Source organism: Lepisma saccharinum, chromosome 11, assembly GCF_977018435.1.
Source record: "Lepisma saccharinum chromosome 11, izLepSacc3.1, whole genome shotgun sequence".
In the NCBI taxonomy this organism is placed as follows: Eukaryota; Metazoa; Arthropoda; class Insecta; order Zygentoma; family Lepismatidae; genus Lepisma; species Lepisma saccharinum.
Genome location: NC_139239.1, coordinates 81,616,287 through 81,733,786, shown reverse-complemented (window position 1 = coordinate 81,733,786; position 117,500 = coordinate 81,616,287). Strand labels below are relative to the sequence as shown.

At 36.9% G+C, this 117,500-nt stretch overlaps 2 protein-coding genes across 2 annotated transcripts in view; both read right to left on the bottom strand.

Moving 5' to 3' along the window:
- Positions 1-17,951: 17,951 nt before the first annotated feature.
- LOC145995331 (uncharacterized) lies at positions 17,952-78,994 on the bottom strand. Its single transcript, XM_083131939.1, has 11 exons — positions 78,864-78,994; positions 69,288-69,336; positions 60,075-60,172; positions 45,886-45,991; positions 42,316-42,401; positions 39,733-39,768; positions 38,546-38,690; positions 34,585-34,661; positions 23,049-23,079; positions 22,080-22,151; positions 17,952-18,038 (listed from the first exon to the last, which is right to left on the bottom strand). The coding sequence occupies exons 1-10, from the start codon at positions 78,912-78,914 to the stop codon at positions 22,129-22,131; spliced, it is 702 nt and encodes a 233-aa protein (XP_082988065.1). The 5' UTR covers positions 78,915-78,994; the 3' UTR covers positions 17,952-18,038; positions 22,080-22,128.
- Positions 78,995-94,393: 15,399 nt separating this feature from the next.
- LOC145995102 (uncharacterized) overlaps positions 94,394-117,500 on the bottom strand; it is an 86,880-nt gene continuing 63,773 nt past the window's right edge. The window contains exons 5-8 of the mRNA XM_083131638.1: positions 115,355-115,640; positions 105,563-105,633; positions 96,120-96,336; positions 94,394-94,968 (exon numbers count right to left, since the gene is read on the bottom strand). Of these exons, the coding sequence (XP_082987764.1) occupies positions 94,394-94,968; positions 96,120-96,336; positions 105,563-105,633; positions 115,355-115,640 (1,149 nt within the window). The remainder of the gene's footprint in view (positions 94,969-96,119; positions 96,337-105,562; positions 105,634-115,354; positions 115,641-117,500) is intronic.

Below are 117,500 nucleotides of genomic sequence, written 5' to 3'. Positions count from 1 at the left end.
CTACCCGGCTTAAGGAGCGAAAGCTTGTAGGGTAGTGGCTACCGTTTAGGATTGTCAATCTGACGGTCGTAGGTTCAAACCCTTCCGGTAGCAGAAAATTTTCGTAAGTTTTAGACATATCCCATTGTGTTCATTGTTCACGCCGTGTGAAACGGAATGATTCCGTTTGGAATTAACGATGGGGGGAGGGGAAATATTGAATTACAAAATCTCCATTTCAACGAACCGAGAAGTGGAGAAAAATTGAATCAATATTAAAAATTACGTTCATTTTTTTAGTGGTGTAATCGCAGGTAAAATCAAAGATCTTACATGGAAGATTTTTAACTTGCTCTGAACTCAGCCAAAAGGCATTTCGCACCGATCTAATATATTCTCCAATACATTTCAAAATGTTATTGAATGTTTCATGTTGATAATTTGACCAATGCATCCATTCTTGTCACTCAGAGGATATTTTCTGCAACTACCTCTTCTCTCCACTTCCTTCTCCTTCTTCTCTCCCCTCTTTCTGTTATGCTTTTATCTCATATCGCCTTCCCTACTTTTCTCGCATCTTATCTCCATCCCACTCTTCTCCACTCCTCTTATCTCCTTTCCTGTCTTAGATTTCACTATTCTCTCTTTTTCGTTCTTCTCCTTTTTTTTCCTTTATTCTACTCTCTACTTCCCTCTTCTCGTCTCCTGCTCTCCTCTCGTCTCGTTTTCCTCCTCTTTTCTCTTCTTTGTTCTTTTTTCCTCATCTCTCCTTGAATATTTTTCCATTCTCCTCACTACATCTCCTCTCCTCGTCTATCCTCTCTTTCTTCTCTCCTCTACTTTTCCTCTTCTCCTTTCGCTTTCTCTTTCTCCTCTCCTTTGTAATCTTTCGTTTCCTCTCACCTCTTTTCCTTACTGTAGACACATCAGCGATGAAATACTAGAGAACCTATTTTTTTCTTTCAGAAAGAATTTTGTCATTTGCGATATAATAGTGATATTTTTAATAATTTTATACAATAATACTTGTTTATATTTCTTTCGCGTATTTTATAAATATCTATTGTGCATGTGGAAACCCTGAAATTGAGCCTAACTCTGCACGCAACCCACCAACGGCTTGTGTAAATTGGGTTGCCTAGTTTAAAATGTCGTTGTCCTAAAACTTTTGAGAGACACTGTACAGCAACGATCAGCAGCCATATTGCAAATTACATTTTATAGAAGCGACGTAAAGTGAAAAAACACTATAAAACTCTGTGCTGCTTGACATTTTAAAGGTAAAACTGTACAAGACTTCTATAATAAGAAATCACATTGAAACTAATTTTCAATTTAACCATGATTATTTTCATTAATTTTTATCTGACATCTATGTGTTTTTCAGCAATGGATTTTAATGTATGTTGGTGCAGAAGTTGTCAACAACTTGTTTTGAGCTTTCTTTTAATTCTTGAAGCTGCTATTTGGTAAAGTAAAGTGCATGGATCCCACTGTACTTCGGTGATGGTCGACTTTCGAACTGATACTAAAGTGGCAACTGTACTACTCGGAAGACCAGCGGCTATACCCTGTCCCAGCTAACTATGGAGCAAGGCCGCGCATAGCGTCAGAGAAGCGAGGCAAATCGAGTGGCCAGAGCGAAGCAGTAGACACTGATGGGAAGGCTGGTAATTTCAGTCGCTTTCCCCCACTCCACGCAATTCCGTTCCCCACGTGTTCATTGGTTGAGCCGTCTTGCGCAGTGACTTGTTTTCGTTTGCCTGCTCCACAGTTAGCTGGGACGGAGTATAGCGACAGCGTTAGTGATGAGCACCAAACCTGGCCTGCTTAACCTATCCACATAAGCATATAATAGCAGAAATAAACATGTAAATAGGTTATGGAGGTTAAGTTTTGTTTATATGCTTACGTGGATAGGTTAGGCAGGTCAGGTTTGGTGATGTTAGCATGTATTTACAAGTTGCTAAGGCTGTCCCTAGAAGCTCATTTCGAAAACTTTACGATTCGGACGACTTCGACGGCACATGAACAATTTAACGGCGCACTTGCAAATTGGGACACGGCCCAACAAATCCCACGATAGTCATTCTGGTTAAAGTTTCTCAGTTGCTTGAGCCGAATGCCAAATATAGTCATGGATACATTCTTCTTAACGTAGATGCATCTGAAGCATCCTTAAGGACGTTTTTTCTATAATAACCTACAAACAGTGGCGGCTCGTCGTCTGGCTCTATGGGTGTGCATTTCAGTCTCGCGTCCAGAAGTGTTATACCAACCATGTGAAATACTCACACCCGTTTGTGCGTACATAATGATGCTTGATATATTGGTAATCCAAGTTTTAATCACCTTGCACTGAAAATGAGGCTATGACAGGGTTATATTTCATGATCTTTCTAACACGAAGTTTTTTTACAAATTTTAAATATTTCGTAAATTATCCAGCCAATCACAAGAAGAGCGAGTTATTGTGCAATATGTAAGTCAGTTTCGATAACCAGATAAAATCACTCAAAACATACTCGTAGAAATACCGATCTACAATATCAATACTACCTAGGTATTGTCGATTTGCAAAATATTTCGTAAAAACTTCCTCCCCCGCTCCGTTCATATTAATGAACAAAGAGAATAGAGAATTGGCGTACACCAAAGAAGCCAATCAGTTGTGATGTTGGATGAAATCAGTTGTGATCTATCTAGCTGTTGTATATCTCTAATGACAGACTGATCGAACCAAGCAAATCAAGCGAAATCAATATAATAATATATCTTAAAGAAAATTACAGTACTCACTCAGTCACACTGCTCTGCTTCGTATCCATATACGGTATTACTTCAGCTAACTAGCTAACTTGCTCCAAAGATTCAACAACGTTAAATATTAACGTTAAATATTAAGTCTCTGCGTTCGCTATGTACAGTTTCCCTATTCATCATGAAATCAAACACTTTGCACTGAAACAGGTACGACCTTTTGTCAGCGCTAAGCAATTTTGCATCACAGTAACCGACGACATACAATGCAAAACAGCTGACTGATTGATGCTCGCTCCCTCCACGCGGGTTGTTTTTTTGGGCTACTGCGCCACAGAGACCATATATTTTGGCCAAGATGCACTATGCAAAGGCAATATCAGCCATGTTTAATACACCCGTTTCGCTTTCAGTTGCCCTCCTCCCCTTCCCCCTTTTCTTCCCCTGACATGCTCGGGACAGAATCGGAGAGACAATATACCATCAAAATTTCCCTTTTCTAAAAAAAATTAAAATATTTAAAATATATATATATATATCCCTCAATTTGCACTGATGTATGGGTTGCCTCCACTCCAATGGAATTGGTTTGCAACACTACATTTGCTAATACACCGATCGCAACGTTCACGGCTTTCCCGAAGGATGCAACCTCCCCTCACACGGCGCTCAAGCCAAAACACCCAATCAGCGTCCTCTTCATGACTGCTTCAACAGCGTCATAGGGAACGAAACTAACATTGCGTTCAAGCCCCAAGCGCGGCTCGGTCTACACGGGTTGATATCACTGATCCCAGGCTTCTCCACCATCTCTCTTTTTTGCCTTGTAACCAAGGGGTTCCGGGTTCGATACCCAGTGGAGGCACATAGTGGTTCGGATTCCACTTTAAACTGTAGGTCCAGTTCCAATTAGCCTTACTGTGCATAAAGTGGACTTAAAACACTAAATCAATCAATCAATCAAAACCATCTCTCTTGGTGGAGCGGCGTGGGAACCCTTGATGTTTCGAAGGAGATATAGTTCAATAAATAAGTATAATAATAATGATTTACATTACAGATCTATTTGGGTGTGCACGTGCGAATGTGCGAATAAGCAGAAGCCGCTACTGCCTACAAAATAATAATAACATAGATAGCCAATTTAATACCATTGTTTAAAATGTATTTACTTGATTGATTTGATTTATTTAATTAACTTATTAACAATGACTACGTTCAATTCAATTGTAATAAGTTGATATTGCCATTTCTTTGGAAACGAAAATTTATTCAGCTTTACAAATCATATTGTATGATGTTATATTTAAAAGAGAATTATTTCTTCATTCGTGCAGCTGAGTCATATGGGGAAAATACTTTTCAATGAAGAAGAAAGGAACCATTCTTTTCAATCTTTCCAATCAAAAATGATAATAAATAGTCGAAAGGTATGTGAACCTGTGAAATTGGAGAAATTGTTTTCAAATTTTATTGTGTCGTTCCTAGTCCATTTCTACGTGGCACAAGACATATGTTATGGGCCTGCCCGATGGTAACATCGTCGCTTTGAAATCAAGGGGTCCCTGGCTCGATACTCAGTAGAGGTACTGTAGTTCCGATTAGCCTTCTATACATATAATGCACTTAAAAAATAAAAATATAAATTTTAGAAATCATAAGAAACCATTGGTTACAAAACTGAGAACATTAATATAATTGACTTGCACATATGACGTTGCAAAAATAATACTTATTCTATAGTCATTGTTGTTTACGACTATAACATGAAACTATAATACGAGGGTTGGGGAGTAAGTCAATGCAACCCAGTAATATTTTAATTATATGCAAAGGTGGACGGAAAATGGAGACTGCGGGAGTAAGCCTGACACGAGTACTTTACCCGCTGGTCAATAGATGGCTCTGTGTGTTGTACTGGAGGAGCACGGGGCTCTGGGAAAACAGTTGTGAGTCAGTCCTGAGTCGTGGAATAAGATGGAAGTGACCAGGTTGGAACAGCGATCGTTAGAGGCACATATTTTTGGTAAATAAAAAAGCAAAATTTCGGTATAAAAACTGAGTCAATTTCGGGTTCAAAAGCGGTAAATAAAATAAAATATCGGTGTTATAGCGGTGAAAAATTGGATCAAAAGTAGTATATAAAAATACATTTTGGTTTTAAAATTGTGAATATAATCCTAAATTTGATTTAAAAACTACACTTATTCCACAGAATTAACATTTCACTTCTAATAGCCCATTTATATAGTTATCCGAGTATTAAGTTGATTTCTGTGTAAAGGAGTCAATTTTTGTTTCTCCAATATTAACAGCAGAATTAATCAATTTTCCGGGAATTGCATAACTCTCAGGATAATTCAGACCTCAGAAGGTGCCGCGTCGGTGAATAAACCCTAAATTTCGTGTTTAAGAGTTAATTTCGCTTTTTGCAGTTCATTTCGCATTATTTCGTGACAAAACATGGTCACAAAATGCATCTCACACCTTTCAAAAACATGAAAAATTAACACTACAATGTGTTTTTTCAAATTTCGTTTTTTCGTCAAAAACGAAATATGCATGCCCCTAGCGATCGTACATCAAAGTGACCGTTCTCCGGGGGATAAATGCGAGTGATTGTCATCAAGAATTAGTAGAAGCGTTAGGGAATAACTCTCTGCCATATCGAACTGTCGCAAGATGGGTAGCAGCGTTTCAGAGAGGTTTTCACAGGGTTGCTTTGGTTTTCTTTCATGATTCCTACCAACAAAATATCCACAATGGATACTCTTTCAGTTGTATATAACAAATTTTTAATACATTCTTCGATTGTCGAAATATTACTGGGTTGCCATGACTTACTCCCCAACAATCATATTTTATGTGTTCGATATATAATGAACTTGAACGAGAAATAACATTTTTCAGAGAGAACAAAAATTAACAACTAACTTCTAATTTTATTTTCTTGCAGTTTCAGACCATTTATGAAATGAGGTTATCGAGATGGTTAAGGATTCTTCTGTCAGTACAACAAATTCTTCTCTGCAAACTGCAATTTCCTTTCTACTCTTCTGAATTAGAAACAACAGAGTATACGGTCGACTCTTTTCTTACCTTGTCCATCTATCATTTGCGCAAAACACGACTACTCTGCGCAATGGAGTTAGGGGATCTCGACAGCATTCTAACGCATTTCTTGCAGAAGTTACCAGCGGAAACAAATGTTCAAATACTGTTAAAACTACCTCAATCAGAAGATTCTATGGCGTCACTTGAAGAAATTGAAAAGTGTAGCGCATGTGTCATAATTACAAACAAATACGAATATTTAATGGCTACCTTTAGTTCTAAGGAAACCTTTTCTCACTGGAACCAAAGGCAACAGTTTATCATCTTTGTGACAGAGTACCAAAGTCACCAGAGGATCATGGAATTCCATGAAATGTGCTGGAGAAAAAGATTGCTCGATGTAGTACTGATGACATTGCAAATGAAGGAAGGCAAAAGTAGTATAGTAACTACGACCTATAACCCCTTCACGAATTCAGTCCAACACTACGGCGAAGAAGCTACCACATCATTTCTTCATCAAAACAAGTTGCAGAATCTCAGAGCGTATCCAATTACAATCACTTCTACAAACCACCTTCCATACGCGGCTGTGAAGAAAGTCGATGGTAAGTATCAGTATGAAGGCTATTTTGGAAAGTTGTTTGAAACACTGGCTTTCAGAATGAATTTCACCCCAGTTCACACTTTCATGTACGATACTCACTTCTATGGAGAAGCCTTGCAGAACGGCAGTTGGATTGGATTCGTTGGAGATCTTCGGCACAAAAGAGCTGAAATGACAGTGAATTGTCTGTTTGTGACGTATGAGAGACATGGAGTCCTGGATTTTTCAACTACGGTCAGAAAAGGTTTTGTGAGATTTCTAGTTCCCAGAATACCATATTCACGCTGGAGAATAGGGTTCTTAGCATACCAAGGATCGGTGTGGTTGACAATGTTAGCGTTCTTTCTTTACATAGAATGCATTTTGGTACTCGCAATGAAGATTAAGATAGGGAAAAACTACTTGACCAACTTTTGCAATTCAATCTTTTTCATCCTTTCTATAATTGCTGGAGTGTCAGTGAGCAGACAACCTACAAACTTCGCAATCCGAATGATCTTTTTACAATTGGTATTATTTTGCATGATTTTCCAAGCATTATACCATGGATCAGTGGTCAAGATGCTGACAGTAACACATTACGTCAAAGACATGAACACTTTAAAAGAAATAGCAAATTCTGATTTGAAAATAGTATTTCCGATTGAAAGCCTGAAATTTCTCATCAAGGAATCTAATATCTCTCATTTACGGAGTATGAGCTACAAGTTTACACACTTTAAAGACACTGGGACTTCCTTGAAAAGAATTGCAGTGAAGCACGATATATCGGTCTGTGCGGATGAGGAATTTTTACGGATGCTAATTTCTGAAGAACTGACATCCGATATGCTCTCAGAAGTTCATTTAGTTCAGGAACCTCTTGGATTTTTCTCTGAAGCTCTTCCATTCCCCAGAGGTTCTCCTTATTTGCCAAGAATCGACGAACTCATGAGCAGAATGGTAGAGACGGGGTTATTTCAGAAATGGCACACTGAATATGTTAAAAAGATTAAGGAAATAGTTACATCTCAGGAGATAATACTAACACTTCATCATCTGCAAACTACTTTCTACTTTCTCCTAATAGGTTTCTCGCTTGGAGTCCTATCTCTATTATTTGAATGCTATATGCATTTCATATTAAAAAGTAGGCTTAAGCTGACTTAATTTACTAGTTAATGAGTACATGGTATATATTGGTTGTCAATTGAAATGGATGATATCAGAAATTAGATATCGCAAATTATCGTGAGCAAGATTTCGCCATTTGCATGTAATATATTTTTTCGAGTTGTTATATCAATGATACACTCGACGATATGAATCTTGTTGGCAATATGCTTACAAAATCCGCACGATATATATTATGTGATCAATAGTTTCCGAACAACCCACTTGCACTGCAGAACTGAAGCTTATACCTGAAAGCGAGGTCACAGTTAGATATACGACAGAAGGTAGGGCATCGCGCGGTGCCCGTAGATACGAAGTGTCAGCAGAATGGGGCTGTCCGCACGACTTCCATTGTGTACTGGTCATTGGTTGCCCAGTCTGTCAGGGGCATTTCAATGTTCTTGCAGTTTCCAAAATCGATTGTTAGGGGAGTGATTATGAAGTAGAATGTGTAGAGCAACCAGGTAGATCGCAAATAGTGACTGAGCGGGACCGTGAAGTTGATTGATTGATTTGGCTTATTTTACTTCGCTTTCATCCCACTTTTGGCTAATCGCGAAGATGAGGATGAGTGATGATGTGATGAAGTTGGTGAAGGGCCACTCACAAAGAACACTCATGCCGAGGACGGAATTCGAACCCGGGACTCTTGGCGTCGTCCCGCGTTGTACTAACCGCACTGCTGAACTTGAAGCTGCCTGTTATAAATCGTGGATTGAAGGGTTTGTGAAGTGTTTCCTGAAAAGGACTGGCATAAACAGAGTCCTGATCTGAACTCATTTAAAGTTAAGTTTTCCTACCCTTTATAAGTCTCTACCCATAAAAATAAGTTGCTAACATTGCGTGACGTCATGCCTCAATCTGATTGGCTGGCATGCTAGGAGCCTCTAGGAGGAAACGAACTTGCTTTTTGATTGATTGAGTTGGTGTTTTAAGTCCACTCTATGCACAGTAAGGCTAATTGGGACTGGACCTGCAGTTTAAAGTGGGATCGGAACCACTATGAGCCTCCACCTGGTATCGAACTTGATTTCAAGGCGACGATGCTACCACTGCACCATCGGCGAGGCCCCAAAGAGCATGCTTTTTGTCTTGAATTGAGATACACAAAATACTTCATTTCATTTGTCAACCAATGTGAAAAATGGTACTCGAGTATCAGAATTCGAATGGATTCTCCTTTTCAAATCCCATCTTTTATGTGACCGTAGATGTGTGCAAAGTGTCCTTATTGTAGCCAAGTGCACAGTTTTTCTTCGCGCACAACCCGTACTGTAGATTCTGTTGTGTGCTGTGTACAATGTCATGCTGTGCTCATTAGTATTCCATTTAATTCCTTATTTCCGCAACAGATGTCACGTATGCAATATTCTTCTACATACAAGTATTTCTATCTTGGCATTTTTATAAGCAATTCAAAAGTATATATAATTATACCAATATTACAACCACAGTTTCGTGAATGTGAAAAGCAAGAAAATTCATTTGCAATTTTTTATGTTTAAGAATTTCAAAGATATTCATCATCTCCCTTATGTATTAATAATTATTTTTATCTTATTAAAACATATCAATTGCGTTATTTATTCCTTTTTTTGCTGTGTATTTTATATTTTTGCAGGGTATAACACTAATTTCACAAACTATTATACCTGATTGTATAAAGAAGAAATTTAATTACATTTTAAAACGAACTACAAGATATAAAAATATAACTTTTCAAAATTCGTTTTACGTATCGAGGCTAACTGGAAAATGAGATGTACTTGAAAATAGCAGGCAATATTCGAAGCATAGAAAACATACACACGATTTTGTTTAATGAAAGCAGCACTAGATCCAAGGTTGTTAAAGGTTTAGGAACTCATAAATTCTAATGGGTTCTATTGGGTTCCGTAACAGGACCGGAAACTTTTTTTTCTCGAACTATTTAAATTCGGTCCAAGTTGCGTATTGTTTCATTTCAATACAGAACTTGGACCGTATTTAAATTGATCCGGAAGAAAGGTTCCTGAACCGAATTGAAATACCTTAGAGATAAAAAGGATCCTGACGGTCCAGAATCCATTTACGCTATTACGATTTTCTCTCCCTGACCGGAATTGAATTTATTTACAATTTCTGGACCTTTCACAACCCTGACTAGAGCTTGAACAAAATTTGGTGTTTCATTCACACTGATTAAATTGTAATTACCATGAAGGCACGAAGAGGCAGTGTTCCAAATATTCTCTGTCAGCCATAGTTCAATTACTGTGATCACCAACACGCTTCGCCCGTATTTACCCCATCGTCCCCATGTAGACATTGAAATGGCTGGTTGTGTCCCAGTACTAGAAACTTGGAGAGAATTCCTGCCAGAGGTTATTTACCACCGGATCGAACCTGTGTCATGCAGATACTGTTCGGAATAAAAAAAATATAGTTTTTTCATTGAATCTCAACGAAATTTGAAGTTCAAATAAAATAAATTCACTTGTTCACCGTGCAAGTTTGGTGGACGAGCGAGTCAAGTAGTAGAAGTTTAAATCTCGCCACCCAAGGTCAGGGGTTCGAATCGCACGGGAGTTTCTGTTCATCAATCTTATCTTATTATCACATATTTTCATCGTCCCAATTAGCCAAGAGGGGTAGAAAATGGACGCTAAATAATGAAAATATAAATGGAGTGGCCGATTGGTTACCTTGTTCGAGACTGAATAAGAAAATTCAAAAAGTTCTATATACTGTCTGATGCAGAGAGTGAAAGAGATAAATGAGGGAAGAGGGAGAAACTTCTGTAAAATGTTACCAAAAGTGTGTTTTTGTAACTGCAGTCTCTCCTTTACAACCAAATTTATGTTCACGTCCTTGTGATGAAATTAATATTATATTATAGGTTCATTGTAAATATATAAGAAATTCCTGTATCTACGTCAGTGGCATGTTTTTAACCATCATGGGCAAATTCTTTCCATTTCTCCGATCATAGCTTAGTCTTCCATTTAAGTCTCCCATGATGATAGTGTTTCTGTCCTTTTCCTCAAACTTTTCCACTGTTCTCTGAAGTTGATCATAGAAAAACTCAATGTCTGCTACATTAGCATCCTCTGTGCGGCCATACACCTGTATTATTGTTATTGGCTTCTCCGGGACAATGTCTATAGTCATGATACTTTAGCTGATGGATTCCCAGCAGGTCACTTTCTGATCTATTTCAGCAACTATCACTACTCCAACTCCTTGCTCTATTCCCTATTGGGACCCCAGAGTATCTAAGTACATAATTATTATTCATTATATTTTGTCCGCTTCCTTTCTTTTTCACTTCACTCAGTCCTATTTGATATTGTACTTCTCCATCTCCTCTATTAATTACACCTCCTTCCCATTAATTGATCGTATATTTCAAGTCCCAATTATCAGTTCATCGTTCCGGAACTTCCGAGGCATGTTGGATATCTATGAATCAGTTGATGACCCTGTGCGGGTGAGTGGTCCAGCGACAAGGTGTTCGGTGGCTAAACCTCTCATCCTCCGGAACCAAAGCTGTTGGGGTTTTCTCCCTTAGCCTTTGAAGATCTCTCTTCACCACAAGGCAGGGGTTTTCTCTTCATTACTCTCAAGAGAGTGAGTTGCCTCTTCCGCCATCTGCGCCGTACCGAAGGACTCCTTCTCCTCCGCATCTGCCGTTGAGGACTTCGCCGTAACCCTGGCAAGGGGCCCTTACATGGTGCTCTCAGCCGGAGACAGCTAAACCACGGCTTTTAAACGAGGTGATACTCCTCTATCTCCTCCTTCTCATCATGACTTGGAACCAGCAATGGCGTAGTAACGTATAAAGTCTACAGTAACGCATATGGAATGTACGAACTACCTCGATTGCAACTCGCTGCGCTCTCAATTTTATTTCATGTATGCTTCTCCGCCTTTTAACCAAGTTGAGAAAAGATCAAAGAAACCTACGGCCTTGTCTACAGGAAGTGGGTCATGCAAATCTAGTTCACAGTTATCATCTCATTGAGTTTAACTACTGCCATCTCAATATAATTTACTAGGCAAGAAGAGATGCTGACAACGTCACATCAGACGTCTAAAATGACTAGGCGAAGGCACGTCCACCTACTTAGCTACTATGACGCAGAAAGGAACAATCTATGCTAGAAGCCTTGTAGAAGATGCAAATAGCGATGCGAGTTTTCCTGACAATTCTTTGGACCATAAGTTAGGAAGAATTCCAATTTTGTTATGGAGCAAAAATTGAAATCTCATCAACCATTTAGTCAAAGAACTGGTCAGGTTACATCGTCTTGAAATACAAAGACAGCATATACGTAACAGAATGCTATCGTAGTATGGGAACTTACTTCAAGTGTGTTGTTCGGTACTATAACACTACATATTGCGATAAATTAAACAAACAACTTTACCTTTTTGAAGTAACAAGGTCTCTTCAAATTCATTCTGAAGGAAAAAATACTGTTCCTTGAAATAATGTCGCCTGTATTTTAGTGCACAAGATAAAAATAATTGATGACCTTTACAGTTCTAATGTTAACTGGGAACCATTGTTGCCTCCTGTCAAAAATTTATATTGTTTGGCTTTTCTGTTCACATGAAGTGAATGTGAACCAATATGTGTATTTGTGTGCATTCTTCGCTAATAGTCTAGTGGCTAAACCATTCGCCTTGTAAAAAGGGGTGCCGGGTTCGGTTCCTGGTAGAGCACATTTTAGTTCGTATCTAAATCAAAACTGAACGTCATTTCCGCCTGTTTTCCTACATGAGTGGTGTGAAGAGACTTCGTCGATGTCATATTTTGGCTGGGGTTAATGCTGTGGAAGTTCACATAGTTTGAAACTTTATTCCTGATATTTATCAATGCAAGTGTTAAATTAATGCAATATTCCATTCAAGTAGATTTGGTGGTTTTTCACTCAAGGCAATATACTTAGTGGCAAACTAATCAAATTGTATACTATCCCACTATACTCTGTCCAGTAGAAGATCTAAGTCAATGTAAACAAATACATATAACGTGTGAGAAGTCCAATTGGTTGTTCCAATGGCAGCTGTTCAGAAATTTTGTTATAAAGCCATACAATTCGACGTTAACTGCTGCATTGAAGTTATTGGAACTTACATTATGAGCTACGACCACTATATATCTTGAAAAATGTGATAAACGAACACCTAGGTAATAGGTAAACAGCTATTTCTTAGAAGTCAGTTGATGTTGTTTACATTACAAGGAATATGAACATTTCGGGAGGTAGTTTTTTATGGTATGCAAATTTGTGTGTGTTACCAGCAAGTAAACTAAACTATTGCTTTTTGGTTCTAAGTACCTTACAACATTGGTTCCAACCTAGGTCATTAAATCTTGTGATAACGTTTACACGTAAATCAGAAACAGTATATTTACATTATAAGATAAACTAAAGTCGTACACAACCGAAAACTTGACCAAATATGTATTGCCAAGTTCAAACTTAATGCCCATCTAACTTACCTAAAACATTCTAATACATGCAAAATATTATCATAAAAACTTTACTGGCAGTGATAAAAATAATTTTGTATTGCCGGTGATAATTTTTTGTGTGGGGGGAATCCCCAGCATCTCCCCGTTAATTCGCACACTGAGAAAACTACCTATTGCTATAATCAGGGAAACCCGGGTTCCATATCCATAGGAGGCACCTACGTTTTCGGATTGCTCTTTAAACTGTGAGTCCAGTCCCGATTAGCCTACCTTTGTATAAATTGAACTTAAAACAAAACTCAAATACCTTTTACAGTGAAAAGTAAAATTACCGAATGTTCCCGAACCCGAAATCCAAGTAAGCGACTAAGTCATCTCTGTGTCACCTGATAGGAAGATATGCAATCGAAATTTTCACTTTGCCTTAATGACTCAGTGGGAAAAGGACTCATGTTATAGATTGATCACGAGATGACTGACGAATTAACGAACAGGACCATCATGAAGAGTAGCTGTCTTTTCATATTTGCTGATTACTACCGTAAAACTCAATTTAACGTATGTTAACTTAAAAAGATAAAATAAGATAATATTAATATTATATTTTTCAAACAAAGTAGAATATAATTTTAGCAAGCTGATTTTAACAATAACCCTGCAAACAATGCAAGATAATCCGGTTCATATCTGAGAAATTCACCTATAAATCACTCATTATTTATTTTGAATAGCTGTTTAGTAATTTTATCTATAATTTTCATTTTTGTCTACAATGTATGTGCATTATTGTTTTACATCTCTTTTTAAAATTTAATTCACAATAATAATTCAAAAGATACAAATCTTCAACCTCTAAATTTTATATTACACCTTCTAAATTCCATAAGTAGCCTAATTATAACCTGCACACCTGAATGTGTGTATTCCACAACAATCTTGTCAAATGTAGCAGACGTTGTACCATTTATGCTGAGGTCTGCACGAAATATTTATGTCCCTCCTATACCTTGGAAATTCCATTGATTGATTGATTGCTTGATTTGGTGTTTTAAGTCCACTTTATGCACAGTAAGGCTAATCGGGACTGGACCTACAGTTTAAAGTGGGATCCGAACCACTTGTGCTTCCACCGGGCATCAAACCCGGGACACCTTGATTACAAGGCGACGACGCTACCACTGCGCCATCGGGGAGGCTTGAAAATTCCAATATTATGTGATGCATTCATCACATTCCCATCTACATTCATACCTCTTTTTATTCCCAATTCCTATTTTCCATAAATATTATTTCGTAAATAAATAAATTGATCTCATCTGTTTATTAACAATGATACATGTCTCACAAAACTCGCATGATGAAACCATGGTTTGCTTGGATAGAATTGAGCAATGGACTTTACAACAGTCTTCTGACCGTAACCAGGCAACAAAATAATTCTATTAAAGTTGACTCAGAACTAAATCTGCAGATATTAGTGGATTACGAACCACTAAAATTTAAACCTCAAGCAAGAATTCCCATGTTTTCAGTTGTCGAATATCCTTCATTCGTTGAACTTCATCGGACACATCTTTCTTTGGTTGGAAACAAGTTCATTTGTGAGTATTATCTATCAATATTGAAGATATCAGTATTGTATATGTTTATAATTAGATTTTGGACATTAACATTCTTGTGCTACAGCACACGTCAAACTTCTATCTCTTTGCACTCATACATTCCTAAAAATGTTTTTTGATTTTTTTCAAAAACTAAATTTTTGCACGCAGTAAAACGAAGCGATTACAAAATTTTAATCGAATTAGTGCTTTTCATTACTTTTGTTCAGTTTGACACATTAACACCTACATGACCTTTTATATCCAACTACTTGAAAAAGCTAACTTACCGTATTCTCGCGTCTATTAGCCGCACGCGTGTATAAGCCGCACCCCCTTTTTTGGCCTTAGATTTCAGGAAAATAAAATTTCTCGTGTATAAGCCGCACGATTGCTGCTTTTTTCCCCCGTAGGTAGCCAATTTCAAGTAAGTATTTTAAAAGTATTTTAACCTTTGTTTTAGCGCAATGATCTACATATTAATACCGTATCATTCAGTTTGAGTCCTCAAAGCCCTTATTCACTGTCTTTGCTGATACTCGTTGAAATATTTTCTGCACAAGAGGTATTGTCATCACCATCACTAGCATCATCATCCCACAACATTTCATCCTGGGTACCGTCTAGGACATTGGATATGCCGCACTTCAGAAAAAACTTCACAATTGTCTCCGACTTTACACTTTCCCATGCTGCCACAATCCATTCACACACTTGCTTGACAGTCGAATGTTTTATCTTTCCTATTGCTGTACGCTCGTGGTTTCCTGCAATAATCTAGTCATTATACAGACGCCGGAACGCAGCTTTAAACGAGCGAATTACACAAACGTCTAGGGGTTGCTGCACAGACGTTAGACCTCCAGGAATCACAGCTACATCCGTTTTCAACTGTTGTAATTTTGTCTGTATTCTGTCTGTTAGGTGACCACGAAAGCTGTCCCACACCAGCAAACTCTTTTGCTTCAGCAATGCACCAGACCTTCTATTCCACACTTTGTCTATCCAGTCCAATACCAGTTCATCTTCCATCCATCCTTTCTGATGGGCACGTATGATAATACCCGGCGGAAATGCCTCCTATGGCACATTCGTACGCTTCAGCACAACATACGGTGGCAGTTTCTTCCATCTGCGAGAACACCCAACATTACAGTGCATCGTTGTTTCCCTGCACCCGTGGTCTTGATCGATACGGTGTGCGAGTCTCTCGGTGCAACTGTGCTGGACATAGGCATGTCCCAGTAAATAGGTGTTTCATCCGCGTTGCCGATCTGAGACAAGCTATAATTATTGGACTTTCGCATTCGAATCACGTATTTGTGAAATTTAACAATTTTCTGATCAAAGTCTGCAGGGAAACGTTGCGCAATTGTTGTCCTACGGCGAAGCGATAAACTTTTCCTACGCATAAAACGTGAACACCATCCCGCACTAGCTCGGAAAGCTTGACGACTGATGTTACTTCACGAGCTTGAAAACTTATCATGTCTACGGTTACAGCATAGCCAGCACTTCTTCTCTCATTTACAAAAGCCAAAACGTATTCTTCTACCTGTGAAAATGTGGCTCCATTTCCACAAAATGTCTTTCTCTTGCCACTTGTTGCAGCAAGTTGTTCCTTCTGATTTCTCCATCGACGAATGTTAGACTCGTCCACATCGTAATATCGCGCTGCAGATCTGTTGCAGTTTCCTTCAGCATATCGTATCGCTTGAAGTTTAAAATGAGCATTGTAGCTGATTCTTCTGCCAGACATCCTCCCTTTGATAGTACCAACCTTGACCTCAGGCCCACAACCTTCTTTAACAACTTCACTTTACTGAATGGTTTCCAGATCAATACGACAGTAAAGATGATTCGTGTTCAAAGATAAGATATTATCATATTGTTGCAAAAAAAAGTTGAAAGATAAGATATCATATTGTTGCAAAACCTGCTACAGATGCATTGTTGTTGGATTTGCTGTTAATAAATCCGTTATGTGATAAAGATAACAAATCAACGTACGTATTTTAATATCCTAGCAGTAGCTGCACTTTCCTTCATTCGCGTGTATAAGCCGCAAATGTTTTCTCATTCTTGTGTATAAGCCGCACATGCTTTTCTTATCATTCGCGTGTATAAGCCGCACCCCATTTTTTGGTCCACTTTTCGGGGAAAAAAAGTGCGGCTTATAGACGCGAGAATACGGTATTTCTATTCACCGATAGTTTCTGGAAACATTCACATTCTTTCTTGAAAAGCCTGCTTTGGTAAAAAAATATAAAAAAAAATTAAAAAATGAAATTTTGGCTTTAAGATATAATTTCTAGTTATTATTGATCCGATTGCATTTTCTTCATTAATATTTCAAATTGTAATAACGACATGACTGGTAAATAAATAGACCATATTTGAGTTTCTTGAAGGAATACGCGGAAAAAACTCAAGAGAGTTCGTGTGACATTCACATTTTGATACTATATTTCGTCACAAACATAACAGAATCGTAGCAAGAATAGCTATAGCTTCTTTTACAACCCAGATTATATTATGAATATTTACATTTCATAACTGGTTTTGTGATATAAGCAACGAACACTGTAACTAAAATTTATATTGCAAAAAAAAAAAAAATGTCCTCCTCCGTAGCCGTGAGGTCTAAAGCTTGTCGCGTACTGAGAAGGAAAAAATTCGGCAACAAAACTTCTGTTGTGTGCTTCTATTGAAATCAAGTGGTGTAACGAGAACTACAGGGGAACGTAGGAACCGAAGCACGGAATTTTCGGCTAGAAGTCTGCAGGTTGTCTTGAGGGTTATGGCGCACTGAGGCGCCAGAACCGAAACTTTTCCCTTCTGTTTCGTTCTCAGTGCACGAGGTCCTAAAAGCGCTATGCTTTGAATTCCGATTGCGGGACAGCATTGGTTCGAGTCCGCCTGGGTTTTCGGCCTCTGTATAGGACCGGTGGCAACCTACCATCGTGAGGAAATTGGGGAGCTACGAGTGAGTAACGTAAGCCGGTCTCGAAAATTTCCTATAACGGCTGGGGGTTCGACGTGCTAACCTCACGTCACCCCACTACCGGTTGAAGATCTCCACACCTCTAGGTAGGATTGTGGGAGGGAGACTGGCAGTCAGGAGATAGGCCAAGACCCTTCCAGGGCTGTAGAGCCAGGGGTTATTATTTTTATTATTATGTAAAAAAAATCAATTCATAGTTTTTTTATATTTAGCTATTTCAGATACTTTAATTTTATGTTCCAAACTTTCACCTCATCCCCAACGTTCGTTCAGATCTATTATAGATCTCTCAGGCTGACAATAAAATAATTTCCTGTATTCTTTATTCTATACTTTGCAATCTTTATTATTTTCTTCATTTGAATACATTGTAAGCGAAATGTCCAAGGAATCTTCTGAAATGCTGCTTATTTCCTGAAAGTAAATAGAAATGGGTGTTATTTAAATCATTTAAATTTTGATATATTGATAAAAAAACTAATCAATTGTATTCGGAGTAAAATAAATAACAAACATTTCAGTGATCAAACGGGCACCAAGAAAAATAATATATATATATATATATATATATATATATATATCAATATTAAACATCAAAATATGGATTACAAATGTATGATTTAATTTTTTTGATCCGTTGCAAAGAACTTAAGAAAATCTAATTATATTGTCAGCACAACGTAATCCTGATTTTGTCAATTCATCTCATTGCTGTTTTCCTATTAATTGTTTTCAAGGCAGACTTGCAGTGACGTAAATCAGTACCAGAGTGATGAGTAGGCTATATATTGTTTGTTCTTAGTTTTACCCTATTTAATTAAAAATCATTCCTAATTTGGTTCGTCATTCTTTAACAATTTCTGTTTTGTGTTTACCTCTAACCATTTTTAATTCTTTGAGTTTATTATTATCGTTTCCATGGACTAAAAATTATGCATATTTAACAAACAAATTATTCGACAATAATTTTTATCAAGTCACCAAGAACTTTCATACATACCTACCTTTTAAAGTCTGTTTGGCAACACTGAACATAACTACATGGACTACTATGTTTTATAAAGGTAAGAAGAATACTGTCATTTTTAGTTCATACTTTTTACGAATTTCAAAGGAATAAGTTGTCACTTTATAAAATTATACCGGTACCATTCTAAAGTTCAAATATGAACGCCAGCCCATTGAACGATAGAATTCATTAATTTCATACCTGTTTTCCTACTACTATTCGAAGACTAGAGCAATATTCCATTCTCAATTTCAAACGAGAAAGCATGAAAAATGTCAATAGCAAATACAAAAGCAGATTTAAACATTAGTACAAAACTTCAGAAAATTTATCACTTTAGGGTATTTCGCAGAAAAACTTGATTGAAATTACTTGTGTTTACATTCATGTGACCTAAGTATCATATAAGACGAACGTAGAAAGTTTCTTGTCTTTTCAATATTTTATCATGACATGGGTTTAGTAAATTTCACAAATCCTGATGAAAGCCGAATTTATACGTAAAGTCCGAAAATCAAGTACGCTCTTTACAATCTGAATTTCATCACAACCCTGAGAAGTCAAAATTGATGCAAAAGTAAAAAAGGCAATACTAAACAATCTTCCTTGCAGAGACTTAGAAGTAGTGTCATTCTGTCCATTAATATTTTTGTTCACCTGATATAAGTTTTATTTGATTCCATGAACAATCTAGCAACCAAATACAACACCATGGCTAAGTATAGTAATAATAATAATATAGTAATAGTAATAATAACAATAATAATATGATCTACAGTAATAATAATAGCACTGAAGCAGACATTAAATTAAAATATATACACCTTGCAACAAAATTAAATCAAATATTGTACCCTAAATATCTAAAACCTTTCAAGAATATTGAGTTCAAACTGTAACTACAATAGTTAATTCTGGTGGCAGTCTGTGGGGCTACAAAGTTCAACCTCCTTGTGTGTTTACATATTCTCTAGACAACCTTCGTGGCGGAGTAGTTAGCACAGCGCGCTACGTTACAAAGGATCCCGGGCTCGAACCCCCGCATGGGTGTGCTTTGTGAGTGTATCTTCATCAATTTAATCATATCATCATTCATCCACATATTTGCGATTAGTCAAAAGTGGCAGATAAACCGAATCAATCTAATATATTCCCATTTGAAACGGTAGGCCCAGTTCTGATAAAAGTGGACTTAAAGCAAAAACTCAATTCATGTAAAATAAACATGGGAACAATTTATTTTAGAACAGGCCACATAGTTCTCATTCTCAAAGTAAAATTTCAACAACATTATACTGCCAATGTGAAAAATTCACAAAATAAATTTGATTTTTAAAAATTTTATGGCGAATAAGATAGCTTTTAATTGATTTTTGAAACGTAATTCAGGGACAGATGAGATCTAGATTTCATTCGATCATTTTGCACTCATTTAAAATAGATTTTACTTAGGCTATAAAGATTTTCAAAACGTAATTGGTACCACAATGCAGTGTAATAGGTTCATAGTGGTTTTGATTCTTTTGGGTGAGCTGCATTTTACACCACCCTGTAATAAAATGAAGAAATGTAGTGGAAAATTAAGCTTCCATTTGGAAAATTAAAAAAATTATCTTTCTTATGTTAATGTCGTACAAACAGGTGAATATACATCAGGAAGTAATTGCTGTATACCTAACTACTCACTACTCTCTCTCTCTTTGTACGTATACACGGTTTAACCAAAAGGCAGAAAAGTGATGTAAAACAAGGTAACTAGTTTAAATGTGTGTTCAGTTTTCATTTTACTAATTCTTGCTCTTATTACACTTAACACAAAAGTAGTTTGGTCCGTTCAGCGTAATCTATTCCACGTTTCTTTCATCATGTTACCTTATACACTGCTGGACAAAAAAACCAGACACTTGCATTTTTTGTGATAACGCATAAATTCTGATTTATTTTATTGTTAATAAGTTATATTAGAACAAAACGAAAGTTACAGAAAACTACCAAGAAAAGGAAATCTTAGCAATATTTTTTTAATATTGTTAACTGGTACTGGTGGGTAGAAGCGGGTGTTACCTCCCCGGGCATCAATTACAGCTTGTAACCGCCGTGGCATACTTCGAAAAAGGTTGGCAATCACTTCTTGGTCCAATTGCTTCCATTCTTCTTGAATAGCACGTCTTACCTCTTCAATTGTTTCTGGAAGAATTGCGCGGTTTCTGATATGTCGTTTCAGTTGATCCCAGACGTGCTCTATCAGATTTAGGTCCGGACTTTGTGGTGGCCATTCTAATCGCGTAATCCCAACTTCGTCCAAGTACTCCGTGATAATATTCGCAATGTGAGGATGCGTATTGTCATGCATAAAAACAAAGTCCCGGCCTATGAATGGTGCATATGGTACTACATGATCTGCCAAACATTCTGTAATATACCTGCGAGCTGTCATTGCCTCATTCTCTACAAGAGCCAACTCTGTACGTCCTTGTAAAGAGATACCTCCCCTGGCCATGACGCCACCGCCTCCAAAGGGTGTTATTTCAAAGAGACAACATTGTGAATAACGCTCATTAGGTCTTCTATACAAATGTTCACGCCCGTCTGATGAACGTAGGTTGAATTTTGACTCATCGGAGAATAAAACCTTTTCCCACAGATCCACATTCCAATGTAAGGGTTGTGTAGAGTCTTCGCTTCCGGTGACGTGCTAACAACCTGGAACCTGTATCCGGCCTCCGAGATGATAAACCACTTTCATTCAGTCCTCTACGAACTGTTCGTGAAGAAACCACAGCTCTGTGAACATTTCTCAAACGCTGTGCCACAATATTTGAAGTCGTACGACGGTCTCTTAAAACTATGATACGTATTAACCGATCTTCGCGTGCTGTTGTGCATCGTTTCCGACCAGAACCTGGTCTTCTACCATAGGAACCAGTTGCATCATACCGTCTGAGAGCTTCATGGATAGTACTTCGTGTATTTGGCACCCTAGCAATATAGCGCATACTACGACCATCATCACAAAGAGCTACTGCTTTTACTGCAAGCTAGCAAACTTACAATACACTTGCAAGAAAAACACCAGCAATGAAAATGTCAATAATATCTGTTACTATGGTTACTATGAACCAAAATTCATGGCTCTCTAGACATTAAACAAAATAACATCAACAGGAATTGAAAATCAATAAATTAAAACAAAATTGCATGAAATTAATTTTGAGCCTACTAGGTGTTCCAAATAAGTAAATACGAGTAAATAAATAAATAAATAATAAACGGAAAACGTATGGAAAATGTTCAATAATGAATGTTCAATTTTTCAATACTTAACTGAGAGCGTAATTCATAAGTAATTGCAATTCAGATGTCAAATATTAAGGTGTCCGGTTTTTTTGTCCAGCAGTATATATAACTTCATAATTGCATCTCATGTATTCCTAAATATTGCTTACCGTGTTCATTCTTCCATCACCATCATATTGTCATTCGAATTGTCTTTATTCATGGATGTTTACAGCTTTCAACTGTAAATAAATTAATAACTAATCTTTATAGAAATGATCGAGACAGTAGATGAAAGTATGAATGTGTAAATTAATATCGTATTTATCAAACATCTAGTCGTACTGAATTATCTTTACCACAATTACTATTGAATATCATGAATAAGGTGAATTTATATTCTACAATGTTTTAAAAGTTCCAAGTATGTATTCCAATGTGTTTTTTTTTACGTTTTGCAGGCTCAAATGAATTAAAAAATACCAATCCCTCTGAGGTGTTTAGACACTATGTGTATAAGAACAACATTAGTAAGTAGGTTCTAGTTTGCTGCCTGCACCTCTTACCTAGGTATATAACATGCTTTATTTTAATTAAAACACATTAATGTGTTTATCATGGAAGTTTGTTGCAAATTTAAAAATATCAGCAAAATTTGTAATTTTACCAAGATAGGGAAAATAGTTCTTGGTCCTCTACCTTGAAACAAGTAGTCCAGTTCTTGTTCAGAAAAAACACAAAACCATTATTTGAAAACATGTAGCTTCTACAAAAATTTCTTACGATAGTTACCATAGTTGCAGTTTGAGTACAATATAGCTATTTTAGAACTTTATTTTGTCATTGTAGTCAATGACCTAAAATTGCTTTGTTGTTTATTTTCTTGAACTCCGAAAATCTACTCTAAACAGGCATTTGTAAATACGGTCACATAATGGAAGTCCCCAAAAAAAAAATTGAATATATTTTTCGTTAATCGTGAAACGTATGAACAATTCTTCAGAAATGCAAAACCATACCAGTGATTGATATACATAGTATACAGATACTAGAATAACTGCGCGTTATTAGATTGTTATAAGTTTTCTCTCTCTTTGATAACCTCCCGATAGCATTCAGAAAATTACCATATACTGTACCTTTATCACTTCTAAGCTGTGTCGGGCAATTCTGTAGAAAAGGAAAAACATCAATTAAATAATAATTATTCAATGCATATTTTAAAATGTCCATGTAGATTAAATTTAATACATGTAACTATTCATTCGCTTATGCTTTTTAACAGTAGTAATGATACTGCCCACGCTGATTCATTAAAAATACTACATTTCAATAATAAATTTGAGATATGGCATGTACATCCTTCTCAAAATTAACATAAAAATTCATAGGTACAGAACATTTTAATAATAATGCATCAGGAATGGAACACGACTGGCCTTTCCTCTGTTTCTTTCCAAGAAGGGGAAAATGCAATCTCATCGCATGGATGCCAGGTGCATGTAAGTAACACTATTTTCATGAAAATTTCCAAGTTTCTTTTTTATTTTCAGTAATTGCATGATGTATAGAGTTTCGAAACACACCTTTTGTGGCACTGAAACACCAGCAGTGTTGCCAATGCACAGTCTTAATTTCTAAAAACAACGATTTTCCACGTTCCCCCTTAAAGACGCCTCATCCGATTGGTTATCGGTAGAAATTAACATTTTTTTCACTGCCATAGATGCCGAGCTAATCCACCTAACCAAACTGAAAATTTCCGGCGGCATGTCCGTACATGTGTGTTATGTGCTATTTTTCATGCTTTGTAATTTTTTTTCTACTCGCATATATAAGTTCTGGAGTAGATAACTTTTATAGAAGATGTCGAGAATTCAACAGTTCATGTCACTTTCATTTTCAGGAAACGAAGAGGTTCTCTCAAGGTGTATTCTGGATAACATAGGAAGTTTTCGAGATCTAATCAGGAGAGTGATAGAGTAAATTTTCTATTTTTCGGGAGCTAATGTCGTTCTCATCTTCAAGAATATGAGTGTGCCTCCGTGGCGGAGTGGTTAGCACAGAGTCCTATAAACGCCAGGGGTCCAGTGTTCAAATCCAGGCCTTGGCATAGGAATTCTTTGTGAGTGTCCCTTTATCAATTTCATCATATTATCATATCTTATTCTCATCGTCGCGATTAGCCAAAAAGTGGTAGCAAGCAACGTAAAGTAACCAAATTAATATATTCAAGAATATGATTGAAGAAGTTCTTCTGGTTAATGAGTTCTGGAGAACATTCCAATAATTTGAGACCTAAAGTCACTCTCCTCTTCAGGGACTGAGGTGAAGAGATTCTCTCAAAATGAGAGCCATATGAGAGTTGGAGGAAAGCTACGGCTATTCTAGTTTTGTGAAAAATAAGAGAGGAGTTACTCCCCAGATGACGACCAGATAGATTTTGCAGATATGTCATGTCATCTTCAGAAACTGAAGGGAAGAATTTCTCTAGGGAAATTCTGGAGAAGATTCCAAGATTTCAAGATAAAATGTCACCTGTTCCAGGAACTGCAGTGAAGAACTTCTCTCAGATTAACGACCTCTTGAGTGGAGGAGACTATTCCAAGCTTCCAGGAGCTATTAATGTCACTCTCCTTTTCAGGAACTGAAGTCCTGGCGAGGTCTGTTGAATTTTCTACGTTTTCGGGAGCTAATGTCAGTCAACTGAATTAAATGGACCATATTAGTGGTGACGTAAACAGCACACAATTGAGCACGATTGAGTCCAAGGAAATATAGCACGTGGTTTTGCTCTATTCTCTAGCATTGATTTTTCATGACAAGGGTGTAGCTTTAAGGATTGTGACAGCAGTTATGAAACACAATTGTGATGTTCCTCGTGCATGCATGTAAATATGAGATTTCGGAGAATACGTCGATATACGTCGCATACCTTACAGAGCAAAAGGTAAAGAATAACTGGAATGAGGAAGTCACGCAAATTTAGAGAAAATTCGGCCATTCTGCTTCCGAACACAGTCAAAGCTCAACCGAGGTCAACATCGTAGCCAATGAGAGTGACCCTGCCGATGCGGATGATGGGAGTCAGAAGCCTCGTTGCAGTCACTGGCTGCGGTTTCGGGTCGGAACCGGGTAGGAGCATTCGCTTTATTCGATTTCTTACTCCAGTTATTCTTTACCTTAACCTCTGTAAGGTATGTGTAATATATACAGGGTGAGTCAGAATTCCTATTACACACTTCTAGGAGTTGTAGAGGGGAGTTAGTAGATCAAGTTTTGATAAGGAACCCATGTCCGAAAACGTACCGTTTTTGTACTACACAGATGACAAGATGACATAATTTCACATCTCCCGCTTTACCTGCGTCACTACAAGAGCTGCTCAATGTGGCGACCCTGAAGGTAATTGCAAACAGTGTTACATACGAAGGATCTTTGTATACACACGCTCAAAAATACCTGGTGTGTGCTGAATCGTGTCTGCTGCAGCCAGAACTCGTGCAACCAGTCTTCCTCCGACGCTACAGGAGCCTCATAAACAAGACTCTTCATGTGGCCACGTACGAAAAAGTTAAGAGGAGTTAGATCCGGCGATCGTGGTGTCCAAGGAGTTGGTCCACCGCAACCTGTCCCCGTATGCTTGATTGAGATGTTGACGGACGTCATGGGAAAAGTGTGCTGGTGCCCTATCATGTTGGAACCATATGTGCTGGTAAATGTGCAGCGGCACATCGTCCAAGAACTGCACCAATACTTCTTGCAGTAAGATCAAGTACCTCGGACCCGTTAGGCGGCCCGGAAGAAGGTACGGCCCAATCAGACGACCATCGATGATACCAGCCCATACATTGATGCTAAACCGTTGCTGAAATCCATGAGAATGTATTACACGAGGATTTTCGTCATCCCAAACGCTGCTCTTGCACACTTTCATGTGACGTGCAATGGTGCGAGTACTCGTCAGTTAGATGAAGGACCTCCTCTTCAACGTCGAGAGTGCGGCATGTCCGTGGAGCACCACAGTCGGCCCTCTTAACTTTAAAGTTACCTGTTTCTCGCAGCCGTTGCTCTAATCGGGCAAAAATGGTATGTGATGGAGTGACACGATGAGGAAAACGCTCTGCCTACAGACGTTGCGCAGCTCTACTATAACGTCCAGCTTCATTGAGGTATTTACCATAAAGCTCCTTAAAGGTAAGTTCCTTAGATAATCTAGCTTTTTCTTCTACAGGATTATATCCTTAGGCGATTTAACTAACTAACTCTCTAGCCTTCTTAAACCCGAAGGTTCATGGCTGCAGCAACACAGGCCTTCTATATCTCCCTATCTTGAGCAAGATCTATATACTCTTTTCCATCCCTACCGATTTCCTTTAGGTCCATCTCAACGTTGTCCCTCCATCTTCGTCTCGGCCTTCCTACAGGTGTCTTACCATCAGGTTTCCCAACAAGAATCCTGTGAACTCCTCTTTCCTCTCCCATTCGTGCCACATGGCCTGCCCACCTAAGTCATCTTGATTTAATTATTCTAATAATATCTGGACATGAATACAAATTATGTAGTTCCAAATTATGTAACCTTCTCCACTCACCTGTCTCCTCATCCCTTTTAGGTCCAAATATTTTCCTAAGGATCTTATTTTCAAATATTTTCCTTAGGCGATCTCACCTTTTAATTCACAACATGTCGGTGTTCTCGGCAAACGTGTATTCAACCATACTGTACTGTCTTCCGCACCGACTGAATAGCAACTGACGTGAAGGTTGAAGCACACCCGATACTAAACAGCGAACTGTCTGCAGCCACGACTGAATAGCAACTGACGTGATGGTCGAAGCACACCTGATTGTAAACAACGAACTGTCTGCAGCCACTACTGAATAGCAACTGACGTGATGGTCGAAGCACACCGGATAGTAAACAGCGAACTGTCTGCAGCCACGACTGAATAGCAACTGACGTGAAGGTTGAAGCACACCGGATAGTAAACAGCGAACTGTCTGCAGCCACGACTGAATAGCAACTGACGTGAAGGTTGAAGCACACCGGATTGTAAACAACGAACTGTCTGCAGCCACAACTGAATAGTAACTGACGTGATGGTCGAAGCACACCGGATTGTAAACAACGAACTGTCTGCAGTCACTACTGAATAGCAACTGACGTGATGGTCGAAGCACACCGGATTGTAAACAACGAACTGTCTGCAGCCACGACTGAATAGCAACTGACGTGAAGGTCGAAGCACACCGGATTGTAAACAACGAACTGTCTGCAGCCACGACTGAATAGCAACTGCCGTGAAGGTCGAAGCACACCGGATTGTAAACAACGAACTCTCTGCAGCCACGACTGAATAGCAACTGACGTGATGGTCGAAGCACACCGGGTTGTAAATAACGAACTGTCTGCAGCCACGACTGAATAGCAACTGACGTGATGGTCGAAGCACACCGGATTGTAAACAGAGGACGTTGGAAGCAACACACATGACATCAGGTGACGGAAGACGTCGCCCTCCGTCAATGTGGGTTGCCTACCGTGAAGCGGGAGATGTGAAATTATGGGAACTTGTCTCAAAACGATACGTTTCCGGACATGGGTTCCTTATCCAAACTTGATCTACTAAGTCCCCTCTACAACCCCTAGAAGTGTGTAATAGGAATTCTGAATCACCCTGTAGATGTATTCTCCGAAATCGCATTTTACATTGATGTACTATACACATTACAGTTTTGTTTTATACCTGCTGTCATAATCTTTAAAGCTACCTCCTGTGATGAAAAATCCAATGCTAAATAATAGACCAAAACCATGTGTTATCTTTGTTTGGACTCAATCGTGCCCAGTGACGTCACAACAATAAGGTCCATAGCTTCTCTCGGGTTAACAACCAGGGGAGTTATGAAGAAGATTTCCATATTTTGAGATCTGATTAAAATCTCATTTTCTGGAACTGGAGTAAGGATATTCTATCGAGATGAGTTCTGAAGTAATTTCCAAGAATTTCGTGGCTCTTGTCACACTTACATTCAGAAGTGAAGAGCTTCTCTCGTATGATATATCAGCTGATTTCTGGAGAAAGTTCCAAGCTTTCTCGACGTAATGTCACTCTCATATAAGAAATGAAGTTAAAAGCTTCTCTCGAATTAACCACACGAGTTTTGCATAAAAGTCTGCTCTTTACGTAGCTAAAAACGCTCTCATCTTCAGGGATTTTAGTAAAGATATTCCATCGGTTTAACGTCCAGGTGAGTTCTGGAGAATTTCCCATACTATCGAGAGCTCTTTCCACTTTCACAGTCAGTAACTGAAGTGAAGAGCTTCTCTCGAATGGAATATCAGGTGATTTCTGGAGTAAATTCCAAGCTTTCTGGCCTTAATATCTCTCTCATATAAGATCTGAAGTCAAAAGCTTTTCTGGAATTAACCACATGAGCTCTGCATAATTGTACAATCTTTAGGTTGCTAAAATCACTCTTAAGGGACTTTAGTAAAGATATTCTATCGGTTTAAAGTCCAGGTGAGTTCTGGAGAATTTTTCAAACTATCGAGAGCTCTTTCCACTTTCACACTTTCAGGAACTGAAGTTAAGAGCTTCTCTCGAATGGAATATAAGGTTATTTCTAGAGAAAGTTCCAAGCTTTCTGGACTTAATATCTCTCTCATGTGAGATCTGAAGTCAAGAGTTTCTCTGGGATTAACCAGACGAGGTCTGCATAAATGTACAATCTTTATGTAGCTAAAATCACTCTTCAGGGATTTTAGTAAATATATTCTTTCGGTTTAACGTCCAGGTGAGTTCTGGAGACTTTTCCAAACTTTCGAGAGCTCCTTCCACTTTCACAGTGAGGAACTGAAGTGAAGAGCATGGAATATCACGTGTTTTGTTGAGAAAGTTCCAAGCTTTCGGAAGTTAGTCCTGTCATTATCAGTAAGTTTGAAGAACTCTCCGATTAAAGAGCAGATGAGTTCTGGAGAATATTCCAATTTTTCTGGGTCTAATGTCAGTACATTCTTCAGAAACTGATGTGAAGAACTCTCCTTTAATGACTACGTGAGTTTTAGTAATTTTTTATAATTTCGAAAGCTATTTTAATTCTCAAATTAAGGAATTGAAGTAAAGACGTTCTCTCTACTTAAAGGTTATGAAAATTCTGGAGATATCTACAAGCTGTCGGAAGCTCATGTTACAAATTCAGAAATTATAACAATTGATTTCTCTAAGATGTCTCTAAGATCAGTAGAATTGTAAAGAAGATTCAATCTTCGGAGGGCCAGCATCATTCTCTTCTTCTGTTGAAGGAACTGCAGAGATATAATTGTGAACTTGCCACACAAAAGTTTAGTGTTCCTACAGGAATTAATATAAACAGTCATATTGCGACAAACCTCATTCATATTGTCACCTATTTCCTACATGGTTACTGGTGTGACATTTGAACAGTGGCTTGACTGATTGATTGATTTCGTTTATTTTATTCACTTTTCTGCAACTTCTGGCTAATCGCGAAGATGGCGATAAGTGATGACGTGATGAAATTGATGAAGGGACACTCACAAAGAACATCCATGCCCAGTCTGGATTTTTTTTTTTTATTGGGCACATGTACGAGGGTCACTATTTATATTTTGAGCCTAACAATGAAAAACAGGAATTTGGCATTGAAACTGCTTTATTGTTTTTCGAAGTATTCTCCTTTATGGTCAATACACTTTTGAATTCGTTCGAACCATTTGTCAAAGCAGTTTTTCCAATCTTCTTGAGACACCTCCATAATATGGTTTTTGAACGCATCAACGGCGTCTTCCGCCGACGAAAATCGTTGTCCACGCAATTTATTCTTGACATTCGGGAATAAGAAGAAGTCATTGGGTGCCAAATCAGGACTGTACGGCGGATGACCCATCAATTCTATTTTTTGACTGTTCATAAAGTCGGTTGTTAGACGAGATGTGTGACAGCTGGCATTGTCTTGATGAAGAATGATCCGACGGCGTTTGCTTGTTTTCCGTATTTGACCGAAGACCTTTGGCAAACAAATTGTTGTGTACCATTCAGAGTTGACCGTTCTACGTTCCTCTAAAGGCACATTTGCCACATGACCAGTTTTCCCGAAAAAACAGGCGACCATTTGTTTCGATGTGCTTCGAGCGCGAACAATTTTTGTTGGATTGGGTTCATCTTGAAACACCCATACAGTCGACTGCTGTTTACATTCCGGCTCATATGCATATATCCATGATTCGTCACCTGTTACAATCTTATATACGTGTTTCGAAGCACCACGATTGTATTTATTGAGCATTTGTTTGCACCAATTGACGCGAGCGTCTTTTTGAGTTACTGTCAAATTGTGTGGGATCCAACGAGAACATACCTTTCTCACAGCTAAATGATCATGTAATATTTTATATATGCTGGTGGAACTAATGCCTATGGTTGCCTCAATCTCACAGTATGTCACATGACGATCTTGCAGTATTAGGTTTTGCACAGCATCAATGTTTTCTTGAACAACAACCGATTTTGGACGACCTTCGCGAATCTCGTCGGTGAGCGAATGGCGGCCACGATTAAACTCGTTATACCAGCGTTTCACAGTGGCAAAGGATGGGGCTTCATCGCCAAATGTGGAAGTAAGTTGATCGATGCACTCTTGTCTTGATAATCCACGTCGAAAATCGTAAAAAATCATTGCACGAAAATGTTCACGAGTTAATTCCATTTTAATGTTGTCGCGCAATCTCCAAGGCAACATAAACAACACAAATGAAGCTATTGACAAAACATTTGAAGTACGTTATGGTCAATAATGCCAGACGATTCCGTGCAAACGTCAAATCGCGCCTAACTTCAATCAGTGTTGCCAAGGCTCAAAATATAAATAGTGACCCTCGTATAGCTTCATGCTTGATTGATTGATTGATTGATTTAGTTTATTTTACTTCGCGTTTTGTGCCTCTTGGCTAATTTGCGAAGATGGGGATGAGTGATGAAATGATGAAATTGATGAATGGACATTCACAAACAACCAAGCCCGACCGGGATTCGAGCCCGGGACCCTTGGCGTCGCAGCGCGATGTGCTAACCACTCGGCCACAGGGTCGGGCAGCTTCATGCTTGCAAATGTCATCAATGAAAGACTAAACAATACCAGAACTATTTGTTCCTGTTGGCTGAAAAAGTAATGAGAAGAAATTTAGTGGTAAAGTTCATGGGTCTGGAATATGTAGACTACTTTTCGATCTTCTATTTTCGTCATTATCATCATTAAATTACTTTGCAAAAAGACGGGGCTAGTGACTTTTTTTTCGGAAGTTCATGTACATACGAGAACTACCAACTTTAATTTATTTCAAAACTCTTCTATAAAGAACAGTTCAATTTTCTGGCTGTGAGCAAATGTGTTATACATGTGTTGCAAAATACAACAAATCACAAGAGATGAAAATTTAATACAGCAGACAAGGAAACAAGCAAACTCAGCAAAGATATTCCATGAGGAATGTTTGTGAGCATATGTGTTAGTGGCGGCTTCTTCCTATTCACACAGTCGCACTTGCACAATTAATTTTTTAGAGCTATCCATTGAATTGCATCTCCCTCAAAACATCAAATGTTCCCACGTCACATCACCTCCCATTTGCTTCCATGCGTGAAGCTGTTCGTGCCAAAACTTTATATTGAACTATCCCAAGGCATGTTTTGCATCCCTCTTCCGTCATGCCATTTGACGCAATCGAGGGTAGCCCATGCATTATTACAAATTAAGGTGTTTTTTTTTTCTAAGTCCGTGTACGAAAAGTGCAAGACCGTACTTGAAACGAGCATACTTCTAGAATGGTCCCGCAGTTCAGTCTTGAAGGCTTGGACTTGGAAATGATCTTTCGAATTACACTTCAACTGTAACGCCTCATATGATCAGTGGATAAAACTAAGAACACACCGTTTTTCCCGCGTTATAAACACTTATCCTTTGCTTTGGAAATCACATAGCATTTTAAAAGGTTCCTACCCTCACAATTCCACACAATAAAAGGACTACAACTAACACCTGGCTGACTTTCGAGTTCCATGATTTCAAAAAAATTAACAAAAAGGGAGCAAGTGTGCATTGACGCTCACTGCTTGCTGCGGACTCAAATTCTCGTTTAATTGGCGCTTTCGAACTGCACTAGGTGACGTCACTTCTGACAAGACCAAACTTCAAACATCTTTCGGACACATCCTATGAAATGTAAAATTTCCTCACCTTGCTCCTAGCATGGCAGGGGCAAAAACCCCGCGAGCGCATGATGTTTGCCATGAACACGAAGGGAAGTATATTGAGGGTAGAGGGGAGAAATAACTGACAGCGAAATCGAAATTGTAAAACATGTATTGCATTATATAAAGAAATATTGTATTTTGCCGGCCAGTTTTGGGTGAACATGTTTTCCTCTTTCTGCGAGAGAAAATACTATTCTTAGGACCTACATATAAAGAGAACAGAAGAACTTTGCTGAAAAAGCAGAAGTTTGATGTTTTGCAGCGAATGGCTGAAAAAGAGCAAGATCAATTATTTCTTAATCTTGTTTTTGGGAGCGGAGTGACAGGTTGCAAATAGCATAGGGCTTTGACATATGCCAATTCATGGCGTGTAGTCACTCGGTACTTCATGAAAGTGACTGTACGTTTAAATTCCATTTGAGATGACATGTTGAAAGAGGCAAAGTTGAGAATATTTCAGAATTGTTGGTGTCGTTTGGAGTACGTCTATTTGATGAACCTGAGAAGAAATGGAGTGGCTTTCGATTTCAATTTCCATTAAAATGACCTATTCTAGTAGATTGGTGGGATGTCATGGTGAGATCTGGCGTTTCTTGGATGAAAGAGACAGAAAACCATATACTAATTCGATGCATTCGTCTTTGTGATGTCATTGAGGTAAGGATCGCTTTTTCAATATCGGACACGTTGTAAGGCCATCTCGGTCGGAATGAATTTCCCTGATAAAGCTCATGGAAAAATGCATCGTCGATCTACGAGTAACTTGAAAAATGTTAACGGTTTGGACGTAAATTCGTTGAAAATGTAGTCCCGGGTTCCAATCCCGGCATCAATTTATCATATCATAACTCACCTTCATCGTCGCGATTAGCCAAAAGTGGTAGAAATGCGAAGTAAAATAAACCAAATCACTCACTCTGTGGATTTGCGAAAAAGTACAGTCCCTACCAAAAGTTTAAAACCACCAACTTTGAATGCAAATGAATCCTGACCGAAAGTTTTTGGTACAAATATGGAGTGAAATTGTATGGAAGTAATATAGTGTGTGAGGCATACATTGTCGAAAAAATATTGATATACGTCTTGTAGTTCTTGAGATAAGAAAGTGGAAAATCAAATTTCTTAACTGAAAAATCCAGCAGTTTGAAGTACAGATGAATCTGTATACACGTAACCGACTTCGTTATGACAGTACTGAATTTTTTCCAGTATTGTGAAACATAAACGAAGGTTTTGGAGCAAAAGAAAAAGAAAAAAGAAACATTCTCGTGTTTTATTTTTTTTTCTAAAATTCGCAAAATAAAAAAAAATACAGCGAAAACTGAGAGGTCTTCAGATAACAATATCTTCCTCAGCGACTGCGCTGGAGTGAAAAAATTTTATCAGTCATTAGTTGAAATGTGTGTCAATAGATGGCGCAGAAAGACATAACTCGAGTAGCAGCATTGTGCAAGTCCAAACCTGTTTTCGTTACGCTTGATAATAAACAGGCTGTTTGAATCGTAAGCTACGTGATAATGGGGGGGAAAATCTGTGCCCGTGGCCGTGAAATGGCAAATAATTGGTATGTAGAGATGCAATAGGTCTCATAGAGAAATTGCAGTCACATTGAATGTGAGTAAAACCTGCGTGGCGAACACAATAAACAAATTCAAGCAGCAATGTACAGTGGTTGATCAACCACGCTGCGGCCGCCTCAGGATAACTTCTGTACGCGAGGACAGGATTATGAATGCCAGAAATTGGTCCGCAGCATGAGAAAAGGTGTGCAAATGTGCTTGAAACTTAAAGGTGGACCTATTGACTATTAAAATTTCACACTTCATTCATCTAATTTCAGGAGAAATGTTTGTTTCCAAGTATATTTTCAAAGTTCAGATATGACTTTACAAATTGTACCTTTAGTTGCATCTATTAGTTATAAGTGCATTAATATGCCCTTATACTTTCTTCATCTTGATGTACCAATTTTGTATTAAAGTGTTTATTTCATGAAAAGCATTCGCTTTGTACTTCTTCTGTTTGTCTGAAAAACACATGACAAGGTGGTCTTAAACTTTTGGTAGGGACTGTAGTAGTCTAAAAATGCAATTTTCGATGTGTGTATGGATATGAGTGTGTGTGTGAGAGAGGAGGAAAGAGATAGAGCGGGGAGAGAGAAAGAGAGAGGAGAGATAGAGAGAGAAATTTTTCCATTGTTTCAAACTTGTGTCCAATACAGTGGACTCAGGCTAGGTTCATTTTATGAGTTTTACCTCCTTGTTTCTGTACCACAAGGAAGTCCATCCAAGACTAATTGTGCATCCACTACTTAATATAGTACAAATTACCCTGCAACTTGACTGTTCCTTAACCCTGTTCAAATGAATTAAGAAATAATGAAGTAAAACACACGTACCTCTATCAGACGATCTCCTAAACATGACATTATCAAACGTAATACAATCTTCTTGTCCTCAGGTGAATCGGGTCGATCTACGATAAAGTGAAAAGTTCAGTTAAAATTGTGACCTGTTTCCTAATAAGTAGATGTGCACTGTTACTAGGAATTTTCGTCTCCATTGTTGAACCCATACTGTTCAACAACAATGCAACTCACCGCCTCGATGGAAGAGTGCGTTGGCTAGTGACGTCTACCGAACTCGCTCTGAAGGTTTCAGATTTGAATCCTAGGTTTGACACCGTGAGGAGGACCAAAAGTGGTAAAAGTTGTAAGTGCCAAATGCGAAAGTGTTGGGAAATCGCATCGTTCACCAAATCAGCCCGTAAGGACGTTCACACTAGTGACCTCTTTACACGCCCTTTGAACTACTTAGAGGACTACCAGCCACTTTTCACGTTTACCACATTATAAAGCATGGCACATTTCACAGTTTAACGTGGAAAACGGTGTTTGAATTCTTGTGGCACTTACAGCGTTTACAATTTTAGTCTTCAGTTCACCTTAATCAGTTTAATCAATCTTCATTAATTTTCATTGATGCAATTTGCTAGAAGTTATTAAAAATGACAATCAAAAATAAGAAAAACATAAACATTGTCACTGGCATATACTGGTGACATATGCCTAAAATAATACGCATAAAAACGTGGATTTAACAGGGGCAAGTCCCTTCCTCCCAAGCGATTACTGGGTATTATGAAAAGTCATGATATCGATATATCTTAACGAATAAATAAAGTTCGTGCAACATAAAATAGAAAAAAATAGAATAAATGAAATTCATAGATCGGAATTTTGCATACTCTTTACATTATGTAAATCAAAGGTTGCTTAATAATAATAACAACATGCTTACCTACATGTCGCCTACACACAGTCTAAAATATAAAGGCATATTTCCTAAAACTTTTTTTAAACTTTATTGATAAGAATAATGTTTATGCAATTGGAAAACGCTTTCTTGTTAAATAAACTGAAGAAGAGACAAGAATATATTATAAGAAATTGTCTTGGCAAAAAGGTTTCCAAACAAATATTTTGTATAGTAACACATTATTTTTAGAGTGTACACTGTGGGGAATACTATACTAATCTTAAGGTAGAAATATTTTTGTGCTTCTCTAAACATAGGTCTCGAAGTCTACCTCGGACACTACTTGCCAAAAGTAAGATATAAACCAATCTGGCTCACGCCGGTTTGAACTCAGATCATGTGAGAAGTTAATGGTCGAACAGTCCATCAAATTTGAAATTCTACACCCAAATGATATCTTAATTCAACATCGAGGTAACATGAAACAACAAAACGTAAATCTTGAAAATGATAACAAGTCTACTCTCATCATTTTGTTATTGGGAGAAGTAATGCAATTTCTATAAATTGAAATGTATAGGAATAATCATACTACGTCTACGAAATGTCAATATCATGCTGTAAATTATTGTGTACATTGTTACAATTGTTTTGAATTTTTTGTGAGTCAGAAACAGTTGCTTGACACAAAGAAATAGAAAACACATCATTAATGAACGGTTTCTTTGATTGCAGTGTCACTATCACTAATGCTTCACGTTAATTTTCATAGAATTGTGTATACTCTTTATATTATGAAACAAATGGTATTTAAATGACTGCGTATGAAACCAGCTATATAATGTGGTTATACCTTTCGATCCAGTCTGTACAACTTTTCCTTGAGCAGAAAGATTTAAAAACTTTTTCTTCCTAAACATCAGGGTTTTCCTACTAACTGATGTCGACTCTCCAGTCACAGAATGACTTAGAATTAATGAATATAATGTAAATAGGAGACTCCACTTCTCAGCAGAAAGCTTATAGATTTTCTTGTAAAAGAGTTGAAGTACTTTCAGCAGACAATATTACTAGGTTAAATCAAAAAGTAAGTTACACCCGACCCATGTTCCTGTACTAAGAGAGATAAAATAATCACGCTTGGTGGCAACACTGTCTGGAATATTTTCTTCACACACCAGAAGCGGCCGTACTTCAGCTGGTTTAGTATGCGAGTAGTCACAGTGTGAGTATGACGCGTCGTATAGAGGTGGCGTCCAACATTGAGGTGCGCTCCGTCTTCCGATTTTTGTGGGCACAAAGGCATAATCGGAGTAAAATCCATCGCCAAATTGTCGACGTGTGAGAATGCGATGTCACGCCCCATGATCGCAAAATGGTGCCAGATGTTCGAAGAGGGAAGATCGAACGTGAACGACGAACCGCGTGTCGGGCGGCCTGCAACTGTGAACACTATCGACAACGCGGAGCGTGTGAATGCAATCATTGTTGCTAACCGCCGCGTGAAAATGAGAGAGATTGCAAGTGAACTGAACATATCCTATAGCAGTGCGTCTATGCTGATTCGTGATCAGATTGGTATCGTAATCTGTGCTCTCGCTGGGTGCCGCGCTTGTTAACCGACGGGCACAAAAATCAACGTTTTGATGCTGCGCTGTCATTTCTTCGGCATTATTTCACGGATGGTCCGCAGTTTCTGACCAAATCATCACAGGAGATGAGTCCTGGATGCACCAATACACTCCCGAGACAAAGAGGGCATCCATGGAATGGAGACACAAGGATTAGACACGACCAAGAAAGCCAAAACCTGTCCAAACGGTTCGAAAGGTCATGCTGACGATCTTCTTCGATTCCGAAGGCGTTGTTTACAGTGAATGTGTGCCCCGAGGAACAACAATCAATGCCGCAACATACTGTGAGACTTTAAGGAAGCTGAGAAAAGCCATTAAAGATCGATTTGGCACTATGTGATTACCACCTTTTCGGTCCTCTCAAACAAGACCTAGGGGGTCAGCGTTTCGCGTCGGATGAGGAAATGCAGGAAGCTGTCTCAAAGTGGTTCAAAGAAATTGGACGGAATTTTTACACACAAGGAATCTAAGAGCTGGTCACACGATACTGGAACACCTTGGTGACTATGTTGAAAAAAGTTAAATGTTCATGCGTTTTCGTCCAATATTTTTTTTCTAATGTGTTTTGTTTGTTTTTTACAGGGGGTGTAACTTACTTTTTGATTCACCCATGTATTTTTCAAAGCACTTAAGAAATTAAATAGAATGTCGTTTAATAGATTCTGTCAATCGGAATTTATTTTACTGCAACTTTACTTCATTTCTACTTCTTATTGTCTTGAACATAAATAACATAGGGGCTTGTCACACTACAAAACTGACAACTTTCACAGCGTGTAGAAGACATAAGGCGAACAAATTTTCATGGTAATGTTTTGTTCGTTGAGGCCTCGTTTTCAATTACGTTGAAAAATTGGAAGTGTCTCTCCAATATGTATGCAGCCCTATTCAGTAGCTTCGTGGTTGCCACTGGCATTTACTTTTACTACAGAATAAGATTCTAAAGGCGAAAATACGCTATACAAACAATATCAGAGACATTGTCACGATGACATTGGCACAGGAAACGATATTGGATATGGATATTGCGAAAGAAAACTTATGGAAATTTTAAACTTGCAAATCTAGTTATTACCTCTTCGTGTGTGGAATTTATAGATGACCAGAAATATGCAGGCCCTGGAAAATAAGTTATCTGGGTACCTGGATTTCGGTTCAAATTATGGTACCAAAATTTCGTTTCCGGATCGGGTACGCGATTTCAGTAAAGTGTCTTAATACCTGATTTTCAGGAACATGCTACCCAAATCTCGGTTCCAAATATGTATACTTTTTTCGATTGCTGATAGAGGTTCCTCGTTCTCACCGGATCCGGATATATTTTTGGCAATTCCTAATGTTTGATGTGTGGCATAAAATTTCAATTTCAAACAGAATCTCTTCTGATATCCGTTAACAGTAGGGAACTAATTTATTATTACGTATTATTTACATTACACTTAAATGTACAACATTATGTATTCATTACCTGCACCTTCCCATCCTTTCTCTACTTCTGTGAAACAGCTATCGACAGATTCCTTAACTGTGGAATCCCAATCTTCGTCATTGTTCAGGCACTTCATTATGAAATCAGACATCTTTCCTCTGTCGGCAAAACCGTCTTTATTTAACTGAAAAATTAACAATAGGCCTAATAAGCAATCGAAATCGGTAAATGTGAAACAAGGAGTAAAAGTGTTCCTCGGGACCTTTGGTCTAGGTCAAATTTTAGAATTCCATCTAGAGCTTTTTATACTGTTGTCTATGTATCTGCGATAGAAACTAGACTTACGGTTCCAAGAAACCATCAGAGATATCTTGACAATAGCAAAGATTCACTTGAATGTTCTAGAATGAATTATGAACCAAAAGTTAATCATTAGAAATAATCAAGTGTTTTTTCAAGAGAACATATTTTTTTTCGAAAACGTCCTTAATGTTACAATTATAACTCTGGAAATAAGGGTTGAATTTGAAAGATCAACTTACTGCGACAAGAAACTTGAAAATAAAACTAGGTGATACTTAAATGTATACAAATACTCTGTACACAAAAAACTCAAAATGTAATCCTTTGCAAATTATAATTTTGAAATTGGTTCTTTCTTAACTACCTCATATAATAAAGCATTTATCAATTTTATTAAATAAATATTTAGTTATATGGTTTGTCGAGAACTGTCCAAAAGTATAATAAATATTGTAATATTCGTTGTGTATTTTTAGTTTTATTAGACATAATTAACAACTTGTTAATGTTGCAGGACTCCATGGTCACGAGATGAAGGAGCCTATCATCTCCTCTACCTCTGAAAAGTTATACCCTGTCCCAGCTAACTGTGGAGGAAGGCCGCGCATAGCGTCAGAGAAGCGAAGGAAATCGAGTGGCCAGAGCGAAGCAGTAAACGCTGCTGGGAAGGCTGGTAACTGCAGTCGCTTTCCCCAACTCCACGCAATTCAGTTCCTCTTACGTGTTCATTGGTGGAGCCGTCTCGCGTCACTACTTGCGCAGATACTTGATTTCGTTTGCCTGCTCTACAGTTAGCTGAGACAGAGTATACGTTTCTTCAGGTAAAAGTAGTAGCAAATAACTGCTATGAAATCATTGTTTCCAAAAACTGAGATTTTTTTTCCAAATGGCTTTAAGAAATAATGTTTAAATAGTACACTTACCACACCGTTTTTCTCCAGATAACACTCTTCTAAAGACTGAAATAAGAAACATATACGTATATTTTAGAGTTCAACGATTGCATTTAATTTAATTTGTAACTCCTTTAATTAAAGTAAGTACGTAGTTACATATGTGAGTGTGAGTTTGTTTGTGTGTGTGTGTGTTCGTGTGTGTATATATTACCACAGATAAACGTCTACGTAGATGTTACTTAAACACATGCAAGTATTGGGCTACTAGTAGTTGCCCATCGACACACGTTGCACACGTACGTACATGCATTTGAGAGCAATCACAAGCATTGTGTACACATAGTAATAGTAATATTAAGTTCTTAAAGAGTAATACATGAATTTAGAATTTTAGAAAGTAAATAATTCGAAAACATTACAGAGCCTTAAATATGGTTGTATATACGAGTATTATTAAATTTTAGTATTTTTAACTGTTTTAACATTTCTGAATTTAACTCTATGGTTTCAAAAATTTTCAATGCAATTTTAGAACATTATTGCATTGCTTATACAGATTTTACTTTGATAATTCAAATACAATCATCTATTTTATTGTAATAGTCACAACTTTTCCCTGTCTAGACCAGAATTTGATCAAATAAGAGCAACGTGTGAAACAATGTCTGTAGTGAGTATGTTGTCGATTGAGTAATTTGATTTGTTCTTGGATAATATATTTGTAGAAAATCAAATTCAGAGAAACTGATACATACATACATACATACATATAGACCTAGTGATGAGTCCGTGCAATATACCTATATAATTAAATAACAAAAATGTTTTGTTTTTTTCAGAATTTAGATTGTACATTCCTGGTGTGATGCATTCGGTGCAACAGTGATGTAATTCATCTCAATTGTCACATGCAGTGCAAAACAAGAGCTACTTAGAAAATAGAAACTAAAGAACATTTCGAAGAAAACTTGCATTGATAAATAATACATGTTAAAGTGTGCATGTCGCAAAACTAATTCTTATCGACTCTTTTTGTTGACTTGGTTTAGCATAAAGAAATGGATCAGACCACTGTGGGGCAGAACCGTTTTTTTGTAAAAATAAAAAAAATAATAAATAACTAAAGCAAAGTGCTCCCCTGTGCTTTGCACCACGCCCTGAAGGCGTTTAGGGGGTGTGGAGTTAATGTCAGATTAAAAATTATAGATACTCGAGTTTGAGCTCCAATTAAAAATTAACCAGTAGACCTACATTAAAAAGAGTTACTACATCAAAATTTAGCTTATTCAATTCTCCGTTCATCTATGCTAACCATTTTTTTCTAGTTTGTCTTCTATTTTTTATCGTTGTGAGAACAAAAAAGTGCCGCTTTTTTCGGGTCTTGCAAACGATCGCTCTCTTTGAAATTCTATAAACAAAAAACGGGTGGTCCGTTCGTGATGCAATTTTGGTACGGTGCAGACAGAAAGGTTTTAAACACAATTTGTAATTTTCAGATTTTAAAAATTTGTTAAAAAATCGTTATTTTAAATTTTGAGAAACAACTTTTTCTTAGTATTGGTTAGTCCTACAAATACAACATTGGTCTTGTTTTGAAGCTCTTTGCATCTGTTTTTAAAATAAATTGTCATTATTAATTCACATTGATAGACCGATTTTATACATTCAACGGATTAATGTTGTATGCGGAACGTCGCAACACGTACATCGACTCGCAGCGAAAGCGTGATCACCACGGTTCAACGGACATCGCTGTGTACCGTGTTGCCGTGTCCCATGTACATCTTTACTCCGTTCAATAGAAATATGAATAAAATCGGTTTCGCAATGTGAATTGACAATGACAATGGATATTGGAAACAGATGGAAAGAGCTTCAAAACAAGACCAATGTTGTATTTGGGACTGCCCAATACTAAGAAAAAGTTGTTTCGCAAAATTTAAAATAACGGTTGTTTTTTGACAAAGTTTTAAAATCTGAAAATTACAAATTGTGTTCAATTTCACCATACTAAAATCTGTCTGCACCATACTAAAATTTCATCACCATGGGATCACCCGTTTTTTATTTATAGAATATCAAAGAGAGCGATCGTTTGCAAAACCCGAAAAGTTGGCACTCCTTTTGTTCTCTCGACGATAAAAAATAGAAGACATACTCGAAAAAAATGGTTAGCATAGATTAATGGAGAATTGAATAAGTTAAATTTTGATGTAACTCGTTTTAATGTAGGTCTACTGGATAATTTTTAATTGGAGCTCAAACTCGAGTATCTATAATTTTTAATCCAATAGTAAGGCGCCACACTTTCTTGATCACGGCCGAAGGTGCGGGTGATGTGATCAGCACCACGCCCCTGGAGGCCTTTACCCCCTAGAGTTTCCTCCAGGTACGCACTTTATACGATATTGGGTAAGAGGCTCTTGAACAGGTGAAAAAAACGGTTCTCCCCCGCCGGGGATTGAACCCGTGTATCTCGCACGAGTGTCAGACGCTGCAACCCTTTTATGAATAAAAATTATTTAGCTTATATCATCTCGTTTCCGTTAACACATCACTTCCTCTATCCTCAACGACTCTTCGAAAAAACAATATTTAAGCAATCATTACCGATCCGTTTAGAGAAGGTGTTTCTGATGCATTCGTGCTCCGGAAAGTGTAATTTCTTCCAGAAACTCTCACTGGCACTGAGTAACCTGAAATTACACAATGCTGTTAGTAGTATTATGTCGTTGAGAGCTACAATATGTTTATTTTCTATCAAATAATTACAGCACGAGCGAAGTAAGACATTACATATCAATAAACTGCGTCAACTTTTAAGAATTTTCTCATATTCGGTACATACAAGCAGCGGACCGAAACGCGTTCCGGTTCGTAAATGTGGAATTCTTTCGTTTTGTATCGTCAGAAATTGCAACGAAGCGTTCCGGTTCATTTGACATTTTTTTAGGTATTTCACTACATTTTCCTTTTCAGCGTGAATTAAATTGTTAAGAGTCTTTAATAGTACATATTTAGCATTCATAGAAGCTTCCCTAATACTGGACATGTGTCGTTGCAGCGAGATTGGTTTGACCGAGTATGAACGCGTTGAATACAAGTATAGAGTGCTGGCTACAGTCTGTACACCATTTGCAGTATTTTCCTTTTTCTTAAATTCCCTTTTTCAGTGTTTTTCTGTCGTCCATTCTTCTTTGCCCCGAATAATCCAAGAGTAAAATTTGAAGTCAGTAAAAGACAATAAATCCAACCCTTCAACACAAAATAACAACATGTAAATACCTTTCACTTGCACAAATTGATTTTTTTAATAAGTATTACTAAGACAAACTGTGAGAAATGTTCATTTAATACAGAAATGTTTTACCCCTTTTAAGGGAGCTAACTATATCATTCACGATATTCGTCTGTTTAAATTTTAAAAAGAAGAAAATTCCAGAAGCCTCGTAGTCAAGGTATTTTGTATTATTTGATGTTTGTGTAAATTGTTTAATGACAACTATTATTTATTTTAACACAGCACGTCATTTCACTAGTAGGTAAAATCGTAATCAGAGATCAAAAGAGACAACACCATATCAACGATGTCTTGTGAAAATTTCCATTTCAAGCCCTGCATACGAGTCATATTTTGTAGCAGCGGTTATGCTCTCTAGCTTGAGGTTTCTCGAAAATTGTGTTTAAATAAGTTTGATGAGGAGGCCTCGTGTTATTATTAGTACGAGCAAATCATGTTACTTCTTCCTCATTCTCTTCTACCTTAAAAATAGTACAAACAAGAAGGAATGAGACAATAGCGTAATTAACACGCTCTGCCACCCCCCCCCCTCGTAACTTTCAGCTTTTCTAAAATATTAATTCCCGCCTACATTTGTATTAGGTATATTCAAATATGAAAATACATTCCGCCGCAACCGAATTGCGCACACTTTAGATCCAGAATTGCGCACAAATCTCACTGACCTGTTTTACGGACAGATTTTGATCCAACGTTGCCACTTTGATAGCTTTAAAATCTGTGCGAAAAACTGTTTTTTTTTTTCTTTAGACAAGAAGAGAGAGAGAAATTAGAAATAAAATTGTAAATCTCATAAGGATTAAATAAAAATATATAATTTGACCAGTAAATGTAGCAAGTCAAGATACAATTTTCATACCAATTTTCATAATACAGTAAGTCACTACTGATGTTTTCAAGATACAATTTTCATACCAATTTACATAATACAGGAAGTCACTATTGACACCATATGTCTTTTCAATTCGTCCTTCCTTTGTGCACTGACTTCTCCTTTCGCAATTGATAGTAATTTCAATTTTGTTTCTGACTGTATCTGTAGAACAGATGAAATCACGTGATAAATGTCTGGAGACGGCGAGTAGAACTGTGCATTGTAGTGTTTGTGGGTTAGGTTAGGTTAGGTTACATTAACGATATGAACAATTGTTTAATTACAACTAACGATATGTACATAGCTTTCCGCCATTCTTCAGCGTCAGAAGGCAATCACAACACAACCAAGACCAGATACAAACACTTCTGTCAATCGAAACTCGTGACCTTCGGTATAAATACGGAGATACACCAGCCATTACATTCTAGTCCACCAATCAGGTTCATCCTCTATGCCTATCTCATGCTACCCTTCCAACAAAAACACGTGTAAGTCCACACACACACACACAAACAAACACAACAGAAGTGAGAACAGCTTGAGAACATTTTGCAACTGACAACATCGCCTCATTTTTTTGTGCGCAATCCTGTAGGTATCAGATACCACTGCTAAAACCGGAAAAGTGTGCGGAATCCGGCTGTAGCCATACATTCGTGTAATTTAAATCAATGTAAAAATTGGTATGAAATTTTAAGACAACAGACAAACTGAAAAATTATTGAATTATAGCTATATGAAAACACAGTTACCTCAAAAATCAAGTCCAGTTTTCGAGCCCGATCGCTTTCGATGCTTAACAGTGCTAGACCTCTCATTTTTACTCTTGGCATTGTGGTTCTCAAGTAGTTTTGATCAATTTTATCTTGGAAAATGACCTCTCAGCTAAGGACTTGAACTATTCAGCTCATCAAGCTTCACTTTCTACTTTTCTAGTGATTAACATTTTCTGTTTGTAGTTGTAGGGACATAACAATAGCATATGTTTGTTTGAAAATATATTTTAACACCGAAAGAAAAACATTTTTGAACTATCGGTCTTCTCAATCTTACTGCGCTCCCCGCATACCTACAACAAAATATTTCGATTGATCATACTTCAGTAATTGCGAAAACGTTTCATACATGTATGTAACATACAACAAAGTCCCAAAGTTAAAACGTATGTACTACTTTACACACTTTACACAATCGGCCTACGTAGCGGAGGGGTTAGCACAGAGCGTTAACGCGCCAAGGATCCCGGGTTCGAATCCCGGCCTGGGCATGGATGTTCGTGAGTGTCCCTTCATCAATTTCATCATATCATAACTCATCTTCACGATTAGCCAAAAGTGGCAGAAAAAGCGAAGTAAAATAAACACAATCAATCAACTAATGACAACCCTATATACTCTGACAGGTCATTGTCACTCATAGTTTTCTTTCGAAAATGTATGTTAACAAGGTTCGAGTAATCATGTGTGTGTTTTTAGCACATACGTGAAATATTTTATGCATAGTTGATCTCCACATGCAATACTACAGGTACTGTGGTTTCATTTCTAATTTCATTTTGACCATCAAAATGCACATGTGGAAGAGAAATCATAAGTACTCAAATTATGAGATAATATATCAAATATATTATGAGGAACTATGTTCAAGACAACTTTTCCATTTTCACCAGCAGTGATATCGTTTCTCTGTGCATTAATATGCACACATTCTTACAGTGGCGAGGTAAAGCTATTTTCCTTATTTAATATCATTTTTTTACTGTGATTAGCACAATAATGAGCGCTGAACAAAAAAATAGTATTTTGTTTGCTATAACTTGTTCGCTTATGTACAAGTCTACATAAACAACATATTTACTCATGCATATTTTCTAACCCTCGCCTAGTGATGGAAACCGCTCTTTTGATATTTCAACACAGTGAAATATTGTTACTTAAGATAACGTAAGAAATCCAAATTTTGTAAAAATGGCTCTAAATACCAAGACAATTGCATAGCTTACCCTCTTCTGGCCATTCAATGTCATTCGTTGCATTTCGATAATCATCCAAACATTCGAACATTTTCATGTACGGTTCCTTAGCCGGAACAGGCATTGAACAGCAAAACTGCAAATTATTCAAAATAATGAACAAGTTAAAGAATTCATTTCAATAAAATATTGAATACGTATTATTAAAATAAAATCGCTACTATATAAGTAATACCAACGTTATAGAACTTTGTAAATGCATATTTCAAATTACTATTACCAATAATATATTTTTTTTGGCTTTGAGAGAAATACTTCGTGGTTGTTTATTATTAAGCAGTGTAAAATTGATGGTCGGATTCTGCGTTTACTTTAATACGAAAATACTGAACTGTAAAAAATAGTTTCGACTATTCCTAGAAAAGTTAACGCATCAACCTATACCAGGGCAATGGGAAAATAAAATTAAAATTAAACCAAATATTGTACAAGAGTAAAGGCATATATCCCCGATACGAATCATACACTTCCCTCTGTAAACACCACAACTTGCCTCCTCTCAGCAAAAGAAGGAAGATGCAATTGCTCTGTTTCTTGAACAAAATCATGAACAATAAAATCCAGGTACAACATCTACTAGAACAAATACACATACGTGTATGGCACGATCCAAAGGTCTCTCTTACTGTAAAAGCAGAAGGTTTACTGTAGAACATCATAAATAAATCACCTATCAGGAGAATGTGTGAACTGTACAACAGATGTTCCGAAAGGAACCAAAATTAAATATATTTCACATGCCTATTGAGACCTTAAAAAAAGCTATTCAAATAATGGAAGAATAAATGTCAACAATGTAAACATGAATGCGATTTTTGTAAATATTTATTTCGTAGTTTATACTCAATTACATATATGTACGTACTTTCTGAGTGTCAATTATTTACAGGTCCTTTATTACATGCATAATTAATGTATTTCCTCATATATTAAATACTATAAATGGGCTCACACTTGTTGCATTATGTTCGATATACAAATGAATAAACAGGCACTGTAAAATTATCCTATAGTTAATTAATAATTTACCTAAGGTTTTTCATTTAATAATACTCAGGAAGAATATGTGCTTCAGTTTCAAAAGTATCAATTTTAATTCGCTGCAGTTTAGAAAGTAAATAACTTCTATCCTTGATTTTTACTGTGTTTATTTTATTTCCATATTTTATGTAATTTATAATGTATTATATTAGTATATCCTTATATATTGTATAAGGATATACTAAAGATAAATACGTTGTGCATAGTAATAAAAGAAATATTATATTGATGTAGGCTATTTTTGTACATAATAGTCAGATATTTTATTCCACTCTCCTCAATTAACATGTATTATTATTATAACTCGCTCTGTTAACTATTGTATACACATTTAATTTAGCGTTGACATGTTTTATGTTTATTTACATTTCTGCACAATAATATTTCTTATCAAACTGTAAATTTACAAACTTAAAGCAGAAAATATAGAACACTGTAATTGGGCATTCGCCTGTTGTGTTCAATAAATAAATGATGGCGTGGTATATAACGAGTGACGTCTAAAAGTATGTGCATGGGAATTTAAAAGCTGGGAAGTACATATTTTGCGCATCTATGAAGTGATTACACTAGTATACAGATGTGCATACACTAAAGCTGCATTGAGACATAAAAATATTTTCAGCATACTGTAGATTAATGTCGGTTATAAAATCATTCTGCGTCGCGGTGTTTCATTACAATTTAAGCTTATGTGCAACATTTTTCAATATTATCCTATTAGAAGTATTACTTTATAATCAATTCTCTGCATTCCATACAAACTTGACTAGATATACTGAACAGTGACACATTGTAAGTTAGTCAACGAAACAGAAAAATAAATAACGTCAAATACCCACTTATAACCTTTTATCTAAAGGCAATTTTGTGTTAATGAGTTAATGCCACATTTAAGAAGTAATTGATTTTCCCTCTAGAGGAACGAGAGGCATTTGAGACAAAAATAAACTTATTTTTTTCCTCGATGCATTACGGAGTGAAAGTTGTTTGCTAGTAAGCTTTTTGCAAAACACTGAAATTTATGCAAGGGAAAACAAAATCTATTCTCGTCCCGGGTGCAGAAATCTCAAGCTCGAGATCTGAATAAACGTCTGTCAGTTTCACTATAACTTTCCTATCAAATAAAGACGTTATTCTAAATTGAAACATATTTCTGGTATATGTGTGTATGTATACATAGGGGGGGGGTGTACATACACGATATTCCATCCTCATTGATCTGTCATCAATCAATTTCGACTCTTACGGTGGCCGATCCTCGTTCTTGCAAGGGAAGTGGGAAGCTGGGATTACACCGCAGACCAACCAGACAACAGCGGTGGCGCCGATAGTTACGACGCGACAGTATGAAGTACTACGTGTACCTCGTTCCTTTCTACTGGCTGCTGCTTTTCTTATTGCGATGGACTGGTCGCTTCCCCGCTCCCCTTGCCAGCATATAGAGCGCCCGCCGTAAGAACTGAAATAAACCTTTAATAAAATAGAAGAATTATCCAAGTTGTCATGGTTAGTAGTAGTCGAGAGCATATGCGCTTGAGATTTTCAGGCGTAGAAAATAGGAGGAGTTTGTCGTCTCTCTCTGAAGAACAGACTATAAAACTCCTAAAAAAACCTATGTCTTAATTTCTAAGTTATAAGAAACAATAATTTTCCACGTAAATATTTATACATAAAAGAAAAATAACAGACAGTTGAAAATTTTACACAATAGGAATGCGTCGTGTGATTATCTGAGGGAGATAACTCCAATTTGTAAAATTTACAGGACAGAGTATATCGATTCTTTAAAGGAGTCAGTAAATTGGAGATACGTGACTCCACCTTGTGGGTAAGGATTAGAAGCGGAGATATGTCAATCAGACTCCGAACAGAGCTCTTCAGAGGAAATTATGTAAACAAAACTGAAAACGGCATTTTTGGAGTTACGTTGCTCTGGTTCTCATATTAAGTTTCCAAAGGAAGTGTAAAATGAGCATCAAGAAATAATTACGCAAAAATAATTTCTAAAAAGGTTAGTGTGAAAAATAGACACTACACATATATTTTATGTCTATTGTTTTTTAAAAAAACATAAAATACTATAATTATAAAAATCTACATCCTTCCCGTTCATGCTAATAAATTTTACGATTGATCACTATGTTGTGTAACAAGCCCATATACTTCAGTATAGCTATAAATAGTTAATGAAATTAAGAGGTAGGGGCAATATATGCATAGCCACATTTTCGTACTTATGAAGTAATAATGAAGAAACAAAGAAAGGTTAGATGAAAAGTTTCAAAGAGAATTACAAGCTCTAAAGTGATAATGATTTAGACGGACCCTCCATTATGTTAGTGCGAGCAAACTGGTCCACGTTCACCCGCGACGTTCGTTTAATGTTGCTTCAGGGGCAGAAGAAATGAACTGTTTACAAGAAGTTTCTCTTGGATCGAAAGATGGAGCATTTTCATTCAATGGAGTATTCGCCACTGCAGTTGCATTGCAACTGTTTCCCGTTGACAACTGAGAAGACGAATATCCGCAATTGGCACATACACTGCATGGTTGGAATGAGTGGAAATTATTGTTAGAGAACTGAGAGTTAGGATGCAGTGTAAATTGCTGTTGTTCTTGCTCGTTTCTGGCATTGAAACTGTTGCTCACAAATCTACCATTATTGTTGAAGTATCGAGAGTTTTGTGGACTTCTATTTTGCCGGAAATTTTGAGTTCCTGCACCATTACGTCTGTAACGATTATATGGTCTGTTAGTTAGGTTAGGCTTCCCAAAATTATTATTTCTATTAAATATCATCGTCTTCTGGCTGGAGTTTGATTGTTGGTTTTCAGAAACAAACGGAACATCTGTACGTGGAATCTTAATTCTTTTATTTTCATCGCTAGAAGAAACAAAATGAACACTATCATTAGGTCTTACGTTACGTCTTGAACCTTGATTTCCATTAGGTTCATCATCGTTCACAAACGATGAACTTTTAGCAACACTTTGAACTCTCAGTTTTGCCCTTGCACTATTATTGTCGGTAAAACTTTTAGAATTATTCCCATCATGTCGGAAATTTTTTTCACGTACATTATCATGAACATTAAAACTCTTGTTCGATCTTGAATTCACTAAATCCAACCTCTTTAGTAACGCAATTACATCATCCATTTTAACTAATCTAGCAGCTAATATTGTTTGTGCAATAGATGTGGGCAACTGATTGATTAAAATGTCAATAACTTCTGCATCATTCGGACGATCAACTAAATTATAATATGCTGAATGCGTACGAATAGCAAAAACTTCCATACTACTCGTCGATTTAGGATCATATTTACGACTTCTAAGTTCAGATAATTGAGCCTGAGTTAACGAATAAGACGTGTAGTGATTCAGAAATTCGTCAACAAACTGTTTGTACGATGTAAACGAATCGACATGAGTATTATACCAACCTTCTGCAGGTCCTTGGAAACAATTAGTAATACATTCAAGCCTTTGCATGTCAGGAACTTGCAGTAAGTCTAAGTAGGACGATAAAGTTTTAATAAACTTACGTGGGCTTGATTTTTCAGGATCTCCAGAATATTTAGGAAGAACAGTAAGTTCATTCAATCTTACCAACCTTCGAGGTTCTTGAGTAAACGAACGCACACAATTGTCAGGATAATCACATCGATGATTCTGCGGGTTTGATGACTTTTGGTTAACTTGCCTTTTTCTTTCCTGCCCAGAACCATCAGAATATAAAGAACGGGTAGATTGACATAACTTGTTAGTATTACTAGCTCTCATGCGATTATTTCTAGAACGTTTGTGTCTTTGTGAAGCAATGCGATTGTGTTCGTCATCAGAAACATCACACGCTGAAGAATCAGATGATTTAGGAGAGGTTAGGTTCCGTGCAGGAATACCAGGTTGCAGTTATCATTCACATGAGAACTGTAAACTTGTACAGGATTACTTGATTCAACATTAGTCGAAATATTAGATGTTAACTTAGTAATCTTTTCCTCACATGCTTCTACGCGCTTCGTTATTTCGTCCTTGCTCACAACGACTTCAAGTCTATGAACTTGCCGAGACAACCCTGAAACATTGTTCTGGCATTCTATAATCTGATTATTCAATCCAGCAAGTTTATCAGAATTCACTGCACAAGTAGTGTTGACTTCCTCGATTTTCTCTGTTAGTCCTTGCACTTCTCTTTCCATTTCCTGATGTAATGAACGCGTTGCTAATTTGCAGGACTCGGCAACTTCAGCTAATTCCTTTCGTAACGATGTACTCAATTCGTGGAAGTCAAGCTTGAGTAGTTGCTGTGAATTTTGAATTTCCTGTTGAGATTCCCTGCTTTTGTAAACTCAAGCTGTTGAGACTCTTGAGTTTGCCTCATTTTTGTAAACTCAAGCTGTTGAGACTCTTGAGTTTGCCTCATAGAATCTTGAGTTTCCCTAATTTTTGTAAACTCGAGCTTTTGAGTTTCCCTAATTTTTGTAAATTCCATCTGTTGTGACTCGCTAATTTTTCTTAACTCTGCCAGCAGATCAAACATTTGAAAAGGAACATTACTTTGACCCGTTGACGTCTCTGCCAACACAGAAGGACGAATGTCAATTTCTTGAACATTTTCTTGACTTCTTTTCCATTGCACAAAAGCTTCAATACTGAACGGATCATAAGATGGATCACAATCTCTACAGAAATAATTTTCATTTAACTGGTATAATTCCCAATGCTTATCGGACAAACCCAAACATTGTAAATGATACCAATGGCCACAATTTTCACAAGCTACCAACCTTTCCTTATCGGGATCTTTGCAGCACTTCACCATATTCATGGCACCATTCTTATTTTGTGATTCATCAGAATCGTCACCACAATTGATAGATCTAGCTGTAAGACTTGTTTTGGATCTCAGATTATAAGGATTACTTGATGCGTACATAATAGAAATTTATGTACAAACTAGATTCACGAAAACAATGGTGTAAGTTAACACATACGCAAAACACATCACTTAAGATCGTGCTGATAACGTTCCACAATACTGGACCACCAATTATACTGTGACGTTCACAAGTCAATCATTTGCACGATTATATTTCGTTCATAAATATTTGAAACTAAAACGCGAAGGTGAAGATACAACTTCTATGGGTCTATATATTAGTGAAATAACTAAGCAATATGCAGTTCACTATTACCTTTATTTCCATTTTTGTCAGACACACTACCACATAATGACTATTGATTCTCGTTGCTATAGCAACGTTAGAATTCCAAATATCTCGTTTATACAGCGTAGAGTGCAATGAATAACATAAAACATAATGAACGTTGTACAAAGTAATAATTATACATTTTTTAAACGTTAATATAAAGTGATTTTTATAATATGAAATTAATAATTTCAATAAACATATAATTATATTGTGCGGATTCACAGGATATTTTAAACATTACCCTGTATGTAATGTATTATTATCAGATTGTGGAAGCCAATTTACATCAGACGGTCCTGTGAATCCGCACAATATAATTATATGTTTATTGAAATTATTAATTTCATATTATAAAAATCACTTTATATTAACGTTTAAAAAATGTATAATTATTACTTTGTACAACGTTCATTATGTTTTATGTTATTCATTGCACTCTACGCTGTATAAACGAGATATTTGGAATTCTAACGTTGCTATAGCAACGAGAATCAATAGTCATTATGTGGTAGTGTGTCTGACAAAAAAATGGAAATATAGGTAATAGTGAACTGCATATTGCTTAGTTATTTCACTAATATATAGACCCATAGAAGTTGTATCTTCACCTTCGCGTTTTAGTTTCAAATATTTATGAACTAAATGTAATCGTGCAAATGATTGACTTGTGAACGTCACAGTATAATTGGTGGTCCAGTATTGTGGAACATTATCAGCACGATCTTGAGTGATGTGTTTTGCGTGTTAACTTACACCATTATTCTCGTGAATCTAGTTTGTACATAAATTTATATTATGTACGCGTCAAGTAATCCTTATAATCTGAGATCCAAAACAAGTCTTACAGCTAGATCTATCAATTGTGGTGATGAACCTGATGAATCACAAAATAGGAATGGTGCCATGAATATGGTGAAGTGCTGCAAAGATCCCGACAAGGAAAGGTTGGTAGCTTGTGAAAATTGTGGCCATTGTTATCATTTACAATGTTTGGGTTTGTCCGATAAGCATTGGGAATTATACCAGTTAAATGAAAATTATTTCTGTAGAGATTGTGATCCATCTTATGATCCGTTCAGTATTGAAGCTTTTGTGCAATGGAAAAGAAGTCAAGAAAATGTTCAAGAAATTGACATTCGTCCTTCTGTGTTGGCAGAGACATCAACGGGTCAAAGTAATGTTCCTTTTCAAATGTTTGATCTGCTGGCAGAGTTAAGAAAAATTAGCGAGTCACAACAGATGGAATTTACAAAAATTAGGGAAACTCAAAAGCTCGAGTTTACAAAAATTAGGGAAACTCAAGATTCTATGAGGCAAACTCAAGAGTCTCAACAGCTTGAGTTTACAAAAATGAGGCAAACTCAAGAGTCTCAACAGCTTGAGTTTACAAAAATCAGGGAATCTCAACAGGAAATTCAAAATTCACAGCAACTACTCAAGCTTGACTTCCACGAATTGAGTACATCGTTACGAAAGGAATTAGCTGAAGTTGCAGAGTCCTGCAAATTAGCAACACGTTCATTACATCAGGAAATGGAAAGAGAAGTGCAAGGACTAACAGAGAAAATCGAGGAAGTAAACTCTACTTGTACAGAGAATTCTGATAAACTTGCTGGCTTGAATGATCAGATTACAGAATGCCAGAACAATGTTTCAGGGTTGTCTCGGCAAGTTCAAAGACTTGAAGCCGTTGTGAGCAAGGACGAAATAACTAAGCGCGTGGAAGCATGTGAGGAAAATATTACTAAGTTAACATCTAATATTTCGACTAATGTTGAATCAAGTAATCCTGTACAAGTTTACAGTTCTCATGTGAATGATAACTGTCAACCTGGTATTCCTGCACGGAACCTAACCTCTCCTAAATCATCTGATTCTTCAGCGTGTGATGTTTCTGATGACGAACACAATCGCATTGCTTCACAAAGACACAAACGTTCTAGAAATAATCGCATGAGAGCTAGTAATACTAACAAGTTATGTCAATCTACCCGTTCTTTATATTCTGATGGTTCTGGGCAGGAAAGAAAAAGGCAAGTAAACCAAAAGTCAGCAAATCCGCAGAATCATCGATGTGATTATCCTGACAATTGTATGCGTTCGTTTACTCAAGAACCTCGACGGTTGGTAAGATTGAATGAACTTACTGTTCTTCCTAAATATTCTGGAGATCCTGAAAAATCAAGCCCACGTAAGTTTATTAAAACTTTATCGTCCTACTTAGACTTACTGCAAGTTCCTGACATGCAAAGGCTTGAATGTATTACTAATTGTTTCCAAGGACCTGCAGAAGGTTGGTATAATACTCATGTCGATTCGTTTACATCGTACAAACAGTTTGTTGACGAATTTCTGAATCACTACACGTCTTATTCGTTAACTCAGGCTCAATTATCTGAACTTAGAAGTCGTAAATATGATCCTAAATCGACGAGTAGTATGGAAGTTTTTGCTATTCGTACGCATTCAGCATATTATAATTTAGTTGATCGTCCGAATGATGCAGAAGTTATTGACATTTTAATCAATCAGTTGCCCACATCTATTGCACAAACAATATTAGCTGCAAGATTAGTTAAAATGGATGATGTAATTGCGTTACTAAAGAGGTTGGATTTAGTGAATTCAAGATCGAACAAGAGTTTTAATGTTCATGATAATGTACGTGAAAAAAATTTCCGACATGATGGGAATAATTCTAAAAGTTTTACCGACAATAATAGTGCAAGGGCAAAACTGAGAGTTCAAAGTGTTGCTAAAAGTTCATCGTTTGTGAACGATGATGAACCTAATGGAAATCAAGGTTCAAGACGTAACGTAAGACCTAATGATAGTGTTCATTTTGTTTCTTCTAGCGATGAAAATAAAAGAATTAAGATTCCACGTACAGATGTTCCATTTGTTGCTGAAAACCAACAATCAAACTCCAGCCAGAAGACGATGATATTTAATAGAAATAATAATTTTGGGAAGCCTAACCTAACTAACAGACCATATAATCGTTACAGACGTAATGGTGCAGGAACTCAAAATTTCCGGCAAAATAGAAGTCCACAAAACTCTCGATACTTCAACAATAATGGTAGATTTATGAGCAACAGTTTCAATGCCAGAAACGAGCAAGAACAACAGCAATTTACACTGCATCCTAACTCTCAGTTCTCTAACAATAATTTCCACTCATTCCAACCATGCAGTGTATGTGTCAATTGCGGATATTCGTCTTCTCAGTTGTCAACGGGAAACAGTTGTAATGAAACTGCAGTGACGAATACTCCATTGAATGAAAATGCTCCATCTTTCGATCCAAGAGAAACTTCTTGTAAACAGTTCATTTCTTCTGCCCCTGAAGCAACATTAAACGAACGTCGCGGGCGAACGTGGACCAGTTTGCTCGCACTAACATAATGGAGGGTCCGTCTAAATCATATCGTAGTGATAATATAAGCACAACTTGTCAGTATGCTGTATTAAGTAATTCCGTTTTATCTGAAGTTGATCATTGTTATCCACTTTCAATATTTTTCCAGTTAGATTGGTACGAAGATGAACCTACTTGGACTTTAAATGATACTGGCATACCTACTCCTATTACTGATCAACCTCTGATCACAGGAACAGTTTGCGGTATTACAATACAGTGTGTCATCGACAGTGGAAGCCAATGTAATTTAGTCAGTTATGAATTATGGTGCAGTATAAAATCAATTATTCCGAGTGCCAAACTGGATACAGTGAATCAACTTAAGTTATTGCCGTTTGCAGGACATCAGAAGTTTCGTGTTGCTGGTCGGAAGATTATAAGTATTTCAATTAACTCGGAAGTTTTTTTCTTTGGAGATGTTTGTATTGAAACAACTGCATGCTGAATTAATTCTCGGAATACCATTTTTAAGGCAATACAAAGCTGACTCGATTTTAGAAGAAACGAAATTAGTTTGATGGCATCTACTGGTTCCGAACTAGTTCAGCCATTTAACTCTAGCAAAAGCACAACTGATAAGGATCGCTGCCAAATGCAGGAAGTTACTATAGTCAAAGAAGCAGAAAATTTACTTATCGTTTCTCTAGATCAGATCACAACGAAGGTACGGTCGTGTGAATCACTCAGCACGGAGCAGCAGTCTCAGCTTGAGAATCTAATAATAGAATATCATAGGATGTTTTCTGATCGACCCCGATCTGCATTCGTAGAACCTTATCAAATTGAACTAGACAGAAAGGAACCAATTAAGGCACCTATGTATCCGGTACCGTTCGCCAAAAGAGCAGCGTTAGAAAGGGAACTAGAAAAATGGAAAGCCTGGGGAATAATTAAAGAGATGTCTTCGCCTTATTTAAACCCTGTACATATCGTACCAAAATCTAACGGTGAGTGGCGTCCAGTGGTGGATTTTCGGCGCCTAAACCAACATGTAATTTCACCACTTACCCATGTTGAACCGATAAACGAGCTACTTCAACATTTTAAGGGTGCAAGATATTTTTCTTCGATTGATCTCTCCTGTGGATATTTTCAAATACCACTTACGCCCGACTCGTATAAGTACACAGCTTTTTCGTATCGAGGACGACAGCACGTGTTTTGTTACTTGCCATTTGGTATAAAATCAGCTGTTTCTGTTTTTGTTGAAAGAATGAATAAGGTGTTTGGACCAGAGACTCATTCATTTCTGATGATATATGTGGATGACATTTTAATATTTAGCCCAACAATAGAGAAACATTTTGAACATCTTGATTATGTTCTACAGACATTGCAGAAGACGAACATGTCCATAAAATTTGCCAAATGCAAATTTTTCCAAACGGAAATTAAGTTTTTGGGTCATGTGGTGTCTGGTTCTGAGATTAAGGTCGATCATGATAAAGACTCAGCTATTCTACAGTTTCCTGTTCCTCAAAACAAAAAGTCACTTCGCAAATTTTTAGGACTGGCAAATTGGAGGAATCGTTTTATACAGGGATTTTCAGATATCGCTATTCCATTATATCATCTTTTACGCAAGAATGTGCCATTTTATTGGACACCTCAGTGTCAAGAAGCTTTCTTGTTATTAAAGAATGCTCTAATTTCAGCACCAGCATTGAGTCAACCCGACTTTGAGTTGAGGTTTTGTGTTTCTGTTGATGCAAGCCAGAAAGGATTGGGTTGTGTACTTTGGCAAGTTGATAATGATGAAATTCGTGTCATACAATATGGCAGTCGTGCGCTTAGAGGAGCAGAGATTACATATAGTACACACGAATTGGAATGTTTAGCTATATTATTTGCTCTGGAGAAATTTGCTATATATCTTAAAGGAACTGATTTCAACTTATATTCAGATCATAAGTCGTTGTCTTGGCTTAAAACTGCACAATCACTTAATTCTCGTCTTACGAGATGGGCTCTCAAACTGCAGTGTTTTGATTTCACGTTATATCATGTCCCAGGAGTTTCGAATAATATTGCTGATACGTTGAGCAGATTTCCGCCTTGTACTACTTATTGTGCACTTGATGATAAATTATATATCAATCAAGTAATTGTGGAAGATTCACAAGATGAGACTTCTTCTATTTGGTTAAAAGCTCAACGAGCAGATGAAAAATGCAATAATGTAATTTCTCACCTGGAAGATAGTACAACTTTTTCAAACTATCTTCTTCACAACAAAATTCTTTTTTATAAACCCAATTCAGAAGAAATTTGTAAACTTGTAGTGCCACGTGAGCTTATACCTTTGGTATTGCACAAAATGCATGATTTAAATGGACATTTTGGTTATCAGAAGGTTTTATCAGCTTGTAGAAGGGCATATTTTTGGCCGTACATGAGAAAATCAATTAGAAATTACCTGAAAGATTGCTTAGAATGTGCACGAACAAAGATTGTAGGTCGGCCGTTGCGGAGAGATGAATATCACGTCGTTTCTCACCAACCTCACGATTTTCTCTCTATTGATTTAATCGGAAAATTACCAAGATCACGTACATATGAATATCTCCTCACAATTGTGGACGTTATGTCAAAGTTTGTTATGATTTATCCGTTAAGAAAAGCGACTGCCAGGGAAATTATCAATCGTTTTGAAGAACAATATTTTAAACATTACCCTGTATGTAATATATTATTATCAGATTGTGGAAGCCAATTTACATCAAATGAGTGGAAAACCTACATGGATTCAAGGAAAATTAAGCATATTACTACCACTACATACAATCCGAAATCTAATCCTATTGAGAGGTACAATAAGGAGATTGTTAGATTACTGCGATTATTCTGCAATGATAATCACACCAGTTGGTATCCAAAAATAAATTCTATTATTCAGTTACTAAATCATTCATGCTCTTCAGTTACCGGATTATCTCCTAGTGAACTTTTCTTACATGAAGATATGAAGGACTCAATATTTGAAGAAATCAGCTGGCCGGAGCAAATTAAATCTTTGCCATGGAAACGCAAATTGTTTTTAGCGGAAATCAGGACTAGACAATCTAGAAGAAGTAGAAAGATTAAGAATGCATTGAACTCGATTAAACTTCAAACAGGAGATTTGGTTATGATAAAAAATAGGCAAGTTAGTTCTAAAATTAACAGCCAGATTCATAAATTGTTCAACTTGTATATTGGGCCATTCCTTGTCAAGGAAATTAAGGACAATAATGCAATTCTTTACACAATGAACCAGCAATATTATGACAAGGTGAACTTTTCAAATCTTCGAGTGTTTAACTGTTCGGAAGAAAAGAGGAATCAACTCTTGTCTGAGAATTAAATTTATGAGAGTAGATACTTGAAAAAAAATGAAACCATTCTGTTTATTATTTTGTACAATTGAATGTTGTATTATGTTCTGATTTGTTATTACCTGTTAGGCACAAATCTGTTTATGTGCACGTTGTTGTCGAATGTCAGATAATATTGTCCATTTGTAACTTTGTTGTAGTTATGTTGATACACATCTGACTGATTTATAAATGAAAACTCCTCCTCGTTGTTTCGTAGTTTTCATTTTCCCGGAGGAGGGGAATGTTGTGACGGTCCTGTGAATCCGCACAATATAATTATATGTTTATTGAAATTATTAATTTCATATTATAAAAATCACTTTATATTAACGTTTAAAAATGTATAATTATTACTTTGTACAACGTTCATTATGTTTTATGTTATTCATTGCACTCTACGCTGTATAAACGAGATATTTGGAATTCTAACGTTGCTATAGCAACGAGAATCAATAGTCATTATGTGGTAGTGTGTCTGACAAAAAAATGGAAATATAGGTAATAGTGAACTGCATATTGCTTAGTTATTTCACTAATATATAGACCCATAGAAGTTGTATCTTCACCTTCGCGTTTTAGTTTCAAATATTTATGAACTAAATGTAATCGTGCAAATGATTGACTTGTGAACGTCACAAAGTTTCCAAAGGAAGTGTAAAATGAGCATCAAGAAATAATTACGCAAAAATAGTTTCTAAAAAGGTTAGTGTGAAAAATAGACACTACACATATATTTTATGTCTATTGTTTTTTAAAAAAACATAAAATACTAAAATTATAAAAATCTACATCCTTCCCGTTCATGCTAATAAATTTTACGATTGATCACTATGTTGTGTAACAAGCCCATATACTTCAGTATAGCTATAAATAGTTAATGAAATTAAGAGGTAGGGGCAATATATGCATAGCCACATTTTCGTACTTATGAAGTAATAATGAAGAAACAAAGAAAGGTTAGATGAAAAGTTTCAAAGAGAATTACAAGCTCTAAAGTGATAATGGAAAAAAAACATGAATATGGAAAACTAACGATGATGGAGTAATGATGAAAATGAATAAATAATCACATGTGTCCTTTACATGCATTGAAAAAGAACTCTATTCATTACTGACCTTTATCTCATTCTCTTCTTCGTTCTCCCTTCTAACTCGCTTCGAAGAAGGTGAAAAGTGAACAATGTCTTCGTCAATGTGTCCAAAATTCTGAATATCTGCAAGAAGATCAATTTCAATACTTTACTTCATTTTAGCAATTATATATATTTTGGAGCTATGAAAACATTATCCTAATTGATAACCAAAAACTCAATATGCTGACCATGCATATGCAGATAGGAAGGGAGAATAGAGTACTAGTGAGAAAATGGAAGGAGGCCAAGGAAATAGAGAAGTAAGGGGAAGAAGAAGACACATTGAACTGGAATGGGGGACTGAAGATAAACAAAGAATGGATGAAGGTGGTAGAAAGAGTGGAAAGGACAAGAGCGAAGGAGGAGAGAAGAAGAAAGAGGAATGAAGAAAGAAACGATAAGGAAAAAGAGCATGAGATAAGGAGTCCAACCACGATCCAGATGAAAGGAAATGTTTATCAAAATCGCCTGTCAGATGAAACAACAGTTGACAGGAGAAAGCCACCTGCTAGAACACCTGGAAAGGAATGTTCTAGATAAACAACTTTCTTATTATCTTGTGTCTGGACGGGAGTTATTATTTTTGTGTATATATATCTTCCTGTTTTGTACCATATTTAATTTGTATTTGGTACAGAGTCTGAAGAATACCTTGCTAGAAGATTGAAACGTAATGTTTAGTTTATGTTTTAAAATAAAATAAATTCTGCCTTGGTCAGCATATTGAGTTTTTGGTTATCATGGAAACAAGGCTTAATGGTGTTATAATCCCAATAGATTGCATCCTAAAATACATGTCCAAATTTATGTGAGAGAGAGACTGTAAAAAATATTATAAAATTACATAGAATCTTACATTTTCTATCTGCAGTAGCTAGATTGTGAAACATCTATGATGTTATTATATCTTTGAATATAGATGTTCTTTTGTTTTGTTATTTTGGATTGTCAAGCATGGAGTTAGCCATGTTGTATGTATATTCTTAGTTATGGATTTAATTATAATTTTGTATAAAATCGAACCCACATGATTTATTATATCATATTACCGTGGTTGGTAACACAACAATTTGGCGACTATGTATGGGATCCAAGGACATATTCTGGAACCTTTCGATGTGGATAAAGGTAACATTGATTCGTATTTGGAGCAGTTTGAACAGATTTGTGTTGCTAATGGCATTCCAAAGGAAAAGCAAATTAGTCATTTTATTGCATTCTGTGGAGGAAATTTATATGATGTTTTAAGGGATTTAGTTACTCCAGATTCTGTTGCTAGTAAAACATACGAAGTAATTAAAGATGTTATCATGTATTGATTCAAAGAACGTATTTAATGAAACACTTGGGTTCGAACATTTTTATATTAACTCCATAAAAACATGTATAAAATCAACAACCAGTAACTATAACAACAATAATATATATGGCTGTTTCAGCCCATGGCTTCATAACTTAAACTAATATATAACAATATTCCCCTTGGTTACAAAAATGAAACATAATAATAACAATAATCTTAACATTTCTAATCTGGTTCATATCTGCAAGGTGGTTTATGTATCCTTGCAGACCTTCGTGGAAATGATGCTGCTGTAGTGGACTCTTGTTTTGAACATCCTGGCTTCTCCAGACCCTGCATACCTCCTTGTCTCTGCTGCTCCATTTCTTCATTGTGAGCTACATATAGTCCAAGTTAGCAAATTGATTTTGCTCACCACCAAACTCTTCAGTACATCGTGTCGAGCGTTCACCATTACCATATCTTCCACTCTCGTTCCTTCTGGAAATCTCTGGCTTCAAAAATGAAAAATGAACATTTCTTGTGTAATTGTCCCTCTTAACTTTGAAAATTGAGTGCGATAATTGTCCTACTATCTCGCCTTTTTCATACTGCTTTCTTTCTGGACAATAATAATATACTCCAGATCCTTTCTTATAATGCTCTGCCTCATAAATAACCCTTGTTCTATCATTATGAATTAATTTATTGGCGTTTACTTTGTATGAAAATAAAATTTCATTTGGTGATTTCCCCATAATCACATTTACAGTATTGCTGTGATAGAACAACATTCTCTTTAAGAATTTATCCACAGAAGCATTGCGTCTGTTGACGTTGCCTTTTGTTATCTCTCCTGTTAAAGTCATGTACCTTTTGATGATTTGTACATGCCTTTCAACTTCTCCATTTGCACATGGTCTATACGGTGGACTGTGAATTAATTTTATTCCATGATTGTTACAAAATCTCTGGAAATCCCTGCTGGCAAATGGTGGACCACCATCAGAACATATGGTATTTGGTATTCCAAATATGGAAAAATGATTTGTCAACTTCTCAACAGTTTCTTCAGCCGTTAAATGAACAACTTGCCAAACATTTACGTATTTACTAAATGCATCCACTAAAATAAGAAATTTATATCCATGGAAGAAAAAATGATCTATGTGTACTCTGTGAAATGGTTCATTTTCGGGTTTCCATGAAACATACTCTTCTTTACTTGGTGCTCTTGAATGTCTTCTGCACACATCGCACGACAGAACATAATTCTCTATATCCTGGTTCATGCTCGGCCACCAAAAGTACTTTCTTGCAACATGTTTGGACTTCACAACTCCAGAATGAAATTTGTGCAAGTCTTGTAGAACCTTATTTCTCAATAATTTTGGCACTACAATTCGCTCACCATGGCATAACATTCCATTATTGCAATTTAAGACATTTTTATTCTGAGAATAATTTTTCAATTCTCCATCAACTTCGATACGTGCTATATTCCTCCAATTCTTCTCTGTGTATTCATATGCTAGTAACAATGTTTCATCCTGTTTCATTGCTTCAATTACTTCCTCAACTCTTAAAGGATCTTCACTCATCAATGTCTCATTATCCAAAAAATAAATAGGTAAATCCTCTTCTGCATTCACTAAACATGACACAGGTAATCTGGACAAGACATCAGCTATCCCTACATTCTTCGTGTAATGAATGGAATAATCATAATTTGCTAGAAATAACCTCCATCTTTGCCATCTCATAGATACTGTAGGAGAAATTGCTTTGTCCGGATCTAATATCGATTTACCTGTTGAAGAATCTGTTAGAATTTTAAATTTGTTTCCTGCCAAATATATATGAAAATGTTTTATACCTTCCACTACTGCCAAACTTTCCTTGTCAGCTTGAGAGTAACTTTTTTGACTATCTGTTAAAGTAGCTGAAAAACATGCAATAGGTTTCAGCACTCCTTCTATTTCATGTGTCAACTGACAACCTATCCCATAGCCACTTGCATCCGTGACTAAAACTAATGGCAATCGAGTGTCAAATGCTACTAAAACAGGTGCAGAAACTAATAGCTGCTTAACTAGCTGAAACTCCCTTTCACATTCTTCGTTCCAAAACCATTGTACACTCTTCTTTTGCAATAAATAAATATTAGGTATCCTAGAACTCAAATTAGGCAAAAATCGTGCATGATACGCCAGTAAACCCATGAATGTCGCCAATTCCTTTTTATTCTCAGGCACCTTACATTTTAACACTGCCTGAACATGTTCATTCGCAGGTAAAATTCCATGTTCCGTGAATTTCCTTCCTAGAAAATTTACTTCATGAACAAAAAATTCAGACTTCTGCAAATTTACTTTCACATTGTACTGCATCAATCTTTCCAAAACTAATACAGTTAGTTTGTAACAGTCATACAATGTATCTGCTCCTAAAAGAATGTCATCAATAAATGATACCACTCCATCAATACCACCAAGTATTGTGTCCATGGCTCTTTGAAATACTTGAGAACTTATTTTAGTTCCAAATGGTAAACGTTTATGTACATATAAATGACCTTCATTTACAATGGTAAGAACACGTTGAGACTTTTCTTCGACCAATAATTGATGAAAAGCTGAACGTAGATCAATCTTCGTATACCACTTATGTGAACTTAACTTATGATAAGGCTCGTCAAAAGTTGGAAGTAGATATTGTAAAGTATCTACATTTGGATTTACAGTTTTGCTATAGTCAGCACATACACGAATACTTCCATCTGCTTTTCGCACAGGAACTACAGGACTACTCCAATCAGAACTTTCTGTTTCTTCTAAGATTCCTTGCTGGCACAAATCTTTTATTGCCTTGGCTACTTCATCACATTTTTTAAAAAAAATAATGTTAATTTGTTGTTAGTGTGAACACTAGTGAGAGTAAAATAGTTAGAGGGACACAAAAAGTTGTTTGGCTGCAAAATACACAAAGTATATCAGTGTGTCCCTCTGCTGAGGAGAGACCGGAACGATCTCCCAAAACCGTCGCCAGCATCTGAAAGACAGTATTAAAAAAAAAAAAAACATCCTGAGGTACCCGTCATTTGCTATTTCAGTGAAGGTCAACAACTGTAACTCGTTGGAACACCCACCAACATGCAAAATGTAACATACATAAATATTATTTGCATTTTGAAATATTTTCAACTAATAAATATGCACAAGTCAGTATACATTGGCAAGATCAGTATTAACCTACGTTATCCTTCTGCACGTGGGGTGTAAATAGTGATCTTTCCACGTTGTATACCCTGGACTACGGCCAGTATTATCCTCGTGGGTGTGTGTGTGTGTTGTCCTGTGTTTAATCGTGCATATATGAAGTCTCTGCTGCCTGCTAATGGCTGATTCTGCGATGATAACTCGGTTCAGTAGAGGGATATCTAAGAAAGGGAAACCCCCGAAATTATCCCATCCTCGTCGCCACTTATCATGTATTGATTCAAAGAACGTATTTAATGAAACACTTGGGTTCGAACATTTTTATATTAACTCCATAACACATGTATAAAATCAACAACCAGTAACTATAACAACAATAATATATATGGCTGTTTCAGCCCATGGCTTCATAACTTAAACTAATATATAACAGATGTATTGTTGAATCATTTTCAACCGAAGCATAATGTTGTTGCAGAAAGATACCGTTTTCATCTTCTGAAGCAAGAGTTAGGTCAACCTGTATCAGAATATATTGTTTCTCTTAAACATGCAGCTACTAAATGTAACTTTGGAGCATTCTTAAATGACATGCTAAGAGATCAGCTGGTGTTTGGCGTTAACAGTGAAGTTACAAGAAAGAAATTGTTATCAGAAGGCGACGTTTCCTTTCTTAAAGCTTGCGACATTGCCGTGAATATGGAAATGGTTGAGAATGATGTACGGCTATTCCATCAAAAAGAAGGTTTTGCTACTGATTATAATGTACATAAGCTTCATGAAAGCAAGTCTAAACCTTTCCAAGCTTTCTCCAATAGGAGAAATAATCAGACTGAAAAGAGCATAGTTAATGAGAAACCTGGAACTTCAAGACAATGGATTTGTTATAACTGTGGAAAGACGCATGAAAAAGGTAAATGTTATTTAAAGCAAGTTAGATGTAATTATTGTGGATTCTTAGGACATATTCAGAAATTTTGTATATTTCGTAATAAACCGACAGATAAAAACTTATCAACTTTACAATTTAAATCCACTGAATCTGACAGTTGCTTAAGTAATGTGTCTCTTGATGTAATTTCGAAAAAAGTAAAGATGCTATTGAGTCTAATACAGAAAAGGAACATCAAGAATTGTTAATATCACGCGAGCCCTTGCACACTTTTCAATTACCGTTGTACAAGTATGGTTCTACTAAAGAACGGCAATTTGAATTCAACTCTGTAGTTGGAACTTTGCATAATGCTGACAAATGTACAATTGATTTGAATTGTGATGGTAAATTAGTTAATTTTGGGATCGATACTGGAGCTTCTGTAAGTGTGTTTGATAAAAGATTTCTCGATCAATCTTTTCCGTATTTAAAGATTCAACCTGCAAATTTCAATCTGAAAAATGCTGATGGAAGACCATTAGCATTAGAAGGTCAGGTTATGTTGGATGTATTGTGGAAAGATAAGAAATATAATATGATTGTTTTTGTGTGTAAGCAAAATCTGCCACAACCGATTGTAGGAAGAACTTGGCTGGACATTTTATGGCCTAACTGGAGGCAAAATTTTATGTTACAGCAGATAGAAGTTCAGAGTTGTTATAATAAGGAAGTACTGATGAATAAGTTGTTGTCTGAGTACAAGGCAGTATTTTCAGATGATCTTATGGAGCCTATTAAATGTTTTAAAGCTGTGATTCCGGTTAAACCTAACAGTACACAAATCTTTAGGAAAGCTTATGGAGTACCTTATAGTTTAAGTGAACAGGTTAAAAAGGATATAAGTAAATTGGTTTCCGATGGTATACTGTCAGAAGTAACATATTCTAACTGGGCATCACCACTGGTAGTAGTTGTCAAGAAGTCAAATGATCTTAGGTTATGTGCTGATTTTAAGACAGGACTGAATACTTTACTTGAGAAAGTAACTTATCCATTACCGAAAAGAGATGATATTTTGAACACATTAGGTGATTCTGATACATATGTGGTTCTTGACATGAAGAATGCATTTCTACAGTTGGAAGTAGATGAAGATTCGAAGAAATATTTGGTAATAAATACAAATTTTGGTTTATTTGGTTACAACAGATTACCTTTTGGTTTGCAGTGTAGTCCTTTGATATTTCAACATGTAATGGATCAGATATTAACAGGAATTCCATTCGCTAAATGTTACTTAGATGACATAATTATCTGTGGTAAAGGACTGGAACAGTGTTATAATAACGTGAGGAATGTTCTAGATCGTCTTCAGAAATATAATGTGAAGGTAAATGCTAAGAAGTGTCAATTTTTTTGCTACGGAAGTTGAGTATTTAGGATTTTGCATTTCTGGTGAAGGAATTAGACCATCTGTGAAGAACCTAGAAGCAATATTAAAATGTGCTGTACCTAGTAATGTCAGTCAACTAAAGTCATTTTTGGGAGGTATTTCATTTTACCATAGGCATATACCCAACTTGTCAATGCATATACCTCATTTACATGAATTGCTGAAGAAAGGACATAAATGGGAATGGACTGATATTCATCAATAGGAATATGAATTAGTAAAAGAAATGGTGAAGAAAGCAGATGTCATTTTTCCTTTCGATCAGAATTTGGAAGTTGTGCTAATTACAGATGCAAGTCCTGTAGGAATAGGTTGTCAATTATGTAATGTGTACAAAAGTAATTTATTCACAGTAGCTTGTTCATCAGCAACGTTAACTGACGCTCAGAAGAATTATTGTCAGTTTGAACGGGAAGCTTTAGCTCTTATACATGGCGTGAAGAAATTTCACAAATACTTGTATGGTAGAACCTTTACTGTACATAGCGATTCTCTTCCTGTGAAATATATTTTTGGAGAAAAAGCTAAAATTCCTTCTACGTTTAACAGTAGACTTCAAAGATGGTCTTTGCTTTTATCAACGTATGATTTTAAAATTGAGTACACTAAGCATGTGGAAGTAGCTAATCTGTTATCAAGATTACCCTTAATGGAAGTACCTGAAGATGATGTTCCTAGCGATGAGTATGTATTTCACTTAGAATGTGAACCAGTCTTGTTATAATGTATTAAGGAAGAAACAGCCAAAGACTTGTTATTGCAGCAGATAAAGTTTTATGTTACTGAAGGATGGCCAGCAAAGCTAAATAAAGATCAACAAGCTTCACCATTTGCACATTTTTTTCGGAGAAGACATGAAATAGTGATTGTAAAAGAATGTTTGATATGGGGCAACATGTTAATTATTCCAAGATCGTTCCATAATGCAGCCTTGGGAGCAAACAGATAAGCCATTTCAAAGAGTTCATTTGGATTTATTTCATTTCGCTGGTCGCACATGTTTATTGTTAGTTGATTCATGCACACGATGGATAGAGGTTTGGAAAGTTAAGTTCACATCTAGTGAAGAAACGATAAATTGTCTCAAAGAATGTTTTGAAAGATATGGATATCCTAGTGTAATCGCATGTGATAATGGGCCTCCGTTTTCGGGAAGGAAGCTTAAAGAATTTGGCACTAAGTTAGGAATACGAATTATTCATTCACCATCATATCATCCACCCAGTAATGGTTTAGCCAAAAAGTGGGTCCAAAACGTAAAAAGTACCCTGAAGAAGAGGTGGTTAGAAGATTGCCATCTAGGAAGAAGTTTCGATTTCAGAGAAGCGGTGGAAGGTGCGTTAAGAGTAGCCAGGTTTACACCTTGCCATGCTACGGGGAAGACTCCTGCAGAGTTGTTGTTGTCATATCAACCTCGTAATATCTATAATTGGTCCTGGTCGCAAATAATGGAGAAGGAAGTGGTGAGAAGTGAGACCAATAAGAACGAAGAATTACCATCAATCGGAAGTACAGTGTGGACAAGAAATTATACATCCAGATTTCCAAAATACGTACGAGCTGCAGTTACGGGTCATTTAGGAAGACGCTTGTTATTGGTCAATGCCGGTGGAACAACGAGAAGGGTACACCTGCATTAAGTGAAGTTTAAATCTAACAGGTCGGATACAGACAGTGGAGAAGATAACTTTTGGATCTTTGATGGTTCCGTGTCAGCGCAGGACAGGGCGTGAGAGGAGAGACCGCAGACTGGGCGAGAGGAAGCTCTTACCGCCTCCGCAGTGAACAGTCCACGACGATCTTTTAGAAGGAGAAAACCACCTGACAGGCTGCAGCTGTCATTTGGAAGAAGGGGAAAGTTGCAGTAGCTAGATTGTGAAACATCTATGATGTTATTATATCTTTGAATATAGATGTTCTTTTGTTTTGTTATTTTGGATTGTCAAGCATGGAGTTAGCCATGTTGTATGTATATTCTTAGTTATGGATTAAATTATAATTTTGTATAAAATCGAACCCACATGATTTATTATATCATATTACCGTGGTTGGTAACACAACACTATCCATGTTGTATGATCTACCGTATTATGTATGTATGTGTCTTATTTTAACTGGCGTAGATGAGACTATACCATATAAATAAATGATACATGAAAATTCCACGGAAATTTCATATACATGCACTTAGCTTTTCTATTTTGAGTATTCAAGAGAATGATTTGATGGTTCAGTCTGAAAAGTCAATGAACAGTCCAATTGAAAATATTTCGCAGAATGAAGTAGTTTCTTCAGTAACTTCATACTAAATAATCTAATTAAAGGAGAGAGGATAAAAATGGGAGTATATGAAGTGATTGCTGACTTACCTTCATCTTCATTCGAGTTTGAAGCTCCAATGAACCAACCACAGGTACCCTGAAAAAAAAAACGTGATTAAGTTTCCCGGTTTGATTTTAAGAATTCCGGTGATTGTTTATCTACAAAAACTTTATTAAAAATTAAATTTTAAAAATTGAATTAAATTAAAATTTAAAACAATTATATTTAAATTTTATAAATGTCAAAAATTCTAAAATCTATAGAATCATTTAGAAGATCTTGTTTTGTTTTACCGATCTACGTAAATGTGTTAAACATAATTTAAAATCTCTGATGAAACCTGTACAATCCTTGTTTACTATATTTCTCTCTCCCAGAGTTAATCTCTTTCAGTCACTTCTAAATTATTGCCTCAATTGCACAAAATAAAATATGTTGACTTAAGGAACTCGAACAACAAAGATTTAAAAAGAACGTGAGATGAAAGCTTAAATTGTGCAAAATTTACAGACCTGAACTCAATAACATTTGAGCGTATTTTAGCATCTCAAATTTCTAAGTAACTATTCATTATTTTTTTAAAAAAAAAATCTAAGATACGTTTATTATTACTATTCCTCTATCTTCAAGTGACCCTTGATACCAAAGATTCCAGGGCATAAGTGTCCATTGTAGCGTTAACCAAAAATGGCACAACAGCAACATATAATAATATACCAGGTGGTTATAATTAAAGTGACGGTGTTCAGAGTGGTACAGCACGGGCTGTAATGAGAGTAGCAGTCTGAAACTTCGTAGATATGCTAATGAAGCAATGCGCTCGCGAATTATGCAAAAAAAAAAAAAAAAAAAAAATTGTTCCAATTCTCGCCACCAGGGTAAAAAATGGCGCTGTAAGCAGTCAAAACGTGGAATTTTCCGTAACTCTGACGTCAAAGTCGGTGACATTGCCTAACCATTGTGTGAGCTCCCTGGTTGTTGTTGGTGACGCTTGTTGCTTTTTTTTCCCTTTAGTGATGTGAATGTTCGCCGAACATTAAACGTTTGATGGGGGAATAGTCTGTGGTGAAATATTAGCTAGTTGCGTAATATATAGTTACAGACAAATTCAAGCTTAAATTGTGGATTTAATCATCGTTTTTATTGTAAAAGTGTTCAGTGTTATTACAAGACAGTACATTTATTAAAACGTAAGTTAAGATTAAATAATCTTGTGATTTAGAAGATAAATCAGTGTTAAATCTAGATAGCATGGAAGGCTCTGGGCCATCCAGATAAAGTTTCCTGCTTGTAAGAAATTCAACAAATTTCTTTCAAGTGAGGGAAAATGTCTAGCGAGGAAATTAATAATCAAAGCAGAGAGGACGTCCAAATGGAGATGAATGAAGTAGTGGAAGTAAAAAAGGACACGTCTTCAAATAAAGACGGAGAAAATATGGATGTTGAATTGGTTGCTAAGCAACCAAAAAGTCAGAACACAAAACGAAATCGAGCAAAAGTTAGTGGAAAGGAGGAATCTATAAATGCTCCAAAAATTTTCAAAGCAAACGTATTAGAGCGTACAATGCAATCAAAGGACAATGTGAATAAAAATGACTTATTCTATCCTGGGCATGATGGCCCATATATTGTGCTTGTTGAAGGTGCGGAACACAAAGTTGGTAGCTTTAGTGCTATTATGTTAGGTAGTCACTTAAGAGAAGCTAGAATTAAGGTGAATTATGTTAAGGCATCGGGTCCTAATCGTGCAAAGGTTTACTTTTTAACATCCAATGATGCAAATGACTTTTACTTGAACAAAGAGTTTCAGAAGAAGTATAAAGTAAATGTCAAGATCCCGAAGAGTCTTTTACACAGAATGGGACTAATATATGGGTTACCGTTACATATAAATTTAGAAGAAGTACAAGATGAAGCAGAGGCTGAGAGAAATATTCCAATAATCAAAATGGAAAGAATGAAGAAGAAGATTTATCAAGAAAATGGGGAATTTGTGTTCAAACCGACCAAATTGATCAGCGTAACGTTTCAATCACAAAGGTTGCCCTCGCATGTAAAGCTACTCAGTAACATATTTCAGGTACAACCTAAAATAAAATCTGTGATGCAGTGCAGGAATTGTTTCCGTTTCTCTCACACAAAGGATGTTTGTAAGTCCAAAGCGATGTGTCCAAGGTGCGGTGATTATGAACATGATGATATATGTGCTGCAGTACCTAAATGCATAAATTGCTCAGGAAATCATCTTGCAACTGAGAGGTCGTGCAGTAAGTGGGAAGAGGAAAGAGAAATTCAGAAGGTGATAGCATATGAGGGCTGTTCATATCAAGAAGCAAAGAGAAAAGTTAGTTCTACTAGTTCATTTATGACCGAAAGAGAAGATTATTCTTATGCAAACATACTACAAGATTTCCCAGAGAAAGCAGAGTCTTCCTTTGTACAAGCTCCAAGTTCAGCAATTACAACAGGTAACAGATATGAGGTGCTGGCCACTCTAAGAGATGAGGAATCGGGGACATCAAGAAACTTATATTCTTGGAAATCTTCTCAACCTCATCTTTACAACATGAACAATAGTTATGCTGATCGAAGATTTGGGAAGATATCTAAAAGTAAAGAAGTTATGAAAAATAAAGGTATGCAAAATCTAAAGTCGTGTGACAATCCTCAAACCCAAAACGAACAAGAAAGACCAGATTATGTATTACTAAATTCCCAAATCAGTCCAACGTCAGTGACAACAACGGAAAAACGAAAATTACGAACTAGCATCCCACAATATGACTCTCAAAAGCAAATAATGATTAGTTTGTTACAAGTTATGGCAAAACTAACGTCGAACATAACTGTGGATGATAATCTTCAGAGAATTAAAAATATTCTAGTCGATTGTACAAATATTACTTCACAGTTATTGAAACTTATTGAAGAGCTTGAATCATATGAAGATGCTCAACATTAAATACAATAATCAGTAAGTTATCACATGCAAAATATGTTTTTGTTTGTTCAATGGAATTTATGCTCGTTTCCTTCAAGAAAACTTGAACTCATGAAACTGATAGAAGAGCATCATCCTCTCATTATATGTGTATGTGAAGTATGGGGGGATGGAAGAGTTTCAATTTAAATAAAAAATTATCATGCAGTAATTAATCAAAAAGGCGGAAAAGGAGTGGGTATATTTGTACATGAAAGTCTGGCATTCCAACCCATATCATTTAATCCCAATTTAGTGATTCTTCGAGAATATCGGGTGGAAGTAGTGGGAATACAAGTGCAAATTTTGAATAAAATATTTACTGTTATCTCGATCTATATACCATCTACCTATACATCGCAAAAAATTGCAGTGAAACATTTAAGGTCTATGATTAGTCTATCATAACTGGAGATTTCAATTGCCACCACCCATTGTGGGGTCGACAGGCAGCAGATAAGTTGGGTCGAACTCTTGTTGAATGGATGGAGGCGGAACAGTTAACTATAATAAATGATGGTTCACCTACTCATATGCCTAGAAATGGAAGTAATCCGTCATCTATAGACTTAACATTAATTTCAGAAAAGTATTGTGCAGACTTTACATGGGAAGCCGATGTGGACTTGAGAACAAGCGATCATTATCCATGTTATTTTTACCTGGCTTATTGCCATGCAACAAATGAAAGAATATTAACTATTCGCAAATGGAAAGTATTCAAAGCTAATCTGGTCTAAACTTTTAAATATTTATTTCTCAGAGGATGATGGATTAAAACCTGATAATATTACATACGAGGAGTTTGTAAAAACCATTTCGGCTGCGATGGACTTGAGCTGTCCCAGGGTGATAAAAAGTAGTCAGCAACACTTCCCAAAGATATACTGGTGGACAGAAAAGTGTGCTGAAGCAAAACTACATAGAGTCGAATTAGCAAGAATATACGCACGTCAACCAAATCCGGAGAACTGGATAGCATTCAGACGCTCTGTGGCCAAATCAAAGAGATTATGCATAAAAGCAAAAAGAAAATCATGGAAATTATTTTGTGAAAATTTACACCCAAGCATGAAATTAGGATATGTGTGGAATAAGTTTAGGTCGCTCAAAAATCCTCGTACAGCAAATGTGGTCCCTTTGAAATCAAATTGGAAGATTGAATTTATTCAGAAACTCATACCTACAGTGTCAGACGGAGTAGTTGAAACACCAAATGTATTATGTAGTTACACATCAAAACTACGTTCGGCGAAAGGTTTTGCAACTCCAATTTCAAAAGAGGAAATCTATGAAATCATCGGCAACAGTAAAGAATCTGCTCCAGGGATGGATGGAATTACTTATTCTATGATTAATCACCTTCCAGATGTAGCGTTAAAGGCGATGTGCACAATTTTTAATAAATTCTTAAATAATGGAAAAGTACCAGAAGATTGGTCCAAACAGTTGATTATTCCAATTTTAAAAACAGGCAAGGACCCTCAAGTAGGTAAATCATATAGACCTATAGCTTTGACGTCAGTTTTAGGAAAGATATTTGAGAAACTGATACAAAAAAGAATAGAATGGTTTTTAGAAAGCCAAAACATATTTCAGTTCGAACAAATAGGATTTCGAAAGGGATTAGGATGCCAAGACGGATTAATCACTCTTTCCTCGTATATTTTCGACTCACTGAAAAGAAACAGAATTGTATTAGCTGCATTCTTAGATGTAAGCGCAGCTTATGATAATGTAGATATTAATATCCTAATCCAAACAATACAACAGCTAAAACTACCTCACAACTATGTTTTGATATTATGGAAGTTACTCAGTAAAAGATCCGTATATTTCCACTTTTTCAGTGAAAGTAGAGGACCGTATTCAGCCTGCAAAGGGTTACCTCAAGGAAGTCCTTTAAGTCCTTTGTTATTCAACATATATATGATCGGGATGAAAAGGAAATTAATTACAACAGTCAATTATCTTCAATATGCAGATGATATCTGTATCTATATGTCCACGACACAAATTCATACTGATTTTCCTGTTTTAGAGGAACAAATATTGGAAGTGCAAAAGTGGCTTGAAAGTAAAAAACTCTTCATTTCAATGGAAAAATCTAATTTTACAATTTTTAGTAAAAAGGGAACACCTCCAATAGTTCACTCAATGTCCCGAAAAACAAGAATTCTCATTACGTCCAGAGTAAAATATTTAGGTGTCATCTTGGATGAAAAACTAACTTGGAAGGACCAAATTAAAGCAATACAAGTCAAATCAGAAAAAGTGTTTAATTTGTTCAAAGCAATAGCAAATACTCAGTGGGGATGTCATCCTCGAGTTATGCTTTTATTTTACAAGAATTATTTTCGGCCTATGATAGATTATTCTCTATTGGCAATGTGTAACTTGACAGAAGGAAAATTGAATTCCATTGATGTCATACAGAGGAAATTCTTGAGAAGATGTTTAGGCGTTATGAACAGCACTCCAAACGTAGTAGTATACATGGAAGCGGGTGAATGTTCCATTTCATGTAGACAGAAGATGTTAGCAGCAAATATGCTCTTCAAAGTGAAATCATATTGTGAGCATCCTTTCAACAATGTTCTAACAAATATGATACACTTATATGAAACAGGAAAAATAACGAACAGAAAATCTGCTATGTGGATAGAATTGTATAATTCGTTTTGTCAAGAATATCAGGATGTTCTACAGATGCGTTCACGGCCTGTTTTTTCATTAGATTATCCTCAACAGTCTCTGGATAATATTCATTTCCCTCGTTATTCGCACATATCGGAATATTTTACTCAATGGCCAAGTTTTTATTTCATATACACAGATGGATCTAAAAGTGAGTCAGGAGTTGGATGTGCAGTGTACGATCCACAACATAAAACAGACCTATTATTTCGGCTTCCACAAGACTGTTCAATATTTACAGCAGAATCTTACGCAATTTACCAAGCTTTAATATATGTTCAAAAATTAAATTTACAAAAGTTCTTAATACTTACTGACTCGCAAAGTGTATTACAGGCTCTCAAATCTTCGTACAAGAGTCTTTACAAATTATCCCCTTATATTATAAATTGCATACAATTAGTGCAAACAATACAAAAATCTGGAAAAACCATTGAGTTTTCTTGGGTTAAAGCTCATAGCAATATTGCAGGTAATTCTCATGGAGATGAATGTGCAAAGAAAGCAGTGCGTCTTCCAAATATTACGAACTTATCATTATACTATACGGATCTTCTCCCTAGAGTAAAGAAGAAAATTCTGAATGAATGGTTTGATTGGTGTCGAAATGAACTTACAACAGTTGGAGAATCATACAGACCATTTGCTGAATTCAAAACACAAAAACCATGGTTTCATCATGTAAGTGCTACAAGAAATGTAATTGTATTAATTAATAGACTGAGAACGGGTCATTTGTGTACTAGGCAACATTTATCCAAAATTGGAATAACGAACAATAAGAAATGTGAATGTGGCTGGGAAAGTGCAGATGCACAACATATAATACTGGAATGCTCAAAATATAATAGAGAGAGAAATATCTTGTATAAAACTTTAAATACTCTAAAGGTTCAGTTTCCAACAAATATGTTAAGTTTAGTTGTTAATCCAGATGTGAGAATTGGTTATAGTTTGTTATCATTTTTAAGGAAGTGTAACATACAATTGTAAAAGGCAAAATGTTAAAAAAAAAAAATCTAATATCTGTAAAATAGGGGGAATGGACTGATAATTTTATTGTAAAACAATTGTGTGTGTATTGTTATGGACAAAAAACGGCATAAAAGCTGTTAGGTTCCAAATAAAGAAATGAATGAAAATGAATGAATAAAAGTTTGATTTTTCCCGTGTAAAAAGCAATGGCTATTGCGAAGAAAGACCGTGCACTGCTAGTGAAGTTGTTTTACCAGAATGGGAGCAATAGTAACGCTGCACTGCGGAAATATCGCCAACAGAAAGGGCTGAGAAGAGGGCCCATGTCAATTAATGGGCTGAAGAAGATGATGAAGAAATTCGAGGAAACAGGTGAATTGGGTGTTGCACCAGGGAGAGGAAGGCGGCCCATCCCCGTGGAAGTTGTGGACGAAGTTGCTGTAGCTGTAGCTGACCGTGCAGCACATGCCTCAACTTCTGCAACCAGTGCTAGAGCTGTGGCACGTGAATTGTCACTCCCCTGGTCAACAGTTCGCAAGGTATTGCGGTGCATTTTACACTGGTATCCCTACAAGATTCAAATTGTGCACCAATTGAAACCCCAAGATATTCCACAACGCCGTGAGTTTGCCCATCGGTTTTTGGCACGCATGGAAGTGGATGACATGTGGCCGGGGAATATTCTGTGGACTGCCGAGGCGCATTTTACTCTGGTCGGTACAGTGAATACTCAGAACTGTCGCATATGGGGTTCCACTCGTCCACATGTTGTGCAGGAACAACCATTGCACTCAGTTTACGTGACTGCATGGTGTGGGTTCACTAGCTCCTTCATTCTTGGTCCGTTTTTCTTTGAGGAGATGACGCCTCGAGGGCCTGTTAGGTGTACAGTGACATCTGCACGTTATAGGGACCTCCTTGTGCAACACGTGATTCCAGCTTTGCAAGAACGGAACTGTGAACACACCACCATTTTCATGCAAGATGGGGCAACACCACATGTCGCTCGCCACGTGAAAGATTTGCTGCGAGAAACCTTCACTAATGACCGCATCATCTCTAGGCAGTTTCCAGATGATTGGCCTTCCAGATCCCCCGACCTTAATCCATGTGACTTCTGGCTGTGGGGATATTTAAAAGATCGTGTCTATCAGGGACATGTCCGGTCTCTGCCTGATCTGAAGGCTAGCATACAACGACATGTCGCTCAGATTTCACCAGACATGCTGCGAGCAACCGTCGACCTTGCCGTGTTACGAATGCAGCATGTTGCTGAATTGGGAGGCTATATTGAACAGTTCTTGTAACCATAGTTCCTAATAAACATGCCAGAGCCATTGTTCTCATGTGTTTGATCTTTCCTGCCTTTTTCCTGTAACTATACCACGTTTTGACTGCTTACAGCGCCATTTTTTACCCTGGTGGCGAGAATTGGAACTATTTTTTTTTTTTTTTTTTGCATAATTCGCGAGCGCATTGCTTCATTAGCATATCTACGAAGTTTCAGACTGCTACTCTCATTACAGCCCGTGCTGTACCACTCTGAACACCGTCACTTTAATTATAACCACCTTGTACAACATACAAATAACATACAAAAATATAATAATGCATGTCTAACCAACAATGTGTACTTGGGACCAATGTATTTGTATAGATAGCATTGCGCTAATCACTACACAAAAATACTATTACAATTGGAGATAAACTTTGAATTTCTGGGAATTAACGATTCTAATTTAGACCTTCCCTTTCCCATTAAGACTCACACATAAATTATTTCGCAAATTTGATTATTAAAATGCCTAACTTTTAGTATGGGAAGTTCTTTTCCTTGTTCCTAAAAATTATGCCCCTTCATGGAGAGTTATCCAGTAACCACAGAGCAGTCAAACATGCGAAATATGTTTTTTTTTATTACTTATTAATGTGTGCGAAAATACATATCAGTTTCGTGTATTTCTGGCAACTATGCTCGCTCCTTTCAACTCCAATCTCAGAACGCTATTCGCTCTGAGTTCCACTCGTGCATGCGAGAATGCGAGTTGCCCAGTATACGTAGATTAGATACACGTTTGCTATCTCTTTCCAAGTTTTTACTGAAGTGTGGTCTCATGAACAGTAAACATATAAATTTTAAAAATAAAATGGCTATTAAATTTTGATCACCTTAAAATTTTCCCCACTGACATAGGCATGCGGTACCTCGTGTGAAGGAGTTCTTCAAGACTTTTTCAAGATTGCAGTTTAAAATGAATAACATGCTGAATTAATTGATCGAAATTGCACATGTTGAACTCTTGTAATTTCGGAAATTCAAAATATATGGATCTGCAAAGTTTCATGTTCTTACATCAGGTGGTCGTTTTAGTATGCCAAATTTGGAACGAATCAACAAATGTGAGGTTGAAAGGCCTCGTTTTTTGTTGATTTCACATGGTATAACCCCATGTGTGCGCAGTGGTACTCAGGACTATACATAAATCTTGGTATTCTGTGCTAGACATGGTGTGAATGCATATGCATGTCCACGATGTTACAAGTTCCCGAGGAAAGAAGAAACAAAACAAGGCTTAAAGTGATGTCTGGTTAAAAGTAGGAAAGCCTTTGTGCAAGGACTCCAGTCTTTCACATGTTCAAGGGAAAGAACAGAAAAAAAGTTATACTATTGATATTTAGAATAAATTAATTTTAAAAAGTACGTACTTCATAAAACATAGTTGCATTTTACCATCGCTTTCCTGTCGCTTTATGATAATCGCTACGATGATCATGAATAATTATTAGATGCTCCAAACCGGGACTCAAATCCGAGAACTTTGGTGGCGAGATCAAAACTGGAACACTTATAAGGCACAGATAATAATCCATAAAAGTGCTTTCAATAAATACATGCAATAATAATATGAAAGCCTACAATCTAAACTATATTTGCCAATTTTCAAACAAGATACAGCACTGACTTACTTACTTGACTAAGGAAAAATGTCACAGCGGTAATAATTAATATCTGAACTGCCATTTCGTAATTCTAAAACTTTCCGTTCAGTTCACTCCCTGATGTAAAAAGCACACTTGCTACTTTTATAAGACCGACTGTTTATGTAAGGGATCTCGCTGAATCGTTGGTTACCTTGAACTCACATTGCATGCAGTATTGTTGAATTATGACAAAGGGGGATTTCCACAAACCAACAATACAGAAATTCTTCCGGTTCCATTCAGAGCGGAAGAATACGTTTGGACTATTTCAGAACAGTGACGAGTTCGCAGGAAATGTCATTTTATTTCATTTCTGGTCATAAAGAAATCACCTAAAATCTTAAAATTCAAATTCACTAAACTTCAACCGTGATTGATTTTTCACATCCTTGTTTATTTCGATAATATTAGAAAGAAGTATAAAATTTAATGATGAGTGGATAATAACAATTTACGTAAGCAATGTGGACATTTGGTTCAACAACCATTTTCATTAACTCCACAAACCATAAAAACACATTTTTTCAAAGAAGTGAACCGTGTAAGTGAATAATAAGTAACTGTGTTTTTAATATAAATTTTAGTACTATCGTTGGATGTTTTAGAAAGCTTATTGGAGACAAAACATTTATTTTTATTGAAGATTAGGCACACACAGGAGTTGTACTTCGTAGAAATTTTTCAGCGAAAAATGCAGGCTCGACCAGGACTCGAACCCGAGTCTCTGTCATACCGTGCCATTGTTCTACCACTTTTATTATTATTATTATTTACAATCTTTTTCCGTACAGTAATATTACACTTGTTGGATAACAACAGTTTTCTTCACTTTAACATTCAATCAGCATCTTTAAAAAATGTGCGAATAATATTTTTCTTTTATCTTGAAACACTTTATGGTATTCCTGTTTAACATGTATTAAAAATTGATCATGACAATCTATACCTTTATATATGCAGACAAACAATATATAATATCCAACCAGCCATTGCACACTACGCAATTTGGTACATGGAAAATACAAAAATGTAGGTAACATTATGTTAAGCACAGTAAACGCATTCGGATGTGTGCCACAAATTTTTCCTAATACACACAGATATTTCCATGTTTCACGTGTTCGTATGCATTCACTTAGCCAGTGTGCAATCGAACCATTTTGTTTACACCTACAACATAGTGGATCTTATAAAAGTTTTAATTTATGTAATTTCTCTTCCGTCACCACTATATCCTGTACCAGACAGTATAGTTTACGCGTTTACTTCATGAACGTCGAAGACGAAAGAAACCCGCCGCCACAAACGTGGCTGGGGATAAATAGCGGGCGAGTTGTTTCCGTCCAATCACACTCAACCTTCAGCCAATGGGTGCAGCTATCATTCTGCTCGTCTACTCCACGTTTAGTCTCAGTCACATGCCTGCTGATATGCTGTTGCCGTACTTTGCAACTTCAATGTTGAGAGCGTGGGAAGAAGCTTGTGTGCGGAGGGAGAAGGCGGCGTAGAGTAGATGTGGAGAGTAGATGTGTGGCAACACTTTGCGTTGAATGTGATTGTTGGAGCTGGTGGGCGCGCTCCGTGGACTTCAAAGCCAGCCGGTCGTTAACGAAGCTAGCGCGTCGACTATACACCGCAGATTTTACCAAGGGCGATAAATGTGGTGCTTGAACATTGTTCCATATCTTATGCCAGGGATGAGTAGGTTGTTTAATCATTATCTTGCAGCTAGGCAGTGTTGCCAGCCAACGTGACTTGTATAATTGAGATACTTTTGGTATTTCTTCACTTTCACTGAAAGTAGTATATGTCAAATTTCTAGTACTGATTCTTGTAAAAATTTATAATGCGGCGGCACCGTGGCTATAGCGATCGGAGACTGCAGTGGTATGGTGTCCAAAATCTCCTTAATTATCACACCCGTTAAACTGTCTGGGAAGTTTACTAACATTGACACATCTTCTGGTACGCGGAGAGCTTGGCTCTTTAACTCCACGTGAGTCAGGTTAAGTCCCCCACACAGTACTGGTAGACATACATTCTCGTGACTCACTCGCGGCATTTGGTGTGCCCAGACAAACCAGTTTATCGCACTCCATATCTGTGCAAAATCCAATTTCCTCAACGGAAGCACTCGTGCCACAAACCAGAGCTTTGAACTTGCATAAATATTTATAAAGACTACCCTGGCAACCAAGCTAAGGGCACAAAGTTTGTTTTGTTTAAGCACACTTTTCATGCCAGCAATACATGTTGAATAATTTTGAGCAATCATTTCTTGTAAAGAGTGGGTAAAATATTATTCCAAATATTTTCAGTGCATTTACTTTTTTAATTTTATCGTTTTGATACGGATGGTTTGTAGCATCTAAGTGCATCCAATGAGTTTTATTATAGTTAAGCTTTAGGCCAGCCACAGAGCTGTATTTTCTATCACATTTTCACGTATTTCCATATCTGTCGGCAATTGTACAAACACAATGACATCATCAGCATAACCTAATAATTTTATCATTGTTGAGTGAATATTTAACCCCTGCAATTGCATTTCAAGAACCTTTAAAAATGGCATTAACGCTACACAAAAACTTATCATAGACATGGATCACCTTGCATAAGAAATGTTTTTGTTAAAAAACCATTTTTCCACACGATTTGGCATCAGTATATAAACTCTTAATCGCATTTACAAATTTTGGACTACAACCTATCCTTAATAATTAAGCATATAAAATTTCGTACTATATCGTATCAAAAGCATTTTGAAAATCCAATGCCACTATACCATGGTGACCTTGAATGGTTGTATGTCTATATGTAGTTATGACATCACGAATTGTTTGTAAAACAGTAAAGTTCGATTTATTATTACCATAACAGTATTGATGGGCACCTATCATTCGTTCCATATAAGATAAAACACGACGAAGCAAACATCGTGCCAAAATTTTATAATCCGTGCACAACAAAGATATAGGTGTATAGTGTTTACTACCGTAGGGTTAGCAACTTTGGGAACCAGGACGATTACACCTGTATTACTCGTACTTCCAAAGCAGTGTTGATTAAATACTGCATTTATCCAGTCTGTCACAATATTACCTACAAGTGACCAAAATCTTTTATAAAATTCTATGGGAATACCATCTATTCCTGGCGATGAGTTATTCTTCATTCCTAGAATCGCTTCGTACACCTCAGAAGCTATAAAGGTCTTCTCAATACACATGTTATCATTAACAGAAAAGATTTCCAAAAAATGTTGTAAAAATATTTCTTCCTGAGCTGGATCATAATTTGTTCCTTCAAATCTAGAGTATAGGGTGACCATACGTCCCGTTTTGACCGGGACAGTCCCGTTTTCGAGGCGTGTCTTGGCCGTCCCGTTCGTTTTATTTAAAAAGCGTTATTTGTCCCGTTTAATAACAGTCTAAAAGTTAATGTGAAACCCAATTCTAAATTTGAGAGATATTTGAATAGCAGTATTGCAACATCTCACCGTGACAACACAGCTGACTGTTTTTAAAGCACTTCATAACAATCGAAATGTTCTGTTCATTGTCGTCGATCGGTCGTACGTCTCAACCAAAGAAGGAAGGAATCATTGTCGTCGAGTAGTTTGCATTGTGAAGTTAGCTTGCGTCGCAGCGACTGGTTTTGTTTTATGCGTGTTCCATGAGAATAAGCATGGCTAAGAAGCGAGCGTGCAGTTTCAATTCGGACCTGCAAGAAGAATTCAAATTTCTTCATTTAGACTCAAAGTCAAAAGATAATTCTCGTATTGCGTGTCAGATATGTGGTGTAAGTTTTTCAGTCTCTCACGGCGGAAGAAGTGACATTAACCAACACGTCGTTTCAAAGAAACACAAAGAGGCTGAAAAAGCAAAATGTAGCACCTCTAATGTCGCTTCACTCTTTGAGAAAGTGCTTGACGAGAAAGTTTCCGCTAGTGAAGGAGTTTTTGCGTATCATAGTGTGAAACATGGACATAGTTTTCGATCAAATGACTGCACATCGAAGTTAAAAAAGAAGCTTTACGAACCGAAATATTTCGCGGCTCGCACTAAGAGTGAAGCGATTGTGTGTAACGTGTTGGCACCGTTATCTTTGGAGGATGTGAGGAATAATTTGGCGTCTTGCTCGAGTGTTACGCTAAGTATTGACGCTTCTAACAAGAAATCTCAGAAACTGTTCCCTGTGTTATTAAGATATTTCCTTCCTGCGACTGGTATTCACACAAAAATTCTTGAATTTGCATCACTGCTTGTGAATGTTCTGAACTGTAATGCTCGCTGTTGACGAAGGTAATCGAAACATATAATTTGCAAGATAAAGTTGTGGGACTTTGTGCCGATAACACTAATACAAACTTCACCGATGTAAATAGGCGTTGAAAAAACAATGTGTGGCAAAGGCTTCAGTCTCAAATCGGCAAGGAACTAATTGGAAAGCTTGTAGCGCACATATCGTTCACAATTGTTTGCAAACCGCCGTAGACTGTCTTCCTTACGATATTGAAAGTTTTGCTGTGAAATTGTACAAATATTTTCATGTGTACATAGTTCATGTAGAACAACTTAAAGATTTTTGCAGTTTTGCTGGTGTGGAATACTATGCAAAACTTCTGGAACATGGAAATACCCGTTTCTTGACATTAGGACCAGCACTGAAAAGAATCTTAAATATTTTTGCAGGACAGCGTTCCTACTTTTTTCGCAAGAAAAGCCTCCCCTTATTTTTTTAAAAATAATATTTTGTGACAAATACAACAATATTTTCGGCACAAAAGGAGCTTTTCACCCAGCAATACAGATGTAATGTAGATCAGCAAATAATCGTTTGTTCTTTGTATTTACTCTCTGTTTGTTATGTTTTACTGATATCTCCTTATCTACAAGAAAATTTAAATGAAATCCATCGAAAGATGAAATCTCACTCAAACGCGAAACAAAGCAGATTTATGATTCATTTTTACATGACAATGTTTCAAGTGCAGGTGTACTTCTTTCCTACTTTCTAGTAATGGATATTTGATTTGATTTGATTTAGTTTATTTTACTTCGCGTTTTGTGCCTCTTGGCTAATTTACGAAGATGGGGATGAGTGATGAAATGATGAAATTGATGAATGGACATTCACAAACAACCAAGCCCGACCGGGATTCGAACCCGGGACCCTTGGCGTCGCAGCGCGATGTGCTAACCACTTTTTTTATTATTCACAATTTTTCTTTCATACAGTAATTTTACAGGTTTTGGATAACAATAGTTCTTTTAACATTCCATCAGCACCTTTAAAAAATGTACGAATAATATTTTTCCTTTATCTTGAGACACTTTATGATATTCCTGTTTAACATATATTAAAAATTGATCATGAAAATCTATACCTTTATATATGCAGACAAACAATATATAATGCCCAACCAACCATTGTACACTACGCAATTTAGTACATGGAAAATACGAAAATGTAGGTAACATTATGTTATGCACAGTAAACGCATTGGGATGGGTGCGACAATTTTTTCGTAATAACACACATAGATATTTCCATGTTTCACGTGTCCGTATGCATTCACTTAGCCAGTGTGAAAACGAACCATTTTGTTTACACCTACCACATAGTGGGTCTTGTAACAGTGTTAATTTATATAATTTCTCTTCCGTCACCACTATATCCTGTACCACACAGTACCACGCAGATTTTACCAAGGGCGATAAATGTGGTCCGTGAACATTGTTCCATATTTTGTGCCAGGGATGGGTTGGTAGATTAATCATTATCTTGCAGCTAGGCAATGTTGCCAAACAACGTGACTGGTATAATTGAGATACTTTTGATATTTCAAGAGGTTTCGCTGAAAGTAGTACATAAAAAAATTTCTAGCACTGATTCTTGTAAATATTTATACTGCGGTGGCACCGTTGCTATAGCGATCGGAGACTGCAATGGTATGGTGTCCAAAATCTGCTTAAGTATCACACCCGTTAAACTGTCTGGGAAGTTTACTAACATTGACATATATGCTTGTACTCGGAGAGCTTGGCTTTTTAAATCCACGTAAAACAAGCCAAGTCCCCCGCACCGTACCGGCAGACATACATTCTCGTGACTCACCCGCAACATTTGGTGTGCCCAAACAAACCAGTTTATCGCACTCCTTATCTGTACAAAATCCAATTTCCTCATCGGAAGCACTCGTGCCACAAACCAGAGCTTTGAACTCGCATAAATACCGTGCGTTCATTTCGATCTGCAGCCGAGAGATCGGGAGAAGCGTGGCGGGCGGCGCTGACGGAGATGCCGACATTTGCGGCCTGTAATGCCCGCTTATTTTTATAGACATATGCAGACATTTATATAAATATTGCAAAACGATCACTAACCTGTGTTATACCACGTAAAAGTTCTGTAATTCATCCAAGTTCTGCTCTTATATACACAAATAAATACGCTATAGAAACGATGTTAAGAGCCACAGATAATAAAACATTTTAATCATAGTTTTGACCAGTAACGTCCTGTTTAAGTTTATATCCTTGAAAGAGTTTTGTGGCCATGGGAATCGTTTGGAGGTTTCGAATGTGCAACACTGTATCAGGATTACACTGCAGACGAAACCGATAAAAGTGAATGGTTTTCGTGAGCTTCCTTGCAATCTGAAATATCCGAGCTCGAGTTTTTTCTTCCTTCGCGACTAGATGAAGACAGAGTTGTAAATATAGTGGCGAGCAATGTAAACCAAGAGCGTGTTAATTTCGTACTGTGCGCAAGAGTGTTATTCTTGGTTACTTGCAGTTACTTGTTTGTGTTATTGTAGTGTGTATGTGTGACGTGTCAGTGAGACGATTGGAATGCCAGCCGCAAGATTCACGTTAGAACAAAGATTGTTTTATGTATGACACGTACCTACGTGAAAACAAACTCGTGTCGAGACGTGTGTAGGTAATTTGTACAGAAATTCCCATGCGTTTCAACTCCACACAGAGATACGGTTAGAAATCTTGTCCTTAAATTACGAGAAACTGTATCGTTAAATTTTAAAACACCTAAGCAAAAACGACGGATTCTAACCGAAGCAAAACTCGATGATATTGGTGCAGCGTTAGAACGTTCTCCAAACAAACCTCTACGCCGTGTTTCACAAGAGGTGGGCGTGTCAAAATCATCGGCACATACAGTCACTAAGCTACTAAAATTAAAACCATACTCTTATAACACAGGTTAGTGCTCGTTTTGCAATATTTATATAAATGTCTGCATATGTCCATAAAAATAAGCGGGCATTTCAGGCCGCAAATGTCGGCATCTCCGTCAGCGCCGCCCGCCACGCTTCTCCCGATCTCTCAGCTGCAGATCGAAATGGACGCACGGTATTTACAAAGGCTACCCTGGCAACCAAGCTGAGGGCACGAAGTTTGTTTTGTTTAAGCACACTTTTCAGGCCATCAATACATATTGAATAATTTTGAGCAATCATTTCTTGTAAAGAGTGGGTAAAAATTATTCAAAGTATTTTCAGTGCATTTACTTTTTGAATTTTATCGTTTTGATACGAATGGTTTGTAGCATCTAAGTGCATCCAATGAGTTTTATTATAGTTAAGCTTTAGACCAGCCACCGAGCTGTACTTTTCTATCACATTTTCAAGTATTTCCATATCTGTCGGAAATTTCACAAACACAGTGACATCATCAGCATAACCTAATAATTTTATCGTTGTTGAATGAATATTTAACCCCTGCAATTGCATTTCAAGTACCTTTAAAAATGGCATTAACGCTACACAAAAACTGATCATAGACATGGGATCACCTTGTCTGACACCCCTTTGTATAGGAAATGTCTTAGTTAAAAAACCATTGATTTTTACACACCGATTTGGCATCAGTATATAAACTCTTAATCGCATTTACAAATTTTGGACTACAAGCCATCCTTAAAAATACATCATATAAAAATTCGTGCTGTACAGTATCAAAAGCATTTTGAAAATCCAATGCCACTATACCATGGTGACCTTGTATGGTTGTATGTCTATAACTAGTTATGACATCACGAATTGTCTGTAAAACAGTAAAGATCGATCTATTATTACCATAACAGTATTGATGGACACCGATCATTCTTTCCATGTAAGGCAAAAGACGACGAAGTAAACATCGTGCAAAAATTTTATAATCCGTGCACAACAAAGATATAGGTGTATAGTGTTTTACTATCGTAGGGTTAGGAACTTTGGGAACCAGGACGATTACACCTGTATTGCTCGTCCTTCCCAAGCAGTGTTGATTAAATACTGCATTTATCCAGTCTGTCACAATATTACCTACAAGTGACCAAAATCTTTTATAAAATTCTATGGGAATACCATCTATTCCTGGCGATGAGTTATCCTTCATTCCTAGAATCGCTTCGTACACCTCAGCAGCTGTAAAAGTCTTTTCCATTCGCAAGTTGTCATTAACAGAAAAAAATTCCGGAATTGTTGTAAAAATATTTGTTCCTGAGCTGGATCATAACTTGTTCCTTGAAATCTAAAGTGATAAGCGCGATAAAATATTTCCTTTATGTCAGTCACATTACTATGTTCCGAATTATCTTCGTCTATTATCTTATGAATCGTTTGGCGTTTTCCACGATTACGTTCATGTAGAACATGACTAATATTGGCCATTTCAAGAAGGTCAAAAGGTAAAAGTTTACTACGTATTTTGCACCCACTTCTTTTTTGCGCGTGTAATTTCAACAATATTGCCTGTACTTGTTTAATGTTCTGTTGCACTTTTCCCCCTCTTACCCCTTCATCAGTTAGCTCTCTCAATACTTTATAATAAAAATTGTATTTATTATTCCAATCCTGGTTCCGTTCCCTACTATATTGTCTACAAAATCGTGTGATAGCTGGCTTTAGATATTCATCCCACCACTTAATTATATTTATTTGTTTTGCTCTTAATCGTTCCCAATACTTCCATTTCTCTTCGAATTTGTCAGCGAAAAGTGGATCATCAAATAAAGATATATTCATTTTCCAATATCCATACCCATATTGTATATTTGGCAGTTGCATATTTACCGCCATTATAATTGCACTATGATCTGAGAAGCAAGTTGGCACCATATTAACATTAGTGATATTAGGGATAATTGATGGTGAAACATAAAATCAATCTAACCGTGAAGCACCCCCATCCTTTACATATGTGAAGCCTGCACTAGTTGGGTGCAAAGTGTCCCATGCATCTTTCCATTGAAACCCAGTTACCAACTGTTGCAGCGCATTGGACGTATTAAATCCAGGGCGCTGGTCTTTTGGCAACAACACACAATTAAAATCGCCTCCACAAATAATATGTTGCTTATTACCTTGAAGTTCCGTCGGTACTTCAGTTGCGAAAAATTCATTACGTTGCTGCCTTTGATTACTACCAGAAGGTGCATACAGATTACATATCCACAGGTTCTCCACTTGTACAGTTGTAATTCTACCACTTGGATGGTATTCTACATTTGATACAGGTATATTCTCTCGAACTAATACAGCTGTTCCTTGCGCTGAATATGTGGAATTATTATAGACAATATAACTAGAGGGTAACTCATAATTGGTTATTGCTACTTCTTGAATGAGAGCAATATCTATAGCGGACTGAATTAGAAAATCCCCCAATGCACTTTGTTTTGTTTTGTTTTGTAGTTTGTTTATGTTTATACTAGCAAGTCTAATGGTGGTAAGCATCACTATGGATATGTAAACACTTGCTTTTACAATACTGTTAAAGATATACATTGTTTTACTGTTTTTAGGTCTACCTTACACACAAAGATTCTTAAAAGGAAAAAAAATAGCTATACTTTATACTCTGGCTATGTATGGAATATTTCACACCAATCACCTGATCAAACATCATATACCTTTACTCATTTTACACATACTATTTCTGACTTTCAGTTTTACTTGCACCCACACATTCACTAGACACACTAGGGGAAACACTGAATTTGGATCCGATCACAGGTTGTAAATCAACACTCGGGGCCAAATTTGTCACACTTTGGGATCTGGTTATACGCACTGGTGAGGGGGCTATTGCCTGCTGCTTCACATTCTTCTTGTGGTGGGGGTTAGGTGCCACATTTTGTTGTACTTTTTTCTTCTCCAACTGCTTCTGTTCCTGGAGTCTCTTCACATTTGATTTTCTTTTGGCATTGTCCTTCGTACCTGTTGTGGCTTCACCAAACTGAACTTTGCTTTGTTGATCTTCTGTATGGGATCCTCCTGCTTCATATATGTCAGTTTCCATTTCACGATTACTCGTAGTTTCAGACTCGCGCATCTCTTGATCAGTTTTTTCCAGATTGTCAGTCACCAAAACGTTATCCCGTACATCACTGTGGAGGTTGTCTAAAGATGCCACCTCTTCCGCCCACGATTTGCTATGGATAGACACAGGTAGAGGTGTTTCATTGGTAGGGTCCAGTTGGTGTTCTAAAACATCAGCTTTTTTCGGCTCTACTGTATTTTCAGATTTTTATCGCGTTCATTGTTCACAGTTTTTTTCTTGCAACTGCATTGGAATTGGCAACACTGTAAATTGTGTGTCAGCCTTTATATCCGTCTCATGCGCTGAACGGTGGCTAGGTGGTCTATGTACCTTTGCTGCATATGACTGCTTAGGCTGGATTTCTACAGGAGTAGCACATGCTCCAATGTTATCTTGTATCACTCGCTCACCCACAACACCACGTCGTTGTGGACAAAACCTTGCTGTGTGTTGAGTGTCTTCACATATTTTACAGGTAGGTTTCTGTCCATAATATGTTACCCAATATTGCATACCCTGTATTGATACATAGGACGGGATTGGCTTATTCAGAACCATTCTCACCAACTTAATGCCTGTACGAGTTTTATAAATATGCTCATCCGAATATCGCTCGTCCACCGGAGGGGTCTTAATTTCACCATACTGCGGATATGACTATCGTTTATTTCCATTGGTATAACATGTAGTCTCACTAGTGTAGTTGTCCTATCAGCCCAATCTAATCTAATTTCATGTTCATCATCCTCATCACAATACACTAACTTCCCTTCAAATTTATTAATTAACTGTTCGCCTAATAGACGCGTCACTAACTTAATATATACACACTTACGGTATTGGTCCAGTTCAATACTTAATACCTGGTCTTCAGTCAATGCAAGAGTATCCCGTATCCAACGATGAAGCATCAGCGATGATGGGCACTTCTTCACACTTGAAAACCATAACTTTAGCGTATTTACGCGACGAATTTCCATTTTTCCTTCAATTCAACAACTTTACGTAACTTGAAAATTTACGCGTTTCGCGTCGTCTAGCACGCCAGATCCCGATGACTCACCGGTTCACGAGCAGAGGCACGGCGATGTTGCTCGCGCGGGCACTTCCGCTGAACTCCACCACTCGGCCACAGGGTCGGGCACTTGTAATGGATAAAATATAGTTTTATTAGTATGTTTTCTGTGAAGAATTGTTACAATTATAAGAAAATAATCAGGTGGTCTTACGACACATATGAAAATATTAGCTATTTTAGGTCGAACTTGCCTCTAGATGGCGAGAACATAATCAACATTCTCGCCGAATTGGATGAGGAAGATGAACTTCTAAATGACGTTCTGGGCGCTGATGAGCTGGAATTAGCCTTCTTCCACCGAAAGATGGTGCTGATACAGATCAGAATGATACCAATAGCGATGAGGAGGATCACTTTGCAGACATTCATGGCTTGGGAAAGGGCATTCTTACGCAACCTATTGAAGTGCGAGCCAACACAACAGAAGGTTGTGATATGTACTGGGAAACACGTTCTGATACAAACAATGCCCTGGTGTCCAATGCTATGCCTAGAAATTCATTTAGGTAAATTCATCGTTTCTTCCACTTGAATGACAATTCACAAATAGATAAAGCTGATAAAGTTTATAAGGTTCGACCTCTCATCGCAGATTTAAATGAAAAATTCAAAGAACTGATTGCACCTCTTGGGATAGATTTTTCTCTGGATGAGGCAATGGAACCTTACTAAGGACGCCACTCTATGAAACAGTTCATATGAGGGAAGCCCATAAAGTATGGATTTGAATTATGGTGCTTAGCATCGTCCTCTGGATATCTCATCAAATTTGAGCCCAGGTTTTCCACTTTTACAGTTGTAATTCTACAACTCGGATGGTATTCTACATTTGATATAGATATTTGTCTCGAACTAATACAGCTGTTCCTTGCGCGGAATATGTGGAATTATTATAGACAATATAACTAGAGGGTAACTCATAATTAGTTATTGCTACTTCTTGAATGAGAGCAATATCTATAGCTGACTGAATTAGAAAGTCCCCCAGTGCACTTTGTTTTGTTTTGTAGTTTGTTTATGTTTATACTAGCAAGTCTAATGGTGGTAAGCATCACTATGAATATGTAAACACTTGCTTTTACAATACTTTTAAATGTATACATTGTTTTATTGTTTTTTGGTCTACTTTACACACAAGGATTATTAAAAGGAAAAAAAACTCCTTCACTTATAATAACTATATGTTATACTCTGGCTATGTATGCAATATTTCACACCAATTATCAAGGCCACACTATTTGTTAAATAAATTGTTTTGATATACTTAACTCGCCTACCCTGCGCCTAGATCTTCTTTTTGCTAAGTTCATGTTGCTCACTGTCGCCACATTTTTAGTCATTTTTTGTTCCAATTACATTTTTCACTACAAGTTTCATATTTACACTACTACTCTCACTATCTTCATCCGTAATTAACTCACTATCCATGTCTTCCCCCGTTCCGTCTTCTTGTTCTTCCTGTCTTTCCGCTGTCTTCTGATCCTTAATAGCATTGGTGCGTACCACGCCATCCTCTGTGACCACTTCTCTCACTGATTCCGGGTTAGAGTTTTCTTCCTTAATTAGCAAAGATTGTGTACCACCTTCCTCTGGGGTCTTCGAAGCCGCAACTGCCACTTCCGCTTCCTTCGTTTTGTCTTATCCGGGGTTGGTAGATGTTCCGTCCTTCTGGGGGTTAGGGTGACTTCCTGTATGTATTTCAATTGATTCCAGCTGATTCTCAAGGCTAGTAGAAGGTATTTCACTGGATGGAACGTCGTGGTATGGTCCCGAGGTCCTACATAACCTTCTCGTTTTTGCCCCACTTGACTGCAGTTTTGTCCTTGCCTGAGCGGAACTCCCAGGACAGTGGGCTGACGAAGCTTGCACATTCTACGTTCATGACCATTCTGGTGACAAATCTGGCACGTCCGTTGCTGTCCATCATAGATAATTTGACACTGAAACGAGCGGATTACTAGAAATGACGGTATTGGTTTTTTGACTTCCATTTTAGCCACTCGCACTCCATTATACATTGGGTATCGAAAGTTCCCCGACCATTGTTCTTTGTCTACACTATCGACAGTTCCAAATTCTCGCAGTTTTTCTTCTACACTATCATCGTCCATTTCCAGAGGGAGATTAAAGATACGCACAAATTTAACCTCCCTTCCCGCATCTTCTAATGACACTTTCACACTATTGCCATCAGCGTAACGAAACTCCATGTCAGGCCCATGTTGTTCTAATAGTTTTCTCATTGTCGCTTCTCTCATAAATTTAATAAACACACAACGCATAATTGTCGGGAGTTGTATTCCCATCAATTCGTCAACATGCAGACTGAATTGTCCGTGAATAAATCCACTCGGCCACAGGGTCCGGCAGTCACGAAAAGAGAAAGACTTTGGAAAGTAAAGCAAAATGAAAGATGAGACACTCGAATGTGACCAAAAGTCTGAGAACAAACTAATCATATATCAAATAATAATTTATGGGTTAGATGGAAGAAGGGTGTAGCTCAGAAAACATAGTTTGGAGATAACTGCACCCTGCATCTATTGCTGGAATATGATAATATTCATGTATACCGTAGGGATACAATTCCTCATGTGATTACAACGAGTCTCATGGTTAATGTTTCAATATCCTACGAGAATGAAGAGTTTCAAAATTTTGAATTACGCCCTTCTTCCATAAAAGATGGTCGAAAAACAACATATGTATTTTGAAGTGCTGTGAATTTCATATATTCATAATATTTTCCATATGGAAGACTAGACACAAGCATACTCTACAATCATAAGGATGTTGTTGTTGTACAAAAAATACGAATGTTTACTAGCTTGTTATCAGAAAATTGAAACTAAATAATCCAATTTAGTTTATTTATAAGCATAAATGTATTTTTTTCTCTTACTGTATTTAAAAATTTGCAAAGAGTTGAAAATTATACATGGTTTAAAATGTCTACAATAATCTGTATCAGCGCATCAGAATCAACATTTACTACTTTACATTAATCCTTTAGAACTCTTGTAACAAAGTAAGCATTCTCGTCTGTAGTCAGAGACATTTTGCATAATCTTGTTAACAACTTAATATTAAATTTACTCCTCTTCCTGCTGAATCGTTGGCCACTACTAACTTTTCAGTTATTGTTATTTCAGATCTGTAACACTCTTCACTTTCTTAGGTTGAAAGGCCCTTCTCAAAAAGCTCTTGCAATATTGAATCTGCAGGAAACTTTCTTTGAGCTGGAAAAAATGAACGGCTCTAATCCTTTTTTACAAAGGTTATGGAATTATTCTGGCTGCATAGTAAGTTTCTTTGCTTCAAATGGTGACATTCCACCCTCGATCTTTTCGCTTCAGTTCGATTCTTGTATCATCGGCATTATAAATAATTTACATCATGTTCTAGTACAAGTTGCAACGGAAAACATGCAAAGTACAGGTAAATAAATCTGAACAATGATTGAATAATTTTATAGTATTTATTTTTGTTACATCAGTCATAGGTGTTTGTGTAACTTTTCACTACAAAACTAAGATATCTGTGAAAAAATATGAAAGTAAACTGCTTATGTCACAGAAAGAAATATACTTCAATGTTATTCAATATATAAATCGCGATAATTATTTACTTTAAGAAATAGTCTATAAGTATGGTACTTTAAATACACATGAATTATTCAATAGAGATTATTAAAAAGATAGAGACCATTTAAAACCACTAAAATGTTTACACATAGAAATCACAAACCAAGAACTCTAGAAATTCATGAATAAATTAGTTTCTTAGACATGTTATTAAGCATATAGAGAATAAAGTTTAGGTAATATTATTTAAAATGACTGATTAATTAGTAAATTTAACAAATCCTAAACACAATATTTTACAATAACCTATGTGGAGATGCATTGAGAAATTAGAATGTAAATTCATCTTACGAAACATGAAAATTGTATTTAGCTTACGTAGCACGAGAAATTTATTTCAATTCCGGTTAAATAGCAATATTTGTTATCAGTACAATTTTTAGAAACCAACATGCTAAACTTCTCATGTATGTCAATTTTTCTTATTTCTTTCTTTTTAGCGTACAAAATGTAGTTATACAGTTTGCTAATCTCTTATTGTGTTGTCTTCGACGTAAGAAAGTGGTCGTGTTTTTACAACAGAAATATCATTTTCCTGCCCTACTATTATCTTTGTACTCGCATATCCAATGCGGTCCAGATTACTATCACCATATTTATCCTTGCCTTCGGCGACAAAAATTCTTTTTATTGAACTTGTCCTGCAGACAGACCACAGGTTGCCAGTGTATACATGTTTGGTATTGCCGACAAGGATTGTCCAACTCCTCTTGCCATAGCTTCCAACCATGACGCCACGCACTCGAATATCTAAGCTGTCTCTAATTCTTCTGTAGTTTGTGTTTCCACTCTTTGCGTCCTTCTCGAACATTTTTTGTCCAAAATTGTAATCATCTATTGTGAAGAACCATTCGCCATTTTCTCTCGTGTTAAATCCCCAGCTCGAGCCTTCCGTCCTCACCTGAAAACTTGGTCCCCAGACGTAGTTCATGCCGCCATCTTTGTTGATCGTCCAATCATATTCTCCATTCAGCTTTCTCCATGACGTAGCTGAACTACTTCCATTCTTTGCAATAAAGAGGGCACCTCCGCCACTGGTTTCTGTGCAGGAAGGAAAATTTTAGTAAGCTTCAGAAAGAAATAAGCTTTAATATCATTTTTATATCCTTTAATCAATTATTCTTTAATTAATTATTTACCTGAAAATACAAGCGATACGTGTTCCAGCATATTCACACAAATAATACAATACAGATTATACTGTTCTACAAATTTTTACATCTTTCTGTTATAGAAAGGTAAGTAGCTGTTTCTCACTGAAATTGACCTCCTGAACACGAATCTGCACTTCATTTTCTAAGATTGGCTCTTAATTTGAAGTTACGGCATAATTCAGATTACCCATAAGTAGGGACGTGAAGTTTTCGTTTTATTTCTCCCTGCAATTCGGTGTTATTTTTCGCTGTTTAGGGTAAAATTCGGAGTTATTAATTTAAAATCGGTATTATTTTTACATGCATTTTAACTGTTCCTTTTATGCTTAAGATTTTCACATTGTTTTAGTTCTGGAAAATTGAGACAATTTTTTTTATTTAATGGCAAGAAAATATGGCTTGCCTTTGTGAGAAATGACCAAATTTAAAAAAAAACTATTTCATCTCATCATTCATTAAGTATAAAATGTTTATTGAATGATGATACCCAAATCTTTGAACTCAATTATACACATCGCATTTACCTAACATAGACAAAAAATCCCTCTGCGACCTCAAAATATCGGTTTGTGTACACTGACACACATACACGGCTCCCTTAACTTAACTTTACCTACGTTCGTAGAAATGAAATGTAGAAAAGTTTAGTTAGTATCTGTAAGATAAATGTGTCACAAAGCTATTCGCAAAAGTATCTATAAATTCAAAAAAGTGCTATCCATAAGAATAAATCCATTTCTAATTTTCCAATTCCATTATGTGCTTACTATTGTGTGTTAGTAAAACGTTGGGAACTCAATGCCGTATTTCATAAGATTCTGCTTGGACTGTTTAATGAATATATTTTCTAATCTCTTTTCTAATCATTTCTAACACATATATTTATATATTCACAACCAGATTGTCATTGTAATATTTAGCAATGATCTAACTTTATTTCTTTGTAAATAACCAACCTAATGAATTACTAAAATACAATCTTAACTTATTAAGCGGTATTATGAACATTATGTACAAACCATTGCTGATACCGCTTACCTGTGTCGTTAATCATATGCCATATCCAGGTGGTCCAGTTTCCCCATTCTCCAACCCAACTCCAGGATGTTCCTTTGGCTCCAAACGCATTCCAGTCCCAGCTCTGCACCGAGATATGCTTTTCTTGCCCTTGAGGAACCGAGAAAAAGGACTTGAAGATCTTCTCTGCTGTGTTTGCTACAACCTTCCACCAGCCGCCAAAGGGATTTCCGCCTTCCTTCAATTGATTAATTTATTATTGTTTGAAACAGTGTGTGCATGTGTAGAAAGTTCTTGTGCGACAAGTTTTGTGGTGTAGTTTTTTTTTTTTTTTGAGACAGGCAAAATTCATACAATTTTTCATATGTCGAGGCGATACAAAAGCTCTCTCTTCGAGATCTATGTAGTAAACTGCATTGAAAGCAATTACTGTTGATATATGTCTTCTTTTGCGATGATGGCTATTCAAGATAAGCTTATAAATAAAATAAAATCCTTTAATTTGTAAGTATACTTTTAAATATTGGTAATATGAGTGTACACGTTTTCAATGAGACCAGTTTTAGGGCAATGAACAATGATTAGAACCTCGGGGTTGTAAGGGAAGTCTAAAGTATAGGCCGTTGAAAGAGTGTAATAAAGCGTCGATAAGTAATATGTATCATGGCATTTAATCAGTACGTTACCTACAGTGGATGAGCAAGTTATATTGTTAAATACCTTTATCCTCCAATTGTATTATAAACATGCTCCAGTCAGGAAGAAGCGTGTTTCGCGTCCCCCTGCTCCCTGGCTGACGGACGAGTTGCACCGGCTTATGGCGATGCGTAACAAAGCGTACACCAAATATAGGAAGGCGATCAAGGTTGGTGATCATAACACATCCATCTTTGAAAATTACAGAATCCTGAGGAACCGTTGCACCCAAGAAGTACGAAAATCAAAGCGCCGATTCGCGTCTGAACTACTAACATACGAAAGCAAACCACGTCCTCTGGAAAAAATTGAAAATACTGGGAGTTGGAAAGCTGAGAAACCACGAATCCATTAATAAATTTCCACCGGAAGTATTGAACGATCACTTTTGTGATCTTCCGATCGTCGATGATAATGTGAAACACGAAACGATTCGTAATATTGAAACACGCTCCACAACTGCTCCAAAATTTCGTTTTTCTTACTTTTCGCCAGAACAAGTCAGAAAATCGTTACAGAAGATAAAGTAGGAGTAGATGAAATTTCTATCCTCATGATTAAAAAAAATATCTACCACGTACTTGGTCCTATCACTCATACTTTCAATTTTTCTTTAATTACCGGCGCATTTCCCTCGTCCTGGAAACTCGCCCTGGTACGCCCTATACCTAAAACAAACAACATAATAAACGTCAACGATTACCGACCAATCAGCATCCTCCCTAAAGCCCTAGAGCATCTCGTTAGCGATCAAACCCGGGACTTTCTAACGCGAAATAATTTAATAGATCCTTTTCAGTCTGGCTTTCGAAGTAACCACAGCACTTGCACGGCTCTTGTCAATGTAACCGACGACATGAGGCTAGCCATGGACAATAAACAACTTACGATTCTGGTACTTCTAGACTTTACAAAAGCTTTTCAAACCATTGATCATGAAATTCTACTCGCTAAATTATAATCGTTATTCAATGTTTCCGACTCCGCGGTAAATTGGTTCTGCTCCTATCAACAATGTGTCGTTGACCTATATGGAAAATCTTCGTGGAAAAACATTTCTTGTGGTGTCCCTCAAGCCCCCTCTTATTTGCTCTGTATAAACGACCTCCCGACGGTGCTTAACTGCTGTAAATACCATATCTATGCCGACGATTTTCAGTTATATTTCTCTTTCCCCCCGCAAGAAATACTTCATGCAATAGAAATTGTGAACAATGATCTTAAACAAATAAGTACTTGGTCTGCACACCATGGCTTACATCTAAACCCGACTAAAACCCAGTGTATTCTTGTAGGTTCCCCTAGAATTTTGAGCAAAATAGATAAATCTAGCCTCCCTAAACTCAACGCAAATGATAGGCATCTGTCCTTCTCCACTACTGTTAAGAATCTGGGTGTGATACTCAACCACCATCTCACCTGGGCAGAGCACGTTAACTCGGTATCAAGAAGAGCTTTCGGTGCATTGCATTCACTCTATCGGCTCAAAAACGTCCTCCCTGAACGCATAAAAATTAAACTGGTCCAGTCTCTTGTATTTCCCATTGTTGACTATTGCGACATTGCTTTCTTGGATGTCAATCACGAGCAAGCTAAACGGCTGCAGCGAATTCAAAATGCCTGCATTCGTTTCGTTTTCGATCTAAAATATTCAGAGATTTGACATCGTACTTTGCGAAGCTCGAGTGGCTTAAATTAAGCGATAAACGTAAATTTCATAAGTTAATTTTACTGTACAAAATCCTCCAAATAAAAGACCCGCAGTATCTCTATAACCGATTTCAACATCTTTCCGACTTTCACAGCCGCAACACCAGATCGCGCGAAAGGTCTCTGCTCTCCATTCCACTCCACAGATCCAACTTTTATGCAAATTCTTTTACTGTTACCTCAGCAGGCCTTTGGAACAAGTTGCCACCTGAAATTCATGTCTCTTTCTCAATTATGACGATCAAAAAATTGTTAAAGTTACACATATTATATAATCAAAATTAAATGTTTGATTTCCCTAATAATGTGGCGGGTGCAGAGAATGATAGAAGGACGTAAAGCACAAAAATGATTTAACGTAATAGTTAAGATGAATTATCGTCAAAGTATACCGTTTTGGACTGTGTTTAAGTAAAGTAAATGTTATGTTGGACTGTGCTTAAGTAAGTTTAACGTTATTTATTTGCTTGTACGTGCGTAAGGGCAAAAATATGTACGTGTGAGTGTGTGTGTGTGTGCCCTTATCTATAGGTTAGATTACCATTCTTATATGTTTTTTTCTTTGTATTTTTTTATTTGTCTGTAATTTTTATACATTTTATGTTTCTTTCTTTTTTTAATATTTTAATTATTTCACATTCAATTTTCTTTGTAAACATGGTCAAGTGGAATAAAAGGCTCCACAGCCTTAACTTCGCCATGTAAAAGAAGACGAAATAAATAAATTGCTCATAATGGGTGCTTTACTCAAATATGTAATACTTTTACTTGTTTATATTTGAATTTTTAGACTCGAAGGTTGATTAACTTAAATTTTCAAACTTACTATTTTATACATGTACTGTAACCGAAATAGTTCTTTGTGTGTTCTGTAGACAAGCGTTGTATTTTGTCCACTTTTGACTGTAGCACTGTAAAGAGTGTGGGGCTAGTGAAATCTTGAATGGTGCACATAACCAAACGTTTTGCGTTAAATTATTACGTAGAGTACGTACATGAATAGAAAAGCTATGTGTGTTTTGCACCGAGTTATAGAGACATATAAGGGGTGTGGAGGTAAGGTAGGGTAAGACATTTGCAATGTCACCCATAGTGAAAATGGTATGATCAGCACAACACTACACAGAGTGTCCCAATATCTGTTTGAACGTTACTAAGGGGGAACTATTAAATATAACTTGACTGGACGTTTTGTATTCGCAGGTGCAATGTTTACGTCGAGTGTGTGAGCTAACAGTCGTAGCCAGGCAGGGAGGGGGGGGGGCTGTGAAGAGCGATGTGTAAGCCACAAATGCACAGACACTGGATGATATGCGATTCAGACTACCTGTGCTTCTTTTCCACGGAAAGAATATCTGTTGTTCTACAGCGTTGCAGACGATGTATTGATGACAATGGACATCTACAACTTTGTGTATCTGGCACCAAAAAAGTTCATACTTACTGCTATTAGCGTTCCTGTTATTAACGTTCAAAGAGCTATAAACACTATTTTGGTACACTGTATTGATTGATTTGTTGTAGCTATTAAGTTCACTTTATGCACAGATAGGTTATTCGGGACTAGACCTACAGTTTAAAGTGGGATCCGAACCACTATGTGCCTCCACCGGATATCGAACCCGGGACGACGTTACCACTACGCCATCGGGAAAGCCCTACAGTATTAATGGTAATTATACACCAAACAGTACTTAATTCTTAACAACCAAGATTGTTTTAGCAAAAGCATCTTTTTTGAGCCTCGCATGGAAGGAGTGATGATAGGTAGTTAAAATTTTGGAGGATGTAAGGTTTGAGTTTTAGGACACTCTGTGTGAACTTTTATGAAACTCACGTGTTTATTTCTATTTTTTGTCAGGTTGAAAATGAATTAAGTGTCCGAGAAGAGAGTGGCCGAGAGGACCGTGATTCGGTGCCTCTGTCGGAAAGGCCTCACTGCACAGGCTGCTTTGGTCGAGTGTGGCTGTACCGCACTTCCTCATCCACCTTATTCCCCCGACCTGCCCCCATCAGATTTTCATCTTTTCCCTGCTATGAAGAATTCACTTCGAGGACGTCACTTCCACACGGACGAAGGCAGTCATTCAGTGGTGTGAGACTCAGGACAAATCATTCTACCAGATGACTGTAAACAAACTGCAGCACAGAATGTATAAGTGCATTGATCTGGGGGTGATTATAGAGATTATGTGATTATGTAGAGAAATCATAATGAGAAACTGTATACTCCTTTTCTGGAATGTCTGGAGTAAGAGAACGCGAACTCGTCCTCGGCGCACGTTGCGGGTGTGTGCTTTGTCCAACGAACGCGCGGAGGGGAGGTGTCACGCGGGAGGGGGCGACTCGACTAGCCAATCGCACCCTTCTCCACCTAGTCTGGCCCCGCCCACAAGCTTTCGCCTCAGCGCGTCGCTACTCCAGACATTCCGGAAAAGTTGTATAGCTCAAACACCCCTTCTCTGAGAGGCTGAAAACGTTTCACTCTCCCCTCGTATATAGGGTGTTTCTGTGCTATGTTACAGACTTGCAGGGATGATGGAAGGGAACAAACGCAACAAAATGAGATAGAGTACCCTTGTCCGGAAAGTATTTGACTGTTCATGTTAACAATTCACACATATATGTTGATTGATCGGAAGTTACTACAAGTATTGAAAAAACATTTCTTAAACTGAAAACAAAACAGTGATTCGTCTCCCAGTAGAAGCTCCTCGTCACTCAAGCTGTTTGTCAATGTCTTTGAAGCAGTACACAATTATATGAGACGATATTTTCTAAAACTACCTTCTCTTCAGTCTCTTCTGTTCTTATCTTCTCCTTCTCCTTCTTCTCTCCCCCTCCTTCTGCTCTGCTTTTATCTCATATCGCCTTCCCTACTTTACTCGCATCTTATCTCCATCCCACTCATCTCCACTCCTCGTATCTCCTCTCCTGTCTTAGATTTCCGACTCCACTGCAGTCTTCTCCTCTTCTTTTCGTTCTTCTCTTTATCTCTAATTTACTCTACTCTCCACTCCCCTCTTCTCGTCTTCTCTTCTCTCATCTCGTTTTCCTTCTCTTTTCTCTTCTTTGCTCCATTTTCCTCATCTCTCCTAGAATCTTCTTCCATTCTACTTCTCCTCTCCTCGTCTATCCTCTCTTTCTTCTCTCCTCTATTCTTCCTCTTCTCCTTTCGCTTTCTCTTTCTCCTGTCCTTTGTCACCTCTCGTTTTCTCTCACCTCTTTTCCTTTCTGTAGACTCATCAGCGATGAAATACCAGAAAACCATATTTTTTTCTTTGAGAAAGAATTTTGTCACTTGCGATATAATAATGATATTTTTAATAATTTTATACAATAATACTTGTTATTATTTCTTTCGCGTATTTTATAAATATCTATTGTGCATATGGCAACCCTGAAATTGAGCCTAACTCTACACGCAACCCACCAACGCTTTGTGTAAATTGGGTTGCCTATTATAAATTGTCGTTGTCCTAAAACTTTTGAGAGACACTGTACATGTGATAGACTGAATATATAAAGTATTAGATTAGTTTCTAAATACTGGAAAAAGTGAGTACTAATTTAATCAATTCAAAACGAATATTAATCATAATACTTATGAACAATGCTCGTAGATTACAACTTACTTTACATTTAGTTCAGTGTGTGAGTGAAAACTACTATTGTCGGGACGCGCTAGCAAGCGGCGTGGGACCACCCACTCTGGTAGCGACGCGCTGTTGCCGGATTAACCTACTTCAGGATTTTCGCGAGCACACAGAAACATGAGGAAGGCTGAACTACTGCAGCTCCTTGTTACACAAACCCCAGTTCCCCATATATCGAATAGATAGGCTTGCAGAAGAAGCGGGACATCCGGTGGTCCGTCTCCCGCCTTATCATTGTATGTACAATGCAATCGAACTTATTTGGGCACAGGTCAAAGGATTGGTAGCACATAGGAACACTTCGCCACCTTTTACACCGTCTAAAATTTTGCAATTGACAGAACAGGCTATCGGGGATGTGACAGCAGATAGGTGGCGTTCGGCTACAGAACACACAAGGAAGATTATTTCCGAAGCATGGGAAAAGGAGGGAGTTGAAGAGCAGCAAATGGAGGATTTTGTAATTTCACTTGGGCGGGAAGACAGCAGTGACAGTAGTAGCTCAGAAGAAGATGTTCATTTACCAACCAACAATGAAGATGATCTTGGGATAGCGCCACTGTAATGGTAGCCGGTAAGCAAAAACAACTGATTCTTTAACTACTACTTCTGTTCTTTCATTCATTTTTAATGTTTTTACATACAGGTAGCTCAAAGCACTAATAACACATGTACCAAATGTATCATTAATGTTAAGGAAATCGAGCAATTGCCTAGCGTTTCGTTGTAATTTATTGAAATCTGTATTGCCAGAGCCTGTATTCTCATATAGCTCCCAAATTATCTCACTTCACACACCCACATGTGCCTTCCCGATGGCACAGTGGTAGGGTAAGTGTTGTCGCCTTGTAATCAAGTAGTCCTGGGTTTGATACCCTGTCGAGGCACATAGTGGTTCGGATCCCACTTCCAACTGTAGGTCCATTCCAGATTAGCCGTAGTGTGCATAAAGTGGACTTTAAAACACCAACTCAATCAATCAATTCACACACAATTGATTTGTTCTTGATAAATTCTTCTCCGTAATACAGTAACTCAGTTCTGTAAAATTCTGTTTTGGAGGTGAATTTTTGTAGGTTCCTCAAAATATAATTTAAAAACGTGTTAACGAAACGAAGTTGTACGTAATTTGTTCATACGTAATTTGCCCTAATTTTCAAGAAATGCATTTCATTTGTACGTTCTGAAGCTTCATCAATCGCGGCGTGACAAAGAAGGCAATAAGAGGCGGCATGAAATCAAAGGAGAACGATTTGCCACAGTGTTGTTCGTAACAGAAGACGCATTTTCTTTTGTTGGTAATTGTGATACGATACAACATAAGTAAAAAGATGCCGGTAGCTAATGCTGGCAATGTACCATAATCAAAACACAACAGAGGTTCTTTCAGTGAAGGTTTTCGGTTGCTGTGTAGAGCAGGAAGATAAAATGTTTCATGCTTGCCAGAATGCCCGAGCTTCCCAACAGCTGATTAGCCTGTCCGTGTGTTTGTGCGAACGTGGCAACGTAGAAACCCCCCAGCCACATGGCAGCCAACGAGGAGACAGAATTTGGTCACGTTCTGCCGTTCTGCGTTCTGATTGCACGCCGCTTCTTATCGCGTCCGTACTGTAGTTTTACACAAACTGTGACTCTTTGTTGGAGGCGAAGACACTTACTTGATTGGTGCAAAGATTACAAAATTACCAAGCAATTATAGTTTTCAGTTACGAGTGTATGTAGTTACTGCATTGTTGTGTCAATGAAATGTGAGAGACAAAGAGAGTTCAAATATTAACTTAGATGAATTGTTATTTGCAGTACAACCGCTTAATTCCTTTTACAACTGTTTCTATATTTTTGAAGCATTAACTTATCAATAAAAAGTTATTGTTTGCTGTCTTTAACATGGTTTATTGTAATATATTCTTCAATTTACCAGTTTTGTACAATGATAGTTACAAGTATATTTTAAAGAATTCAAATTTTTAATTAGTACTGAACCATTCAACGGGATATTATTTCGAGTATTATTAAAGGCTTGCATATTGTAGTCAAATTTAAATATTAGTATCTATGAAAACACACAATTGATATTCGTAAACTGCATAATTTCGCTGGAATAATTTTCTGCAACGATTTTACAGGTAGTATAAGTTTGACAAAAGCTGAAACTAATCAATTTCCAAAATGCATAATATTGATTTGCAGCTAATTCACGAATAACCATGCATAAACGAATAAAAATCTAAATCATTAGAGGAGAATATACGTAATTATATATTTACTGTAATTTGCATAAAATCATAAATATAATTACTAGAGATGAACTAATTCTTGGTGCATTCAAAATGTATGTTACTATGGTCGCAGTTTTCTAAGTAAATATATACAACACGCATGCCGTGATATCATGTTGGACGCTTTCCTAGTAAATATATTGTAAAATTGAATATTGTTTTTCGGACTTTTACTGTTATTGTTATTATTGTTTTTTTAATATACGTATATTGGTAGGATATGGAATTTTGGATAGAAACGGGTGTACGCTTCAAACAAACATAGGATGTAAGTTTTTAATTGAACCCAATGTTTTTCTTATTATTTATATGCACAGTAAGGTTTTGAAAGCATCAAAGATTTCCAGAGAAAAACTCATGTTTGTATGATTATTGGTCTTAAATGTCTGGTAATAAACATTTATTTATTTACTTATTTGTACATTATAGAAAACAGGTTCTCGTATAGTGGAATATTTAAATTATCGATGGATCTATCCGTCTGTCAATCATAGTCACAAAAGTGGAAACAACAATCTATGTACACAGAAAGCGAAGTAAAAAAATCAATCAATACATTATTGTGACTTATGCCTAACAAAAAAAAATACATTTATGGCTAATATGCTGATAAGATATGTTATCTCGATTTGGATATTTAGGAAATTACGAAAAGTACAAAGAAAAAACTTTGTGTAATTAAATCGCATTTAAATACGAATCTATTATTATTAAAACAATATATAATCACTCATCTGTAGTTCGTTTAAAAATATATTACCAATGTACAGAATAGTACAATATTCTGGTTAATAATATTCATAATATTGTGGTTACATAATAAACGCATCTCCAGTTTCTCCATAATTAATCTCGTAATTATTTCCAACTATCTTAACTGGGTGAAGATACCCATATATGCACATAGATAAATATAGATATGGATATAAATGCAGATATGAGTATAGATATAGATACATTACTTGTGGTTAACTTCTTTGAATCTTTCTCTTTATTGTTTTTCTTTTCTACCAATATTTGTAACATTTCTGCTATCCTTAGTGGTTGGCTACATTTTATTTGAATATCTTCTGAGTAAGATTCGTGCAGTTTTAGTATCATTAACATGTCACTTAACCATTACCTGGTTGTCTTCTTCTTTCCTCTTGGTTCTTCTAATACCAAGGAAAGAATTCCTTTCCCCCTCAGATTCGCCTGTAATTAAACGAGAGAAAGAAAGTGTATCAGTGCTACTTGTGTCGTTTAGATAACGTCGCTTATCAGACGAAGGGGAGTATTTATTTTCTCTAGTTCCACAAAATGTTTTATTTTTTGTAATGAATACATTCCCCTCTACTTTTCAATATTTTAATTGTAAACCGGTTAAAATTGACTGTTGTAGATCAAATTCTGTGGTTTCAAAATGTTACCGTGTAAAATGTTAACTATGAAACTGCATGTTAATGTCAAAGCTACTGCGCTAAAAATAGTGAATTTTAGAACCCAGAAAATAGGTACTAGTATAAAGTAGCATACATTATTTCAATTGACGATTAACCAGTCTGTTTGTTATATGGGTCATTCCAAATCAAATCAACCAATAACAAAATATTTTTGAACCATTAGGATTCAGACTTTTAAGATTTTTTGTTTATTCATTGTACGTACCTATGAAGAGGAAAAAAACTGCCAAATTTGACTCCAATGTCAATGTTGGTGAGAAATCGGAATTTCGACTGGCCCTGTCGTCCAAAGAATTAGTCAGAGCACCTTTCGCCGCTATGTGTACCGACTACAAGCCTTCTAGGATAGACTGCTTTACACAATAGAACTTTCCAACGTTATAGTACCTTAGTAGGTTCTGGCAGATAGCCACACCTTCAGCTAGTCAATTTTTATTGATTAACTGATTGTTTTATTTCGCTTTTCTGCCGATTTTGTCTAGTCGTGAAATGAATTTGAATGGTGATAAGATGAAATGCATGAAGAGACCATCAAAAAAAATTATGGACTGCACAACACAGGCCCCCGCAGAGGATCATGGCAAATTGCAGTCCAGGGTGTACTACGTGGAAGGGAGGTTGGCATACAGGTGTCTTCGGAAAGGGTCGCCCCATACAACGCTAGCCAATTTTAGACGTCTTACATGCCCGTACTATATCTCTTCTTTCCATGTAAATTCTGTGGACACCTGTGTAATAGATTACGTGGGTTGGAGATTTAATAGTGGCAACTATTTATTTACAAATGTACAAAACAGATACCTCTGTGAGACTTTAGTAGCCCTTCGATGTAGTAACCACCATTGTGTGATGTGGGAGTCATTGTATACCTGTAGCAGCGCCTGTTTTCTTGATGGTTCTAATGGAGCGGTCTATCGCCTGAAGCGAATACCCTTCATCTTTTTTTTTTTTAATTTATTTAGGGATCAAATCAAAGTCCTGGAAGTATGGGGGATGATAGAGCACCTGCTAGCCGCATCGAGCAAACAAATCAGCCAGAGGTTGCTCTACATGCGCCCGAGCATTGTCCTGCAAAATGATGGGAGGATTCAGCAGAAAGTGTCGCCTGTTCTTTCGCAACGCAGGTTGCAGGTTATGTTCCTAAACTGAACAGTAATACTGCGCATTTACGGTTTGTCCTTGAGGTACGGTATGCGTTAAGAATATACCATCACAGTGGTACACATTAGCGGGGTTCTGACTACACAACTACATAAATTTATACCGCCAACTCCAACGATACTCTATTGCTCTCATCACTGCGCATGCACCTAGTGTTGGAAGGAAGAGTCCATTGACTGTGAGGTAGTTAGGTATCAAACTGGCGTGTGGTATAATCGTGAAACATCTGTTCCGTTTCATAGCATATATACAGCAGTGTTGCCATTATTAAATCTCCAACCCCGTACATATATTAACGGCTTCCTACAGGCAGCGATCCACCACACAACCCTCTATTACTTCGATCTTTCCTATTTTATTGGCGGTAAAACATGCATTAAACATAAAATGAAACGAGATAGATTCGACGTGAAGGTATTGTATATTTGCTTTAGTGGACTTGCTATTTTTGACTATACCATGTCCAAGCTAACTGTGTAGCAGGGCCGCGCATAGCGGCAGAGAAGGAGGAGGAAAATTGAGTGGGCAAAGCCAATGCGAAGCAGGGAAATCGGGTAACTCCAGTCGCCTCTCCCTTCCATTACGCAATCCATTTCCTCTCACTATTCATTGGTGGAGCCGTCTCGCGTCACTACTTGCGCAGAGACTTGTTCTCGTTCGTCTGCTCCACAGATAGCTGGGACAGAGTATAAACATAAAAGTTGCGCATGTTTGATAGGAGGAATTTGAATTACGTGGGCGTTTTGAAACGTTTTGCCTCCTATGCAATAACTCTGGCAACACTGGTCAGAGATACGCGAAATAGTTGTGAGAATTATCGCTGATTCACTGACTGTTGCGACATCTAGCGGCTACTAACAATAAGAAATTGGATCTAATTTTTTGCCATTGTTGTTGTTTCCATGGAGATCATTTCAAATCCGTAATCTCCAAGTTTTAAACGCCTATATCTTCGTTACTACTGAAGATACAGGAATTATTTTACACGTGCAAAGTCACGCATAAGTGAGTAAAATGGCGAGGTACATGGAACAACGTGTGGTTGAAACAACATGCTGTTATTGAATTCCTCACAGCAGAGGGTTGTGCGCCCGTTGACATTCATCGACGAATGAGTGCTACCTATGGCGACGCCTGCGTGGATGTGAGTTCTGCCAGTACTCTGCGCACGATTACTGCGCGTTAGGCATGGCAAGGTCGCAATTCTTCACCATGACAATTCTCACCCGCACATGAGTAGCCAAACGCAGGATGCATTGTAACGTATCAAATTCCACGAGATTTTACCCCACCCGCCGTACATCTCAGATGTCGCACCTTGTGACTTTTTCCTTTTTCCGAGGCTGAAGGAGCCCCTGAAGGGACATCGTTAGACCAGTGATGCGGAGGTGCAAGCAGACGTGCGCCTCTGGTGCCGGGAGAAGACGCCTGATTTCTTCGCCGACGGGATGCAACAACTTGTCCAACGTTGGCATTTGTGTGTGGGCAATTGTGGTGACTACGTGGAAAAGTAGTAACACCCTGGGGGAGGACATTACAAGATTTATGAAGACATATAGTTCATGTAAGTATATTTCATATTGTTGACGTTATTGCGTAGGCAGCCATATCTCCTGTCAAAACGCCCTCGTGTCTACAGAAGTAAGCAGTAAATAATAAATTATATTTTTATTTTATGAGCAAGAAGAAGAAGAAATCTCCTAAATGTCTAAGTTTCCGTTGTATTGTGTCTAAAAGTAGTGTACTTACACTTTACTTAAGTTAGAATCAAGTAAGTCTAAATACTAATTATTCTTAATAAAATGAATATAAATAGTGGACCGGGCCTCTCCCACAGCTTCATAATGAACTGTCGCCTTGAAATGAAGGTGTTTCGGGTTAAAATCCCGGTAGAGGCTCCGTAACTACAATACTATCTAAGACTGCCTGGTTGGAAAGAAGGACTATGTGGTTGCAGGTTTTTTTTTATTTTACTTCAGCTTTCGTTCGGAAGATGAGATGTTGTTTCACGAAACTCAAAATTACCGACGTTAGGGGCTGCCTGTTGTACCAGTGAAGTTGGTACCGTAAGATAAGGGTTCCGAATCTTTTTCGTTTCACGGCGCCCTTAATGTTTCGAAATCTTTCCACTGCGCGCAAGTCAGAATGTAGGCCTATCTATCACTTGCAACGCTCACTTAGTGTGGTTTGGTTGCTTACCTTTTTTTAAATATTAAACACATATTTCAAATTCAGAATCATTTTACATGTAAAAGGTTCTAAATAAGCACATATGTGGAACAATCATATCATTTCAGTGAAAGTATTGGAACATTTCGCGGCTCCCTTAGAAGCCAGACACTGCCCCCCAGCGCACATTTTGGGAACCACTGCACTGGACACACAGATACAGGTGGAGATATAAAAGTCCTATATTACACCGAGAAGAACGTATTAAAAAATAAAGTCGATAATCGATTTTGATGTTTCATGAATGCTCTGCTTCAGTGTCAACTCAATCGTGTACGCGCGATTTTAACGTATCTCTACTGCTCTGTTATCTCAATGCTTACATTACATTCCAGAGTTTCAAAAATGTCTGCATTGTCTTCCGTGATACGATTGCTAAATACAACACACATCTTCGGAATGTTTCTCTCCTTCTGTTGAATTAATTACAAGTTATTTTATTTACTTCTCTTTCCCGTTATTAAACAATATTATTATCTTTAAAAATAGGGTGTATTCAAGCCAACAAAAGTTATCCAGAAAATTACTCGTTATTAAGACTCACGCATTTAATTCGTTAGCCTAGTTGTGTTACACCTGTTTGCATGTATGAATGAATTGGTCCATACATTGGAAATTAATTAATTATGTGTAGTTGTTTTGAAACCGTGTTTATATGTAAATCAGTCTGAACCACAGAGAAGGAAAATAAAGGCGGAGAGGAACGGAGAACTTTTGTGCCGTGGAGCTGGAATTCTAAATCTGGACGCCCACTGAGACGCGGCAACAGAACGAAACGGAACTTATGTTGATTGCTTCTATTGAAATCAAATGGTGTAAGGCCCACTACAGGGAAAGACGCGGAAACGAAGCGCGGACTATACACGTCCCTGTTCGTACCAATCAATACAAAAAAACAGTGAGATGGAATGAGGTTTCTCTTTCTCCGACTGAACTTTCATCAGGGCTCTTGCCCTTCTTAATAAGAGGGTCTGCGCACGCCTATGCCTTAGATCGAGAATATTTGGAGCGCTGTCTTCACGCCTCTACGTGCCTTCGAGGTAATTTACAATTTAATTTGTGTGAAAAACACACCAAATGTGGTTGAAGCTGTGATGCTGCCTTCATTGAGTATACAGGGTGTTTCCGTGACCGTGTTACAGACTGGCAGGGATGATGGAAGGAAACAAACGCAACAAAATGATATAGGGAAATGACCCAGTCAAAAGTTACAAGCCAAAACTTTCGAAGGGCAGGCAAACACGCACAACGCGGAGGGGAACCATAATAGAAAGGGGAAAGGATCCACCGTGCATGCCCTGGAACATTTAATAGGTCCGTGTCTTTTTTTTCCCCTACGCGTTGTGCGTGTTTACCTGCCCCTCGAAGGTTTTGGCTTGTAACTTCTAACTGAGGCATTTCCGGACCAGGGTTCCCTATCTCATTTTGTTGCGTTTGTTCCCTTCCATCATCCCTGCCAGTCTGTAACACGGTCAAGGAATCACCCTGTATATGGTATGAGTATGAATCCTCTGCTTCAATGACGAGGAACATTGCTTAGTGTTAGAGAGGATTGCCTGCTATTGTCCAGTACATCTCATCCTCCAGGTAGAATCGATACGTGAAACGAATTTTGAAAAAGGGTTTTCTTTTTTACGAATGCTGTCGTTCGTTTCATAACCCAATCAAATTTCTTCTTTCTAATCAGGTATAACGGGGAACCTCCTATGTTATACCCTGCAAAAATATCAACTACATAAAACTGAAGCAAACATAGTAAATAATGCAATTTATGTATTTTAGTAAGATAAAATGTATTACTAATATGTGAGAAAGATGATGAATATATTTGAGATTCTCGAAAGTAAAAACTGCAAACCATTTCTTTTTGATTTTGACAATCACAGAGCTGTAGTTGTAATACCTAGTTATTTTTTTTAATTCGTTATAAAATGTCAAAACACAACTACTTGATTAAAAAGTTTATAGTATAAGTGACATCTGTTATAGAAATTAGAAATTAAATTAAGTTCTAATGAGCACAGCATATCATTGCACCTACATATTACTGTATGATAGGTGAAATAGTGAGGCATAATCTATTTATTTATTTAATATTCTTTGTTCACAGAGGATAAAACCTCCAATAACTGGCTGCGTTTGTTGTTACATTTCAACTTGATGAATACACAAACACACGTGCATACACACAGTGTGCGAATTAAGGCGGGTGAAATGCAGGGGATTCCTCCCCCAAAAAAACATGATATTCCCGGCAAAAGAAAATTATTTTTATCCCTGCCTGGGATGTTTTTATCCCCCCCTCATAGAAAGTATAATTGAAAGCATACAGTATACCATTTTCTATGTAAAAACCCAATTGAAAAATCATTCGCATCCATTAATTGTCTAGTCATCAAAGATTTCCATGCCAAAAAGTATGCAGCCTTGTGGATTAACCTCTGACCAACCTATGTATTAAAATGTTCACAAGAAACTTGCACAGGTAGGTAAAATGGTCCCGTTTTGATCGGAACAGTTCCGTTTCAGAGGCGTTATTTATTAAAAAGCCACTATTTGTCCCGCCTTATAAAAGTCTAGGAGGTATCTTGAAAAAAGAACTATAAATTTGAGAGATATTTCATGCTAAAAAGATGTACTGTTTTGTAGGGCAGTCAATACGCATCTAGTTTCTTTACGAAATTGCAAATAAGAATTTAAGATTCCTGCGTCTTGACACAAACTCAAAAGAAAAAATCTAGAGTTGTGTGTTTGATATGTGGGGTAAGGTTTTCGGGGAGTCTTATAAACGGTTGATGAAGAATAAAGCTGCTCTCAAGAAGATTGGTTCTTCTGCTAAGTACTTCTGACATTACTCAACTTCAGTATAAATGTTGATCAGAAAGAACGACAAACGCTATGTAATGGGAGATAATATTTAATTTATTGTTTATGATTTAGGTATCATTTATGTGATCCTTCCTTTAATGAATAATAATAATACGCTAATAATAGCAATAACTTTAAAATTAGCCCTAACCGATTTTTCAGGAAAGGGAGGCTGGTAAACTGATCTTCTTGGGATGACCCTTTTCCATCGAAATATTAGGGTCACCCTATTAAATGAACATAAGTTTCAACCTGGGAATAGAAATTTGCATAAGTTTTCGGTGTTACTAGTTCGATAGCTCTTTTTGTGTACGAGTTTGGGTTTTCTTAGAATGTAAATGCACTGTTTCTAAATTACGTCATAAAAATGTATTAACTAAGATTTTATGACCTAGGCTAGAATCAATGTTCTAAGGTACTTAGAACCGAAGTTTAGAATAGTTCATTTACTGACCGCTAACAGATGTACAAATTTGCATACCCGAAAAACCTAATTCCGAAAATGAAATTTCAAATACGCCACTGAGTGGGCCAACGGCGCCAGCATTGGGGGGGGGGGGGGCTTGCCCACCGGAGATATCTGGAAAAAGACATATAATTCGAATGGTTAAATTGTAGCGATATTTTGTTTTTTTGCAATTTACAGACTGTCAGTTACAGCAATTAACTTATGCCATGCCTAACAAAATAGATATTAGGATCATGTGTACTGCCGTAACTAGGGGTATGTAGGGTGTTCGGGATGGAATTAGGAAGGAAATAATAATTCTGACGTTCGGGACTGAAAAAGATCTTAATTTCTAGACCAGGTCGAAATATTTTCAGGACGGGAATTTTTCGAAATTTCCCGATGCGGTGAAAATCTCGAATTGTACACACAAATTCTTCTTCAAGTGATTGTGTTTTGAACTTCTGGAATAATAACTGTTAATTTTTTAAAAAATAGATGCTTTAAGACTAGTAAGAGAAAATCAAGAATTAACCTCTTTTAAATCAAATCCTTTGGAATTTCTCGGGCGTCGTTCGGTAATACGAAAAGTCGGGATCTGAACTTGATAATTCTCACACCTGTCATTTCGAATTATTACTGTTTTTACTGTACCCTTCGGCATGTCAAAATATGATGAGACATGCCATGAAGAACGTAGATTAAGTGTTTTGATATCTGTGCATTGTTCAAATGTACAAAAGGACATAGAACTGTTCGTCAACAAAGCGTTAGGTCAATCTATGTAAATAGCAGACTCGAGTTTGAACTTGTATACATCGCCAAAGAATTTTTTAATTGAATTTTAATTTTTTTATTTGTAAAGTAGTAGTAGTTGTAATAGGTATAATGATAATAATGATAAAAGCAAGAAATTCATACAAGAAAGTACGGGTTGTTCGTAAAGAACACTGTATTTCTGGCTACAAAGGAAGCACTTTGCAAACAGGCACGGTTACATAAAAGAAGTTATTTCAAATTCGAATGCAGGTTCACATTAGAAATGAAATCTTTTGCATATCTAAATCAATAGGAAGGAAAACTTAATTTTACTGAAGGCGAAATGCTGAATCCAAAAATGTATTGTCTGGACACGATTTTGAAGAATGATCGGTCAAGAAACAACATTGGAAATGACGTCGTAACTCTGTTCCCATACGTGCATGTAACATTTCCTCTCATGAAGTATATATTTACTTTTTCGAAAATTGAATTGAATGGTCGTTTTAAGCCCACTTTATGCACAAACACACTAATCTGGATTTCTTATTACTTCCATTTATTGCACTATATTAATGATTACACTTGTGATGCAACAAACTTGAATACAAATATTATTCAACATTTACTAACACAAGTTTGACTTCAAACATTTTATTTTTAAGTTAAGGCAAGCATGAAATTGGACCTACAGTTTAAAGTGCGATCCGAGCCACTGTGAAATGTGCATCCATTGGGTAACGACACCCGAAACCTCTTGATTACAAGGCAACGACGTTACCATTATGCCATCGGCAAGGCTTTTCCCACATTGACACCATTCCAAAATTATTGCCTATCTCCCGTATCTGCATACAAAATCAATGTAAAATAATTTGCGAAGGGAGAATGATGTATTAAGTTTTTATATTCTAAGCAACTGTAGTTGTGACTTATGTAAGATGAACATGCGTCGCTTTTTGCAACTTTTGGCTAATCGCTACTATGAGGATGAGTGATGATATGATAAAAAATGTAGGGACACTCACAGGAACATCCTGGTCGGGATTCAAACTCGGGCATCGCATCTGTTAAAATTATGTTTGAATGATTACACTTCTAATTTCTTTCTTTCTCTGTTTCCGAGATAAACTGGAATCTACACATTCATGGGGACCGCAATGTCCTAGGTATAATCGACACATCATGCAGTCATAGATGATGAAGCCAGGCTTGCACCAGAGGATGAGAAGCACTCACACTTTTCAGTGCCACAAGAGAAAAGTTACAACGAGGAACCAACTTCTGCAGAAGTGGTACTAATTTGTAAATTCAATATTTCTGTTTAATAGTAATTTGATTTTTATATCTGACAACATTTTTCTTTATTTCTAGTTCTGAAATTTTGGTTTTCTACCATAAACAAACTACAATCAAATCGATATAGTCATGGCTGTAGTCGAGGGCCTACAGGGTTAACCTAACTTGTTAGCGAATGCCTTCTGCTGCAACTTACATTACTTTACTTAATCCAAAGAATAGTTGGTTCCACAGTTTTGAAAACTAAAAAAAAAATAAGTTATGTGACAGGTCAAACAACATAAACTTCATGACCAAAATTTCCCTCTAATTTTTAAAGCTTTTAATGACAAAATATAATAACTATGCATTTCAGAACACATTGCATGAAACGTAAAAGAAAAGAAAAACAGTTGTGCTGCATATTCATTCATCTGATCCATCTGATGAATGGAGTAGAAAAGTCTCCTCAATGACATAATAACAGCAATAATAATAATACATTTTGGAGTAAATTGTTTTATTATCATGAAATTTTAATTATTATTATTATCACATAATAATTATTATTGTCATTAGTTCTACATGTATTATTCAAATTTCTCGCGACGCCCATGGAAATAATTATGAGTGACCCCCTTTCCGAAAATGTTTCCTGCCTACGGCCATGGTGTCACTTCACGCTTAGACAAGACTGGGGGAAAATAAGGATCGAATTTATTGTACTCACCTGCCGCTGCTTCCTTCTTCATTATAAACATTGATCCGTGCCCCGAAGCATCCTTCCAGTTCCATACTTTGGAATATACGTTCCTCCCTCCAGCTTCTCTCCAGTTGACCTCCTCCATTGTGCCATAACCTTCAGGGCTGTTCCAGTTCCAGGTGGTTGTTATTCCCGTGGCAGACAATCGACGCACGTAAGTCCACAGGCTGTTCTTTTCCAAGGAGCTCCAAACATTTCCTACACTGTGTGGATCTGTCCATGTCCAGCTGTTCGGTTCTTGAGTTGCTGCTGCCTGGAAGGAAATTTACATCAACTTATTTCAACAGTAATATTGAAATCAAACATACATCCAATTTCTCTACTGATAGACAACCTTATATTAACCATTACATTTGCATTTTTCCCTGTTTCTCTCTACGCATTTCTTTTTTTACATTTGCATTTTTATAAATATTTTTTTTGTTCTTACACATTTGTATTACTCTATGTCTACTATTATTTTAATGAGTATATTTGTAATTGTAGGTAAATGTGAAATTCTTTATTTCTCTTTGATTTTAATCATTCATTCTATCTGTATTCATGTATTATTAAATAATAATTATTTAAATTTTCTCATGTAGTTCATGACAAGGGTTAGGTGGTAGAGCAGTCTACGGCTGAACCTCGCCCCCAAAATAAAGGAATTATATCATCATCATCCAAAGTTAAAGTTTAAATTATACTCTCATAAGCTTATCGAGTCTTTACTACAGTTTAAAGTCGGTTTCGAACCACCAAGTGCCTCCACCTGCTATAAAACCCAACAAGATGACACCATACTTTCATCGGACGAATAGACTAAACAAGAGAAAATGTAATGCATACATAGTGCACGTGAACAGAACCAATCCTACGAAGGAGAACAACATGGGCATCCGCCACTGGGCCCATGCTTTAAAGGGCTCTGCACCAGGTCAGTCAAACATATATAGAGAAAATATTAATAGTGTAATTCTAGCACTATAAATTCAGAATTATGTAAAATTAGAATTACGAAAATTAAAGAAAAATTAGGTGTCTTGAGCTCTTGAGCATTAAAAATACCTGAGATTACTGAAATCATAATCTAAGCTCTACATCACATAAAACACACAATACCTATTCAATATCAGTCAAAACTACTATCCAGAACTGTAAGCATAATATGTATATGTATATATCGGTGCCTGTGTTCGGGGGAGGGGGTGTGTACAGGATGTCGCCGGACAACCATGAAAACGAACAATTTCTCTTAATAACATTTGCTCATTTTCCATCTCCTGTTGCCTTGTAATTAAGCCGTCCCGGATTCGATAGTCAATCGAGATACATTGCACAGTCGTATGGATTACACAGCGAACTGTAGGTCCAGTCCTGCCTGATCAGCCTATTTGGCATAAAGCCGACATAAAGCAAACTTTGAAAAAAAATCTTATTATTTTGCTCATTTCGATGTTACGGATCTTTGAAAAACGGCATTTTCTATCCTATATGCATGCAATCATATGAGAAGATTTACGGTTTGCCAGTGCCACCTTGAAAATAACAATATCTGTAGTGCCATATGGATAGACTCAGCATCCCTTGGAGTGTTACGAATTCTATTTTTTGTGAAAACTCATAAAGTACGGTAAGTAACAGTTCATAAAAAAGTACGAATGACCAGTGATGGACTTGAATCTGGAATCTTCGATAGTGTGATGTGACTCTATCGTCGAATCCGTTCGGATAACGAAATGGCTTCTGCTTGATACAGTATGAAGATTTTGCAATTCTCCTTTTTTAATTTTCAGGTAAATATAAGATGATTTTTCTTCGTACACTTTGAAGGGTGTAAAAAGGCCATATGTGCCGACGCACACAAAACGTGAACTCGTTCATTCATTTATAAATTGACTATGTTTAATCTAAACACAGTGCTTTATTAAGTGTATCAAACACAACGAAGATTGAGAAAGGGAATTTGAAATCTCACATTATTCCAAAACCTTCTGAATTCATAAGAAAATTCATTATACAGACCTCGTGCACAGGCCATATTCCCTGCGCTTACCTAAGGTCGATTGTGCACATGAGTATTCGAACTTGGACAATCCATTTTCCCAACGAGCTTTTCATTGAAGGCACAACA

Excerpts from the sequence above, each read along its gene's own strand:
- LOC145995331 (XM_083131939.1), bottom strand. The coding sequence starts at position 78,914 with ATGGCAGTTCAGATATTAATTATTACCGCTGTGACATTTTTCCTTAGT. Across the intron at positions 45,992-60,074 it reads AAGAAGAGAATGAGATAAAG|TTTTGCTGTTCAATGCCTGT; the intron begins GTCAGTAATGAA and ends AATAATTTGCAG. Across the intron at positions 39,769-42,315 it reads CACCTTCTCTAAACGGATCG|TCTTTAGAAGAGTGTTATCT; the intron begins GTAATGATTGCT and ends TTCTTATTTCAG.